The sequence below is a fragment of the Astatotilapia calliptera genome, chromosome 4 (assembly GCF_900246225.1).
Source record: "Astatotilapia calliptera chromosome 4, fAstCal1.2, whole genome shotgun sequence".
Lineage (NCBI taxonomy): Eukaryota > Metazoa > Chordata > Actinopteri > Cichliformes > Cichlidae > Astatotilapia > Astatotilapia calliptera.
The window spans coordinates 22,801,649-22,942,197 of record NC_039305.1 but is presented as its reverse complement, the minus strand read 5'-3'; the positions used below and the strand labels follow the sequence as shown (position 1 = coordinate 22,942,197).

At 41.3% G+C, this 140,549-nt stretch overlaps 12 protein-coding genes across 17 annotated transcripts in view; 6 read left to right on the top strand and 6 right to left on the bottom strand.

The window, feature by feature from the left end:
* LOC113021101 (adenylosuccinate lyase-like) overlaps positions 1 to 8,650 on the bottom strand; it is an 11,100-nt gene extending 2,450 nt beyond the window's left edge. The window contains exons 1-9 of the mRNA XM_026165549.1: positions 8,502 to 8,650; positions 6,221 to 6,424; positions 6,089 to 6,133; positions 5,695 to 5,774; positions 5,412 to 5,583; positions 5,267 to 5,313; positions 5,065 to 5,155; positions 4,084 to 4,153; positions 3,866 to 4,004 (exon numbers count right to left, since the gene is read on the bottom strand). Of these exons, the coding sequence (XP_026021334.1) occupies positions 3,866 to 4,004; positions 4,084 to 4,153; positions 5,065 to 5,155; positions 5,267 to 5,313; positions 5,412 to 5,583; positions 5,695 to 5,774; positions 6,089 to 6,133; positions 6,221 to 6,424; positions 8,502 to 8,621 (968 nt within the window). The 5' untranslated portion in view covers positions 8,622 to 8,650. The remainder of the gene's footprint in view (positions 1 to 3,865; positions 4,005 to 4,083; positions 4,154 to 5,064; positions 5,156 to 5,266; positions 5,314 to 5,411; positions 5,584 to 5,694; positions 5,775 to 6,088; positions 6,134 to 6,220; positions 6,425 to 8,501) is intronic.
* A 17,233-nt stretch (positions 8,651 to 25,883) lies between these two features.
* Positions 25,884 to 32,103, bottom strand: LOC113021569 (adenylosuccinate lyase-like). Its single transcript, XM_026166310.1, has 7 exons — positions 31,865 to 32,103; positions 31,733 to 31,777; positions 31,341 to 31,421; positions 31,076 to 31,145; positions 30,849 to 30,996; positions 27,431 to 27,611; positions 25,884 to 26,111 (listed from the first exon to the last, which is right to left on the bottom strand). Exons 1-7 carry the CDS (start codon positions 32,027 to 32,029, stop codon positions 25,899 to 25,901), a joined length of 903 nt encoding a protein of 300 aa, XP_026022095.1. The 5' UTR covers positions 32,030 to 32,103; the 3' UTR covers positions 25,884 to 25,898.
* An 11,189-nt stretch (positions 32,104 to 43,292) lies between these two features.
* On the top strand, positions 43,293 to 51,358 carry LOC113021100 (GTPase IMAP family member 8). 3 transcript variants are annotated; one of them, XM_026165546.1, is made up of 9 exons: positions 43,459 to 43,588; positions 44,176 to 44,219; positions 44,287 to 44,381; positions 44,604 to 45,205; positions 46,424 to 46,979; positions 47,610 to 47,707; positions 48,267 to 48,398; positions 48,671 to 49,261; positions 49,398 to 51,358. In XM_026165546.1, the coding sequence occupies exons 4-9, from the start codon at positions 45,175 to 45,177 to the stop codon at positions 49,469 to 49,471; spliced, it is 1,482 nt and encodes a 493-aa protein (XP_026021331.1). In that variant the 5' UTR covers positions 43,459 to 43,588; positions 44,176 to 44,219; positions 44,287 to 44,381; positions 44,604 to 45,174; the 3' UTR covers positions 49,472 to 51,358. The 3 variants fall into 3 exon arrangements, with proteins under 3 accessions (XP_026021332.1, XP_026021331.1, XP_026021333.1); XM_026165548.1 differs by lacking the exon at positions 43,459 to 43,588 and adding an exon at positions 43,602 to 44,061; XM_026165547.1 differs by lacking the exon at positions 43,459 to 43,588 and adding an exon at positions 43,293 to 43,354 and having other exon boundaries at positions 44,176 to 44,381.
* Positions 51,359 to 52,477: 1,119 nt separating this feature from the next.
* atf4b (activating transcription factor 4b) lies at positions 52,478 to 55,367 on the bottom strand. Its single transcript, XM_026165545.1, has 3 exons — positions 55,169 to 55,367; positions 53,984 to 54,439; positions 52,478 to 53,874 (listed from the first exon to the last, which is right to left on the bottom strand). The coding sequence occupies exons 2-3, from the start codon at positions 54,333 to 54,335 to the stop codon at positions 52,877 to 52,879; spliced, it is 1,350 nt and encodes a 449-aa protein (XP_026021330.1). The 5' UTR covers positions 54,336 to 54,439; positions 55,169 to 55,367; the 3' UTR covers positions 52,478 to 52,876.
* A 1,821-nt stretch (positions 55,368 to 57,188) lies between these two features.
* LOC113020052 (extensin-like) lies at positions 57,189 to 66,008 on the bottom strand. The gene is made up of 12 exons (XM_026163719.1): positions 65,940 to 66,008; positions 64,574 to 64,666; positions 63,510 to 63,650; positions 63,272 to 63,409; positions 61,725 to 61,838; positions 61,417 to 61,506; positions 60,656 to 60,706; positions 60,106 to 60,216; positions 59,778 to 59,894; positions 58,793 to 58,909; positions 58,485 to 58,524; positions 57,189 to 58,125 (listed from the first exon to the last, which is right to left on the bottom strand). Exons 2-12 carry the CDS (start codon positions 64,634 to 64,636, stop codon positions 58,103 to 58,105), a joined length of 1,005 nt encoding a protein of 334 aa, XP_026019504.1. The 5' UTR covers positions 64,637 to 64,666; positions 65,940 to 66,008; the 3' UTR covers positions 57,189 to 58,102.
* Positions 66,009 to 67,848: 1,840 nt separating this feature from the next.
* Positions 67,849 to 72,088, top strand: napsa (napsin A aspartic peptidase). Its single transcript, XM_026165543.1, has 9 exons — positions 67,849 to 68,054; positions 68,345 to 68,498; positions 68,878 to 69,001; positions 69,362 to 69,480; positions 69,629 to 69,828; positions 69,953 to 70,075; positions 70,534 to 70,678; positions 70,771 to 70,869; positions 71,055 to 72,088. Exons 1-9 carry the CDS (start codon positions 67,987 to 67,989, stop codon positions 71,214 to 71,216), a joined length of 1,194 nt encoding a protein of 397 aa, XP_026021328.1. The 5' UTR covers positions 67,849 to 67,986; the 3' UTR covers positions 71,217 to 72,088.
* A 74-nt stretch (positions 72,089 to 72,162) lies between these two features.
* On the bottom strand, positions 72,163 to 77,501 carry mief1 (mitochondrial elongation factor 1). Its single transcript, XM_026165542.1, has 6 exons — positions 77,391 to 77,501; positions 76,627 to 76,941; positions 76,304 to 76,457; positions 76,039 to 76,219; positions 75,362 to 75,633; positions 72,163 to 75,275 (listed from the first exon to the last, which is right to left on the bottom strand). The coding sequence occupies exons 3-6, from the start codon at positions 76,448 to 76,450 to the stop codon at positions 74,439 to 74,441; spliced, it is 1,437 nt and encodes a 478-aa protein (XP_026021327.1). The 5' UTR covers positions 76,451 to 76,457; positions 76,627 to 76,941; positions 77,391 to 77,501; the 3' UTR covers positions 72,163 to 74,438.
* Positions 77,502 to 82,693: 5,192 nt separating this feature from the next.
* LOC113021096 (uncharacterized) lies at positions 82,694 to 92,297 on the bottom strand. Its single transcript, XM_026165541.1, has 4 exons — positions 92,146 to 92,297; positions 88,299 to 88,761; positions 87,773 to 88,174; positions 82,694 to 87,515 (listed from the first exon to the last, which is right to left on the bottom strand). The coding sequence occupies exons 2-4, from the start codon at positions 88,740 to 88,742 to the stop codon at positions 83,616 to 83,618; spliced, it is 4,746 nt and encodes a 1,581-aa protein (XP_026021326.1). The 5' UTR covers positions 88,743 to 88,761; positions 92,146 to 92,297; the 3' UTR covers positions 82,694 to 83,615.
* Positions 92,298 to 95,147: 2,850 nt separating this feature from the next.
* mpst (mercaptopyruvate sulfurtransferase) lies at positions 95,148 to 98,405 on the top strand. Its single transcript, XM_026165540.1, has 2 exons — positions 95,148 to 96,028; positions 96,911 to 98,405. Exons 1-2 carry the CDS (start codon positions 95,425 to 95,427, stop codon positions 97,207 to 97,209), a joined length of 903 nt encoding a protein of 300 aa, XP_026021325.1. The 5' UTR covers positions 95,148 to 95,424; the 3' UTR covers positions 97,210 to 98,405.
* A 2,089-nt stretch (positions 98,406 to 100,494) lies between these two features.
* Positions 100,495 to 105,540, top strand: LOC113021093 (SUMO-conjugating enzyme UBC9-like). Its single transcript, XM_026165539.1, has 7 exons — positions 100,495 to 100,852; positions 101,104 to 101,189; positions 101,315 to 101,398; positions 102,200 to 102,272; positions 103,099 to 103,208; positions 103,441 to 103,520; positions 104,075 to 105,540. Exons 2-7 carry the CDS (start codon positions 101,124 to 101,126, stop codon positions 104,136 to 104,138), a joined length of 477 nt encoding a protein of 158 aa, XP_026021324.1. The 5' UTR covers positions 100,495 to 100,852; positions 101,104 to 101,123; the 3' UTR covers positions 104,139 to 105,540.
* A 9,106-nt stretch (positions 105,541 to 114,646) lies between these two features.
* Positions 114,647 to 121,969, top strand: il2rb (interleukin 2 receptor, beta). Of its 3 annotated transcripts, none has more exons than XM_026165538.1 (10): positions 114,648 to 114,901; positions 115,477 to 115,574; positions 115,696 to 115,828; positions 115,982 to 116,048; positions 116,138 to 116,228; positions 116,363 to 116,508; positions 117,702 to 117,897; positions 118,087 to 118,189; positions 118,304 to 118,382; positions 119,638 to 121,969. In XM_026165538.1, exons 1-10 carry the CDS (start codon positions 114,897 to 114,899, stop codon positions 120,361 to 120,363), a joined length of 1,644 nt encoding a protein of 547 aa, XP_026021323.1. In that variant the 5' UTR covers positions 114,648 to 114,896; the 3' UTR covers positions 120,364 to 121,969. The 3 variants fall into 3 exon arrangements, with proteins under 3 accessions (XP_026021320.1, XP_026021323.1, XP_026021322.1); XM_026165537.1 differs by having other exon boundaries at positions 118,066 to 118,189; XM_026165535.1 differs by having other exon boundaries at positions 114,647 to 114,901; positions 117,702 to 118,189.
* An 8,488-nt stretch (positions 121,970 to 130,457) lies between these two features.
* c1qtnf6a (C1q and TNF related 6a) lies at positions 130,458 to 138,433 on the top strand. 2 transcript variants are annotated; one of them, XM_026165534.1, is made up of 3 exons: positions 130,458 to 130,950; positions 133,863 to 134,045; positions 135,106 to 138,433. In XM_026165534.1, exons 2-3 carry the CDS (start codon positions 133,871 to 133,873, stop codon positions 135,657 to 135,659), a joined length of 729 nt encoding a protein of 242 aa, XP_026021319.1. In that variant the 5' UTR covers positions 130,458 to 130,950; positions 133,863 to 133,870; the 3' UTR covers positions 135,660 to 138,433. The 2 variants fall into 2 exon arrangements, with proteins under 2 accessions (XP_026021319.1, XP_026021318.1); XM_026165533.1 differs by lacking the exon at positions 130,458 to 130,950 and adding an exon at positions 130,961 to 133,752.
* The last annotated feature ends 2,116 nt before the right edge of the window (positions 138,434 to 140,549 follow it).

Here is a 140,549-nt window from a genome sequence, read left to right as displayed (position 1 = left end):
TGGAAAATAAGTATTTGGTCACCTCAAACAAGGAAAATCTCTGGCTCTCACAGACCTGTAACGTCTTCTGTAAGAAGCTTTTCTGTCCCCCACTCGTTATCTGTATGAATGGCACCTGTTTGAACTCATCATCTGTATAAAAGACACCTGTCCACAGCCTCAAACAGTCAGACTCCAAACTCCGCCATGGCCAAGACCAAAGAGCTTTCGAAGGACACCAGGAAAAGTATTGTAGACCTGCACCAGACTGGGAAGAGTGAATCTACAATAGGCAAGCAGCTTGGTGTGAAAAAAATCAACTGTGGGAGCAATCATCAGAAAATGGAAGACATACAAGACCACTGATAATCTCCCTCGATCTGGGGCTCCACGCAAGATCTCATCCCGTGGGGTCAAAATGATCATGAGAACGGTGAGCAAAGATCCCAGAACCACACGGGGGGACCTGGTGAATGACCTGCAGAGAGCTGGGACCAAAGTAACAAAGGTCACCATCAGTAACACACTACAACGGCAGGGAATCAAATCCCGCAGTGCCAGACGTGTTCCGCTGCTGAAGCCAGTGCATGTCCAGGCCCGTCTGAAGTTTGCCAGAGAGCACATGGATGATACAGCAGAGGATTGGGAGAATGTCATGTGGTCAGATGAAACCAAAGTAGAACTTTTTGGTATAAACTCAACTCGTCGTGTTTGGAGGAAGAAGAATACTGAGTCGCATCCCAAGAACACCATACCTACTGTGAAGCATGGGGGTGGAAACATCATGCTATGGGGCTGTTTTTCTGCCAAGGGGACAGGACGACTGATCCGTGTTAAGGACAGAATGAATGGGGCCATGTATCGTGAGATTTTGAGCCAAAACCTCGTTCCATCAGTTAGAACTTTGAAGATGAAACGAGGCTGGGTCTTCCAACATGACAATGATCCAAAACACACCGCCCGGGCAACAAAGGAGTGGCTCCGTAAGAAGCATTTGAAAGTTCTGGAGTGGCCTAGCCAGTCTCCAGACCTCAACCCCATAGAAAATCTGTGGCGGGAGTTGAAAGTCCGTGTTGCTCGGCGACAGCCCCAAAACATCACTGCTCTCGAGAAGATCTGCATGGAGGAATGGGCCAAAATACCAGCTACTGTGTGTGCAAACCTGGTAAAGACCTATAGTAAACGTTTGACCTCTGTTATTGCCAACAAAGGTTATGTTACAAAGTATTGAGTTGTATTTTTGTTATTGACCAAATACTTATTTTCCACCCTGATTTACGAATAAATTCTTTACAAATCCTACCATGTGGATTCATGTTTTTTTTTTTCACATTCTGTCTCTCACAGTTGAAGTGTACCTCTGGTGCAAATTACTGACCTCTGTCATCATTTTAGGTGGGGGAACTTGCACAATCGGTGGCTGACTAAATACTTTTTTGCCCCATTGTATGTGGAAGTAGTTAGAGTTGAAATAGAAGTGTGTTGAAGGAGAATTTGAAGGGTCTCCCCATTGAAATACATGGGAAATTTTGGTTGAAAAAAGTTGAATAAAATTAAAAATATAAATGTTAAAAAAAAAGAGAATAGAAGCAGTCATGTCCAAAAGAAGAGGAATCTAATAGTGTTTGAATGGTTTTTCTAAGTTGAACTGTTTTGAAGGCGTAGGAGTACAAAAAAAAACAAAACAGTACGGAATATAAAATAATAAAATGGAAGAATAAAGATTAGAAGAACAATACTGTGAATGCTTGAAAAGCATTCATGCTAATTAAAACAAACGATCTTAGGTCAAATTAAATGTCTTTTGTTCCCCTTTTGTTAAAAACAGAAAAATGCACCACACAAAAATACTGAAAAAGGAAATGGTCGTCTTAAATGCATACAGTGTACAAACTCAAAACAAACAAAAACACATTTCTCTTAGAAATTAAGATGCGCAAATGTGAACAAAACTTGTTAGAGATATTCATTTCCACTTTAAGGAAAAAAAAAAACAACAACAACAACAACAACCCCACCAAATAAAAAAAAACTGCACCAAACATCACAATAATACACAGCAAGGCCAAATTAATAAGTCTTCTCATCAGATATTGACATTTGTCCTACGCTACACAAACAAAAAAAAAAACAACAACAAAAAAAACAAAAAAAAAACGTCTCCTATTTTAACTAGTTAAGCACTCACGCCCCCAAAAACGAGGGCAAAAGGGAGGAGATCGCGTTTAATCGGTTAACACGAGGAGGGATAAGACAATATAAATGCTGACATGAGTAGTGTCCACAGAAACCTGAATTTCAGACCATTTTCTAAAACCACCAAACAAAGCAAAGACGCCAAACCGTTAAAGAGCAGTTACCTCACCATGAATCTGTGGACAGGTAATATCCATATTAATATATGATTTTCTGGAGTTAAATGTGAACCAAAGCATATTTTCAAAGGTGTTAAATGCTTTAAAATACTTTAATTAGGTGTGAGATATAAAAAAAAAAATCATTTTTTTCTATGTTTGAGTCACAGTAACTTATAACATAGTATCATCTGCAGTAATATTTACACCTCTGATGACATCTCACAAGTGTTAGCTTTATTTTGATAGCAAGATTGCATACACACAGTTTGTAACTGTGGAGAAATACTCCATTTATTTTAGTCATTTCATTTTCAAGCAGAAAGCTCAGAAAACCCCTGGAGGCCTAACAGGTTAAAGTGAATTCCCAATAAAACTAACTGTAAGTTGTTTAACTACATTGTTGTCTGTATTATTGTTAAAGTCCTAAATGATTATCTTTAAAGTGTTTGTGCTAATAACATCATGCACAGTAAGACAGTCATGGGGAACAGCACTGACTGGGAGACGCTTTGAACATAATGAATTGTTCATCTCCCTTTAATAAACAGGCAGCCATAAAGTATGAAATATTCATATATTAAAACATATTTGTCTGTTGTCTCAGTGGCTGATAGTGCCCCACAGACCTCAGTCTGAGCTTGAAGCCAGTGTAGGTGTTCACAATAAACAGATTAAATGAAAGCCAGGGAACTTCAGTAGCACAAAAAAGTGGCCATTCTTTGTGCCCATATGGATCAGTGCCTCTTATTACCATTATTTCCTTAAGCTGGCTAGTTAAGTATCAGGCTAATGTTTAAAGCTTTCACTTGAGTGAAGAAACTCACATTACTGCTACTGCCAAGTAATGTTAGCTAAGTTTACAGCATATTCCATAAATCACAATGCCATAACTAACTACTGTAATAGCGCTGCCATACTGCATTACACTCAGTGCATTTCAATCATTTCTCCAGAAAATTTGATAGCCAGCAAAATAATAATAGTTTTAAAAAAAATTGGCATATGTCATGTATACATTCTCAAAAATTATTAACTAGGACTCTCCTGTCATGTGTCTCAAGAGCGCAAACTCCGCCATTGTCGTTTTCCATCAAACGATCATTAAAACACCAACATGTTAGTGCACTCATCCCTGACTGTGCGGGGCGGAGGCACACATTAGAAACGGACTGACATGCAGAGGTGCACGGCAGCCCGGGCGGAGAAATGTTGCTTTTACACTTTGCAACTCATTTAATTTCTCTATCTGATAAGAAAACTATTCAGAGTTATTTGTGGTGAGTGAAATACAGTTTCAAGAACGTTTAAGCTCCACATCTGAAGTTCAAGCACTTTTCAAACCTTGAAAAGACAATATTAAAATTCAAGCATTTTCAAGGATTTCAAGCACCCGTACAAACCCTGTAATTGGGAATCATTGTTCACTACTATTTATTGTACGCTTCCACACTGATGTGATATCTACTTCACAGAGGAGAACTGCATCATACCAAATTCACAGCAGTGTAAGTGTGTCTGTGTTGGCTGACCTGTTGGCGCTGTCATCTAGTGTCCTCTCCAGCCACTGGCCCGAGGCAGTCTGCAGGGGGTCGGCCATCAACGCAATCAGATGTCGGGCCAAGCTACAGGAGCGTTCTGCATGCATCTTGTAGGGCATAGCACTGGAACCTGGAAGAGGAGCGGGCAAAGCTTTAGGCTGAGGCACAGTTTAACAGGCGAAAAAGTGCTTTTGAATGAGCGAACGTACCAATCTGCTCCTTCTCAAAAGGTTCCTCGATCTCTTTTAGGTTGGCCAGCAGGCAGATGTCTGTGCAGATCTACAGCAGATGACAGCAAAAAGTTTAGACTCAGGTAGGGCTGCACGATTTTGCATAAAATTATAATCACGATTTTTTGGCTTGGAATTGAGATCACGATTCTCACAATTTTCTTTTCCAGTATAAATATTTATTGCACTTTTTAACTGCACATCAACTTCATAACAGTTGAGACTGAACATAAAAACAATAAATAAACAAAACAACAAATGTCTCACGTTTTGTTGTTGCTGCAAACTGTTGTACTGCTTGAAATTCCGTCTCCACCGTTGCTCGACGCTGCGTGTATAGAGCAGGTAGTGCAACAATAGAAAAATAGTTGCGGGACGGCACTGTGTAGCGTTTGTCTAGGGTGTTGATCATTTTCCTAAATCCCTCGTTTTGAAAGTGTTGATGGGAGCCATATCTTTGGTCAGGTGATAAGTGATAGCCTCCGTAATTTCTTTGTGCCTGCGGGAGTTCGATGTGTATAGGGAAGCGCTGTATAAGGTTCTCGCTATTGATGTTTGGGTGGTTGACCGGGACGGATTTTCTCCTGTCACTTTCTCGTCATCCCTGACGTGCACTCCGTTGTTTCCCTGCTAATTTTATCATCACATGGCACAGCTTCTGTATCTGTGGTTTAAGGCTCCGCCCTTGTTATTTGTTGAGCAGGAAGAGTGAGCGCTTGTTTTCATGCAGATTACGTCCCGGATCAAAATTGCGATACAATCGTCGTCGTCGTCGTCTTTTTTTTTTCCTTTTTAAATCGTTGTCATTTGGAAATGAGATCGCACATAAGTATGAATCAAGATCGCGATTTTCTAACGATTAATCGTGCAGCCCTAGACTCAGTTACATCAGCTTTTTGAAAAGCTTGAGCTCAAGGCCCAAGTTTCTTTAACCACCACTAAATGGAGACATTTCCTCACCTTGTGCACAGAAGCTCCCAACCTAGTGAGGGTGGCGAGGCAGTCTACGTCCACTTTGCGACTGTACGTCTGTCCAGTCACCAGGTAGGCTCTGGATAAGAATGGAACAAATGAGTTATAGCCTGTGTTTCAAACTGTTCCTGCTTGGACCATGTTATAAAAACATGTCAGTCAACATTGGAGACAGGAGTTTGATACTCACTTCTTAAAGCCAGCCATCTCTGTCACCATCTTGTCAAGCTCTTCCACCTGGGGGCACAAAAGGAAAACTGACATTAAAAAGTCATCACAATACGGTGCTGTGGGACTTCAGAAATCACCCACGTGGTTCTTATGGTTGTTTATACCTTGTCATGGTCCCCTTGAAAGAGCTGCAGGAAGCTGGCCTGGGTGCCTGTGGTCCCCTTGACTCCACGGAAACGAAGATCATCGCGGGCTCGCTCCAGGTTCCTCACATCCATCACCAAATCCTGCAGCCACAGACACGCTCGCTTCCCCACTGTGGTCAACTGGGCAGGCCTGTACAGAGAGGAGGAGAGGGGCACAGTGGGTGTGTTTGACATCAAAGTTAGACAGCTCCATCAGTCTGATGAAGGCCTATGAAAACACTGCAGCTGCAGTCGGACTCACTGGAAGTGTGTAAAGCCGAGCGTGGGGAGGTCGGCGTATTCCTCTGCAAAGTTTGCCAGCCGGTCGATGACTCTGGCCAGCTGCAGGAAAAACAAGCCTTTAATGATGCAAATCAGGGTGTCAAACTTATTTTACATCGTGGGCTACAAACAGCCAGCTTTGATCTTTAGCTCCCAGAAGCAGTGAAGATGCATAATAAATGTAACCAATATGTTGCAATGCCTGTCCTGTAATCTTTCAATATATTTTTTCATGAATTCAATTCAATGAAAATGCCCTGTTTTTTTAATGGACTCACTGTAAAAACAAAAAACTAGCCGACAAGCTTGTTTGATATTAATATATTCATTTGCACTGTTTTCATAGAATTTCTGGACAAACAGGTGAGTCTCACCTTAGGCAAGAGGATGTTGAAGCCATCACGCAATGCAATGAGATCCTGAAGAAGAGAAACGACAAACATGAGAAGCTTTAAAGAGTCAAAACTCATCACTGCTGGGTTTATTTATGCAATAGTCCTACTTACAGTATTGTCTCCCACATAGCATGACGTAGCTCCGAGGTGGATGATGGGAGCAGCTGTGGGGCAGCAGTGTGCAAAGGTGTGGACGTGCGCCATGACATCGTGCCTCAGCTTTCGCTCTTCTTCAGCCGCCATGGCAAAGTCAATGTCCTCTGCATGGCTCTCCATCTCTGCAATCTGAGCATCAGTGATGGGCAGACCCAGAGCCTGAGGAGGAGAACATTGAACACAGAGACATGATGACAAACAGGAAGAGTTCCTACAAGCAACTCGTAAAGTTTAGAGCTGGCAAAACAAAAGTGCTTGTAGTTACAGAATGAATTCTGAACCATTTCCTGCAGGGTTTCATTTTCAGAGTTTACTTATAAGCTTTTTATGTGGAGCTTTTTGACTCTTGATAATACAGTTCTTTACTTTTAAGATATTTATCAACAGTTACAAATGCAAATACGTTTTTATGTAAATACATGTTTTATTATAAATACATGTTTTATTATAAATACACATATTTGCAGTATTGGCTCTTCTGTTGATGGAAAGGATGTTTGGGTAAAAGTCAGTGACTTGCATTGCTAAGCTGATAGCAAACAGCCTGCTGTTCATTAGTCAGTAGTCTGTCTATTAGCATCTCTATTCTCCAGTTTTGATCATCATGTGCTGTCCTCATGAGGCGGCACAGGCGCTCAATATGCTGATTAGACTGGACTGTATTCTGTTGGGACACCGTAGTCACGTGATTCCTACAGCACTACAGAAAGGTTCCAGATAATCAAGTACCTCGCGCCAGTCAAAGGGGTCATAGGTCAGACTGGTCAAATAAAACTGTAGCGGCAGCCTTCGGTCCTTCTTTGCCGCTTCTGCAGAACGTAAAGTTTCTGACTCGTGCTCTTGTTCAGTCGCTTGGATGCCTTCCGGTAGCAAAAAAAAACGAGGCGAAGGAGAAAAGGGGCAAAACATTTATTTTCCAAACAAATCGAAAGGTACAAAACAAATGCCTCTGGTGGGCGCTCCGTTTATATTTCCTTTATGTTACAACCAAAAAATAACATTAAAACGGCGACGGTCAGAAAACTGTTGCTCCACGTCCTGCTTGCTTACTTAACCTTTTTTACCCACACCCCTCCGCATGCGGGCCAAATACACACCCCTTTACGACATCTACCAACACTTTACAACAACAGACTAATAAAGCAGGATTAATTTATGGAGCACAGCATATTACATTATAACATAAAATGATCAAGATTATAATGGAAACTTAAAGATCATGACAAATACTTAAATATGGCATGATGTAACTGAGTGAAATTATTGGCCTGGACTTGGCTCCAATAAAAACCTCAGTAGAGAAGATACCACAAACACAACAGCATTTAGCCACAGTTACTGTTAATAATTTTCCCACTTGAAGAGCTTTTCGTTCACAGGAACATTCGCTGTCGAGAGAGCAGCAGCCGTTCAAATGATTCAGAACATGTACGCATGCGTGTCGAAGCTCACGTGGCTCTGCGATAGAAAATACGAACTGCAGAGTTTCAGAGTCTCATAATAATGTTGACGGGTATTTTTGAAAACAGATTTTTCGTTTTCAAAAAAATAATCCCGTCCACACGTAAACGCAAAAATGAAGGAAAACGCTGCTAGGAACATGCCAAAGCAACAGTTGGCGATAGAAATGTTGGCCAATCAGAAGTCTAGAAGCCTCGGTGGGAAATAGTAAACAAAGATGGGGCATAGAAGCAGAACCGAGTCCTATGTGTAGAGGGACAGTAACTGTGTGTGTATATGTAAGCATTTAGACACTGCAGAGAGTACAATTAACAGTATTGTAGAAATTCATTTCACCGAAATAACGTGGCGCACAGTGTGACGTCAAAAATGGCGCACACTTTAATGTTGCATTTTCTCCCGTTTTCTTCATCCACACCTAAATGCAAAAACTGAGTTTTTGAAAATATCCACCCTGGCAGGCGTTTAAAAAAAAATCTCCGTTTTCAGTGACCGAAAACGCCGTTTACGTGTGGACAAAAGGTGCAAACGCATAGAAAAATCTGCATTTTCAAAAATACCCGGGTACGTGTGGACGTAGCCAAATGTTCATTTAAAATATGACCTATGACCTCCAGACAAAGACGGTAACAGTCTGCTCAGTCAGCACCGGGTAGCATCCACACGACTCGTAAGACCTCCTTATAACTATGTTTAGAGCAGGAAACTTGATAGGGCTCTGTAAAGGTCGCGGACTTCTTTCATAAGCTTGTATCAGCAGATCATTATATCAAACCTTTTCCGCTTTGGCGAGGAAAATCCACAGCTTCCTCCAGGTGATGAACTTCTTTTTGTCGCTGAAGTTGTAGTGCATTTCTTCGCTGGCGTAGCTGGACAGCTCTCCGGCTCCGGCCATGGTTGCTAGAAAAGTGAACACTGCGGGGTAGCGACAGGATCTTAAGTAGTGATGTGCGGATCGATCCTGAAATATCGATTCCTCCGATACCAATCATTTATGTTCTGGAATCAATTCTCACATTAAAATATCGATATTTTAGTAATTTACAGTAAATTTGTAGTTTATCATTAACAGGAACACAGTGGAAAGAAACTATAACATTCGGATTGTCTACATTCAAAGGAACTACTTTCTCTTCCGCCTTTCATAGTCATGTGCGAAATACGGCTGTATAAATGCACATCACTAGCGCGCACTCACAACAATGGTAAATCTAGTGTTAAGGGTAAGATCTCCCATTTGTTTAATTTCAGATTTAACCCCAGGGGCGATTCTAGGATCAGAGCTTTGGGGGTGCTGAGCACCCAGAGAGCTGCCCATCCAGGCAAGGTAAACTTTACTCGTCATGATGAGACTTCTTCCCTGTCTCTGTTAGTCCCTGCATCCTTAAATGTCTCCCGTTCTCCCGAGTTCCCTCTGACTGTCTCCTTGGTGCATTTAAACCCCTGTTCCTCCCTGTCCTCATCGTCTGTTGTCTTCATCTCCATTATCAGTCATCATAATTTTACCCTCTCTGTGCAAGTCTGCAAATTTCTTTATTAAATCATAAGATTCTTAAATTCACCAAGTCTCTCTGTGCCTGGGTCCTCTTCACAAAACATGGCATCACTGTTTTGTACATTTTAACACAATTTAATCCCCACATTTGGGAAAGAAAAGCAAAACACTTTTTTGAAAAGTCTGTAACAAAACCATCAAATCTGATAAAGGTTATTTAAATGCTGCTAAAGACTACTACTGCAAAAGAAGAATGGATTGGAATTTTAAAAAAAATACATATCCCAACCTTAATTATTGTGGGAGAATAATGAATGATGCTCATAGTGAGTAAAAAGTAAACAGAGTGCATTTTTTGGACAGAGATTCACTTTTAAAGTGAATGTATAATATAATGCAGATACATAAAAAATACACTCCAAAAATAGAAGAGTCCTTGAAATGTACAAAATATTATTAAAAAATTAGAAAAATTGAGACACCTTGGCCTCTGGTACAATGTATACAATGTATGAAAAGATCTTTACTGCAGATACTACTATGGCTCTCCAGATTTTTTTCTTTTATTTTAACCTATGTCGCCTCACCTTGAGGTTGGCAAATCTATCACATTTTGGTGGTCAAGTCTCTCAAGCATCTCTTTCTCAACTGACATCACAGCCAGGTGCTGGAGTCTGCTTTGACCCATGGTCCTTCTCAGCCAGGTATGGAGCTGACTCAAGACACTAAATGACCTCTCACAGCTACAGCTGCTAACTGGTTTTGTTAGGGCAACCTGAATAACAGTTTTCAGTGTGGGGAAGATCTGATTATCCAGAAGATTGTACAATGTTAGCATATCTGGAATGGCACCAGCCTCACTCTTGAGCTTCAAAAGGTTTTTGGCAACCGTGACTTCCTCTGACTGAAGCTCAATATGGTAATGCAGTGCCAGGGCTGACAACCCAGTTTGTTTTGCAGATTCTGTATAGCAGCTTTAATATAGGGAGAACACAACTTCCAGATTGCATGAGTAAAATTAGTTGTTGTTTTTTTTCTTTGCCAGTTTAACAGTTTCTGTTTTCCCTGTTAGTACTCCCTGTCTGTTTTCTTACCTGGTTTTTCCTGACCTTGTACATTCCCCTCTTTCCTCTGTCTTTCTTTGGACTGACAATCATACACAAATAGATTGTATTCAATTGGATTAGAAAATACTATTAAGATCACTAATAAAAAAGTCCTCTCTCAGTGTACTTTCAACCAAAAGGCAAATAACCAAACCACATGTACATCTAATAAAGGACATAAATATTGAATCAACATTATCCTTTATTCACGAATCATTTGATCTTACACTTTTACCTAAATGTGGCTCCTTTTTTTTTTGAAAAAACTTCCTCATATCCATTATGAATCTGGGTGTCTCTCTGTACACACACACACACACACACACACACACACACACACACACACACACACACCAGGAGTTATAAGGTTAATGGGCCACCAGCCAGTTAGCAGTTAGTACCTTGGGTTCAATATCGGCACATACACATAGGACAAATTAACCAGTTTCTCTCATTCCATTTCAAACAGGACAGTGGTAACAACAGCAGGCTACAGACAGTGTTAAGTTTCAGACTTTAAATAGGCTATATACATTTCAATGGGAGCAACAGGACGGTCAAATGTCGCTGATTTCACTACAGAGCAGGACGGATTGTAGGGTAGCAAACATAGTCGTTTTCAACACAGCAGGTTACCTGGGTGTAATGTTTTTCAGCTAAAAAGAAACATGGCCTGACTCCTACCTAACTATATAAAGAGTAACTGAAGGTTAAATGCAGTTAATATGTCCTGTGTTAAGGCAGGTGCTTCCACCTCCGCTTCGCTGCGTCTCAGCCACCATCTCTCTGGCAGCAACGGTGCTAGAGCCAGAGCAGGGGAGAGCCGAGCTGGAACAAACCATTTTGGGAGGGAGGAGGGGTTATCTAAACTTTTGTTGTTAAAATGTTGCATCTCAATTATGTACTGTATGCTTTTTATAATTTTAGTAGTGTGTCCCACAAACAGCAAATGTTGTCAAAAAAAGTAAGAAATCTTTGGGGGTGCTTTGATTCCCAAATCCAAATCCTTTACCCAGGATAGATATCTTACCAAACTCAGCATTTTTAATCAGTATGGAAAGCATTTCTGTTGCTGCAATAAACAGCAATGGCGAGATTGGACATATTTATGATTGATGGCCTCAGCCTAGACCTTTTGACCCTACCAGAAATACTCCGGAAGTGTCTAGTCGTTTTCAGATGTGTGTAATATGTTCCATAAGCATGAGGGGAGGGGTATGGTTCCTGGGGGGATCAGAGAGGGAGGGGTTCCTGAGGCATGGGGGTGACGCAGCAGATTTCTGTTGAGTCAGTGCTGTATAGAGAGACAGAGCAGCAGTTAGTTTTCCACAGACAGCAGTCAGAATTCTGTTTCATTATTATGACAATGTGATCTTTTTTTCCACAGTAAATAACTATTTCTTTTTTCAATAGTGGCTTTATTTTGCTTTCTTATATTACAGACCCAATAAAAACCTTTAAGATTATCTGACTAGTAACGGATTGCATTCATATAGCGCTTGGTGGAGGCAGGCTACATCCTTGTATGTGTACAAAAAAGAAGCGCCCGCGCACATTGTCACGGACCCGGCTCTGGAGGACTCGGGGGTCCGTGAGCAGTTTTGACCGTTGTTGTTGTTGTTATTAGTATTATTATTTTTTGGTGATGTGTGTGTTTTTCTGCACAATGCTGTGTTAGTCTGTGTCCCTGTATAGGCAGGGTGTGGGTGTGTACGTGTGTAAGTCTGCGGGTGAGGCTGGAGGATGGAGCACAGCCACCTGCAGGCCTGATGGGTGTGGCCCTGCGGGAGGACTGGCCACACCTGAAGTTCCTGCCACACCTGTTGGTGATCAGGCTCGTCGGGGGAGCTACTTAGGAGAGTGTTGGAGCTCCCACCGCCGCGGGATCATTGAGTTATCGTACCAAGTTAGTGTGTCAGCATATGTCAGTGCTGTATACCCGCCGAGGGTTAGTGTTGACGGCTGCTTCTACGGTTTCCCTGCAGGAGGAAGAGTGGTCCAGAAAGGCAGCACGCACGGGGTGTGCGGAAACACAACAGCGGGGAGCACGAGCACAGACGGAAGCACGCACACGGGGTTCAAGGGAGCAACGGGGAGTTATTGTGTTTACAGCTTTTCACTGTAAATAAAGAGCACTGTTTGCATCGCAGATTCTGCGTTTTGGGTCCTCCTTTCCCCACATCCCCACCGTCTGCCAGCCAGACCGTGACACACATATTCAGAAATCAGCCCCGAATGATTTTATTAAAACACCCTCGGATGAGGTAATTTTGGTTTTGTGTGCTTTTACAATAGCGGATTTATTTTGCTTTCTTATATTACAGACGCAATAAAAAACCTTTAAGATTATCCGACTAATAACGGATTGCATTTATATAGCGCTTGGTGGAGGCAAGCTACATCCTTGTATGTGTTTAAAAAAAATAATATCCCTTAGTGAAAAGAGCACCGCGCACATATTCAGAACTCGGTCCTACTTAAACCATTAAAACACCCCGGTGAGGTATTTTGGTTTTGTGCAGCCACTCCTTCTCAGACCAAAGTAAAGAGTTTTTCTTCATTTTTTGAGCTACTTTTCCAACAGGTTTTCTCAGTAGCAGAAAACTGTCGACAGACAGAAACTCTAAAAGAAAACGGTCTTGTACATCGAGGAGGAGTCAACAACCCCTCTAATCGTTATTAGTATCTTTTTCTTTTCTTTTTTTTTTTACCTGTCCCGTTTGGTTCTTTTGCCATCAGAATTATTGTGTAAAGACAAAGAAAGATGCCCAACGGATTTACTTTACCAAATTGACCATCCCAGCCTTGCTGTAATGGTGTATTTGTTTCACCTTTTATTGTTTATTTTATTTATTTTTCATTTTCACTTGCTAGATACGGGACAGACTTGAATGAGGAAAAGAAAAGGGAGAAAGGAAGAGGGGGAAAAAACAGTGGAGAAGAGGGACAGGGATAAAGGGCAAAAAAACAAAAACCAACTAAATAAGCAGACAACAAAAATACATATATCAATCACCTGGATCACCTGTTGAGAAAGAAAAAAGAAAACAAGCAGAAGAAAACGAGAGCAATACAATAAACAACATCACGAATATAACATGGGAAAATAACAGTAAATACTAAATATTAAACATTATTGTGCAGCACGTAAAATCGACAGCGCATGGGCTTTGGGGTAGGAGCCAAAAAGGGTGTGTGAGCACCCGTGTGTACACCTGTGAGCATGGATGCGCTTGTTTTTAAAAGGCTCCTTCATGTAATGATCTGCTAGAGCAGGGGTGTCAAACTCAAATACCGGGTTTTGCAAATACACAGTGGGCCAAAATTCAAAACTGGATCAAAGTCGCGGGCTAACATTAATATTTATTGAAAAAAAATCTTCCTCCAAATATAACAAGGAATCTTTTCTTATGGACTCAAACAAGTTTTGCTGAAAAACTGAATATGGAACAAGCAAAGCTTAATACTAAACAATATATATAACTTATATAAACGTATATATAACTTAATATTGCACACATGCAAAATCAAAATTCCAATTAAATAACACATCAGTGGAATTCATTTCTTAAATAAAAAATGTATATGCATATGTATATATGCATATACATTTTATCATTTATCAAATTTTATCATATTCTCCCACCTGTCCTGAAAGCTCCTGTTTTCTGCATTTCTTTTTTCCCTTTTGGGATAGGTAGCATGGCAGTATTTGCATGGTTGCTATGACTATGGTCAACAGAGGAGAGGGTGCTAATGGGTCCTGTCATGACTGACGCACCACAACAACAACAGTTTTCTGGGAATTGTAGTATTAGCAGTACATGCACTGTATAATACTGGCAGGCCAGCTCTAATAGTAATTTTTTATGGCTTCGCGGGCCAAATGTGATTAGGCTGCGGGCCAAATTTGGCCCGCGGGCCAGAGTTTGACACCTGTGTGCTAGAGGGTGTGGGGGAGCCACAGCCCCGTCCCCCAGGGCATGAAGCAAGTATGGATTGGTATCGGAGGAATCGATATTTCAGAATCGATCCGCACATCACTACTTCTTTCCCCCCGCCCCGCTCCTTCTTCCTCTTCCTCTGAGTTTTTATAGCAGTTGTACCAACTTACAGTTGTATTGGGGAGGGGCCAAGATGGTGACCGAGGTAGACGCTCTTCTCCGTGGCTAAGCAGGATTTTGCAGTTTTACTTCCCTTTCAGCCGTCGTTTTTTTCTCTGAATCACAAGTGAGTTATCCTACTGATCTTATTCAGTACACGTATGCGGCACTTCTAAGTAATGGCTTCCTGAACCATACTTCAAAGAGTTTTTTCGCGACCCTAGCCTCTTTGCAACGCGATAGCTCAGCTAACAGCAGGAAAGCTCTGTTACCTCAGCGATGTTTCCAACAATTCAGGGTAGCAAAGGAAGGAAAAATAAACACCCATGAAATTTAAAAGTCTAACCAGAGGAGCAACCAAGGAAATGGAGAGAAACACGGGTGTAGCTGGCTCCAAAACCAGCCCCAAGAATGCCGTGACTGCCGAACATGACTACAACCGCAGCAAAAGTCCTGAACTGATGCCACTGACTGACAGGAGTTATTACTCTGAAGAACAAATTTAATGGGAACGTTATGCACTCTGAAATGGACTCAGAAGGACAGTATGATAGTCAACATTGATGGTACACTTCTTCTTCTTGCCAGTGTGTATGGTTTTAATTCTAAGTCTCATAATGACTTGTTATTGGATGCCCTTGAAACACGCTTTTTGTTCTGGTTATCCAAATATCCTAATCTCCTGTTATTAGTTGGAGGCGATTTTAACATTGCTCCAGATCCTTCACTAGACAGATGGCCACCTAGCTCAAATAACTCTGTCCTGTTGTTTAAATACATTTATGCAAAAATTTCATTTAATAGACATTTGGAGAATTAAAAACCCTAAAGGCAGACTATTTACATGGAGTAACAAATCCAACTCTTCTAAATCCCGTATTGACTTCTGGTTAATATCTGATTGCTTAAATAGGAATAATGTTATATCCAATATAATGCCAACTCCACTCACGGACCACAAAGCGGTATCACTGAGCTGCTACTGGAAACTTAATAATTCCCTTCTAAAACATGAAAAAGTGATTGAAGATATTTTGTCATTAATCAAACGTTTCTGGGATAAAGCCCTAACCAGTCATCTCTGCTGTCAAAATTGGGAAGTCTTTCAATTTGAAGCCGGTAAATATTTAAGAGAGCATGGCTCATCTGCAGCAAAACAAAGAAAAAATGAAGAAATTAATGTAATTCCTAGGATATCTGCTCTCACTCAGATCCCACCAGAAAACCTATCTGAAGAAGATAAAACTGACTTAGCTTTGCAACAGAGTAAGTTAAATGATATCTATAAACTGAAAGCAGAGGGAGCCTTTGTGAGATCAAGGAGAAGAGGATTAGAAGAAGGTGAACAACACTCATCCTACTTTGTTAAATTAGAGAAATCTCATTCTAAACTTAGTTCTGTTCGGAGACTTAATATTGACGGTATTATAACTGATGACCCCCGAAAAGTCTCCACCTATTGCTCCAATTTTTATAAAGATTTATACAAGTCAGAGTTTGATGAGAGTGCTGGTCTGAACTTTATGGAACAAATCCCTGATGTGCGAACAGTAACAGAAGATCAGTTGAGTTTCTGTGATAGGCCGATATCTATTGGTGAAGTGCTGCCCGCTATTCAACGTCTTAAACTTAATAAATCCCCAGGAACCGATGGCTTAACCTCTGAATTTTACATTGCTTTTGCAGATCAACTGGCTCCATTTCTTCTTATGTATACATTGAAAGTCTTATAAATCAGTCTCTTCCCCCCACTTTATCACAAGGTCTGTTAACCCTAATCCCAAAGCCAAAGAAAGATCCCACTTATATTGACAATTGGAGGCCAATTTGCCTCCTTAATAATGATTATAAGATCCTAGCTCAGATCTTTGCCAAAAGACTGAAAGCTGTTTTGAATGATATTATTGGTGAAACTTTCTTTATGGCTAACAGACACATATCCAACAACATTAGACTTGTTTTTGACCTAATTGATTATGCAGATTTGTGTAGGGATGATAGCTTTATCTTATTTGTAGATTTCTGCAAAGCGTTTGATACCAGTGGTGGTCCTAGCCTGTTTGGCGCCCTGGGCAAACACTCCCTCTGATTCTCATTGTTTCAGGATGACCTGCCATTATCCAATGACACATCTGCTTACCTGTATCTTTTGCTCGTTTCTCCTCCTCTTCTTTTCTCTTTTTTCTAAACTGAGCACCTGATGGCTTTGAACTTTTCTTGTCCATCTTCCATTGGTTTTAATTTTGCACTCCAGTATGAACACCCATCCCCCAACCCGAGGGTCACCACAACATAACCTAACAGACCTAGACCTTAGTTCACAGATTTGCTTTGTCTAGGGTTTATTTCTGGGGTTTTGTACAACCCAGGGTTCAAATCATGAATCCATAATGGACTTGGATTTACAACATTATGAATGAAATGTGCTCTATTTGGAAGAACCGAGGGCTCTCGCGCTCACTTTTCGCATATAGAATTTTGAAAAAACATCGGTGCAAATTATAAGCCTGCATCATAATGTCTGGTGTTTTCATGTTTGTTGGTTTGTTTTAATTTTGTTTTATTTTGCGAGTTGGTTATTAGATGCTGCTCCAGCCAGCCGGAGAATCCCCCGCCGCCCCGCCCTCTCCTCCCTGTGCAGCAAGCAGCAGGCGCACCTCGCAAACGGAGGGCGCCCTTACTCCCAGCAAATGGGCAATGGAAACCCAATCGGTGCCTACAACATTCCCAATATGCGCTGGCATGATGTCGGGGCAGCATAAGTACGAGTAATTTTTTTTATTTATTTATTTTTTGCCGATGCCCGTGATACCGCCCCCCCACCATGATGCCGCCCCAGGAAACCGCCCGTGTCGCGCGTATCAAAAACCGCTACTTGTCCTGAATATCACGGCACAAGCAGGATTCACTGCACTGTTAATGTTAGCTTTGTTATATTGCTGCCTCTGTTCGGTGGTGTCGAGCCAAACGGACTTTAACGTGTGTTTGAACGAGCTGGCGGTTCACTCGTGAAGCTGAAAGAAAGATGCTTTAATCACAGGAGTCACACATGTGTCCACTGTACCATCTGGTAACTCTTCTTGTTTAGCACTCGTAATAACACAAACACTAAATCCTCCTTCTCTCGTGCTGTTTTGTAGCAGTGTACACCTGAGACTGTCACCTGTCTGTCTGTCCTGCACTCTCTCTCTTTGTCTTTCTTTCTGATTGTGTAATAAAAGTATGAACATGTATTTATAAGTTACACTTGTGTTTGAATCCTGCAGCTTCTCACACATTTGATTTCCATGTGTGACAACTGCAGACAGACTGAGGGACACACTGCTGCACATCATCTGTGAGGCTTTGCACCCCTGATGATCCACCAGGACAAACTCAGCAGTGTGTGAGGAAGAGGAGGAGGAAGAGTCAGCAGCTGCTGACAGATGGAGAGAATAGACAGACTGTTCCCTGTTTGTGAAGGACTGCTAGAAAAGTTTAAAATAACTAATTGCCTGTCCTGAATCAGTCTCATTAGGTAATGTTCAAAATATTTTATTATTCCAGTGTTTTCAGTGTGGGAGAAAGTACTCAGGGCCTTCAAGTTACACACTATGAAAGGCAGCAACAAGTTTAATATTCAGAAACCTAAAGTATGTATCAGCAGCAGAATGGACCTAAAAATAAATGTTTGTTTCAGTTCTATGAAGCTTTGAGTATTTTGGATTAGTAGCACTGCTGTGTTTGTTGCATCATATTGCTGTAATTGTTTATATGCTTTATATATTCTGAGGTAAGTTGGTCTATAGTGTTACATCATATTCTATAAGGATGTTATGTGTTTGTATACTTTCTGCCCAGATGACTTAAAGCAGTTATGACATGGTCTGATTTTCTCACCCAATAAAGGAATATTTAATATATCAGACTACTCTTCATTCTATCAGAAACAGTTTTCACAGCTCGTACATTTTCCTTTTTACACATGTATGTAAGCATTGAGCCAAATGTAATAATGCCAACATATTAAATGAACAATATTTGTCTCTCATATATAATACATCTATATATACACTGTCAAAGATACTTGTCTTTGAGTGAAGATTTAAGGTGATAGGAAATATAAATAACTGCAACTTGAATCTTTGACCCAGAGTTCAAGCTCACTACTATAACATATATATATATATATATATATATATATATATATATATATACACACACACACACACACTCTGGGTCAAAGATTCAAGTTGCAGTTTCTGTATATATATATATATATATATATATATATATATATTTATTTATTTATTTATTTTGTAGGAGCCATATGAGTTGTTCCTTTTTTGACTAAGTGGGTTGGTTTAAATGGACTCACTGTATTGGTGCACGGGTGTGGGGCGTGTCTCATGGGTGTGGTAGATGATAAATGTGGTTGCACTCACCTGTTCACAGCACCTGATGTTGATGAGCAGAAAGGTAGGGTGAGCATGAGGCAAAACTTTCTGTTCACCGCAGCTTGAATTGTTTTGATGTATTTTAACTGTAACTTGATGGTTTTTGTATATTTGTGCACTAATTGATGCCATAGACCAAGTTGTAATTTGGCATAGTAGTTAGTGCAGTTATTGGTGAGTTGCAGTTATTTGTTTGTGCAGTCTGTGCATTTGTTTAATAGTTAATCCCAGGCAATGATTTGTATATTGGACAGTTGCATGTGGAATAAAAGGAGCAAATGGTACAGAAGTGTATTTTATGTGTTTATTGTTGCGCGTCATCTGTGTCCTCATGTATAGTCTGCCGCGGCCATAGGTTGGAGGAGCCACAACAAATTGTCAACAGAAACGTTTGTAGGTTTTATTGGATTATTTATAAATAGATGAGTTTTATTAGTGAGAGTTTTATAGTTTGCTGTTGCCTTTGTCCACGCAGCTTTTAGATTAAGCCTTTGGCTACACAAAACAGATTTCTTTCAGGAGTCTTATTCCCCTGTTAGGTTTCAGCAGTACAGCTGCACAAGGCGTTGTACTGATTTGCTTTCTAGTTATTGTGCATCAGGCGGCTGAAGCCATTGGCTTGGGAGTACCGCCGCAGTTTGTGTTTAAGACAGTTTGTCTTCCTCACAGCTGACGGTATGGAGGTACATAAATACCCACCGCTAGTATGTACGGAAGACTAGGTTGAGTTAGTTAGGTTTAATAGGCAGATAGTGGGGGATATTGCTCCTGTTAATTGTGTGTCCAAGGTTTATTGAAGGGAATGTCATCAAGTTGATGTGTTGGAATGAAGCTGTGTGGCATAGGTGCAGTTCAGCATTTGGATTTTGTATTGTTTTGAAAAAAAATGGAGACACACCAATTAATACAATGTGGTGATGTGGATGGAAAGAAAAGACAGCCGGAACCGACTACTAAGGCTTTGGAGAATCAGATTGAAAGGCTTCAAACAGAACGTCACACTAAGATTAATAAAATTAAAAAGGTCATAAAGATTATTAAAGAATTAAAGCAATCTGAGGATAACGTTTCCACTGTTCAGGCTCAGTTAGAGAATTTGTCTGTTGCTTAATGAGGCAACTCGTCTTCATGAAACCTTGCTTCCTTTGCTTCCTCAAGAAAAACAAACTGCTTGGTTTAGAAGTGTGCGAGCACATAATACTGAGTTTATGGGAGAGATAAAGAAATGGCTTCATGATGCAAAGGGAAACCCTCAGAGTAAAAATCAGGTGTCTGAGCTTGATTTGCCACATATAAATCCACCTGGTGTTGAGTCTTCTGATGTATTACCTGCTGGAAATGGTTCTGGTGCTTCTAGGCACGCCGGGAATGTTGGTAAAGGTGCTGTGATAGATGATGTTAATCCAAGTGAAAGCATCTCTAATGTTGGAACCAGAAGTTGTAGGAAAAGTAAATCATCACTCAGTGGCTCAATGGTTTCATCTGCCTTGTCAGCACGCATAATGGCAGAAGCTGACATGGCTGTCCTTCTTGTTCGACAGAGGTTGTTGAAAGAAAAGCATGCTTTGGAAGAACAAGAAATGCAGCTTAAGAAAAGGAGCTTCTTGACTTAGAAACTGAAATAGCAGCCTCAGCAGCAAAGGTGAATGTTTTAAAAGCTTCTGAAATGTCCCGAGTCTCAAGTGCTGTTAATGGTAAATCTGATGGAATGAATTCGTATTTAGAACGAGAACAGGAGTTTAGGCATTTTAAATCCTAACGCTCCTACGTTCAAACCTGTGTTACCAGAGCAGCCATATCAGGGTGTTGATGCAAGTGATCATCAAGCGCATGTATTGGATGTAAGGCCCAAGGTTAAAAAATATTTCTCAGCCTAAGGTCGTTTTGTTGGAAAAGTCAGAGATGGAGTTACATCAAGTATTTCCAGGTGCAGTTTCAACTAATCGGATGATGTCGCAGTCTCACGCACAATCAAAACCTCTTACACATACAGTGCAAGGTGGTGAGGGTCATGATCATCTAGTCACAGTTTTGAAGAAACAAAATGAAATTACAACTTTATTGGCTGAGCAGCTGTCTGTTTTTGCTACCAAGGCGTGACATTCAATTCTTTGATGGTGATCCTTTGCAATATCAAACATTTATGAGAGCGTTTGAGCACATGGTGGAGAGTCAAGCTCACAGTGCTAAGGATTGTTTATATTTTCTCAAGCAATATACTAGAGGCCATCCAAGAGAAATGGTCAGAAGCTGTCAGTATATGCCTGTTGAGTATGGATATGCTAAAGCTAAATCTTTGCTCCAGGAAAACTTTGGCAATTCGCTGAAAATTGCTGCTGCCTACATTGAAAGGGTCAATAAATGGCCACCTATAAAATCTGATGATGTGAAGGCTTTGCAGGGATATGGGTTTTTATTAAGGCAATGTTGTAATGCAATGGGAGACGTTGAGTCCTTGCATGAGTTGGATGTCTCTGCTAATAGAATAGAATTCAACTTCAACTAATATGCAAGCAGTTATAAAAAGTTGCCTTATAAGCTCAGGGATAAGTGGAGGAATGTTGTGTGCAATCTGCAGGAGAGGATTCAACGTAAAGTGGTTTTTTGCGATGTTGTTGAGTTTGTCGAAAGGCAAGTTAAGATCGCAAGTGACCCATTGTTTAGAGATATACAGGCTCCTCCAGCCATCAGAAAAGAGGCGAGGAATGTTAAGTCTCAGTTTTACCCTAAGGCTAAGCGGAGTAGTTTTGCTACTACAGTGGCCAAGGTGGAAGGGAAGATTGAGCCAGCATTGAGGCGAGAGAGTGGTTCAGTTGTGACCAAGGTTTGCTTGTTTTGTGGAGCAGGGCATATGTTGGATTTGTCCTTTGTTTGAAAGAAAGTTGCACTGTGAAAGATTATCTTTTTTGAAAGAGAATGGTGTGTGTTATGGTTGTCTGCGCATTGGGCACAGAAGCAAGGACTGTAGGAAACGTCTCTTGTGTAAAGTCTGTAAACAGAAACACCCCACACTCTTACATATCCACTCCAAGCAGAGGGAAAGTGTTTCAGTGCAAACTGTAGGAGGGGGAGAACCACCAGATGAAGGTCCTTCATGTGCTGCGCAAAGCAGTGGCGTTACTGGGGCTGGTGAGCAAAATAGTGCTCTGTCCATAATACCAGTTAGTGAAGGCCAAGAAAGGTAATCAGTCACTGATAACCTATGCTTTTCTAGATCCTGGGAGTTCAGCTTCATTTTGTACTGAAGGGCTCATGAATAGGCTGAATCTTTCAGGAAGGAAAACTGGCGTTCTTTTGCGGACAATGGGTCAGGAGAAAATGGTCAGTAGTTATGTTGTTTCAGATTTGGAAGTAGCTGGTTTGGATTTAGATCACTACTGTGACTTGCCTGACTTATTTACTCAGAAAAGCATGCCTGTTCATCAATGTAATATTCCCCGACAGGAAGATCTCGATAGATGGCCACATTTGCGCTATATTAAGATACTGGAGATAAATTCTGGGGTAGACCTGTTGATCAGGACCAATGTGCCCAAGGCTTTAGAGCCATGGGATGTTGTTAGAAGTCAGGATGGAGGTCCCTATGCAGTAAAAACTATGCTGGTCCTCTCAGAGAGGATCGTAAGACTGACATTTTTGATGTGAGTGTCAATAGGATTTCCGTGGCAAGATTGGATGAGCTGTGGGAACGTCAAATAAAGGCTGATTTTCCACAATGTATTCAGGATGAGCAGTTTGCTTTGTCTAGAGAAGATCAGCAGTTTATGAAGTCAGTGATGGACTCTGTTAAGTTGGTTGATGGTCATTACAACATTGGTTTACCTTTTAGGTGCAATCAGGTAAAAATGCCAAATAATAGGAAGGCTGTAGAACAGCAAGCATTCATATGCACTGTCATTATTTCATCAGTACTTCATTAGTCTGCATCACTTATCATCAGTTTATTATCAATATTATCATGTATCATTTATCATTTAGTAAATCTGCCAGAGCACGCAGAATAAAACACCTTTTAGATATAATACTCTATCATGCAAATAGCACCAGCGGACCTGCAGGTCCAGGCAGGCCGAAGTCAGTTGAGGACAGTCAACTTTCGTTGGCTTGGACCTACAATCTCACAAAACTGCACATTCGTCTACACAATTGGTTATGTTCCCAGATACCGATGATGGGAAACATTTGGTTTCAAGCCTGGGAGAGTGTTGTTGTGCTGAGAAGAGGAGGTCCAGGAATTCTCCTGACGTCATAATGGCTATAAAGCTTTCTGTAACGGGGCAGAGAGGAGAGGACCGGCTCCCCACACTGTATAATAAGTGTGTGTTTAATAAATCACTTTTTGGACACCTCTCCGGACTCTGTCTGCGCTTATCTTTCCTTCCAAATGAAAAGAACCTCACAGCCTTAAACGGAAGTTTGTCAAGGATGATTCCTGGTTGTCAGGGCCAAAGTTTCTTGCTGAACCAGAAATTAATTGGCCAGTGAACCTTGATTTTGGAAAGATCTCTTTAAATGATCCAGAGATTAAAATGGCCGTTTTAGTTAATGCTGTTGATGCAAATGAATACAAGAGTGCATTAATCAGGGACATCAAGAAGGCCTACAGAAAGCTGGCTTTGCAGTTACACCCCGACAGAAACCAAGACGACCCGCAAGCCCTGGACAAGTTTGCAGATTTGGGGGCAGCCTATGAGGTCCTCTCAGATAAGGAGAAAAGGGAAACTGTATGACATGTATGGAGAGTACAGGCTCAAAGAGGGTCACCACAGCTCTCACAGCGATATCTTCTCCAGCTTCTTTGGTGATTTTTGGAGTGTCAGAAGTGGCAGAGAATCGGACGGAACTTCATTCCTGGGGATGTGGTTATCATTGTCGATGATTCTGCGCCTCGTAACTCTTGGGTGACTGGAAAACTCCCCAAAAAGTTTAAAAAGATGAAGTTTAAAATATAATTGGCAGGGGTGCGTTCTTCGTACCTCGCTAAGTAAGTTAGCTGGATCTGATTGTTGACGATTTCGCGTGATCTTGGATCGTTCGGTTCCCCGAAGCGATCCAAGACTTGCTGCCATAGCAACAAAGCCGTAAGCGTAAACTTGCTCGGGAGCAGGTTTACTTTATGTAAACGGGATTAGATCGCGGCCACTCGGGTATGTCCGCTTCATTTATACGAAAGCAACAGCGATATTTTTCCACTGTTTTTCCATAAATAAATATTATCAATGTAACTAAAGAGAATGCAGTATTTGATTCTTTTATTGATTTCATACAGATACATACAGGTCATTTCCTAAAAAAAGGGAAATGTAATAGAATGATTAATAGTACATGTATTTGATTATTTCAGATGTAATTCATATTTTAGAGTAGTAATAGTAAATTACTTCATGTAATCAAGATGAGAGACCACGGCTATAAAAGCGAAGGTGGATTTGGGAAGCCTGTCGCAGCCATGTCCTGTCCGTTTACGCGAGCCACCCATTGCGGAAGGTGCAAGATTGATAAGGAGAGTTTTCAGAATTCAGCGTATATTGCGGGATAGACAGGATCCTTTAGCTCAGCGCGACAGTGTGCTCATAGAGAGATATCGATATTCCCGTGAGGGTATTATTTACTTAACCAACTTGTTGACGAGGGGGTGCAGGACCACCACCTGTCTTTTTTTGCTCTGCCCTTTTCTTGGTTGCTGTTATGAACAGATTATTTCAGGGTCTCTTTTCAAGAGACTAAAAGCAATATAAGTGATAAATATTACCATTCTGTAGAATATTCTTATATTTCACTTTTACTTGTTCCCATGTTCTAGTGGGTCCTGTTGTGGCTCTAATGTGAAAGAGGATATAATGTAATATAATATGACATAATGTAATATAATAAATTACTTAAGAGTTTAATTTGTCAGCAACTTTCTGCCAGCCCTCTCTCCTTGCTTTTGCAGCCTTTGCAGTGTTCCCTTGCGTTTTAATTGAACTCTGAAACTCCTGAAATCCCTCAATCAAGAGTTCTTGCTCTGCTGCCGAAAAATACTGAGCGCGCTCCTTCGACATTTTTGCCGACCAATCAAAGGGTTGCCGATCAATGTTTCTACTATCGATGCGTAGCCACTTTTAAGCCACCCAGTGATCTCACATTACTTCATCCAGCTATACTAATCGTCAACAACAGGTGTGTTCGGAGAACCGGAATAGCAAGCTCAAAGTTGGCGCGATGATTTGATCTTGGATGTAGTAAGCGAGGTATGAAGAACAGACCCCTGGCCCATAAAAGAGGTTAACTAAATGTAACTCTACAAAAAGTAATTTACAGAAACGTAATCACACAACTTCAGTCACAAACGGACCTAAACACAAAGACGCAGGAGGGTAGCTTTTATAGTGGTTTGGCCAAACCATTTACACACAATAGGGAGAAACATAAACAAACACCAATACTAACTAAGCACAGAATAACGTAAGTAAACACAAAACACCCCCGTTTCTCACAAGCACTTGGTTGGTCCTGCTGAACAGGTGTTTACAAAGTCCTCAGCCCTTGGCAACACCTTTTGCCCAGACAGAAAACAGCCACCTCCCCAAACCAGGTAACTCAAAGTAAGAGAAACATAATTAATATTAAAGAAACAATTTTTGAAAAACCACACAATGCTGTTATGTGCACGCTTCATAACATCAGTGTTAGGTTTAAGTGAAGACATTCATGAATTATATTACTAAGATAATTGCAAACCAATATAATGATGTGAATGAAGGGACTGACTTTACAATAGACATAGCATAATTTATTTTTATTTTTTTTTCACCCAGCCAAAAGCATATATATGTTCAAAGCACCATATCAGCCTCATGTTACACAGAGGCTGTCAATTCAGCGCTGTAATGGCTCCAGTAGGGGGCGTACTTCTTCAGCCAGGAATTTTGACACCTGGAGGAGAGGAGCAGGAAGAAGAAAATACATTTTACACCATTAGTTTCTTAACAGTCGTCACCGTTGCAGTAATAGGGGAGCTGTGGCTTAGATGAAAACATTCATCTGTGGTCAGACTGAACAAAAATAAGGCTGTTCATGCTGTACCTGTTGTGGAGCACGCCCAATAAAGGTCTTGGGGTCCAGCAAAGCATCCAGCTGCCCTAGAATGGGTGCAAAGTAGGGGTCTCGCTGGATTCTGGCCAGCAGGTCATTGTCTCCACCTTCCTGTTTAACCACAGCTGCTGACTCTTGGGAGAGAACACAGATTTTCTCATGGCACTCCTGAAGGAGACTGATAGGTTTGTAGCTTGAACCTATCCGCTGGAACGTTGAAGACAATATAATTACACAGCAAAGCAAGACACGGGTAGGCAAAGTTCTTCATGTTTCTCGTGCACGGGAGAGACCGGACAGGCGCCGTTCCTTCGCTTGACCCCAGTTGCTCTCGTCCGTTCTCCCGTAACACTGCCCTTTTATTGAGGTTACATGAATATGCATAGGTTCATTAACACAGGCAAAGAGTACTTTGCCTGTGTGTGTGATTTGTGTGAGGTCAAGATGTGACCCTGTGAAGACTCCCCAAAGCTGGTGCCAGGCGTCTAGCAGATCTATCTAAACAAAAGGCTCTTATACTTAAAGAGATATACGTGTGTTTGCTATACCATATATCAACAAAGAAGATAGGACCTCTCTGATGTTCCTAGACTGTGGGTGTGCATTCTAGTGTGGAATACACACCAAGCCTTTACAGCCTGCTAAAGATCAGTCCTATCACTACACAATTGATTATATACCTTTAAGCATATATGGTTAAATATTTCTAAGCATAAATGACAATGAACAATACAAAACCTAACAGAGACACAGGAAAAAACAGAAACATTAAGGTGGAGCTGACTTTATGTAACGGAGCGGAAAGGCTTATTTTATTCCCACAGTGTCGTTTTTCTAAAGGAAGGAAACCTTCCTCCAAACGGACAGAGCAGTGGAGCCGCCAAGGGAAAGCACACGATTAAAAAACTGTAGAATTAAAATATAATTTATTATATTTAAATAGTTAAAAGTGTAAGATAAATTAAAACAACCTTGGCCAAGGGATAACACAATAAAAATCAATAAAACACAACATTAAAAGTCCAGTGGGATCCACCACAGCATAAAAGTCCCAGGGAGTTAAGAAATCCAGCGAAGTAAAAGGGAAACCCAGCGGAGTCCTCTCCTTCCTTTCCGCATTCGCGTCTTGATATGCTAGAGAAAGGGAGGAGCGGCAGTCACTATTCTTCCGGCAGTTTTTATTCAATAAAAGGGGATAAGTCGAAGACTTACCCCGGGTGGGCAGAGCTCTCAACTCCGCCACTTTAACAGCCATGTTGTTGGGTCTCCATGTCAGGTCTGGTTATTGGTAATCAGCTTCTTCATTTAAATGGTCAAAACACTGGTTACTAGTCAGTAAGATGATCTCATTTCAGTCATCTGAATTTCTGGTTACCACTGGCATTTTCTGCCCAGTAAACCATCTCTCCTGATTAAGCAAAAATGCATTCATCCAGTTATGTTCAAATTATTGTGTCCATTCTGACTCACAGGGTATTCTCTCCTACCTGTCTGTTGCCTCCTGCCTTCACTATCGCCATAATAATGTTCTCTGTGGCCATGAAGGGCAGCTCATTGTGGATGTCTCTCTCAATGACTTTGGGGTAGACCACAAGACCCTCTGTGATGTTCTGCAGCGTGCTGAGGACAATGTCTGCTGTCAGGAAGGACTCGGGCAGGGAGATCCTCCTGCACAGGAGCAAGGCAGAGAAGAGAGGAAAGAAACCATCAGTAATCACAATAACAGCTTTTTACTCAACCACTGAATCCTGGGTAACAATGTGCAATGCATTGTAGGATGTGTAGTTCTTTAACCATTAACGCAATTATGTACATGGGCTGTATCCCAATTCAGGGTCTGCAGCCTTAAAGTACGCAGCCTCAACCATCCTCAAGGGCCGCGTACTCAAAGACCGCTAAGGCCGGAAGTGCGAGGCTTGTGTAATGGTACAGTCTAGCCTCCTTTGCGCTGATACTGTTGTTTGTCAATAAAGTAAAAAAAAAAAAAAAAAAAAAAAAGAGCCTCTGTTGCGCTGCTCAGGTTGCCTAGCAACCATGATACGAACCACTGGAAACGTGTCATAGCTTTGTTTGACAGAAATGAAGGAGAATCTTTTGTTCATTTGTTTATTTGTTTCTACATGAGCTTTGATCATTCTCTGTAAGATTAAGCTCAGCTATAACTTTGCTGACATGTGGCCAACAGTAATGTTTAATGTTCTTCGTTATTAAACATTTGCACATAAGGTATATAATATTCAGTACTTAAAGTGTACTCTTTGGCCGCCCCTCATCCGCAGTTTGTTTTTTTTTTTGTTTTTTTTCTGCAAATTTATCCACACCCATCGCCGTGCTATGCATTCTGGGATATGTTGGGCCACGAAGTCTACACTGCCACAGCCTTAAAATTCAGGGAAATGAAGGACTCATTTCAGGGCCGCATTTCGAGCAGCCTTTTAATTGGGACAGCCTTCGGCGCGCCGCTGTGACGTAATCGGCCTTGAAATACGTACTTTAAGGCTGCAGACCCTGAATTGGGATACAGCCATAGTCTTTTACTGTTGATTTATTTTCTTTTTTCCCTTTAGGTTTTCTCTTTTGTTGCTTTATGGCCATGATTTATGTCTTAGCTATTTGGCTTGGTTCAAAGCCTAAAACTCTGGAAGATTTCCTGAAGTGTCAGTGGAAAATATGAAGGAGAAATCCACTTTTTTTTTTTTTTTTTGTTTTGTTTTTTTTTGTTTTTTTTTGTTTCACACATGGTACAGCAGTAATGCATTCCCATACACAACCTTCCTTTCAATTAAAGTAACACTGTTTCCATGCATGAAAAGGAGCAGGAAGAAGAATAAATTCTTATTGATACCTGCCCCCTATCTGTGATAATACAAGTAGGCAACCAAAATTACACTATGACAATTTTCTGCACATAACAAAACAAAGCAAACAGAACAATATACTCAACAATGAGCAATACCACTAAATATCAAACTAAAAGGATCATTTTTCTACAATTAAATTCTATTCTTTTCAACTTCTTCATATTGGTTTATCATTTTATTCTTATAGCAGATTTTAAATTGAGAAACATTTATACAACACTTAAGATGATCACTGAGAGAATTCCTATGACTGTTGGACACATTTGCCTTTGTGTGGTTCAAGCAAACCGGTGCTTAAAATAAAACTTCCTTCTGCCGTCCCCATTTTCTGAACACAATACAAATAAACTTTAACTTAAGAGGTAGTGTTTATTTTTTGCCCTAAACATAATAGTTAAAGTCTGTAATTTCACTATGTCTTCTAGTTTTAACAATTTCGATTTTATAAACAAATTATTAGTGTTCTCTATATTTAACATTATGCATAATTCGAAGTGCTCTCTTCTGTAATAAGTATAATGCTTTCATATTAGTCATGTATGTATTCCCCCATACTTCAACACAATAGCTCAGATAGGGTAGAAACAATGAAAAATATAATATTCTCATGGTCTTGTAATCTAATATATCTAACATTACCCAGGATATAAATACTTTTAGCCAACTTTTTTTTTTTTTTTTTTTTTTTTTTTTTTTAAACATGTTCAATATGTGATTTCCATGTTAACTTTTAAAACCAGAGTCCCTATAAAAGTGGGCAGTCACGGTGGCACTCCATAAAAGCTACTGTGGGCAAAAACCATAGGCCTGTTAAATTAAGCTACTTCTTCTAACAGGAAAATCATCCATCAATTTTCTTCCACTTATCCGGGGCCGGGTCATGGGGGTAGAAGCCTAAGCAGAGAAACACAGACCTCCCTCTCCACAGCTACCTCCTCCAGCTTATTCTTAGGCAGCTCAGAGATATAATTTCTCCAGTGTGTCCTGGGTCTGCCCCAGGGCGTCCTCATGGTGGGAGATGCCCAGAACACCTCGCCCAGGAGGCATCCTAGTCAGATGCCCGAACCACCTCAACTGGCTCCTTTCAATGTGGAGGAGCAGCGGCTCTTCTCTGAGCCCCTCCTGGATGGCCGCACTACTCACCCTATCTCTAAGGGAGAGACCAACCACCCTTAGAAATGGTAGCTGGTAATGTGACCGCTACAGCTCCCACATCACTGCAGCACCAATCCGTTTGTCAATCTCCTGCTCCCCTCTCCCGTCACTAGTGAACAAGACCCCAAGATACTTAAACTCCTCCACTTTGGGCAGTAACTCATCCCTGACCCTGGCACTCCACCCTTGTCCGGCTGACGGCAATGAGTGGAAAAATATAGGGAAGAGTTCACCCTGCCCAGGGTAGGGTTACCGGAGCCCCAACCTGGGAGTCAGTCCTGGGGAGGGTGCCAGAGGGCAAGTGTCTCATGACCGGGCTTTGGCCCATGGGGCCCGGCTGGGCACACCCCGAAGAGGAAAAATGGACCCACTCTTCTGTAGGTCCACCACCTGCAGGAGGCACCTTAGGACTCAGGTGCAGTGTTTTCCGGGCAGTGGCCAAGGGCGGAAACCCCGGCGGACCGATTCACGGTTACTGAGACTAGCGAGCAAGGAAATCATATTAGCACTAATTTAGCAGTGAACACACAACTGTTTCACCTTGGTTTATCTTTTTTTTTTTTTTTAAACTATTGAACTATTCAACTTTTTTTAATATTTCAGCTATTTTTACGTTATGTTTAACTAACAAATTGACTACTTCCATACTACCATACAATTGGAAAATGTTAAGCTTTTGTTCTCTCAGTTATAGGATTCTTTGTTCCTCTCAAGTCTTCAATTTTTTTAACAAGAAGACCTTGATGATGCAGAAGCAACACTCGTAACTGAGAATCATTGTTCACTACTATTTATTGTACGCTTCCACACTGATGTAATATCTACTTCACAGAGGAGAACTGCATCATACCAAATTCACAGCAGTGTAAGTGTGTCTGTGTTGGCTGACCTGTTGGCGCTATCATCCAGTGTCCTCTCCAGCCACTGCACTGAGGCAGTCTGCAGGGGGTCGGCCATCAACGCAATCAGATGTCGGGCCAAGCTACAGCAGCGTTCTGCACGCATGGGGTTCCTCTTGTAGGGCATAGCATTGGAACCTGGAAGAGGAGCGGGCAAAGCTTTAGGCTGAGGCACAGTTTAACAGGTGAAAAAGTGCTTTTGAATGAGCGAACGTACCAATCTGCTCCTTCTCAAAAGGTTCCTCGATCTCTTTTAGGTTGGCCAGCAAACGGATGTCTGTGCAGATCTACAGCAGACGACAGTATAAAGTTTAGACTCAGTTACATCAGCTTTTTGAAAATCCTGAGCTCAAGACCCAAGTTTCTTTAACCACCACTAAATGTAGACATTTCCTCACCTTGTGCACCTTTGACATCAAAGTTAGACAGCTCCATCAGTCTGATGAAGGCCTATGAAAACACTGCAGCTGCAGTCGGACTCACTGGAAGTGTGTAAAGCCGAGCGTGGGGAGGTCGGCGTATTCCTCTGCAAAGTTTGCCAGCCGGTCGATGACTCTGGCCAGCTGCAGGAAAAACAAGCCTTTAATGATCAAATCAGGGTGTCAAACTTATTTTACATCGTGGGCTACAAACAGCCAGCTTTGATCTTTAGCTCCCAGAAGCAGTGAAGATGCATAATAAATGTAACCAATATGTTGCAATGCATGTCCTGTAATTTTTAAATATTTTTCATGAATTCAATGAAAATGTCCTGTTAGTTTTTTTTAAATGGACTCACTGTAAAAACAAAAAACTAGCTGACAAGCTTGTTTGATATTAATATATTCATTTGCACTGTTTTCATAGAATTTCTGGACAAACAGGTGAGTCTCACCTTAGGCAAGAGGATGTTGAAGCCATCACGCAATGCAATGAGATCCTGAAGAAGAGAAACGACAAACATGAGAAGCTTTAAAGAGTCAAAACTCATCACTGCTGGGTTTATTTATGCAATAGTCATACTTACAGTATTGTCTCCCACATAGCATGACGTAGCTCCGAGGTGGATGATGGGAGCAGCTGTGGGGCAGCAGTGTGCAAAGGTGTGGACGTGCGCCATGACATCGTGCCTCAGCTTTCGCTCTTCTTCAGCCGCCACGGCAAAGTCAATGTCCTCTGCATGGCTCTCCATCTCTGCAATCTGAGCATCAGTGATGGGCAGACCCAGAGCCTGAGGAGGAGAACATTGAACACATAGACATGATGACAAACAGGAAGAGTTCCTACAAGCAACTCGTAAAGTTTAGAGCTGGCAAAACAAAAGTGCTTGTAGTTACAGAATGAATTCTGAACCATTTCCTGCAGGGTTTCATTTTCAGAGTTTACTTATAAGCTGCTTACAACTTTTTATGTGGAGCTTTTTGACTCTTGATAATACAGCTCTTTACTTTTAAGATACTTATCAACAGTTACAAATGCAAATATGTTTTATATAAATACATGTTTTATTATAAATACACATATTTGCAGTATTGGCTCTTCTGTTAATGAAAAGGATGTTTGGGTAAAAGTCACACAGTGACTTGCATTGCTAAGCTGATAGCAAACAGCCTCAGTTGTATTACCGGCCCCTACTAGACTGCGAAAATAACACCTCAGTGTTATTTCATGTCATTTAAATCCAGTTTTTTGCCAACAAGTCAGCCTTTGATCTCGTAGACTTTATGTGAAACAGCTCTGCTTCTTCTTTGTGGCCTCAGCACCAAGCTGACAAGCTCTCACAGCTGTTTATGGCGAGTCCATGAAATGATGCCGAGTGATGCCACAGCTCCAAAAGATATTCTGGCACGTTATGAGAGCTTGGTCCACATTGCCAGCAAAAAGTCAAATTCGTTGAATCACCTGGCAATTATATTCACGGTATTCATTCACTTTGTCCTTTTGAATTTGCTAGCTTGTTATGTTGTTGAGCCAGTGGCTTCTTCACTTGTTGCTCCTGTATTTTCCTCAGTGATCAGTGTGTCAGATCTTTTGCTACTTCTCTGCCTTGTTAGGTAATAACACTTGTAAGGCATGTTGCATATTTGCAGCTCTGGAGGTCAGGCTCACTAAATTGGAGACCAAATTTTGTGTGTGTGTGTGTGGGGCAGACGATCGAGGACAGAGCTGGCCCAGACGCCTGTCTGCTTGCCTTTTCTCCAGTTTTGATCATTATGTGCTGTCTACGTGAGGTCCACAGTGTATGGGAGGAAGAGGAAAGGCAGCAAGTAGTTGCGCTGTCCCAAGCATATAAGACTCGTGAAAAATCTGTGATTATCAGCTGCATTTATCTAATATTAAATCACTCACAAAAAATGCAATTTCATATATTTTATTTTTTGATTTTTCATTATATTTTTGTTTGTTGTATAGGCTATATACAGGGTTCCTTAATTTTTTTTCTGTTATTATTTTAATAAAATGCAACTCTGGAACTGCCAAATGTTTTCTGACTTATACACAATTTATTTTTATTGTATACTAACAGTATGTTAAGACCAAGAGACTTGATAGGGCTCTATAAAGGTTGCAGACTTTACTTCAGAACTTTTCTTGTCCATCTTCCATTGGTTTTAATTTTGCACTCCAGTATGAACACCCATCCCCTAACCCGAGGATCACCACAACATAACCTAACAGACCTAGACCTTAGTTCACAGATTTGCTTTGTCTAGGGTTTATTTCTGGGATTTCGCACAACCCAGGGTTCAAATCATGAATCCATAATGGGCTTGGATTTACAACATTATGAATGAAATGTGCTCTATTTGGAAGAAGCAGGCCCCCCTCCCCTTTCGACGGGTTGTGTGTGAGACTTTAAATCGAGGGCGTAGCTTTGGTTTTGGCATTGGTAGGGACGGATGATTCAACCACCAAACCCTGCCCTGTTTTTTTTTTTTTTGTTTTTTTTTTTTGTTGTTTTTTTCCTTTTTTGTCTTTGCTTCTTGATTTTTTTTTTTAAAAAAAGGAGAAATATACTTGCCTACATATGCTAGTCTACATGCTTTTAAACCATTTAAAATTACAATTCATAGTTTTGTGTGAATTATATAATGTTAAATTACTATTAAACAAATGACTAAGAATTTTAGACTTTAGTTTACTTCAGCCATATTCCATATAAATCAGGTATCATATAAAAATAGCTTCAAATACAGTCATGACAATAAAAGAATATGACTTTAACAACATTACTTCAGTTATAGTACACAAACATCTCTGATACATTAGCACTAAGGGAACAGTGAATGACCTGGTGGTTTTTGTCTATAAAACTACTCTAAGATTACCACAAAGTAAAAGATCTCGCAGCAAAATTATGCAACATTTTAGGCACTATTGCCCCGATCAAATCAGTGAGCTGGGATTTTTCATTCTAAACATGAACTACTGTTACAGCAACAGCCATGGATTACTGGTGCCCCACACAACTCAATGTACTGGTGTCAAGCCAGCCTCCAATTCGAGACTTGCAGTCAAGCCAGCCTCCAGTTGATTTTACGTTCCCTGTGTTTTCAAAGTATTACGGGAATGGATGTGGAAACCAGATTTCAAAATAAAAGCCAACTTCGAGTGAATTAACAGATATGTTAAGAACATAATAACATAATAATTTAGGCTTTTTTTTTTTAGAAACTCTAATGTTACATCTACATGACACAGCCTTGTACCCTAATTGTGCCCTGTCAAGGCCATCTTATTTTGGATTTCAAAGTAAAAGCCCTGTGAATCTTCATTTTTGAACTACTCTTTCAATGAATTCATAATGCTCTTAAAAGCAAAAGTCGTATTTCCAAATACTATTTGAACTTTGTATCAACACTTTCCAACCGCAGTCTTTTTCACAGTAATACCATATCAAATAAATTCTTTCTGATTTTGCTTTTCATAGTAATGGCCCTTTGAAATTGCCGATATTTGACTTAATCTTCTAACGATTCAAAATGCTCTAAAATGGAAAATTCCTGTTTCCACAGGGTAATTCCACTTTAGATCAACAGTATACAACCCCACAGTGACACCATATCAATATCAAGTCATTCTGATTTTGCTTTCAAAAATAAAAGCCTTTTCAAATTGTCCATAATTGACCTAACTTTCAGTGATTTCAAAATGCTCTTAAATAGAATTTTGCTGTTTCCACAGGATAATTCCACTCTGTATTTACAGTATACAGCCCCACAGTGATACCATATCAATATCAAGTCATTCTGATTTTGTTTTCAAAAATAAAAGCCCTTTCAAATTGTCCACAATTGACCTAACTTTCAGTGATTTCAAAATGCTCTAAAATGGAAAATTCCTGTTTCCACAGGATAATTCCACTCTGTATTTACAGTATACAGCCTCACAGTGATACCATATCAATATAAAGTCATTCTGATTTTGCTTTCAAAAATAAAAGCCTTTTCAAATTGTCCATAATTGACCTAACTTTCAGTGATTTCAAAATGCTCTTAAATAGAATTTTGCTGGTTCCACAGGGTAATTCCACTTTAGATCAACAGTATACAACCCCACGGTGATACCATATCAATATCAAGTCATTCTGATTTTGCTTTTCATAGTAATGGCCCTTTGAAATTGCCGATATTTGACTTAATCTTCTAACGATTCAAAATGCTCTAAAATGAAAAATTCTTGTTTCCACAGGGTAATTCCACCTTAGATCAACAGTATACAACCTCACAGTGATACCATATCAATATCAAGTCATTCTGATTTTGCTTTCAAAAATAAAAGCCCTTTCAAATTGTCCACAATTGACCTAACTTTCTGTGATTTCAAAATGCTCTAAAATGAAAAATTCTTGTTTCCACAGGGTAATTCCACTTTAGATCAATAGTATACAACCTCACAGTGATACCATATCAATATCAAGTCATTCTGATTTTGCTTTTCATAGTAATGGCCCTTTGAAATTGCCGATATTTGACTTAATCTCCTAACGATTCAAAATGCTCTAAAATGAAAAATTCTTGTTTCCACAGGGTAATTCCACTTTAGATCAACAGTATACAACCCCACAGTGATACCATATCAATATCAAGTCATTCTGATTTTGTTTTCAAAAATAAAAGCCCTTTCAAATTGTCCACAATTGACCTACCTTTCAGTGATTTCAAAATGCTCTAAAATGGAAAATTCCTGTTTCCACAGGATAATTCCACCTTAGATCAACAGTATACAGCCCCACAGTGATACCATATCAATATCAAGTCATTCTGATTTTGCTTTCAAAAATAAAAGCCTTTTCAAATTGTCCATAATTGACCTAACTTTCAGTGATTTCAAAATGCTCTAAAATGAAAAATTCTTGTTTCCACAGGGTAATTCCACTTTAGATCAACAGTATACAACCTCACAGTGATACCATATCAATATCAAGTCATTCTGATTTTGCTTTCAAAAATAAAAGCCCTTTCAAATTGTCCACAATTGACCTAACTTTCAGTGATTTCAAAATGCTCTAAAATGAAAAATTCTTGTTTCCACAGGGTAATTCCACTTTAGATCAATAGTATACAACCTCACAGTGATACGATGTTAAGATCAAGTCACTCTGATTTTGCCTTCCAAAATAAAAGTATTTTCAAATTGCCCATAGACGACCTACTCGTTTAACGATTTCAAAATGCTCTTAAATTGAAAGATGCTGTTTCCACAGGATAATTCCACTTTAGATCAACAGTATCCAACCCGACAGTAAAACCATGTAAATTTCATGTTGGTCTAATTTCGCCTTTCAAATTAATGGCCCGTCGAATTTGTCCATATGTGATATACTCTTTCAATTATTTCAGAATGTTTTAAAAATGAAAATTGCTGTTTCAACACATATTGGGTTTTCATTTTGAAAAGCAAAATCAGACTCAATTGATTATGACAGAATTGAATCATAAAGATGATGTAAAAGGAAGCTGAAATTGCCACTAGGTTGTAATTGATAGTACGTTTATATTTTAAGTCTGTGGAAAGATGTCATGGTTGGTTTGCAAGCTGTTTTGTAATTTCTTTATTTAGAATGACATCTTTCCACAGACTTAAAATATAAACGTACTATCAATTACAACCTAGTGGCAATTTCAGCTTCCTTTTACATCATCTTTATGATTCAATTCTGTCATAATCAATTGAGTCTGATTTTGCTTTTCAAAATGAAAACCCAATATGTGTTGAAACAGCAATTTTCATTTTTAAAACATTCTGAAATAATTGAAAGAGTATATCACATATGGACAAATTCGACGGGCCATTAATTTGAAAGGCGAAATTAGACCAACATGAAATTTACATGGTTTTACTGTCGGGTTGGATACTGTTGATCTAAAGTGGAATTATCCTGTGGAAACAGCATCTTTCAATTTAAGAGCATTTTGAAATCGTTAAACGAGTAGGTCGTCTATGGGCAATTTGAAAATACTTTTATTTTGGAAGGCAAAATCAGAGTGACTTGATCTTAACATCGTATCTCTGTGGGGTTGTATACTGTTGATTTAAAGTGAAATTATTCTGTGGAAACAGAAAATTTCCTTTTTAGAGCATTCCGAAATCACTGAAAGTTAGGTAAATTATGGGCATTTTCAACAGGCCATTATTTTGGAAGGCATAATCAGAATTACTTGAAATTGATATGGTAACATCGTGAGGTTGTATACTGTTGACCTAAAGTGAAATTATCCTGTGGAAACAGCAATTTTCACTTTTAGAGCATTTTGAAATCTTTAAAAGAGTAGGTCGTATCTTGGCAATTTGAAAAGTCTTTTATTTTGGAAGGCATAATCAGAATGACTTGATATTGATATGGTATCACTGTGGGGCTGTATACTGTTGATCTAAGGTGGAATTACCCTGTGGAAACAGGAATTTTCCATTTTAGAGCATTTTGAAATTGTTCCAGGATCAAGTCAGATATGGGCATTTTGAAAGGGCTTTTATTTTTGAAAGCAAAATCAGAATGACTTGATATTGATGTGGTAACATCGTCAGGTTGTATACTGTTGACCTAAAGTGAAATTATCCTGTGGAAACAGCAAAATTCTTTTTAAGAACATTTTGAAATCGTTAAAAAAGTAGGTCGTATATATGCTCAATTTGAAAGGGCATTTATTTTGGAAGGCATAATCAGAATGACTTGATATTGATATGGTGTCACTGTGGGGTTGTATACTGTTGATCTAAAGTGGAATTACCCTGTGGAAACAAGAATTTTTCATTTTAGAGCATTTTGAAATCACTGAAAGGTAGGTCAATTATGGACAATTTGAAAAGGCTTTTATTTTTGAAAGCAAAATCAGAATGACTTGATATTGATATGGTATCACTGTGAGGTTGTATACTGTTGATCTAAAGTGGAATTACCCTGTGGAAACAGCAAAATTCTATTTAAGAGCATTTTGAAATCACAGAAAGTTAGGTCAATTATGGACAATTTGAAAAGGCTTTTATTTTTGAAAGCAAAATCAGAATGACTTGATATTGATATGGTATCACTGTGGGGCTGTATACTGTTGATCTAAGGTGGAATTACCCTGTGGAAACAAGAATTTTTCATTTTAGAGCATTTTGAAATCACTGAAAGTTAGGTCAATTGTGGACAATTTGAAAGGGCTTTTATTTTTGAAAACAAAATCAGAATGACTTGATATTGATATGGTATCACTGTGGGGTTGTATACTGTTGATCTAAGGTGGAATTATCCTGTGGAAACAAGAATTTTTCATTTTAGAGCATTTTGAATCGTTAGAAGATTAAGTCAAATATCGGCAATTTCAAAGGGCCATTACTATGAAAAGCAAAATCAGAATGACTTGATATTGATATGGTATCACTGTGAGGTTGTATACTGTTGATCTAAAGTGGAATTACCCTGTGGAAACAGCAAAATTCCATTTTAGAGCATTTTGAAATCACTGAAAGTTAGGTCAATTGTGGACAATTTGAAAGGGCTTTTATTTTTGAAAGCAAAATCAGAATGACTTGATATTGATATGGTATCACTGTGAGGTTGTATACTATTGATCTAAAGTGGAATTACCCTGTGGAAACAAGAATTTTTCATTTTAGAGCATTTTGAAATAACTGAAAGTTAGGTCAATTGTGGACAATTTGAAAAGGCTTTTATTTTTGAAAGCAAAATCAGAATGACTTGATATTGATATGGTATCACTGTGGGGCTGTATACTGTAAATACAGAGTGGAATTATCCTGTGGAAACAGGAATTTTCCATTTTAGAGCATTTTGAAATCACTGAAAGTTAGGTCAATTATGGACAATTTGAAAAGTCTTTTATTTTTGAAAGCAAAATCAGAATGACTTGATATTGATATGGTATCACTGTGGGGCTGTATACTGTAAATACAGAGTGGAATTACCCTGTGGAAACAAGAATTTTTCATTTTAGAGCATTTTGAATCGTTAGAAGATTGAGTCAAATATCGGCAATTTCAAAGGGCCATTACTATTAAAAGCAAAATCAGAATGACTTGATATTGATATGGTATCACTGTGAGGTTGTATACTATTGATCTAAAGTCGAATTACCCTGTGGAAACAAGAATTTTTCATTTTAGAGCATTTTGAAATCACTGAAAGTTAGGTCAATTATGGACAATTTGAAAAGTATTTTATTTTGGAAGGCATAATCAGAATGACTTGATATTGATATGGTGTCACTGTGGGGTTGTATACTGTTGATCTAAGGTGGAATTACCCTGTGGAAACAAGAATTTTTCATTTTAGAGCATTTTGAAATAACTGAAAGTTAGGTCAATTATGGACAATTTGAAAAGGCTTTTATTTTTGAAAGCAAAATCAGAATGACTTGATATTGATATGGTATCACTGTGGGGCTGTATACTGTAAATACAGAGTGGAATTATCCTGTGGAAACAGGAATTTTCCATTTTAGAGCATTTTGAAATCACTGAAAGTTAGGTCAATTGTGGACAATTTGAAAGGGCTTTTATTTTTGAAAACAAAATCAGAATGACTTGATATTGATATGGTATCACTGTGGGGTTGTATACTGTTGATCTAAGGTGGAATTACCCTGTGGAAACAAGAATTTTTCATTTTAGAGCATTTTGAATCGTTAGAAGATTAAGTCAAATATCGGCAATTTCAAAGGGCCATTACTATGAAAAGCAAAATCAGAATGACTTGATATTGATATGGTGTCACTGTGGGGTTGTATACTGTTGATCTAAAGTGGAATTACCCTGTGGAAACAGGAATTTTCCATTTTAGAGCATTTTGAAATCACTGAAAGGTAGGTCAATTGTGGACAATTTGAAAAGTCTTTTATTTTGGAAGGCATAATCAGAATGACTTGATATTGATATGGTGTCACTGTGGGGTTGTATACTGTTGATCTAAAGTGGAATTACCCTGTGGAAACAAGAATTTTTCATTTTAGAGCATTTTGAATCGTTAGAAGATTAAGTCAAATATCGGCAATTTCAAAGGGCCATTACTATGAAAAGCAAAATCAGAATGACTTGATATTGATATGGTATCACTGTGAGGTTGTATACTGTTGATCTAAAGTGGAATTACCCTGTGGAAACAGGAATTTTCCATTTTAGAGCATTTTGAAATCACTGAAAGGTAGGTCAACTATGGACAATTTGAAAAGTCTTTTATTTTGGAAGGCATAATCAGAATGACTTGATATTGATATGGTGTCACTGTGGGGTTGTATACTGTTGATCTAAGGTGGAATTACCCTGTGGAAACAGGAATTTTTCATTTTAGAGCATTTTGAAATCACTGAAAGTTAGGTCAATTATGGACAATTTGAAAGGGCTTTTATTTTTGAAAGCAAAATCAGAATGTCTTGATATTGATATGGTAACATCGTGAGGTTGTATACTGTTGATCTAAAGTGGAATTACCCTGTGGAAACAGGAATTTTCCATTTTAGAGCATTTTGAAATCACTGAAAGGTAGGTCAATTATGGACAATTTGAAAAGGCTTTTATTTTTGAAAGCAAAATCAGAATGACTTGATATTGATATGGTATCACTGCGGGGTTGTATACTGTTGATCTAAAGTGGAATTACCCTGTGGAAACAGGAATTTTTCATTTTAGAGCATTTTGAATCGTTAGGAGATTAAGTCAAATATCGGCAATTTCAAAGGGCCATTACTATGAAAAGCAAAATCAGAAAGAATTTATTTGATATGGTATTACTGTGAAAAAGACTGCGGTTGGAAAGTGTTGATGCAAAGTTCAAATAGTATTTGGAAATACGACTTTTGCTTTTAAGAGCATTATGAATTCATTGAAAGAGTAGTTCAAAAATGAAGATTCACAGGGCTTTTACTTTGAAATCCAAAATAAGATGGCCTTGACAGGGCACAATTAGGGTACAAGGCTGTGTCATGTAGATGTAACATTAGAGTTTCTAAAAAAAAAAAAAAAAGCCTAAATTATATGTTATTATGTTCTTAACATATCTGTTAATTCACTCGAAGTTGGCTTTTATTTTGAAATCCGGTTTCCACATCCATTCCCGTAATACTTTGAATACACAGGGAACGTAAAATCAACTGGAGGCTGGCTTGACTGCAAGTCTCGAATTGGAGGCTGGCTTGACACAAGTCTCAAACGTCCACTATGTGAAGGAGCCAAACACATGCCTTCTCCTCTCGTTAACTGAGATAAACTGCTGGCATATTGGTTTTACATCTATACTGTCCAGTCTCTCGTGGTGGACATGGCATACAGCATTTTACCTTTAAGCATTTTACATTTTAACGTTAGGCATATAATTTTAACAGCCTCTGTAAACTAATATCCTGGCTTGCTCGAGGCTGCCGTTTTCTCTGACAGTTTCAATCAAAATTAGAAATGCTACTCTGGGAGACTGAGAGAACTTGGATTTATGAGCTTGGATTGGAAACTAACTGTTGTGCAGTTAGTTTCCAAAACACGTTATTCATTGTTACATACAATTTTAGACTGATGTGGGCCAAAGCCTAGCATAGCCTGTAACGTTATTATGACGGACACATTTTATGAGTGAACTTGACTTTAAGTGACTTACAGGTTTCTTTGAAAAATACTTTCTTATATCCAGGTTCTTCGTTTTTGCTGTCATCCTCCTCTCCTCCTTGCAGGTCCTCGCAGCGCAGGCTTGCAGCTGCTAAAACTAAACAGAGCTCCCTGAAAGGCACAGCCAATCACATTGGCCATATTTGTCACATGAGGTAGGACTCCAGTAGAGATCGTAATTTAAGTCTTTCTGCACCGCTGGGTGAATGAAACGTTGACAGATCGTGTTTTTTTTTCTTTTTCTTTTTATCCGGTTTGTTTTTCTTTACTCGAAGAGATCAAATTATTGGTGGGGACATGTCCCTTCCGTCCATGCCAAATCTACGCCCTTGCTTTAAATCATCAAACTGTAAATTATAAATTTTAAATTGTTATTGATCCCTTTACCCCTGGTCCTAAAGTGTATATTTATTTTCTTACTCTTCTCATATTTATTGTTTGTTTACTTGCACTGCTGTAACTGGAGCCACGTCGTCTCGTCTCTCCATACACTGAACTGTATGTAGCAGTTGCAGAGCGAACGGGTTGAGCAGAGATAACAAAGTTTACTTTGACTTCAGCAGCGAGCAGGCGCACCGCGCTCACTTTTTGCGTATAGAATTTTGAAAAAAAAAAACCAAAAACATCGGTGCAAATTATAAGCCTGCATCATAATGTCTGGTGTTTTCATGTTTGTTGGTTTGTTTTTATTTTGTTTTATTTTGCGAGTTGGTTATTAGATGCTGCTCCAGCCAGCCAGAGAATCCCCCGCCGCCCCGCCTTCTCCTCCCTGTGCAGCAAGCAGCAGGCGCACCTCGCAAACCGAGGGCGCCCTTACTCCCAGCAAATGGTTGATGGAAACCCAATCGGTGTCTTCGACATTCCCGATATGCGCTGGCATGATATCGGGGCAGCATGAGTGCGGGTAATCTTTTTTTTTTTTTTTTTTTTTTTTGCCGATGCCCGTGATGCCGCCCCCCACCATGATGCCGCCCCGGGCAACCGCCCGTGTCGCCCGTATCAAAAACCGCTACTGACGATACATATAGTTATAATTATAGAAGTTATAGCATATTATACAAAATTAGTTATTATTAGAATAGACATAACATAATTTGGATATCGCATGATATCAAACAGAAGCTGTCAGCTCTGTAATGTAGGCAATCAATAAGAAAGCAGTTCATTATTGCTGTAGATTCCAGCGGCTCTTCATATTTTTGGCCAACAGATGTCACCAAACACGACTGTGTGTGAAAAGCTTCAAGTAATGAACAGGTTTTCAACATAAGTTCTAATGCTTCAGATAGCTTCATTTGGCCATCGCTATTGAAAATCTTTGCCGGGAGAGGGAGCGTGAAGCTGGGCGACTAATCCAGTGAGTGTGATCCGGTGTCCGAGTGGCGGAACCAGAGAGCTGTAGCACAAGGAAGAAAAGGTAAGTACATAGATTTGGGCGCACATGAGTCGTGAGAGCCTGTTACCTACCCGGGTAAGCTGACGAAGAGACAGCAAAACTGGTCTTGAATACCCTCAGTAGATTGCCCCAGATTAGCTCCAGGTGAGTTGGACAGGTGAGGAGGTCACAGCTCCGCCCAGAGGCGGACATCGAAGAATATAGAACTCAGTGGTAATTTACCAGCAGCGCACCCGGACCGTGACAACAGTTTCAGTAAGCAAACTCTAAATTTCTTAGTAAATTACTTCACCATCTGTAAAAAGTGAAAATCCCAACCCATTTTCTTATTTCCTTAAATACGAGCTCACCTTATAGTGTTTATTGCTCCAGACAGGTCAGTCCCCTTCATCCATCTATGGCCTACTTCGACCCAGATTACAGATATGGAGATAAATCCTTCTCTCCACATTATAATAATTGTTTTTTGTTTGTTTGTTTAAAAAAAAACAGGGTCTGAATGTCCTCTGTTCACTTTTAATCTCATGCTTTGAACATCACCATCCTTTAAATAGCCGACTTCTGGTAGGATCACGTGGTCAAGTGGAAGGTGTCCTTTTTTTTAATGTGTGACGTGACTGTACAGACTTCAAAAACGCTGGGACGTCGAAGCGCTAACTTTGCCTCGATACATGAAAATACGTCAACAAAACGTTTAAAACGTGTTATGATCGCTGCAATAAACACGAGTACGTCAGCGAAGAGTTTGGAGTCATATTAGCACTGTCACCCACGTCTTTAAAATCTACACAGCAAATGTTGCTTCTTCTTTTTTAACCTTCTGACTTCCGTGATTTCCCTAGGTTCCCTGAACGTACCTCCCCATATAGCGGACATAATTCAACTGGTAAGGAGCCAAGGATGAGCTCAGACATTCAGGATGACTTTTCTGCTAAACGTGTCGTATTCTTCAGGCAGTATCCACTCTAAGGAGGCGAAGATTTGACTCCAAAGCGATCGGACAGCGTCTTACAGTCATCTGCTATTTATAGAAGCTCTTACTTATTATGTAAGCCGTTTCTTGTATCACATTTAAATGTATTCATGCAGCATAAATCCCCCTTCCTGCCTCGCACAATACTCTCATGTCTAGAGGCGTCATATATATTATGAATAGCTGTGTTCATGCATGATGCAACATCTGGGGAGCACATCCAGCTGTAAGCCGAGCACAAAGTACTGACTCTCTCTCTCTGTCTATCCATCTTTCCGTCTGTCCACCTGACTGCAGTCTGCATACAGTGCCACACTGCTGCTGCTGCTGCTGCTGCTGCCGTCTGATACAAGCGAGTGGGAGGCACAGCTTCCTCTGTTTTCTCTCAAAAAAATGAACAGACATCTTATTGGAGCAGCTGCTGAAGGGGTGGATTTGGCTTCCAGTCTCCTGCATTGCACAATCTTTTCCCTCAGCTCGGACAGATAAAGAAGACAAAAGAAAGGAGTACTGGAAGGGGAGGAGGACTGGGAGCGGAGGGGATATATATATGTATGTATCCATAAAGAAAAAGACTAGGAAGAGCCACGGTGAGGTGAAGGGGGTGTGAAAGAAAACAGATTACAAAAAAGAAGGAAGGGAGAGGTTTAAGTATGAGGAAATGATGAGAGGCAGGGGCAGGAAACTGAAGATAGAGTGACTACACTGCAGCAGAATGAGGGTTAGAGTGAAAGCAAGAGCAGGGAAGCATTTGAGCTCCGCATCCGTGGCTTTCTGAAGAGGCACGAAAAAGGAAGGCACCGTGGAGGTGAGACGGAGACGGAGGAGGGGGGCTGAGGAGGAGGAAGCCAGAGGTTCTACACACAAGATGGCTGCTGTGTCCTCTGCCTCTGACACCGGTAAGTGGCTTTTTAATATTTTGCCAGACACCTCACAGCGAGCTCGACATCATCACCTTTACTTTAACAGCAGCATCCTTTCTCAAACGTCGGCTGGAGGTGGAAACTGTTGCTCGTGTCAACTTCTGTGATTGGTGGCATACATGGAAAGTCAGTGAGCATCATTAATCAATAAACTTCTCACTGCATCTCATACTCTCCTCCACCTCCTCCTCCTCATGGAGCACGCATCACTCCTCTGAGCATCTTCTGGATATTCAAATACTTCTCTGATGCCTTTGAAAAAAAGAAGAATCAAAACTCAGAGTGCGTCATGTTTTTGTTCACATGACAGAGTGGTGTGTCTGCCTCTGTTTTTCTGAAATCTGAGGACAGATAAAAAGATGAGGGATGCTGGGAGATCAGCCAAAGCGGGACAGAGACGTGAATGAACGAGGAGCCAGGGAAAGAGATGAGATATAAGGTAGCAAGCTTCTCAGATAAGATGAGAGCAGAGAGGGAATGGAAGGAGGGAGGCCAGGAAAGAAGGGGGGAATGTAGAATTGCATTGCAGTGTGAAGGATGCAGAGGTGCAGCAATCTCCAAAACACAGTAGGAAGACTCAATAGTGGGTTTAAACAAATTAAGATCCAAAATCTATTCAGACAGAATGTTAAAAGTATATACCTCTACCTAGGTTTGATCCCTGGCTCCTTCACCTTTGGACAAGATGCTGAACCCCGAGTTGCCTCTGATGCATCCATCAGATTATGGCTGTTTCTCAATAATCGAGTACGCTAGTCCTTACTTGATAGTCTGTATTTCGTAAGTTCACACGGGAGTTCGGACTTCCCGAGAACGCGAGAGAGACATCACAGCGCCAGAAGTTTCACTGCCATCCCCTTTTAATTTAAATGCGATTAATATTGCAATGAAAATTACACATGATCTGGTAGATTTCTTTAAGAAAAAAAAAGGTAATTTACAAAAGTATTTTAAGCAGTTTGGCAAAATTCACTTTTACATATGAAACGACCTGTGTGTGTGTGTGTGTGTGTGTGTGTGTGTGTGTGTGTGTGTGTGTGTGTGTGTGTGTGTGTGTGTGTGTGTGAGAGAGTGTGAGAATGTCCAATTATAAAAAAAGCACTTGTGTGTGTGTGTGAGTGGGTTGTAAGAAAGCGCTTTGAGTGCTCAAATTCAGTAGAGAAGCAGCGTTCTGATGTCACTGTGTTACAACAGGAGACCCCCGGGCCCGCCATCCCCCAGAGCGCAGATTGCTGCTCCTCGGGGGTCCACGGTCCGGTAAGACCTCCACTGCCAACACCATCCTGGGAGATGAAGTCTTTGATGGTGGGACGGAGACTACACACAGCAACGTGGGCCACACTGAGATCTACGGCCGCCGTGTCACCGTGGTCGACACCCCGCCGTGGGCCATCCCGGCCGACCCAGCCGATGACGCCGAAGCTGACAACAACGACAACGCGGGGGCCGAGTCAGACAGCCCACGCCGCCCGCCGCCGAGCCTGGACAGCGAGGGCCCGTGCATGGGGGCCATTCTCTGCCCTCCGGGACCGCACGCTATCCTTCTGGTGGTGTCGGTCACCCAGCCCTTCACCGAGACTGAGCGGAGGGCTGCGGAGGAGCAGCTCAGCGCCCTCGGGGGAGGGACCTGGAGGTACTCCATGGTCCTGTTCACCGGGATAGACAAGCTGCCCAAGGGTTTTTTTATTGAGGAGCACATAGCAAACACTGGAGAGGCCTTGCAATGGCTGGTGGAGAGATGTGGAAGCAGGTATAACGTCAGTTTGCTATCTTCCCGTTTTTCCCAATGTCTCCTCTGGTTTCTCAAAAGATACTCAATGTTTAGACTGTGCAGCAGGAGTTTGATAGATAACCCAAAGGGAAACGGCTGCAGATGTTGTGCTTCAAACCTGATTTACGCTGAACATGCTGCCTATGGAAAAAACAGTTGTGCAAATCTGATAACATCTCCAGCAGTATCATTTCAGTCAACTTTGGCTGCAAGCTTCAATAACAATAAAACTGAGTGTATGAAGCTTCAGGGTGGATTAGTCACTACTTCATGGTGGATTTTTAACTCTCCACATAGAAGAGTGCCATGCTAAAACGTCTGCATCTGTTCACACTGGATTGCTTAGTTGGTGTTAAACATCAAACTGGCAGCACCAGAGACTGCTTAGCTTATAGTGAATGTAAGGTTCAAGATCTAAAGGTTCCTGATTTTCAGTTCAGTTTTGTCACCAACCAACAGCAACGCTGTCAGTAAGACAACAATTCTGACATTTTTGAAAACTGTGGAAAGTTTCTTTCAGGGCAAAAGGAAACTGTATGCTGCAGTTGTTATGTAGTTCTAAATAAATTGAATGTCATGCTCCTTTTAAAGCTGGTTTCCCCCCTGCAGGTACCACGCCTTTGATAACACTCGAAAAGAAACAGAAGAAAACACACAAGTACCCGAGCTGATGGAAAAAGTGGAGGAAATGATCACTGACAACCAAGGTTTGGCTGGATTTATTAAAGTAAAGACCATGTAGAGTTCATGAGATGAGAAGCGTTTTAATTCTAGTTTTAATTAAAAACAGTAGGGAAACATCTCAAATGCTGGAAATGAAACACGTTTATGTTTTGTTTTTTCATGAATTTATATTAATGTTGAAGCCAGCGACACAAATAAAAGACGGCACAGATTATTTCACCCGTATCCTGTGGTGCTTATGTTTGAGGAAGGAACTGCCGTCGTTTTATTGTTCAGAGTTTCCTTTGTTGTATTTTGTTCGCAATACCACAAATGTTTGTGGTCAGAACTGCAGTCGGGTGCATTTAACACCGGTCTCTGCCAGCAGCATTCTGGGATGTTGCTGAAAATAAACATGGACTTCCCATGAAAAGGCTTGAAAGGCTTTATATGTGGCTTCAAACCCTGGATATAATCGTAACAGAGCCAGATGTGCAATGTGCATTAATATTCCCCCCTCCTCACTCGTGCTTGTTTATTTAATGTGTATTAAGAGCTGACACACAACAGTTCGGTGAATAATTTATGGGTGCTTTCATGCAGGATGGTACTTTGAGGTGAATGAGCTGATTTTACTGGAGGAAGAACAGGCCCGGAGAGCTCTGGAGGAAGAAAGGATGAGGATGGAGGAGCACGCTCGACAGAGGGAGCAGATGATCGGAGGACCTCCCAGAGGTATGAGCGTTTGTGTGTGCTGAGGTGTGTAATTGAGTGAGTCATGTGGTGAAGGAGAGTTGAATTCACATGTGTCACGATTCTACCCTAGGGAAAACAACCCCCCCCCCCCCCCCCCAACCACCCCCACCCCACGAAATGGTGTTGTAGCAAATTGCTTACTCATTCCTGTTGAGCTTGCGTTGCTTTTTATTCAGAGTGTTTTCATTCTCTCCGCTTTGTTTATCTGACTACTCTTCTATTTCTCATCCTGTCCTCGTCATTCTGTTTAGAACTGAGGTTGCTGTTGCTGGGTTGGAAGGGTGTTGGAAAAAGCTCTGTGGGGAACTGCATCCTGGGCCGCCGCTACTTTGAATCAGGACAAGAGACAGAGCTGTGCCTCAGGCGGCAGGCGCTCGTGTCTGGTCGTCGGGTCACTATTGTAGACACGCCGGGCTGGGACTGGTTCTCGGTGAGGCGAACCCCTAAGCGAATCCGCCAGGAGTCCCAGCGCGGGGCTGCCCTCCTGCGGCCCGGACCCCACACCCTGCTGCTGGTCCTCCCCGTCGTCTCGTCCCTCACCGCCAGGAAGCGGCGAACGCTTGTGGCGCACATAGAGACTCTGTTTGGCGACAGCGCGTGCCTCCACACCATGGTGCTGTTCAGCTGTGGTGACTGGCTGGGACGCACGCCCATTGAGGAGCACATCCTCAGAGGCGGACGCGAGTTGCAGAGACTGTTGGAATACTGTGGGAACTATTACCACGTACTGGACAGTAAGACGCCTGGCAAAGACAGGAGTGTGTCGGTCCTGCTGGACAAGATTGAAGAGATGATCAGAGAGAACGGCGACAAGGCCTTCCTTCCCATACAGACAGAGTGGTGTAAGTCCTTTTTTTCTATATATTTTGCAACGATAGCTAATGTTCAGTGGCTTTTGTCTCGTGTTGCAGTTGAAAAACACATATGATCTGCTTATGAAAATTATGCACACTAATAAAATGATGTTGCATTTGACAGTGAGCGAGGAGAGCTCCTACTCCTCTGACAACACCGAACCGGAGGACGACTGCCGGGGATGCCAGCTACAGTGACACAATCAGACTAAACGGAAAAGTCTTTTTCCTCCTTGTGAGCCTTTTAACGGGGCATGAACATCACCTCATAAAACTAAAATCTCATTGAGATATCCCTCTCTAACTCTCAAGAGTTTCAGGGACAACAAAGGGTTCAGATGAGTAGGTCTGGAGAGTGAGACGTTTAAGACGAGCTCCTCATGCCGAACAGCAGGAGAGATGTCCTGCTTCGAGCGACCTGAGCTCAAAAACACACCCCGAGCCTGCGAGCATGTCCACAGAAGTCAGCTGCTGCTAATCTTTGTAAATCTTTATTCCGTCCGCACTGATCAACTTTGTATTACGTGTTGCAAAAAAACGGCAAAATCCAAACCAAAAAAGCTACACGTTTAAAAAAACAAAACAAAAAAAACTGCAATGTCAGATTTGAGGGTGGGATCACATGTGTCATTAGCAAGTTTTGGAAGATTGTGCCCTCTGATGTCAATCAGTTTGAATCAGAAAGGATTTACAAGCAAAAGAAAAAAGCTCAAGTGAAAGCAAGCTACTTAATACCAAATCCAAACATGGACAAAGTGTGCTGGAAGTGCACGCACAACCTTCAGATGTTAAAAACAGGAGGTAACGCTTGCCTCTCACATTAGTGAGACTGAAATGATCTCCGTTAAAAATGCATTCGTCTCTGCTGCTCAGGGAGTCTGAGTTGGATTAATTTAAAAAGGGGCAAAATCTGGCACAGCCACAGAGACGCAGATTAATGTTGATTGCTTAAATGTGGACGTGAGTCACATGTTAATCCAAATTTGGGGCTTTCTCCGAGTGTTTGTTTTAGTTTACCGGGAGCTTAAAGGGAGTGAGTCTTTAAGAACCAGCTAAAAAACGCAAGTCATTTTTATCACACCTCTGCATTCATGTTCAAGAGGAGCTGGGAAGACAGTTTAAAGAAGGCTGTGTCGAAACTTAGCGCAGCCTCAGATCCCCGTGGAGCTCTGCTTGGCTGCTTATGGTCATGCACTCAGTGCGTGTATTGACAAGGCAGATTCAGCTACGTGCCTCAGCATCAAAGCGAGACAGCAGGAGCACACCCTGCAGCAGTAGCAGCAGGGCAGTATCCTATAGGCTACATCAAGCTTTCGCATGCTACAGAAACAGCATAACCTCATGAACCACTCAAGCTCTCATAGGGCTCTTAATACCTTGTAACTTTTTCTACATCCTTGAGCTATCAAACATCCGTAGTTTAAAGAAAAATACATACATATATATATATAAATATATACAGCCATCAGAGGCATGTTAAGACATAGCATGTGGAAAAATGAGTGCCTATAGAGCTGAAGGCAACCTCACTTCGTTCTTCTTGCTTGAATAAGCGATTTCTTTGGTATCACATCACATCCTTCTACCTTTACAGCTGCAAAAAAAAGAAAAGAAGAAAAAGGAGGGGATAAAATAGAATTCACCCTCTGAAATAAAAACAAATACATAATATGTGACCGATAGCACTGCCATGCTGTAAAATGGAATTTTCTACAAATGATGTAGCCTGTAAATGAAACCGCAGCACTGCTCCCTCTCAACGCTTCAGCAACCTCTGTGCTTCATCTAGCCACATAGGCCACCGGCAGCACTTAAGTGTGACACGCATGACTTTCACATTTTAATACGAGGACGTCCCGCGAGTCCCAAACCACCTCAGTATATCAAAAGTGTAGTAAACAGTGTAAAATAATGTACCATTTTAGGCTCTTAGTGAAGCATTTTTGCACTGTGTAAGTTCTACCACTTTACTGTAGCCAAAGTGACGTCCCTTTCTGTGGTCCCTCTTTATGTGGAGATTGCAACATCAGTACTTTGTTCATCCTGAGACAATGATAATAAAAGATATGGATATATTGTTGTGTATTTTTGGCTTTCGTCTTATTATTTAACTGTCATTTCAATAAAAATGCAAATCCTGTCTTTGAAGACAAAAGATCTCACTGTTTTACCTCTGAGAGGATCTGGTAGTGTGGTGATAGCATCACTAGGTGGCAGTGTAGTAAGCAAAATACTGCATGTGAAGATGAAGGCAGATAAAAATGAGCTCTGAAACGGTTTGTTTCAACTTGAGTAATATTTGCATTACTGGGAAAGGAGATTATTCAAAAAATAATGCAAAAAAGGTAATTTCAGATCTGTTTTGCATTGGCAGACAAAAAGAGAGTCTAATAATTCTTGCTTCACTCTTGAAAAATGAGGGCATTTACACAAAGTTAGCAAAGGTTTTTGCCTGTAAGGAATATTTTGCCTATTAGTGCTGAACTGCTGTGACTTTGGCGCTTGTCCAGAGAGGTATGGTAAATAGTCCCTGAGCTATCTGGAAACGAGCCCAGGCCAATTACAGAGCGCACACCTAGGTCCCGTCGTAGGATGAATGCACACATTTCTGTTGGGTAACATTATTCGAGTTGTGCCTAGGTCAGCACCAGTCAGCACTCTCACTTTTTTTCTCCCCCTCTCCTGTACACTGGCACAAATAAAAATATGCTCAATTTCATGACCAGCATAAACTTTTGAACCACCTTAATGAGCTGCAGAGGGACTGAACATACTATTACATCTTTTGGGGTTGTATCATTAAGAGTATCCAGTGTAGAGAAATCTGCCCAATCAAATGTGTTGTTATGCACTGGGAAATAAAGCAGCACCCAGATGTTTTTATAAACTTATAAATAGAATTAACTTCACATGACTGTCACTTGAATAATCATGCGTTTTGACAACATGACCATCAGGCGGGCCCCATTATCTTCAGTTCTGCTTCAAAGAAAACCCTGAGATAGCGACCAGCCTTGTTTGGAGTTAGATAACAGATAATATTTGTAGTATTCATCCACATTACTTTCATGCTTCAGACTCAGGTCAAACTTATTAAACACTAACGAAAGAATTCTCAGAAACCAACACCAGTTCCTACTCAACATCTGGTTAATGTTAAAGCATTCTCTTGTCAACATCATGCAAAAAGAAAAACTGCCACAATTCATTTAAGCACTTTATTACTCTTTATTGAGAGAATACATGTAGTCTGGTTGTGATATAATATAGACAAGTTGAAAGGTTAAAAAGTCAGTTCCTAGGTTACCAAGGTCCAAATACACGCAAATACATACATAAAATATGTTTATACTGGGAGAAGATTACTTAATTTTCAACTACTTGCTTCTACTTCTACGTGACTATTCAATATTTAATACCAGTGTTGGATACATAAAAGGTGATCATCTGACAAACACTTCTTTTCTTGTGCATCCAAGTCATGCAGTGCAGATGCAGCTTCAACTATACTGTTATTCATTTTCAAAAAAATAAAACCCACTGAGCCCACTTTCTAGTCATCACTTCCTATCACGCATGATCAGTCACTGCTAGGTCCTGCCACTAGGGGTCAGCACTCAGACCCTTCTTGAGCCTTGCCATTCGAACTTCCTCCATCAGTTCTTTGAGATACTCGATCTCTCTGGCCATAGATTCGGCCTTCTCTGCCAGCTCTAGGTTCTTCCTCTCCAACAGCACGTGCTCGTCAGCGAGGGCGTCCTTCTCCGCTCTCTTCTTCTGTCTGTAGCGCGTGGCAGCAGTTTTGTTCTGCTCCATCTTCTTCTGTTTTTTGTCTTTTGGAGGCCTCACAGCTGCACGTTCAGGTCCACCTGCACCGCGTGGGGACTTGACCTTGACACTGGTGGTGCTAGGAGAGGGCGGACTAGCTTTGTAATTTGGTTCCGGGTAGGGTCTGCTTCTGGAGGGTGTTTTTGGAGGGGAGGATGGTGGGGAGCAACAAATGACCTTTGACGTGGTGGCCGTGGTGATCCCGACTTCCTTTTTCGGGGCAAGCACGAGGACGATGCGAGTTGGTGAGAGTGAGAGTACAAGCTTTGGGACCTGAGGGACCACAGTGGCTACCACTGGCTTCACCTCACTCTCTGACACATCCACTTCACTGCCAAGGTCCAGGGTAAAGGTAGGGGAGGAGGGAGACTCTACTACGGGGGATTCAGGGTCTGGGGAGGTAGGCTCTGATTTGATTTCGAGCTCCTCTTGAGGCTCTGGGATACAAAGTGGAGAAGAAGGAACCTCCTGCCCATCGATGCAGGATTCAGGATCATCCACAGTGATGACAGCAGTATCTGAACAGACAGTGGAAGATGAAGGGGGCGGTGTACTTGAAAGAGAAGCAGAGGGAGGATCCATGAGCACAGGAGTTGAGAGAGCTGGCAGGGGGAGGGAGTCGAGCTCCATGGGGCAATCAAAGGAGGCCAGGAGGTCTTCTGGAGAGCTGTGAGACTCTTCAGCAGGACTGCAGGAGCCAATCAGCGAGTCCAGGTCAAGGTCACTAAGATCCACCTTCTCGGCCATCCAGTCCAAGTCACTGAGCGCATCCTCTGTGGAGGCAGAGCAAGCAAAACATGAATGAGCTATTAATTTATACTTCGTTACACTCTGACATCAGGTGTCCGAACTTTTAGGTGTTACTCAACAGTAAGTCGTTACCTTTGCCGTCACCTGAGAGCGCCTGGCTACACGTCAGCTGACCTGGGTGGGCCAATAAAGGAAAGAGCAGATCAGACTCCATCCCGACTTTGTCCCCATGGAGGAGGAGGGCCGGCGGAGAGGGAGGAGGGGAGTAGAAGGGCGGAGGAGAAGAGGAAGACGACAGCGATGAGGAGGTGAGGGGGGAAGCAGGTTCAGCATCCCCCTCCAAGCTTCCTCCTCCTTTCTGTTGTTCTTTGTCAGGGCGGAAAAACAGCGAGTCCATGGCGTCAGCCATGGGAGAGGAAGGCCCCCAGAGAAGGGCCTCCATGTCTTCCTGGCCAAACTGTGAGCTGGTCATCATCATGGTCATAATGGCTGTTGTTGGTCACAAATGGGGAGCGTGACAATGCTAGGGTAGCTTCGAATTCTATTATGCTGTCGAATGCAGCAGTGCTGAGGGTTTCCACGTAGGACCTGAAGACAGAAAGATGAACAAATGTTTTTGAATGCCTGAACACCATTTTAGACACACACACACACACTTCACATTTATTACAGAAAAGAAAGTTCCAAGTATAAACAAAACCATCCTGAGTCAAATTCTTTTAATTTTTACCAACACTGCCCCCAAGACTGCAATACCAGTGATCTATCACGTGTTTCCGCGCAGCTCCCAGTCTTATGACTCTGACGTAAGTCTGCTAGCAAGCGAGGTCAAAGAGTCCGTCTCCCTCCCCACAAAAAAACAAAACAGCTACACTTTTGTTCTCAGTCCGCCTGCAGCGAGCCGCCATTTTGACACAAAGAGGAAACGAACCATTTTCTGAGTGCCACGTTGGCGCTCGGAGGCCGGCGTGAGAACACAAGTTTGATTAATCAGCGTGAGAGAGGGTTTAGCGTTTTCACAGATACAATGTTACGAGCTTATTTGCGAAAACTGCGTCAAATGTTACAAATCGTGACAGTAACACGTGTTGCGTCACTTCAGTTTTGTCGTCATTTGATTTAATAGTTTCAAATAAAGGTGTTTAGCGTTCTATTAAATAACTGTATGGCATATATATATATATATATATATATATATATATATATATATATATATATATATATATATATATATAAACATAACAGCAGACTCGTCAGACCGGCTCCCAGGCCAGACGGTTGTCCCCGACAGCTGGTATGTTAAAAAATAATACTTACGACATTTTTGCTGAATTAGAAGTGACTCAGTGCACTGGCTGGATGCACTGTTTTGCTGGCTGCTGCTGGGTCGCGGCACAATTTCACACTGCCATTTCGGCAAATAGCGCGGTGTCCAACAATATCTGCTCGTTGTCTGTTCCGCAGGAGGGAAAATGGCGATAGTTGTGAGCAGTTCGCGATATAGAGCTGATGCAAGGAGTGGCAATATGCATCCGCCGTGCCCACATTATCAATCCGCGTCACACCCACTGTCTGCTGTCTGTCTGAAAAAGTAGTCACTGAAAATAAACTTCTGAAAGTGACGCAGTATTTATTAATACCACATCTTTCAATATATATAAGCGTAACTGCCATTTATCTGTATAGATAGCGACTAACTGACTAATTGTTATAATAACATAGCAATAGCTTTATTATAAAGTTTCCTCTAACAGGAAGGTTTTTTCAAAGAACTACTTTTGGGTGGTTAATTTTTTAACAGAATTGAAAAGGATGAACTGTGCTGTTGTTACACAAGTGCCACTGGCATCCCTCCTATACCCATCAAAAAAGAATAAATAGTAACAAAAAACCCCAAAACAAATAAATAAATAAAAACATCATTATGCCAGAGGGAGTGATTATAGAGTGTAATAACAGTCCTGACGGTTATTATAGTGTATGTGGGATTGGGTGAGGGTTGCTGGAGGCCACAGCTCAGTGGAAAAGCAGTTCCTCACTCTGTTTGTGCTAGATTGCATTAGTCTGTATCTGTGTGTCTATGTGATTGCACATGCTCATTCCACACAGTGTTCACCACAAGGTGTAGGTCCCACAGGTGGGACGTTTATGATTAATTATCTGGTCTGACTGGTGTTAATGACAATGCTTTTCTTCTCATAACATTCAACTAAGTGTGCCACCTAAAGCTAGTAAGCTGTTAAGCATTATGTCAGCATAAAAGGTACTCTATATTGCCAAAAGTATTTACTCATCTGCCTTCTCATGTATATGAACTTGAGTGACTTCCCATTCTTAATCTGTAGGGTTCCATGTGATATCTCCCGTTTGATATCCCACAAAAACTTGCTCATCCGTGTCTCTGTGGGCCTTGCTTTGTACACTGGTGCGCAGTTATGGAAAGGAGCATCCCCAAACTGTTCCCACAAAGTCGGAGTATGAAATTGTCAAAAATCTCTTGGTGTGCTGAAACATTAAGGGTTCCTTTCACTGGAACTAAGGGGCTGAACCCAACTCCTGAAAAACGACCCAACACCATAATTACATTTGCAAACAGAGCAAATGTTTGAAGAAGCAGTCTGCATGCCTGGGTGCTTGATTTTATACACCTATGAAAATGAAAGTGACTGGATCACCTGAATTCAGTGATCCAATGGATAAGTGAATGCTTTTGGCACTATAATGCACGTGTGATCTATATTATGAAAATATTGAGATTTGAAATTGTTATATTTTGAATGATTACAACTATACAACTATCAGCCTCTTCAGCATCAGTTAGTCCTGCACTGAACTTTATAAAAGGATCTTGATGGAAGCATTTTAATAAGGTTCCTGCAGGAGCCCCTCAAGCATTAATAGAGGTTCCTCCAGTAACCTTTTTATTTTTCCTAAATTGAGCTATTAAAGGTTCCGTAAGAAAACTACAAGGTGAACAAGGTTCTTTGAATAACCCCAAGATCCTTGAGATTATCCGAATTCTGAGGGAGTGCTGCGCTTAATGAGTCAAACATTCATCTTTTTTTTATACCATAACACAGGTGTAGCGAGGTGAAGAAAACAAGGTGTATGTTGTGAAGCTAAAGCTAAAGCAAGGAGTGTGATATCCTTCTGCAGCATAACCTTATGATTTCTGCCATTGTTTGTATTCTGCACTGCAGCCACTGTCGCTGACTGGTGTCCTAAAAAAATAAAAAGTAATTACTGATACTCAACTTTGCAGGTGATGCAGTACTGTTTATTGATACCACACGATTAAATGCATACAAGAGTAACTTTTGTTAATTTATATATTTAATCATAATTGTTATCAGGACTTCAGTAGTGACTCCAACATAAGCATTTCCATTTTTACAGTGATGTAAATGTACAGGAACTTTCAAATCAATCAAAAAGGAGTCAAGTCAAACACACTTCACATCTCTGTCACACTGACACACACACACACACACACACACACACACACACACAAAGGACAAACACAGTGGTCTTTGATTCAAGATAACTTTTTCCACATGTCAATCAGATGATCCAGTCCTTCCTGTAGACCATCAACCAGCAGGCAAACTTTACCCGAAAAAATGCTCTTATTTGACTTCTTCAGCTTCTGACCATTCTTTTCTGTAAAATAAAGATCCATTTCCTTGGTAAAAGCTTGAAGTAATTTCTCAGATGACGTCCCACCTGGTTGTGCAGCTCTCCCCCCATGAATGTCTGTGTTGCTTTTTCCATCACATAATATGTATAACATCCTCACCGCATCCAGATGAGCGCCTGCACTCTTTAACCTAGCAATGCCGTGCCTTCGCAGCTCCATCACTGTGAAGATAATATAATCTAGACAGCGTTCCAGATCAGCGACACCTTCCATGTAGTCATTTACCAGTTTCTCAACTGCCGTCCTCGTCACCATCTTCTTGCTGACTATAGCGGCGTGAGCGCCCATACCTCCAGCAGATGCAATCATGCCAGCGCCGACAGCTGTCGCAATCAGCGAGGCACCCATGGTCACCGGAGCTAGGACGATCCCCACCACTGCAGCTACCCCTCCCACAGAAGCCGTGGTCCCTCCGGCAATACCCATGTTTTTGTTGTTCTTCTTGATCTTGTTTAGCTTCTCACAGATGGAATGGAAATCTGTGATGATCTTCTGCAGGTCTTCTTTTCGTTTACTCATTAGAAGATTGTAGAGATGCCAAGCCTTTGCAACATTCATGGATCTCTGACTGATTGAGCTTCAAAGAGCAGTGACAGAAGAGACACAAAGTTGTAGCTCATGTAATTAGGTACACAACAGCTTATCTCGCTGACTTCCATCATCACGCTTATGCAGATTTTCATGTTTTTGGTTACCTCATTTCATCCTCTTTGTCACTCTATAGAGTGACAAAGACGAATCAGAGGACACTGAAATGATTGCACAGAAATTAATACAATAAACTGGACATAACAATATAATAATGCTCTGTGTTAGCAAGGATCATTTTTCACAAATCTTTTTCATGTTTTTTACATTAATTACTACTTCTTGGAATAAAAGAAAGAATAAAAATGCCTTTTTTCAAGGCAATTATGAAACAAATTTTTTCCTTACTTATCATTCTGTTGAACCAGGTCAATAGCCCGCTGAGGTCCTGAGGAAAACAGATCATTTTTATATGAAAAACACTCGCTGACGAGGGAAAGATCACATTGTACTAAATCACAGTTAGATAAAAGATCAGGTAGACTTTACAGGAAAACCCTGATCTTTGTCGTGCATTTGTCTGCAAACACCAACTTGTCATTTGTAAAAACAATGAACTGACTTACATCCATGTCCTTTTTACCATAACAGTAACCAAATGTGTATATTATAAAGCGTGCGTGTCGTATAACTGCAGAGCGCGCTGTCTCTCTCACCAACTCATCTGAATCATCCTGAAGGATCTCGAGGTACCGAGGTGTCTCAGAGTGCACTGATCCTCCAGACACTGAATGTGATGATGGTGGGTTCAGTGGAAGCTGTGGTGGTGTGTTCTGTAATGGACATAATATTTTGGTTGTCAGCTTTCCTATAACAGGAATACTCCAGTTCAGGTAAATAAAATAAGCCATTTCCATAGCAGGAAATTGTTATAATCAACTTCAAGATCATTATTATTCCCATGAGTTTCACAGGTGACTCTGCTGTGGAAATTTTCCAGCCGTGAAAGCCGCTTGGCTCTCGCAGTTGTGTTATTGCTAGTCACAGACGTGGTACACAGAGGAGAAATCCAATTCAACTGATTTTTCCTCTTATGTCAGGGTTTATACATTTATGTCACTGATGTTATACAATGGGTCCAGATTAGGGAGATAAGTCTGTGTAGTCCCAAAAAGGTTGATTCTGTTCATCTGGACTTAGCGTGGGAGAAACCTTTCGTTTTTAAGAAGATTTTATATATACTACTAGATATAAAATCCAAGTGCCTTAGTTTTAAAATGACTTGGTGTTCAGGACTGGCAGGCCTTTCAACAGTACAGATCATGAAAGAAAGCCCACTTCTTCAAAGAGGCCGGTTGCCTTGAATGTAAATGCTTGAAAAAGAATTTGTGGCTTATGAAATTCAATAAAAAACTATGACTTTATAGCGTGATGAAGCATAGAGATATTTTTTAAAAGCGATCAGCTGGTAACTCAACGTACAGACTTGAAACTTGGACAAGTTAATCAGTGGACCGTCACCAGCTGTTGTGACAAATTTCAGAAATTTTAACTCACAAAAAAATATGTGAGCTGCTATGGACCTGCATGGTAGAGCAGGAGGGAGTTAATGTAAAAACATATAAACACTGTGTAGCATTAGTTTGTGAAACCCGAGAGAAGTCTGTATCCATATTGCATGACTTTTAATTTGCAGTTTACCCGTGTACTGTAGTTGTTTCCAGTGACGTTCAGTGATTCTTGAGAACGAGCCTGTGAGACAGGAGTTAGATGTGTGGAGCCTGCAGGGGAAGGTGGGGACTGACATTCTGGCTTGTTCTAGTCACACACAAAAAGTTAACATAAGACAAATATTTCATATAATACTATTTTAACTAGAGAGAGTCAGGTCCTATTTATGTCCTCTTATTGTAATACTTATTTAGCTCCAGCTTAGAAAATATTACAATTCACATTCAGATGTCTCAGAGAAGTCTGTCTTTACATTTATGACATGAGGGAAATATCTTGTCGAGCATGGAGCACTTACCTCGTATCTCTGACTCGCTGAAGACTGTGTTTCATAATATTGGGGGGGACTTTGAAAACGATGAGGCCGAGGAGGGGGAGGAGGAGGCTGTTTAATATGCAGATCTGGATTCTGTGGCAAAAAATAAAGTGCAAATTACACATTTATTTAGCATTTAACCAGAAGCAGATCTTTCAACAGATTAATCCTCCAAAGACAAAACCAAATCCAGAAAAGGGAATAAAAACAGATCTAATGGAAATAAAAAAGCATTTTTCAAAAGTAATAAATGGAACAGGTTGGATCAGGAAGTCGTTTCTGGAACCAGTGGCATATTAGGTTTTTTACAGACAAGAAATATTTTTATTACTAATCTTAATGCTTAAAAATAATCCCAAAAATTCCCTTTGTGGGTTGACCTTGATAAAGTGTGCTTGTCAGTGCTCGACACGTAATATAAGTGTGGTGTAAAGTCTTTATTATCTGTCATTCCATCTCTTAATGATGAGCGCATGCTTTTCTGCACTGTTAATCGCTGTGATGGCGTGCATCCAAGGACCAACTCTCATACTCGTAAAGGCGAAGAGTTTCTCCCTGAGATAGTGCTGCTGCTGGGGGATTCCTGGAGATGAGATGAAAAGAAAAGTTTGTTAGTCTGAGAATCAACGACCTACTTCCTCTCAAGTTGTAGTTGCATGATGTGCTTGAGTATGAACAAAAATCTGAGTGTAGTCCAACATTTTACAGAGCTGAGTATTCCTGCTGTTTACTGCTGGGTTGGACCAACATTGCCACAATATTACTAAAACTCTGGTAAAATATTATCTCGACTATAGTTGCAAGCAACAGTGAATAGCCAGGCAGTTTAGCTGGTCAAAGTTGACGTGGCAACTGTAGCCAGTGATCAAGAAACAAAGTTTTGTGGCAAGAGATGTAAACAGTTGCTGAAATATAATCTCATTTCCTGTGTGAGGGTGTCTCCACCTTATTCATTCGAATTTAGTCAAACTGAAACTCGTTTGCTTCAAAAGGGATGTGTTTAAATACAGGTCCAGCTTTGACCAGCTTTGGCTGGTAGCTCAAGATACTGACACGAAACTTGGAGAAATTAATCAGGGGACGGTCACCAACTGTTGTGCTAAATTTCAAAAATGTTCCCATACATTTAATGGGCTGCCGTAGAGCTGCATGGGGGAGCAGGAGGGAGATGAAGAACAGATCTATAAACCGGTGAAAACGCTATGTTTGCTTGTATAGGTTCAGAGAAGCTCAGAGAAGAAGCGTTCTCTGTAGTGCATCACTTTAAGTTTGCGGTTTAGTTTGCTCACTTACGTTTGGTGATTCCTGAGAAAGAGCTGGAAAAACAGGAGTTAGATGTGTGGAGCCTGCAGAGGGAGGCCTGGATTGATGATCTGATGTGTTCTTTAAAAAAAAAGAAAGAAAGAAAGAAAGAAAGAAAATGAAAATGCATAATACTATTTGATTCAACAAAGATTCAGGTTCCATGCATGTATTTTTGTTCTAATAACAATTTAACGCCAGCTTAGAAAATAATATATTGCACATTCAGATGTTGAAGAGAAGTCTGACTCTACGTTTATGACCTGAGGGAAATATCTTGATGACGATGGAGCCCTTACCTCGTATCTTTGACTCGCTGATGAACTCATCTGGCCATAACTGCTGTGGGAAGCTGGAAAACGATGAGGCTGAGGAGGGGGAGGAGGAGCCTGTTCAATGTGTAGATCTGGAGTCTGTGGCAGAAAAATAAATTGCAAATTATACATGTAGCATTTACAATAAATTCAAACAATTTTCTGGACTGGCAGGAATATCAAAGTCAGTCAGAGCATTTGAATTAAAAAGATACACTCTCCTGTCAAGAGATTTATTCTAAAAGACACTTCTTCAGCGGAGAGTCAGAGAGTGGAGAAACACACGCTGCAGTTTTTACTTGCAAGGGCGGTCAGAGAGCGCTCACATCAGAGTGGGGGCCCTGTGATGTGCGCTCTGTTCTTGCACTTGTCTTTATTTATACACAAGAATAATACAACAGTGAATACATTTGTTCAGTGGAATGTTGATACGTGAGCAGGTGCATATGTGGTTGTGTATGTTAGGTGTATGTGTGTGTGTGATTCTGAAGGACGCGGCCCCTCTTCTTGTTAGGGAGTGAAGATAAAAATGTTCTCTCCACTTCCTGGTAGGGAGTGAAACCGCTTGTTCAGCTCTTATTATCGCTGTGAGAAGAACAAGTCTTGTAGTGAACAACAGTCTAAGTCATCAAAAGGTTATTATGCAGTATTCTATCACATGCAAACTTATATCATTAAAAGCTTATACTGACTACTAAGTACAATTTTCCATTGACATCTCCACAAACTCTAAATGTCATCACAGAATACATCTACAAATAGACAGTGATTATGTGGGAATGCTGTGGAAGAGCATTAGGAAAAACTTTCAGGTTAAAAAATTAAGCTTCCAGTCATTGAGTCAGCTATGGATCATATCAGAGACGTATTGAAGAAGAGGACCTTTGAACAGGATAAACATTCAAAGACATTACCAAATTCACAAAGGGATAGCGAGAAAAGGACTAAATGGAACAAAGGTTTGGCCTGATCAAATGCAGATTGTGTTCTCCATTAGTTATTCCTGTGACTTTCTGGATTCTTGTAACTAGCACAGAATGAATGTAAAAGTTAGGCTTGGCCGTGAGTTTGAAAAGTGAATACAACTCATGGTATCTTAAACTTTCAGTCTTTCTAGGAGCCTGCATGTGGTGACTAATGTGGTTCCAAAAAGGCATGAAAATGTACAGAAATAGATGCTTGCTTGTTCAGTGACCTCATTAAACACCTCCCAGCTGAGTTTTTGGTCTTTACCAGCACTGCATGATATCTATCTTGATCAATTCTGGCGCCAGCTGGAGTAAAATAAAACTAGTGACTGATGTCACAATGGCTACACCTTTTCTTCTATATGGTCTGTGGTTTTAACACTGACCTGTTATATATAATACGTCAGCACAACTCTGAGAAGTCCACATTTAGTTTGTGTTTTTGTCTTATGTTCACGGAGCTTGTCTAACAACCATGAAAAGGCATTAGCTTCCTTGTCACAAAACCCACAAGGACGCATAGTTCCCCAAGTATACTTTCTAAAGATAAAAGTACTTTTCTACCATCACGGGTGAATGAGCATTTGAAGCGCTTTCTGCGATTGCTGTTTTTTCAGCATTTTTTTTAGTATCGGTTGGTGGTTTGGGAGCAGGGCGAGCAGGCTGAGGCCTCTTATAGCCCACAGGGGATCCACTGGAAGTCTGGTCACAAAAAAGAGGAAATGAATCAATACATACTTATTAGTATCTGCTATCTTTATGAGCCAATATGTGATTAAGTGAAAAAAAGAGCTCAACTTACCGCAGTAGGTGCTATGCTTCCAGCCTTATTGGAGGACTCAGCTTTGTTACTGGTGCTATTGGTTTGTTGATATAATTTCAACCTGGGCGCTGGTACAGGCTTGACTTTAATTTCTGGTTGAGCTTCATGTGTGTCATCAGGCTGTCAAAAATAGCAGGCAATTAGCATTTTGTTATCTGCTACTCCAGTGCCAAACAAGCAGGGACGCTGTGTAAAATGCAAATAAATGCAGAATGCAATGATTGAGAAATCTCATAAAGTCAAATTGTTTTCAAACTGTTTAAAACTGTCTAAACAGAGAAATATACCATTTTTAAGAAAAAAATTGCGCCATGTTTTTTACCAGCTCCTCTTCTTCATAAACGTCTGCTAGACTTTTGGGAATGAAACGTTGTCTGACTGTAGGCAGGCAAGTTCACAACCAGGACTCTTCTACTACTAAGTCATGGTACACTATTAGATGCAATGTGTGGCTCAGCATTATCTGCTGAAATGTCATGGAAACTCTGGATGGGAGCATATGTTGCTCTAAAACCTGTGCATCCCGTTCAGCATCGACGCTGTCCTTCTAAACGTGCAGACTGCCAATGCCATAGGCACTAATGCAACCCGTTAGAAATGCAGACTGTTGAACTGAGTGCTGATAACAAGGCGGATGGTTCTGTTCCTCTTCAGTCTGGGGAACACGGCATCCACGTTATCCATAAAGAATTCCAAATTTCTATTCGTCTGACCACAAAAAGGTTTTCCACTTTGCCTCAGAGAAGACAGCAGCATGATAGTTTGCCCTCTTGTGAATAAAATATGGGTTCACAGGATTTGCAAATCATTGCATTCTGTACAAGCAACAGTTTAATTATAAAAATATTGAGCTTAATTAAAGGAAAGCTGAAAGATTTGTTTATTCACATACAAGGCCTAAAATTCCATTTTTTTATACTGCTATAAATGTTCAGAATTCTTCTAGAGAATAGATACAATGTTTAAATTAGAAGTGTGAACACCCAAAAAATAAAGACTCAGCAGTTCATGGACGCAGGAGGTTAATGTGAATCAGTTTTTACCAGTAAAGCGTCCGGGTCTTCGTAGATAGGCTGTTGGATTTCATCTGAGCTGGCTGACTCCATTGTGTCATTTGTCCTTCAGGGACTGGATGACTTTGGGGTTTAAAGTGTGACAGAAATGAAAAAAAAAAAAAAAAACTCATTATTTTTGATAAGGGAAAAAGAATGCCTATTTGTTTAGTTGATTTGTCAGGAAAACACAACTCATAATTAGATGTTACAAGAAATTCTTCTGTTAACCAGGAACTGCTAGGAAGGGATTTTTTTTTACCTTTTTTTTTTTTTAAGTTCAGTTTCTATACATTTTATCTCCTGACAATCTTTCAAAAACCTAACTTAATACCTTCCTTTCCCCAGCTCCACCTCTACAACATATAAGACTACACATGTGCATATGATGTGGCTGTCTATGGATTGGATTTTAGCAGCTATCATGGGCCAGTTATGCACTTATGGCCCTCTCCAGGATTATTGGTTTGTTGATATCTCAGGAAAACACACTTATAAGAACAGCAGTGAACCACTGAAGGCCTTCATTCTAGATTTAGCAAGAATCTTAAAGACACGTGTCAAGATTAGAGATGAAAAAGTTTGTTATGTCATATTTTTAAGGACCTGATGTTCAGCCACACCTGACACTGCCGTTAATAATGGCATTAGACATTATTTTAGATGATTTTCTCTGACTTTATTAGCTCTGTTTCAGGCAAAGCTATTTTCAAGTCCAGTCCAATGCAATCTCTACTTGCAACTGGCCATCTTTACAGACAAATTGCAGCAAACCGCGGCTTTCCTGTAATTATTTAATACTTTTATACTGTCTTCCTCAGCTAGACTATAAATACTTGTTTTGTTTTCTCATGGGTTATAGCAGAAAAGTTGGGTTATGCAGTTAAATGATCAGACTCGTGCAAGGAAAAAACAATACATGCCTAGAATGCAATGACAAGTTAGCTTATGTGTGACTTGCATCGCTGATAAAAACGAATGTGTCTTTCCTAACAGAAGCCTTTACAGGAAGCGTGCGACACCTGCAAACACATCTGCAGTCTGGTTAAAAAGATGTGTGAAATCTTCTTTGAATGAACAATTATGTTCCAAAACATAATTGGAACATGGGATCCAGTTATGTTTTACTATATCTATTATATCTTACACTAAACTGAGTATTTAACTGTATAAGCTGCAGCATATAGGTGATAGCTCTTCAACTCATGCTCAAACTCTTGGTGATGGTGACATTTTCTTTGTAACATTATGTAGCTTTTAGGCCTTTTAATGTTCTATAATATTAATATTTTCTATAGAATATTCTTTTAATTCTATAAAAATAAAATAAATAAACACAAGAAAAGGCCATTCTTACCACCGTGCTCCCGTTTAGAAGGTAACTTTATCTGGTATTCCTTGTATTTTCCTTCATGACTCCAGTGTGTTAAAGGATTTTAACACACTGGATGCTGTACTGGTAGCACCTGTCGCGCCACAGTGCCTGCTCCTCCCACCAGCGTCATGATGGAGGCGCAAATATGTGGGTGGATCCAGTTTCTAGACAGGAACACGAGAAGCTCGAGAAATACCAAGGCTCAGAGAAGAGTGTGAAAAAATGTGGAGGGTGGTAATCGGAGCACTAGGTGCGGTAACTCCCAAACTAGGCGAGTGGCTCCGGCAGATCCCAGGAACAACATCAAAGATCTCTGTCCCGAAGAGCGCAGTCCTAGGAACAGCTAAGATACTACGCAGGACCCTCAAGCTCCCACAACTCTGGTAGAGGACCTGAGATTGAAGGATAGACCGCCCGCCGGGGCGAGAGCTGAATCATATATATATATAAATTCCCTGCTCGCCCCTGTGGGCGGTTTAGCCTTCAAGCTCGGTGGTTTACCTTTTGATGTTGGGAATATTTTCTTGGCACACTTTGAGGCCCACAACACCAACTGAGCATCAGTTAAACTGAACAGCCTGAGTAGTGTGCTGACCATGTCCATCCCTTCTTCAACACAGTGTATCGATCATCTGATGTCTGTTTCCAGCTGAATATCTGTCATGAAGCTCAAATCAAATCATCACAAACTGGTTTCTTGAACATGACAATGAATTCACTATACTTAAATGGCCTCAGCTGTCACTAGATATTAATCCAATAGCACATCTTTGGTTTATAGTGGAATGGGAAATTCACATCACGGACATACAGCTGGTAAATCTGCAGCAACTGTGTGATGCTGTCATGTTAATATAGACCAGAATCTCTGAGGAAGGTTTCCAGCACCTTGTTGAATGCATGAAAAATTAAGTTAACGCAAAAGGGGGTCCAAACTGATACTAGTGAGGTGTACCTAATAAAGTGGTTGGTGTTCTGTGTTTCCCTTTTTATATTGAGTTGTCTCTGGATGAGGTCTCTTTGTCTCCTGCACATTTCCCAGCCTCCCCTGGTTTTTGGACTGTTCACCTTAGGACTCGGGTTTAGATCACAGATTACAGCTACTTCCATTTTGTTATATAATTATCTGTCATATGACGTGCTGTTGGGCACCACACATCATCACATCCCTGCCTATATAAACAGTAGGGATAAGTGTCTAATAATGCTACCCTTTTACTCCAATAATTACATGGATGTTTAATATATTTGAACATACCTAAAACAGTGTATCCAACCAACAATTTCAACTGTGAGGTAACAGTCCTAAGTGAAAACAAGCCAAAAGTGTGCATATTCATATTTGAGTAGGACTTTAAATGGTGAGCTTCTAAAAGCAGCGGTCAGTCATTTGGACACTGTGGAATGACTTTCTAAAAGCAGCAGAAGAAAAAAAATCGAGTCCTCGTGGCTTGGTTACTTCCCTATTTTATCAAAAACCACAGGCTGAATACTACTCGCCATGTCAAGCATTTATAAAAACCAACTATCTTATAAACACCAGTGCCTTTACCAAAGATGAAACTGCAGCAGGAGCCCATGTTTTTGAAACTCAATTGACACACACATCTCTCTAACTCTATTTAGTCAGGTCTGTGTTTGAGGAGCCTCATCAAAAGTAGCCTTTCACCAACAGCCAGTAACAAACTGCATGTTTACAGATTATTCACCGAGCTTTTTGTGGGACGTTTTCCATTATTTTAACACATCTGTGCAATGCGCAGTGAGCAGAGTAGAACTCGTGACCCGTCACACACCTAGTGCGCCTGTTTGTAGCTCTGAGTGACGGCCGCACTCTTCAACCAATGGCAGCTTCCTTTTCATTATTGCCCTCCAACCGCGGAGCCGCAGAGCGGACAAAGCCGAGTGAGAGCGGATGTTATCGAAGTACTTTCACTCAGCTTTAGTGCGTCAGTTGAAGTAGACGGTTCCGCGTTTCTGCGTCCATTAGCCTCGGAAATTAAGTGGACTTTTACTCTGGAGGTCAGAAATGAGTCGACTGCAGATACTTTGTGTGGCCGGGGTGCTGCTGCTAGCACAATGCACCGCCATCCTGAGGTAAATAACATTTATCTGCCAGTAGTGATGTAACTTGCGCGTGCTACTATTGCTATCCGTCCCTCTGACTTTAAATAAGGATTCATGAATGCTCGCGTGCTGTTGTCCTTTCCGGTCTGAGGCAGCACCTGTCGCAGGTGTACTTAAAAATATTATTTACTGCCAGTTTTGTCCACTTGAGAGGCTTCAGTGTGAGAAGGGTTTCCGTGTGGACAGCACCAGGAAGCTGCATCTTTGCGCGCGTGACTCGCGCGCGCATCCTTTAATTAAATCTCGTTTTGTTATGGCAGAGTTCCTCTTTATAAAACAAGGAGCCTGCGCCGCCTGATGAGCGATAATGGGTTGTCCGTGGATGAGCTGCGGGCTTTGGCGAAGAGCACCGGATCACCGGACAGCGCTCCATCCCCACAGCTGCCCGTGGAAAGGCTGACCAACTTCTTGGATGTATGTATCACCTGCAGGACACTTCAGTTAAAAGTTACAAATTAACAGTTCATGCATGAACGTAAATACACCTAATGTTAGTGTGCAGGTCTTATTCAAGGGTCAATCGCATATTTTAACCTGTGAGAGAGAGATTTTAAATTAAGTAAATATTAGACTTAAGCACCTGTGATAACACATGTTTTCCCCCCCTTTCTTCTTTGCTCTGTATTTGAAATAACTTGGGGGATGGAAAAAAAAGTCTGAGATTAATGCTAAGATTAATTTTGTGCTGAGAACTAGTACAGCTGAAAGACAAACTGTTATATTGGCAGTAACTCCTGCACGATCCTGCTTAACTTTGTCGGTACTGCATTGTTTCCTGGTTTTGTCTCCTTAGTCTCAGTACTATGGGATTATAAGTATTGGCACCCCACCACAGAACTTCACTGTGCTGTTTGACACTGGCTCCTCCAACCTGTGGGTCCCCTCCATTCACTGCTCCGTGTTGGATATTGCCTGCTGTGAGTTTGAATATTTATTTATTTGTTATTTTTGAAAAAAGGACTTCAGATTCAAAAGCTTTTAGTAACTTTAATGCCAAAGTTTGATGGGTTCTTTCTCTGCCCTGTGCACCACCTTTCCACAAGATTTTATGAAAATACACTGTGGTTTTTACATAGCACTCAACAGTCAGAGACAGAGTGCTATTGACTTATTGGAACCACATCCTCATTTAGATTTGACAGCATATGTGGTGGATAATGGCAGGGGCCCCTCAGGGGCCTGGGAGCAGCTCACTGGGCAGCTCCCCATGTATGCAGGAGTATGAAGTCCAACAAATCCATGAATTTTAAGTATGATTGATGGTTTTCTCTTATCAGGGTTTCATCACCGCTACAACTCAAAGAAGTCGAGCACATATGTCAAGAATGGCACAGAGTTCTCCATCCAGTATGGCAGGGGCAGCTTGTCTGGCTTCATCAGTGGGGACACTGTCACTGTGAGTTTGAGAAACACTCAGTCACTATCACTAAGCTCTTTGTTTGACTGCATTTCTCAGTTTTGGTGATCACACCATTCCTGGCATTCCTTCGAAGCATTTATTGTGTATTAACCATTCCCTCTTATTCCTTTGGCATGGATTGCAGGTTGCAGGTCTGTCTGTGCCTGGGCAGCAGTTTGGAGAAGCGGTGAAGCAGCCCGGGATCACGTTTGCCCTTGCGCGATTCGATGGGGTGCTGGGCATGGGCTACCCCTCAATATCTGTAGCTGATGTCATGCCGGTGTTTGACACGGCCATGGCTGCCAAGCTACTCCCCCAGAACATTTTCTCTTTCTACATTAGCAGGTTGGTATGCAATTGACAGTTTAGCCTTACACTGCACGCAACTGTGTGGAGAAGTCAGCTGTGAAAATGTGTTTGGTGTTTTTTGCTAACACGATGGCTTCTTTTTACTTTTACCTTCCACCAGAGACCCGACCGCAGAAGTAGGAGGGGAGCTGACGCTGGGAGGGACAGACCCGCAGTACTACACTGGAGACCTGCACTATGTTAATGTGACACGAAAGGCCTACTGGCAGATCGGGATGAACAGGTGAGAAGGAACCTGAGTGGCTTTGTTCTTAAAAGTTGAATAGTCCACATGACACATGACAGACTTTCTGTTCCCTGTTTGTCATGGATACTATCCGTGACGTCAAAGTGAGCGTGCATGCAGGAAAAAAACATTTCAGATTAGATTAGGTTAGATTGTTATTATTTCTGCCTACAGAAATATATGTTTCCATAGTGTGGATCTGAGCACATTAAATGCATTAAGGGTATAGGGAATAGAAGGGTGCAGGTGGGTAGCAACACAGTTTGCAGAGGGGCAGCAGCTGTGCGTAAGTTAAAGCAGTATAAGCAGTGTGACATATGTGAGATTTGCCAGTTGGATGTGTAGGCGGATGAAAGTTGGGTTTAAATGTGTGGTGAACAGCAGATAGTGAACATAAGCTCATGCCCCTTCTTTCTTGGTCCCACCATGCTGGTTCCTTCTTACCGTCCCCACAGAGTTGATGTTGGCAACCAGCTGACTCTTTGCAAAGCCGGTTGCCAGGCTATCGTTGACACAGGGACGTCCCTAATTACGGGTCCTAAGGAGGAAGTCAAGGCACTGCAGAAAGCCATTGGAGCGATCCCCCTGCTCATGGGAGAGGTAAAGATGAGTGTGTAATTACAAGCCACCCACTGCATCTTTCCACCTTGATTTTTAACTTAATTTTGACATACATTTTCTGTCCCCTTCAGGCCTTGATCGAGTGTAATAAGATTCCAACTCTCCCCGTTATCTCTTTCGACATTGGAGGAAAGACGTTCAACTTGACCGGAGAGGATTATGTCGTGAAGGTATTGACTTAAACCAATAAGAAGTGGTGTTTTTAAGTCATAATAAAATCTAATGACAGTTTTTGTAATTATTGCCCAAAAACTGTAAGAAACAATCATCAGTTGTCACATGTCCTTTAGTGGTAGTGAGGTCAAAGATGATGATTGCTGAGGGTAAGGAGTAAAATCTTTCCCCTTGTCTGCAGGAGTCTCAGCTGGGTGTGACTATCTGTCTGTCAGGCTTTATGGCCATGGATATCCCACCTCCTGCAGGACCCCTCTGGATCCTGGGAGATGTATTCATTGGGAAGTACTACACAGTGTTCGACAGGAATGCTGATCGCGTGGGGTTCGCCCCTACCAAGTAGACAATGAAACAGTGTAAGATATACTGCACTTCTCCTTTTTAACAGTAATTTCACTTTAAAAGTCCCGCAATGCAAAATTTCATCGACAGTCTTGCTTTATTTGATTTGCAGAGATATCTGACATTTGCATGCAGAAACGAGGTTTTCATTAATCACCAAATGATTTGCAGTGAGCTAATAGGGACGCTACATTAATGACCACAAATCAAAGGAGTGATGTGAACAAAGGGACTACTACAACCCATTTTTTACACTTCTCTGTTTAAATACTTTTGATTTTTTTTAGCTTTAACATATATTTTATAGAATACTATGCAAACCTGTGCATTTCAATGTCTTTGGATGGTTTAAATTTGTGTGATTTTAAGTGTGCCACACCTTTTGCACACAAAAAGCACAATAATATGAACAAAAGTACTGGGCTACCTACACATTACTCCTGCAGGAGCGGCTGGAAATCCATGCCATTAAGCTCCCAACATACAATTTTGGTGCCCATGTTAACGCCAGCAGAGGTTTGGACCTCTACAGTTACGGAGCCAGGAGAGCAATGGCAACTTTAATGCTGTCAGTGACCCCATCCTATAATTTTATATGGTTTGACTCTTTGTGGCTTGTTTTCTGAGGTATCTAAACATTTCCACTTTGCAATACCGCTTATAACTGATTGTAGAATATTTAGGAGGAAAGAATTCCCCAGGCTGCCTTGTTGCAATGGTAGCCATCCTATTACAGCACCATGCTTTAAGGTGGGGCCCACTGCTGTTGTCCATACAGTGTATATGAGGATTTGTGTAACATGCATTTTTGAATTTGATTACTGACTTTTGACAAAATAAAACTTTAAAATAAATAAATATTTTGTCACTTTTTTTGGGAGACATGTTTATTAGTTGTAACCCATCAGTGTGGAACCACAATATGCTTTAAGTCAAAAACAACAGGGTGCAGAATGTCATTTTCATTTTTAATGTAGTATACAAAGAGCTGCACTGTTCAATGTTCAGCTTGGGGGGGAAAAAAAACAAAACAAAACAAAAAAAAAAAAACAGCTGGGAAAAGTACATAGCATGCAACATGGTTTATGGCTAATATGCACTCCACAAGGTAGAGGTAGTGATCTACTTTGGGTTTTGTTTACAACATTACAAATGTGGCACAGTGACTCCCCTAGTTGTTTATAGCATAAACTAGGTCAGCAAAGGAAGACACTTAATTTGCAGAGAAAGAAGATCTACTGTAGTCATTTTTTTGTCCACACATCCAGATCAAAGCACTTAATGAAGCACAACAAGGAGTACATTACATGTTGAACCTGCATCAGTGCAAATAAATATGAAGCTCTTTTTGGTTACAAATGTACAATAAATACAAAAATATTTATTTCCCCCCCCCCCGTTACTGTTATCATCATCATCATCATCACCATGTAAGTGGTTATTAACTCGACGCATAACGGAACTATAAACGACCCCTCCATTATGTACACAATACAAATAGTGGGATGGGGACTGAGGGGACACTTACTCCATATCACTGCATTTTCTTCACTCTAAGGCTAAAAGTGACAGCAGACAGCGGTCATGTGATTATTTGGATGACATATTTTGAATACTGTTTTTGAGACTACTTGTCAGTGAGGCAGCTATAATAGTTACTCTACCGGTCACCTGACCATGAACTGATAGAATAATTTCACTTTAGAAACCCTGGCTATTACAGCTGCTGTTACATAACTGAAGATCTATGGGTAGATCCCTGTGCATCAGATCATGAGCCAAAACATTAGCACCTGTAATCTAGTCAAATATAGGACGATCTGACAGGCACACAGATCTGTTATGTGTCACAGCGGCAGTACTGATAAACAGTAGTCGTGCTCTTGACCTGCTTGATGTGGACTTGCGCTGCTCTAATCTGTGTCTGGCAACTTACACAACAGACTGGCACCGACAAGTTAATCAGGGTTTATATGCAAGCACACAAAGACAACAGGCTCTACTCTGACTGTGATCTGAGGCTTCAGTTAATACTGAGACTAATACGGTATACCCAAAGGACAAACAAAACCCCCTGCGGGTTAAAACCATGTTTGTTGTTCTTTAACTCTCAAATTGCACGAGGACAACGGCGGAAAAACTGCCAACACAAAAGAACCATCCTGCTACTAAAGACACGGAGGCCCAGATGGAGCAAGTGAATGCAACACATACTGGATATAGTTTAGAGCAATAGCAGGAAATTAAAGCAAAGGCCAAGAGATACAGCGCTTTCAGTCCTCCTGAATGCCTAACGTTGTTCCAAATTTACAGCAGGACACTAGTAATGAGAGAAAATGAACAAAATTAGGATTAAAGCATATCAGACCTGTGGATTAAAGCAGCAAACATGAGTCTGGAGATGAGCAAAAGCAAACAAAGAGCAACTTTGTATTCAATCATCACATGAATCCTCTTTTTTACTTCTCCTTTTGGGGAATTTCATCAACCAGCGACTACCCAGAAATGTCCTCTTTCTATTTATAGTAAACTTTAAATCAGTTACCTTGGTTGAACGGTGTGGAGCAAGACATGGACATACAACTCTGTATTTAAACCTGTTCCATATTAACACATGCAAACAGCAGACGTTCCAAACACACACTTAATGACTGTTTTCACATACCCGAGGTAACGTAAAGCATACAATAAAAAGCAGCCACTGTATTAATGAAGATTCCTCGCAGATGTCATTCAGGATGATTAACGATTTATTAACTTTTGAGTTGGCATACACACACGCAGCATTACACTCTGTTCTTTGAATCAAATCCCAAAAACTGAGTTAGCAATCGGTTCATGTAACCCTGACCTGCATCGGACACGTCTGTATTCCTAAAACACTGGACTTCAAGTGTAACACATTTCAAGTCTTCTGCAGGAACTCAACACTCGACCATAATGGTGCATCCATTCTTAACTTCATTAACACAATGGCCTTAGTGAGAGCCATCAGCACCAAAAAACCACCTCTGTTCTCTGAGATCAAAATAATATTTGGATCACAACGATACGTCTTTAATGTTAACATATCCCCAACATTTGAGTAACTGCTACTGTGTGTACGGGCCTCTGCATGTAGAGGAGGCCATGACTAATCAAGAGAGCATGTGTTGCACAAGAGAGGATTATTCCATGCACATGTTTTTATTCCCTCAACCTCGTCACAGCTCAGCGTTACCATTCAGAGGTGTGGTGGCTGTGCTGCAGTTCTCAGCAGTCCCCCGGGATCAGACAGCGCACAGTAGAGGGTATACCCTAGCTCGTCCACTTCTTGATCAGTCAGCTCACAAAACAAGTTCACTTTAGGGCTAAGGGCACACGGCAGCTTCCCAGCCTCCAAGTGCCCCACTAGCGCTCGTAGCAGCTGAAGGAAGCGGTCGGCCAGCGCTTCCTGAGTCCAGTCACCTTCTTTTTCACTGAGCAACAGGATGGTATTAGTGAGCTGGCTGGAGTTGAGCTTGTGAAGGGCAGGGTTGAGCTTGCACACAGCCTTCGCCACTTTGAGGCAGGTGCAGCGGCAGCCGCCATCCTCCTGATCTAGTGCCCTGAGCCGCGCGGTCTCGGCCACGCGGAAGCTCTGCCGCCACAGGTTTTCGTGGCGCTCTGCAGCAAACCGGTGCGGTTTGGCAATCAGTGAGGTTCCATCCTCCATCACGAGCAAAGGCAAGAAGTCCACATACAGCTTCCTGTCCGTCTCGTACTGTACCTCCAGAGTCAGCGTTTCGGCGGGAACCACAGGACGGATGATATAGTCGAGGACACTCCCTATAGCTGGCCAGTTAATAGAACCTGCAACAAGCTTCTCAAAGACTTCAAGCACTGATTTCGGGGAGAGATAACCTCCGACCATGCATCGGTCCCAATAGCTGCTGCTCCGAGGGAAATATTCCAAATTCTCCCTACGGACAAGCCAGAAACCTGGGACATTCATGATCGTGTCCTCTCCGGGGATGGACGACCACAGATTCTTCTCCAAGACAAGAGGCACCATGAGCTGGGCGTGGTCGGCTGTTACAACCTTGGAGGCAGAACAGGGGAGAAGGGTTTCCAATTAAATGAATGTGTCATTATGAAAAAAACAATCCCAAAAATAAGCGCTCTTACCTGAAGGTCATCGTACAGACTGCCACTGAGGTACATCTCTCTGAGCGGCATGTCAGGCAGTTTGGCATGAAGAAACACTCTGAGCTCAGCGCAGATGTCCAGCGCCGCCCTCCTGGCCATGGCCTGCTCCTCAGCAGGGATGTTGACATTATTTTGGTAAAATTCCCACAGGTGTTCTTGCAAAGACAGACGCATCCGGGCCCGCATCATATCCGACCGGGTGGCATCGCTTCTTCCCACAGCAGCTCGACCCACAGCCCTTCGCAGACAGTCTGGGAAGAAAACAAGTTACAGATGCATTGTTTTAATAAGTGCAGCAGGATTTTGTGAGATTTCCTCATCTGCGCTTTCAGGAGGAAGCGATGGGTAAAAGTGTAATAGGATGGGAGTGGCACGGTTATGTTCCCTAAATATTCTAATATGACAGAACTAAATCTACGAAGACTAACTGAAGGGGCTTCTACAGTTTCTATAACATTACAATTAAAGATTAGTATAAAACAGCTGGGTATCTAAACTTAAACGAGCCAGCACCCACTATAAAGGAAGAGCAAGAATCCTCCAAACAGGCTGTCTGTCAGCAGATTAAACAAAAACATTTAAAAAAAGATGAGAGCTGGCCGATAGTCTACCTCATATATAAGTTATAAATTAAAGGACAATTTGCTTCCCCTCACCTGGTTCAAAAGCATGTGAAGAAGTGGGCAGAGACTGCAGTGACCTGCTAACTGTGGACTTCATGTCATGGTTTAAAACCCTCGGGGACGACCCCATCCAGGCAGGCTCCTCCCAGCTTCTCTTTCCTGTCTGCTCCATCTTTGTGGGGCTGGTGGGAGCACTTATGGCACGATCATACATCTGCACATAAAATTCATTGTATTGGTATTAGTTAGTCCACCCCCGCACCACACACACACACACACTTTTCATGATAGTACTCACTCTTTTGACGGCTAGTGTTGCAATGCCAAGCATGGCTGCCCCTCCCACCCCCAGCACAAGTTTGGCATTTGAAAGCATGAAGTCAATAGCTGTTCCAATCCCATTATCATCCTTCTTTCCTTTTCGGTCTCCGTTCACCCCCGCCATCCTGGCACTGGGAAAAAAAAAAAGAAGACGAAGTGGAGTCAGGATGCCTAGGGTGGGAAGAGCCAAGAAATCAGTGGATAGCTCATCACCATGTGATCTTGTTTACATCACTTCCTACAAACTAAACCATTACAAAGAATGTCTGTTTACTCCTGACGTTTTACGTGTAAACCCACCTGGAAGATGTACCTTCGGACAACCTTTAACCCACCACCTGATGGCCCCTGATCCCCTTCCTCCTACATAAGCCCACCCAGTCGGCTGCTGAGAAAGAACCGGCCCCTTTTAAGGGCCTCCTCCTTATCTTCTGGGACCGTCAGTGCCTGGCAGCGGCGAAACTCGCGAGCCACGGCGCGGCGATAGTAATTCCGGTCTGTGTACTGAAGGTGTCGGCCTGCCCGGAGCAGCGCCCTGTAGAGCTCCAGCACCGCACTGCGAGACCAGCTGCCCATCAGGGATCACACATGGAGAGGAGGGGGATACCCTTGCTCCTGTGCAAAGGGTGAGCACAGGGTAGATGATTAGAGGACTGAAGTGATAGTTAGAAATGGCTTCATCCGTGTAAAAATCCAACCTTTAAAGTGGAAAACCAAACATGCCACACGCTGTAAAAACACAGCTGCAGCGTCAGCTCAGACTGCCACGTTAGCCTCTGTGTAAACCTAACCAAGCAAGTCTGTTTTCTGGCACATGTTATGGGATCGTTTCATCAGCGAAAAGAAAGCGTTGCCGTGTTACATACCGAGGCTCACTAGTCTTTAGAAAATGGCTGGATCAAGTCACATCTCTTTGTAGCACAACACGCTAACTAGCTGCCGAAGCAAGCGCTGACCTTACTTTCAGCCAGCTTTATGGACAAAATATGGTCATTGAAACGTTTGTGCGAGCGAGGATAAACGAGCCACACAAAGACACAACAAAACAAATCTAAGCCACCTACTTCTCAGGAAAAAAGGACCAAAGATAGTTTGTCTTCTGGGGGAAGCAGACCTCTGCTCTAGCCGGGGGTCAGACTCGATAGTGGAAACCGGAAACAAATAGTCTGCTATTCATACAGTATATCCGGGTCAGTTTTTAGTGTTTTTTTACGCTTTTATTTTGAATTAATAACATTGTCCGTCGAATTATATTTTTAAGAAATTGTGCCTTAATTTCAATTCAGTTTTAATTTATTAAAATCACAAAGACACAACATTTATTTATTTTTAATTTATTTATTTAATAATAATAATAATAATAAATTTAATACTATGAATCTATATTGAAATAAGGTTATAGCTGATACCTGTGTAGTACTGAGGTCTTAAAGTTCAAAAAGGTGATGTTTTTCAATTTTGTGTTTTCACTATTTTGCTGTGGTAACAGCAATCTCCAGACAAAGAACTTTTTCTTAAACTTGATTTGGAAAAGGGTTTTATATATATGTCTGTTGTATCTAAACACGGGTAATGTAATGCACTGTACACCGGAGCTAGTCAGTCATTTCTTATCCAAAATGCTGCAGCCACATTACTGACTGGGACAAAAAAAGAGAGCTCACATCACTCCGGTGTTGGAAGGCTTTTTGTACGTTACAGAATCAGGTATAAATTGGCACTATTTGTGTTTCAAGCCTTAAATGGTCTCGCGCCTGCAAATGTGGTGGATATGCATCCCGCATTTAAAGCTTATTTCAAATGGAGCTCATGCATTTGCTATCATTGCACTAAAACTCTGGAATTACCCTCCAGAGAGACCCTGGACAAGCATCAGCTGTGGCTATTTTTAAAAAATCTAAGCCAAAGATATACTTTTTCTTTCATACTTTTCTTTCTTTCATACTAAACTGCTGATTCTGGAATTCTGTCTGGAGGATTGGTTGCTGTTTCATGTTAAAATTGTGAATGCATGCAGCATAATTTTTTGTCCAAGTGTCACTTTTTTCTAATAAATTTTATTGGAAGGATGGATTAAAATTGACAAACAAATAAACATTTAATTAATATTAAAAGATGAAAACTGATGCACTCAATTTTAATGCAATCAAGAAAGAACTTTCTGTAATTTTTCTCTATTGTGGAGAACAGTATGTATATATATATATATATATATATATATATATATATATAAAAAAAAACACCCAGCGCGCCCCTGCGGGCGGTTTATCCTTCAAGCTCGGGTCCTCTACCAGAGGCCTGGGAGCTTGAGGGTCCTGCGCAGTATCTTAGCTGTTCCCAGGACTGCGCTCTTCTGGACAGAGATCTCCGATGTTATTCCCGGGATCTGCTGGAGCCACTCGCCTAGCTTGGGAGTCACCGCACCTAGTGCTCCGATTACCACGGGGACCACCGTTACCTTCACCCTCCACATCCTCTCGAGCTCTTCTCTGAGCCCTTGGTATTTCTCCAGCTTCTCGTGTTCCTTCTTCCTGATATTGCTGTCATTCGGAACCGCTACATCGATCACTACGGCCGTCTTCTTCTGTTTGTCTACCACCACTATGTCCGGTTGGTTAGCCACCACCATTTTGTCCGTCTGTATCTGGAAGTCCCACAGGATCTTAGCTCGGTCATTCTCCACCACCCTTGGGGGCATCTCCCATTTTGACCTCGGGACTTCTAGGTTATACTCGGCACAGATGTTCCTGTACACTATGCCGGCCACTTGGTTATGGCGTTCCATGTATGCCTTGCCTGCTAGCATCTTGCACCCTGCTGTTATGTGCTGGATTGTCTCTGGGGCATCTTTACACAGCCTGCACCTGGGGTCTTGCCTGGTGTGATAGACCCCAGCCTCTATGGATCTTGTACTCAGAGCTTGTTCTTGTGCTGCCATGATTAGTGCCTCTGTGCTGTCTTTCAGTCCAGCTTTGTCCAGCCACTGGTAGGATTTCTGGATATCAGCCACCTCCTCTATCTGCCGGTGGTACATACCGTGCAGGGGCCTGTCCTTCCATGATGGTTCCTCGTCTCCCTCCTCTTTCTTGGGTTTCTGCTGCCTGAGGTATTCACTGAGCACTCGGTCAGTTGGGGCCATCTTCCCAATGTATTCTTGGATGTTCCTTGTCTCATCCTGGACTGTGGTGCTGACACTCACCAGTCCCCGGCCCCCTTCCTTCCGCTTAGCGTACAGCCTCAGGGTGCTGGACTTGGGGTGAAACCCTCCATGCATGGTAAGGAGCTTTCTTGTCTTTATGTCAGTGGCTTCTATCTCCTCCTTTGGCCAGCCTATTACCCCAGCAGGGTACCTGATCACGGGCAGGGCGTACGTGTTGATGGCCCGGATCTTGTTCTTACCATTCAGCTGACTCCTCAGGACTTGCCTGACCCTCTGCAGGTACTTGGTGGTTGCAGCCTTTCTAGCGGCCTCTTCATGGTTCCCATTTGCCTGCGGGATCCCCAGGTACTTGTAACTGTCCTCTATGTCTGCAATGTTGCCTTCTGGTAGTTCAATCCCCTCAGTTCTGACTACCTTCCCTCTCTTTGTTACCATCCGACTACACTTCTCCAGTCCGAACGACATTCCAATGTCATTGCTGTATAACCTGGTAGTGTGGATCAGTGAATCGATGTCTCGTTCACTCTTGGCATACAGCTTGATGTCATCCATGTACAGGAGGTGGCTGACAACTGCTCCGTTCTGTAGTCGGTATCCGTAGCCAGTCTTGTTAATGATCTCACTGAGGGGGTTCAGGCCTATGCAGAACAGCAGTGGGGACAGAGCATCTCCTTGGTAGATCCCGCACTTGATGGTAACTTGTGCTATGGGCTTGGAGTTGGCCTCTAGTGTTGTACGCCACATCCCCATTGAGTTCCTGATGAAGGCTCTTAGGGTCCCATTGATCTTGTACAATTCTAGGCATTCCAGTATCCAGCTGTGGGGCATTGAGTCATAGGCCTTCTTGTAATCAATCCAGGCAGTGCACAGGTTGGTCAGTCTGGTCTTGCAGTCTCGGCTGATTGTTCTGTCTACCAGTAGCTGGTGTTTTGCACCTCTGGTATTCTTGCCAATTCCTTTCTGTGTCCCGCTCATGTATTGACCCATGTGCCTGTTCATCTTAGCCGATATGATGCCTGACAGGAGCTTCCATGTAGTACTGAGGCAGGTTATTGGTCGGTAGTTGGAGGGGACCGGTCCCTTCTTGGGGTCCTTGGGGATCAGGACCGTCCGGCCTTCAGTTAGCCATTCCGGGTGTCTCTCGTTAACTAGCAGCTGGTTCATTTGTGCTGCCAGACGCTCGTGGAGTGCAGTCAGCTTCTTCAGCCAGTAGGCGTGAACCATGTCGGGCCCTGGTGCTGTCCAACTCTTCATACTGGAGACCCTTTCTTGGATATCTGCCACTGTGATGGTTACTGGACCCTGTTCAGGGAGGTCGCTGTGGTCTGCCCTCAGATCCACTAGCCACTGAGCATTGCCGTTATGGGTTGCATCCTTCTCCCATATGCTCTTCCAGTATTGCTCCGTCTCCAGCCTTGGTGGTGCTGTTCTCTTATTGTTCCCTTGCCACTGAGAGTACACCTTTGCTGGTTCTGTGGAGAACAGCTGGTTTATTCTCCTGCCTTCTATCTCTCTGGTGTACCTCCTCAAGCGGCTGGCCAAGGCTGTGAGTCTTTGCTTGGCAGTTTCCAAGGCCTCAGGTATGGACAGCTTGCTGTATTTCTTAGGCACCTTATTTGTCGCACCTTTCTGCAACTCCGTTAGTTGGCTAACCTCCCTCCGTGCTACTTTGATCTTGCCCTCTAGCCTCCTTCTCCATGGAGGGTACTGCCCCTTGTGGCTGTTCAACTTGTAGCCAAGCATCTCACTGATCACTGCTGCCGTATTGTAGATCAGCTTGTTAGTGTCGGTAATCGTGGTTGTAGGTATTGCCCGTAGTGCTGCATTAACATCATCTAGCAGACCTTCTGAGGGTACTTCACGTAATCTTGGTAACCGGCTACGGGGGATCCAGGTTTCAAGCTTGGCCATGATCCTATTTTTCAGGTCAGCTCCTCTCGCACTCAACGATCCTTCTCCTATCGCACTTGGGGCTATGTACCCAATCTCGGGTGGGGGTGATGATATCTCCCCCCTGACCTGGCGTCCTGACTCCTCCTTGCCGTAGCATTTGTGTTGTACCTCGTCAATCTCTAGCTGTGAGAGCAGTCCCTTCTTTCGAATGTTGGAACACTGAGCTACTAGTTGTTTCGCCGTCATTGTGGATGTTGGGTATCGAAGAATCCATAGGTCCCTCATCCTATTCATGTAGCCCCTTCCGCCGGGGTTACTTGCGTAGTAGCATTCCAACAACGCCCTGTTTTCGTCCCTTGCCCACCAATGCCTTCTTGTTCCAGTAGCCCACTTTTCGTCAGGGTGCCCTGGTTCCTCAACACCTGACGCGGACCTTGTTGATCCGGGCGACGTCCGAGCCGGCATGCCTTCATATTTATCTGTCTCGCTCATGTCTGCGGTAGGCTTGCTTAGCATAGGGGGTCTAGCCTTAGGACCCTTACTGGATACAGACGCCCCAGGCAGGAATCGAACTTGCGATCCTCTGTTCCAAAGGCGTGTAGTTTAACCACTACGCTATCCAGCTGCATATATATATATATATATATATATATATATATATATATACATACACACACACATTCTCCCAAAGACAAGAACTAACAGACTTAAAAACTCCTTTGTCCCACACGCCATCAGACTGTTTAACTCCTCCCTGGAGGGGAGAGGGAGGGGAAACAGGAGGACAAAGGAGGGGGGAACAACTAAGCTGTAGTGCCTCTTCACCTCACTGTGCAATACCTTTTGTGCAATACTTTTGTAAATAGTCAACGGTGCAATAGACTCAATACTTGAAATGTGCAATTCACTTGTATTTTTATTTTTATTCCTATTTATTCTATTTATCCCCTTCGTATATTTTATTTATATTGTCTCTGTATTTATATATATGTGTGTGTGTGTGTGTGTATATATATATATATATATATATATATATATATATATATATATATATATATATATATATATATATAATATTCTGTAACTCTGTAACTTCTGTCGGTGCTGTGCTTTTTTGGAAATCAAATTTCCCAGAGGAACCCACCCGAGGGATTAATAAAGTTCTATCTAATCTAATCTAATATATATATATATATATATATATATATATATATATATATATATATATATATATATATATATATATATATATATATATATATATATAATATGTATGTGTATGTAAGACTTTATAAGAACATCAAAGTCATGATCTTTTTAGTTGCATCAACAAATGTTTATTAAATCAACAATAAACCAAATAGCTCTGAGCAATGTGAGACTATTTGGAGAATCAGTGAATCCAACCAACTTTGCCAAATGACACTGAGGCAGCTGACACTGTTATCATTTTAAACAGTTGATATATATCATTAAACTATCTTAAACAGGATTATTAACGTATTCTGATTTTTTTTCTGATAAACTCCAATGGCATGAAAACATATATCTCTTAGTCTCAAGAATGTAGATCTCCTATGAAAAGGGTCAATTGGATACATCAGTAATCCATACGAATCTGTCACTGATATTTATTTTGGATCCAATAGTTCTTTTGAATATCGATAATACTGAGTGCAAACATCAGTGAGTCACGATCCATTTGACCTCAGCAAAAACATTTACATAAAAAGGTAATGTGATAGAAACAACAACAAAAAACACGACATCATGGAAAAAATATAAAGAGGTGACACTTAAAATAGTATACAACGTTTATGTAAAGTCATCAAATTATCACTCAATTAAAATGTATTTACTTACTACAATTTAAACCCAGTAAATAATGATTTTGTCAATAGTGAAAATCAGTCTCATTACAAGAACATGTATACATAATTCAAAATCCATTAACGGTTCATGCATTTCCACACACATTAATGCTGTGATCTTACCACTCTACATTTAAATGCATATTTTTTCTTTTACAGCTTCTGCTGGAGTTGTAAAAATTTGCAGAGTGTCAATGACCAGGTTGCACTAAGGGAGCTCTAAGAGATTTCTTCTGTCCAAGACATATGTGGAAAATTCTAGTAATCTAGGGATTACTGAAACATTTTCATGGTACAATTCCACATGCATTATAGCCATTTTTCAAGTCAATTTCAATGGCTTGAAAAATGTGGAAAACTCATAATCAAGGCATGTACTTAACCCCTTTCATCCTGGGGATGATATGTATATCCCTGATATCATCATGCTGGAGCAACCAACACAAGTAGCGCTCGGTCCCCATACCCCATCCACTGGTGAGGAGTGGTTTCACTTGGCGCATGTTAATGTACCATTTATAAGATTTCTCTGACACTCCATGATGCCTCAGAGCCTCTTGTACGATCTCAGGAGTTGAATGGCGTTCACCAAGACCTACAGTCTCACCCAGCCCCAGCAAAAGGTCGGCAGCTTTGGCTTTGCGTTGCCCAGTGCCCTCCACATATGCTTGGTAGAATGGAACTGCCAGATGGTCCATCTCGGTCAGCCAAACAGCTCCACCATATTTCTCAATTAAAACCCGCTCTCCTTTACGTGTTAACTTTCTGCCAAAATTCGGCTGACCATCTTGGACCCACTCTAAACAGTCAGCAGAGGGCATCATGGGGATGGACTGGTCTAGAGAGACTCTTGAAAGTCTGGATTTTCCCTCCAGCTTACTGAGCAGAGCTGTGACATGTGCAAGGGTCCCAGCAGTGTTCAGGATTATATCTGAGTGTTTCTTCAACATGGACTTGGTGAGATGAACCAAGTATCCCTCTGCTATGGACATTGCATTGTCCATGTCACCCTGCAGTTCACACTCCACATGATAGAACTGGTTTAAGTGTGTGGCATCAGGATCTTCCCCTCTGAAGCTGGGAGATATGTAGTAGGTCCCTGGCAGGTTTTCCTGGAAGCGAAGGAAGTATTCCAGTACAAATTGCATTGAGTCAGCAAGGTACACACCCTGGCCCAGGAGATTGACAGAAACTGGCTCTGAGTCAGAACCCAAGCCCATTGGTGAGGAGATGGTGTCAGTGGTGAGAGGTGTCAGAGCATATGCGTACTGGCAGGAACTGTTGAAGTATTCCACTGTGCTGTGGAAAAGAGTGTTTTGGATCTTGAAAAGGTTTCGATACCACTGGCTCTTGATGGCTGCCATGGAGTGAGACTCAGGATCTGTCCAGGAACGAGCAGGCTTGCACTGGGTAATTTTCAAGTGGATGGTTTTGAGGGTTTCAGAGTCAGCGGGTGGGCCATTCAGTGATGAAACATATCCAGGGTAGCTTTGGAAGCATTCTGTTTGCAGCTCAGCAGGTTTAGTGCCATCTGGTGAAGGTAACAGAGGGATCAACTTGGCATGAGCATAGTCGATCTCAAATCCCTCAAAGATCAGTGCAACACTTGGAGCTTTCATCCCCTCTTCCAGCAGTCGAGCAACTTTGTAAGTGGCCAAGATCAGTGCCGTGTAGTCAGGTTCCTTCAGTTTGAAGATGTCACTGGACAGAGGTTTGCGTGGCACCACAACAGTTAGACCAGGACTGTTTGGATAAGGTGTCAGAAAGGCAACAAACTCACTGTCTTCCCACACTCTCCACTGTTGCTGCTCCCCACGAACAATGCGACTGAACAGGTTGTCATTGGATAGGTCCCCCAAAAAATCATAGCAAAAAGGTGCATTTGGTGTTGGCAGTGCACTTCTAATCTTATCTTGAACCCGAGCCAGTGTTTCATTATCCCAGCGTGGACCACTTTTTGAGGTGCAATAGCCAGGATTATAAGCGTGGAACTCTTCTTCACTAGCAAGATGGGGCTGCCATTTTGGCTCTAAGCCATGAAGAGGGAGGAGTCTGATTTGTGCTGGCTCACCAGGACTTGGATTGAATACCAAGGCACAACGTTGCACTCCCAGTCGCTCACATAACAAGTTTGAGACAACTCTTGCTCCTTGTAGCATAGCAACAAAATCAGCTGTAGCTAAGTGGAAGATGCTGCTTGCCCCACTAAGAGTTTTTCTAGTCAGAATCGTTGCTCCAGGGATCCAGGGTTTGAGATTTAGATAAGCAACAAGCTCATCTGTTTCCCAGATAACATTAGGGGGATCTCTCAGGGGTCTGAGGACCTCTACTCGTGAAATGCCACAAATCATTGAGGCCACAAAGATCACACCAGCATTTGTCTCAATGACAGCATCACCTTTAGCGTCCAGAGCAATGATTCCAGCACAGATCTCCTTCAGATCTTCAGCTATCACTTCTCTGCACGCTTCCCTAAGGCTGTGGCCTTTATGATGGTATAGACTTGCTATTTTCTGAGCAACTGTGTTCCTCAAAAAAACATCCCCATCTCCAGAGCAGGTAATGGCTAACTTTTCATCAGCATATATACCTGCTCCTACTACTGCTGTGTCCCCAACTCGCCCTTTCAGCTTTCCTACCAACCCGCCTGTAGAGGTTGCAGCAGCCAATCTATTCCAGCGATCCAAGGCCACAGCACCAACTGTCTGTGGATGATTGTTTTTGGAGTTTTTTCCACTACTGAGTTTTGCAGTTAACTCTCTGTGACGTACATCAGTGTAGAAATACTCAGGGCCAACGGGCTTCTGCTTTTCCTCAAGCTCTTCAAGAAACTCTTCAACTCCGTCTCCCACGATCAGTGCATGTGAGCTTTTATCCATTACACACCTGGCTGCTTTTATTGGGTTCTTTAGACTTTGCACACAGGCAACAGATCCTGACTTCTTTGTACTGCCATCCACAATGGTTGCTTCCATTTCATTTTTGCCATTTTTGTTAAATACAGAACCTTTACCTGCATTGAACAGAAAGCAGTCTTCCAGAGCTTCCACTGACCTCTGAACTGCATCCAGACTACTGCCACCTTGTTGAAGCACTTGGGATCCGAGAGTTAAGGCTGTTTGTAGAGCAAACTCAATGACCCCTATTACTTGGGAGTTCAGCATTATCTCTTCTCCAGCACCCCCATGAATCACTAGAGTGTAGTCTGGACTCATGCCAAGGGTACTACCAGCAGTGCTTTTGTCTGTGCTCTCTGGATAATGAATTTTCTCTCCATTAAGTTTCTCTCTTTGACCCTGCTGAAGTAGACACTCAAGGGCTCCCATTTCACTTGCAATGGCATATCTAACAGCTAGAAGCATCAATGACTTCAGGTTCATCTTGAGGTTTTGTTGGAGCTTGTCTAGTGCAAGAGCAAAGCTACCTTTCCCATTAAGCACAATGCGAACCTTGTCCCTCTTCCCAAGGTAGGTTACAGCTAACTGATCTTGAGCATAGACATTTCCTACTCCGCACTCTACTCCTTCCATGAGATCTGTACCTGTCAGATACACAGATGGACACCCAAAGGGGTCCAGGAACCTTTTCAAGGGATTTTCAGATGGCAAAGCTCGGCGCAGAGCAGCTAGGTGGGGGCCAACACCTTGACCACTTTTGGTGTTTTTTATTAGCTTCTTATGCTCCAGAAATGCAACATGGAACAACTGCAGTAGGTCAGTAGTGTATTGGATGGCGTTATCTGGACCAATGCAGGATGCCAGGGCACCTACTAACTGACGAGAATGCGTGGTGATTGAGTATGTAGGGTCACAACGACCATGTTTGTAGTGGCGCATATGGGAAGGTGTGACAAGTATGTGATTTGAAGCAGCTTCTCCAAAGGTCTGCCTCATGGAGAGCTGCAAAGAGAAGTTGATCCAGGCATCATATAGACCTCTGTGCCCTCTGAGAGTAGAGAAGACATCAGGATAGGAGGAGATGTCAAAGGTGAGAACTGGGTGGTTTGTTTTTAAATCGAGGCTCTGTTGGGGGGTATTTACACCCTGTAAAGGGAATGTTAGAGGATGGGGACAAACAGAATTAATATTGTTTACTGCAACAGATCCAGTCATGTTTTCAGTGCCAGTATGCAGTGGGTTTAAGTCAACAGTCTCCGACAGATCATACACATGTTCAGTCACAAGCCCAGCCACCATCCCATCCACAGCACTGTGCTCAAACACCATTCCAGCTGTGCAGTTTTTGAACACAACCAGGTTCAACACCTGTCAAAAAACACAGAAAAGAAAGGGATTATTTTGGGTTTCTTTGCCCTCCTTGACCCTGAATTGGATAAGTAGTATAAAATGGATGGATGGATGTCCTCTACAAATCAGCAAGCAATAAACAAATTATTTAATTATAACTCTTAATTACTACTCTGAGGCTTTAAATCTTTTAACAGTTGTTAAAACTATAATAAAGTTTCGCAGTAAAGAGCTAATACAGCTGAACTAAGCTTGTTCTAGTTTCCCTCCATTACCTTGTCATAGTATCTCAGAGATGGATTGTGTCCTCCTCCTCCCAGCCTCACTGCATTGAGGATATCAGCCAGTTCAGAGGGTGCATCATAGTCTTCCAGACAGAGCGTAAGTATAGCACTCTCCATCAGCCTCAGTGATGTCAGTGCTGTTCCTCCTTCCTCAAGGATCTTTTCCCTTCTCGCAGCCCAGGTCTTACGCTCCAGAGCTGTGAGGTTGCAAATGGATGAAGGATCATTTTGTTTCCCTGCCCTGGGTTGATCCATCACCTGAGCAAGCTGGTTATAGATGTCAATAAATGACCGCGCAGAAACTGGCCCACCAGTGCTCGGTCGCCACAGTATGTCAACAGGGAACACTCCGCCAACACAGGTAATGACAGCATGGAGGCTGTCAGGGAAGATCTGCAATTACAAAGTCTACAGATTAGAAAATATTTGATATACATTCAGTAGGTTAGTACATCAATAGATAAAGAATAAAGTCTTTTAGGATTCATCAAGATAGTTGTACTGCTATTAATCTCACCTTAATTTCATCTTGAACCCTCCCAGGAATACGGGTGGCAGCGAATACTTCAGCCTGCTGGGTATGCTCCATTGGAATATTGCCTTCCAATAAGACGGGCTCACTGTAAAGCTTTGCTGCTGCCCAGAGCAGAGCAGCTGCTCTACTAAGCTGGTTACATTTCTTTGCTTTAGATGGAAGAAGAACTACAGGGAGTGCTGTGGAGATGGGGAGAGGGTCAGCACAAGACAACAGACCTCTTTTGAACTGCTTTGTCACCCAGTTCTCTTGGCCTGCAGCACTGGTTGCTAATTTCTGCTGGGCTTCTTCAAGGAGCTCTCTTTGTTGTTGCAACGTACTTTTGAACTCTGGGTAAAGATCGGGTCCTAAAGTAAGCTGCAGAACACGGCTCACTTCTTGCAAGGTAACATCCAGATCTGGAATGGGGTAGTCGAGAAGGGTCATCCTGTTAATACAGAGGAGGCTTGACAAAAAGAAAGAAAAAGAGAGAAAGTCCATGACCGCTCCAGGTACTTTGTGAGATTTTCCAAGCATGCAAAGAACCAAGACTGATCTTGTTTTGTTTTTTTTCTTTGTTTTTTGTTTGTTTTTGTTTTTGTTTTTGTTTGTTTTTTGCTTTGTTTTATTATTTTCTTCAAGCCCTGTGTACAGGAGCTGCATACAAAAAGATATTTTGTGAAAAGGGTTGGCGTAATAAGCAAATGCTTCAGCCAATACCTTTTGATTAGCCTTGTCTCATGCTTTCTTTCTTTATGGTGGATTTTTGTTCTGTTTTCACTGTTTGTTTGTTTTTTCACTGTTTTCACTGAGATTTGAATTTGAATGCTAATCAATAAAATCAAAATCAAAGTCAAAAATCAAAGTCAAAGACAAAAAGAACCAGATACCAATACTTGTGCACATTTATCAAGTCAGAAGACTGATGGATTTAGTTTAAACAAATGGGGCTGACGTAAAAGCTGTAGAACACTATTCTTGCAGCACAGTTACTTTGTAATACAGTATGTCTAAGTAATATGACAGTCAAAAGTGGTTTTTAAATCACATTTTGTAAGGATCTAGAGGTTTGGTTTATAATTAGATATTTGTAAAAGTAACTAAACTATGCACTTTCTGGAGAACCTGTAGGGGAATTGTTGCTACTGCTGGACTTCTCCAGCAACACACAGCAGACCTTCAGTATGTGTGTTTAAAAAATTGGCAGATTAACACAATTTAAAACTGGGAACAGCAGCTTAAATACTTGAAGCTGTGATGATTTGTTTAAGCTGGAGTATGACCTGACCTGGGATAACTGTCCTAAAAGTATGTTTTTGTTCCCATACTGTAACCTCAAATGCAAAATCTCAGACAGTTCAGGATAATGACATGCAGATGGTTGAACTGGTTTAAAGAGGGTGAAAATGTGTGTAGATTCATTTCAAGGAGGGCTCTATAATCATATTCAACTGTCAGTCTAAGAGAGAAGGACAAGTTGTAAAAGTATCCATCAATCAGAGACAGAAAGAGGAGATTCAGATCCACTAAAATGTTAAAAATGTGGTCACAGGAGCAAGACAGGAAGAGAGGTCATTTCTGCTTTTCTCCCAAAAACCTTGAATATCTTATAATTGGTCTCAGAGAGGCAGTTGGATATCATATTGATGCATGCTCAATCATCCAGGTAAGTAAATCCCCAAAAGTTGATTCTGTTCATCTGGACGTAGCGTTTTGTGGGCGAAGCGTTTCATCACTCATCCAAGTGACTTCTTCAGTCTCAGCTGACTGCAGGTTTCCCCAATCTTATAAACTGTACAATTGCATAATGACTGAAACCAGCACCACTGAGGGAACAATGGACTGGGAGATCAGTTCCTTGGGTCCTGGCCTTGCAGTCAGCTGAGACTGAAGACGTGGGGTAATACCACCATAAATATGTAATCAGGTAAGGTTTTCTAACACAACATTTAACTACATACACATGTGGTATTAAAACCTTTGTAGATCAATGTATTTATAATTATTAATTACCAGTTACCAGTTCTGTCTCTCTATATTCACATGTTCCTATTTTCTGCTAAGCACTCCAGGGAACTATCTACATGAACCACGTGACCACCCCTGACATAACTCTTACCATTCGAGGGCCCTGCTATGGATGTAACTTCTATCAAAGCTAGCTAACATCCATAATGGTAAAATTAGGAACTTTAAACAGAGCTTGACAAACAAATATGTGACATTGCATCTTTTGTATAGAGCTTGTACCCTAAGCTGTGCCTTTTGTGTTTGTACTGATTAGAAAATGTTAGCTTATCAACATAGAATGATGAATATTCCAAAATATTACTCTATATATTATAATATTCCAATATATCACTATATTACTGCTGTTGTTAAAGTGAATTGTTAAATGTTCTCATTTTTATGCTTACCATCTCTACATTGTTTTAACTCTGTGATGAAACAATGTAGAGATGGTAAGCATAAAAATGACAACATTTAACAATTCGCTTTAACAGCTGTTTTGTTCCACAGTTTTTATTGGCAAACTACACCTCAGATCTCACATGTAACACAAACTACACAAACCGGCACACCGCAGTGTATTTGTCCATATAGCTACTGTATAACAGAACATTTTCCCTTTACGGTTTCCTCACATGATGTCCAACCATTCTCACATTAGCGGAGCCTGTAAGTGAATTATCTGATTTATGTTTAAGAGCCTGCTGAGTGAAACACAGATTTCCTTGTGCTTCAATGAGGTGAACATGAATGGAATGCATCCAGATTTTACTTCTGTATTAGACAATACCCCCAGCACTCTACAGCTATACAGAGCCTTGTAATGGCTCATAACTAAGCTCATCTGCTCACACGTGAAAGCAGTTACTCCCTTTCCCTAACTTAAGTTGGCCAGGGTTTTTTTGTTGCTGGTCGTCAAGGAAACATGTCCCTCGCCAAATGACTTTTTGGGAAATTAGATTTCTCCTGATTGGTCCCATCAGTTTGAATCACCCACACAATGCTGGCTGTCTGTCCTTTATCCGAATCTTGTGTTCCATCTGATGGATTTGGGTTCTGCAGGGAAGCAGGTCTTGTGATTCCAAAAGCTCAGCTACCAGAACTACTACTGTGTGTTACATCATAGAGTAGAAATAGCCAACTGATGGGCAATAAAGCAACAGTAACATTATTTTTGAAAAAATCTAAACGAATTAAGAATAAAAAAATCTATTATTTTAACCTCATCACATACTGGGTCACCAGCAAAGCTCTTAGAGGCAGGGCCTGGATTTCAGTTGAACCACAGTTTAGTTTAGTTTAAGAAACTAGAAAATGTTGCTTTTCAGATCAACTCACTTACAGACATTTTGGCCTTATAGTTCATCTCTTATAAGATTTTCATTTGGTTATGCCAAATGGTGGGTGTTATTTTGTTAATATTTCTGCAGAGGAAACCAAAACATAACAAAGGTTATTGTAATTGTGTTAAAAAGATATTTTTTAAGCCTCTGAAGCACTATTTATTTCCAAAAACGTACAAAACTCATGCCACAGAAATAGTTGTCAAAAGCTTATCTGAAGAAAATGATCCACAAAAAATTGATTTTATAACATTTCTTAATATTGAAGTCTGTGCATTAAGGGTCAGTACTTCAGAAATATCTTCAATTCACCTTAGACGTTAGTATGCTGTATGCTGTACATGTAACTGCATCAATACAAATCAAATCATTATCTCCTCATCATATTTGAAGGGCTTTGAGTGCAGTAACAGTAGAAAACTGCTCCATAAACACCAGAACATGAACCCTTTACCTTTATTCACCTGTACGTTTTATTTAGAATAAAATAAACTTACCTCGCTATGAAGATGTCTCGAGATCTGGCCAGCTGGTAGGGTGGAAGACCACTCAGTGGAAATAAAACTTGGTTGGACTGGAGAGACAAGGCTTTGTCTATAACACACAGGCTGTGACTCCAATTAAGCAATTTAGTCTCTTGCCTGTCCCTTTTCTCTACCTCTCAATGCCTCTCACTCAGTCGTCCTCGTGCTCTCTGCCCTCAGTGGTTCTTCTCTAGTGTTTTTTTTTAATCCTCTCTCACACAATTTGGACCCTCACAATGCAGCAAAAACTGCCAAATACACTCAGGAAAGTAATTCCTGGAGTTTTATCAGGTAGCGTCTTAGGAAGTGAGAGATTCAGCAGTTTGTGTTAGTATAGCAGACAACAGTACATCTGCATTAACGGTGTGCCCCTTTTTTATACCGGGATCAACTTCTGCTTTACGCCATCTGTGTGTGTGTGTGTGTGTGTGTGTGTGTGTGTGTGTGTGTGTGTGTGTGTGTGTGTGTGTGTGTGTGTGTGTGTGTGTTTGCACTTTTCTGTTCACACGAATGTAATATATATGCAGTTTTTTGTAGATCATAAATATTTTGTGACGAGTATGGGAAATAAGTAGAGATTAAAAAAATGATCACATATAGTCAAGCTCACAGGAAAAGTTATATGACCACTTTGTTATACTGCATGTGAAAATAATGTGAGGATATTTTTCATGCAACTAAACATTTACAGATCGTGTTTTTGCTTGCTTTGTGCATCATCATCCCCTTCAATCTTTATCCCTTTAGGAGTTTTAGGAGCTCTGATTTTCTCCTTTCAAATGAAAATTATAAGAGAAAATCTGCTTTTGAAAAAAAGTGACATTTTCTCACCAGACAAGATGTCACAATTTTGTCACCAGGTGGAACTACAGCATGACAAAATGATGACCTTTTGTCACCAGATGTTTTATCACCACATGTTTTGTCCGATGATTTTTGTCTTTGCGCAAAATGTGTTTGCATAAGAAGAGTTCCATCTTCTGGATAGAAATGATCCAGAGAGACTGTTGGATTTCTTTCACTGTTAAGAAACCGGCATGGATGTTTCTAAAAAAAAAGGATAGTAACAGAAACATATGTTGCCTATGTTGCCATAATCTCACAAAGACAGCATTTCCATGCACAATTATGGATTATTTCATTGCAGTAAGGTTCAATGAAATGTGCATTTAAATACATCCCCTCGCCATGCTTTAATATGTATTTAATTAGACCGGTTTTTAATTAAATACATACAGCACAGCAGACAGGACTGAACCTGTGGACGACCTGTACGTAACAAATGGCTAAAAACAAAGATTGAAGCATAAAAACTGTAGAATAATACAGAAAGTCACCTGCAGTGTCTGAGATTATTAAAGTATTATTAGGTTATTGAATAAAGACACTAATGCTGCACTAGCATCAATCCTATGAGAAAAAGAGAGTCCCAACGAAGTCACCAAACTCTGGAGACTGTTCAGAACATGAGTGATGAAAATTTTCTTTATCATTAAAACTCAGAGCTCTTACTGTTGAATGCAAAAAGAAAACAGATGCATTGTCACTTTTGCAGCAATACCACCTACAGTATATCAACACTCAACAAGACTGTGAGACATTCTGGAAGGGGAACTACCGTAAACTGTTTCATGTGATGCTGATTATGAAAAAGAGTTTGCAGGAAATGTAAAGTGTGTGGATGCCTGACTAAGCAGCGCTACAGATGTGTGCAGAAATGTAAACTAGTGTTTTATCCTACAGGCGTCCAACCAGGTCGCATCCCAGACTCCAGATTCATGCATTTTTTCCCAATTGCCTTGATAGTGACCGCATGATGCTTTCCACGCAGGAGCTAAAGCAGCTCTTTGAGGTCACAGGTGGACCTGAGTGAGCCGCTTTGTGGCTCCAGTGTGACGGCCTGTCACATGATGCTGGCTGCTCACATGATGCCAGCGCCATCGTGTATTTCCTCGTCTGAGAGGTTCTCAGAGGCTAAAAGCAAGCTTTGAGGATAAATAAGCAGTGACGCAACTTTATTTAGAAATGATTATCATCTTTATTTGTGATTTATGAATGATAAAAATAAAATCTGATCACAAATCTGACTCTGAGGTTTTTTAGTTCATTGTGACCTCGGTTTTAAACTCAGAAAGCAAGAAAGTACTTATTGGGCAATTTTCACATGAATATTGGATACATAAGACGTTTTGTGCTTGATAAAGACATTTTTTCATAACTCAAAAGAGAAAGATTTAAAGAGAATAAACATGTAGAGAACAGAAGAAACTGTCCCACCAAAGGGGGGAAATCTCACTGATGATGGTGCTGTGCAAAGTTTGAAAAATGCAATCGAATCATTGATTCAATTGCATTGCTAAAAAGTACTAATATGCCAGTATTTATAAGAACTGATGCAATGAAAAGTATGTCTGTATCTAAATGAGTTATATAAATACTGCTGTTTCAGTGCAGAAACTCTACATGTGAATTTAGAGGTTCCACATTTCCGCTGTAACAGTAGAAAAAGTGGCTTTTTTTTTTTAAAGTGCACTTAAAGATGTTCCTTAAGACATCTCAGGCTCTCCATCTTCTGTTCTCTCAATGAACTACTTGTTAAATAAGAAAAATTCTAGTGCTCCAACACTCTAATTTAAAAGTTACGACACTTCTGATTCTTTGATTTAAGTCCAGATTTTTTTGTCCTTATTGGCATGATAGGGTCACAACGTTGCTGCACTTCCATGATGTGACCTTCCCGTTCCACCACATACCAAAGGATGTGATGACTTTGGAGTACAATCAATGCATTGTTATGTTCAAGAAACCAGTTTGAGATTATTTCGGGTTTGCGATGTGGTGCGTTTACTTGCTGTCGCCACAAGGTGGGTACACTATGGTCAAAAATGGAAATGGTCAGCAGCTGTACTCAGGTGGGCAGATTAGCAGTTTGTGAAATACTAAGACCAACCAGTGTGTCATTAATATTCAGAGTCACTTGAATTAAACGTTCATCCCCATTTGGCTTAGTTTGAGCATTCCTACATTACATGCCTGTGTGCACTGAGTTGCTGCCATGTGATTGGATGATTAGATATTTCCGTTAATGAGCAGCTGAACAGGCGGTTAGTCTTAAATTAACCGTCTTCATCTTTGACTGTAATTCGAAATTGCGACTTTATTCTCAAAATGATCTTTACGTGCCGAACTTGTTCGCTCCTCAAAAACAAAATTGCACAGTGACTTCCCTCTAGCGCTCCGGGTTTGTATTTCATGCAGAGGCTCGTCATGGCGGCTCAGACCCGTGCTCTGGTGTCAGGTCAGTGGCTGGCAAATGCTGTCAGAAATGACCTGATCGGTCCCAAGCTTCGCGTTCTCGACGCTTCTTGGTACCTGCCGAAAGCCAAACGGAACACCAGAGAGGAGTTTGCGCAGAAGCACATCCCGGGCTCGTCCTTTTTCGATTTGGACGAATGTTCCGACAAGAACTCTGCGTTTGATCATATGTTGCCAACTGCCAGCTACTTTTCGCAATATGTGGGAGATCTGGGCATCGGGAATGACACGCACGTCGTCGTGTACGACACCAGCGACACCGGGGCGTACAGCGCGCCCCGCGTGTGGTGGATGTTCCGGTTGTTCGGGCACAGTTTGGTGTCGCTGCTGGATGGTGGCTTCAAGAACTGGCTGGTTGACGGCTATCCAGTGACGTCCGAGTACTTGAAGCCGGAGAGCAGAGAGTTTAAGGCCACTCTGAACCAGTCGTGGGTTAAAAGCTACGAGGACGTGCTGGAAAACATCAGAACCAAGCAGGTCCAGGTTGTGGACGCCAGGTCTCCTGGCAGGTTCAAGGGTACTGAGCCAGAGCCCCGAGATGGTGAGTCAAACTTTAAGCGTTTAAACTTAAGAAGAGGCCAACAGTTTATCTGTCAGTCGTGTTAGTTCTCCAAGGGTTAAAAACAGCTTAGAGCATAAGATACAACATGTAGGGTTTTGCATCAAAACAAGAAAGATGAGACTGCTTTGCATACTTCACATGTTGCTGCTGTCATTTATCGTGTACACAGTGCTGTGTGCAATACTCCAAAGTGAACATGCTTTCAAAAAATACTAATATCAGCACTTTTTATATAATAGCTACTTTTACACAAAGTGCAGGAAAATAAATTAGCTTCAGCACTCTTTGCCTTTGAAACAGCACTGAGTTTTAGAGGTACTTGTACTTTGTTTTTTAAGGTACTCTGTATACACTGGCTGTTATCTTGGAAACCTTTGGCTGTTATCAAAGGCCGTGCCCTGTGGTGGCCTTGCCCTCTGCTCCAGCTTTTTGTCACTGAACATAACTCTTCAGGTTACTATAGTGAACTTAAACTACAGTAAAATCTGAAGTAGGTACGGAATGTGAAATGAAAAGGAAAAAAATCTAATGATAATTGATAACTAAAAAACAAATATTATTGAAGAGTCTCTGTAGGGTTTTTTTATTACACAAAAAAAGCTGCTGATAGAAACTGTGAGCCGTGTTGAAAGCCATCACCCAAATTTTATTTCAGCTGCTAATTACAGCTCTTGAGCCACGTGCAGATAACCAGCAGATACTGTGTGCTCAGCTTCTATCTTGGTGGTTTTCACTGAAGCAAACATCCACTGATGATGTCCAGGAGATGCTGCTAAAAGCTATGGAAGAAATTTAAGATAAAAACCTGTCACATGTTGATACGTCCCCTAAATTTCTCACTCTTCTTTCTCCCGGTCACAGACATACTGCCTGGACATTACCCCGGAGCGATCAACATACCATATACAACTTTGCTGGATCCCTCTGGAAAGGTGAAGGATACCGAGAGCCTGGCTGAGATTTTCAAGGATGCAGGGGTGGACATGACGCGACCGTTCTGGGCTTCTTGCGGCTCAGGCGTCACAGCGTGTCAAGTCATTCTGGCCGCCCACCTGCTCGGGCATCCCGGGGTTTGCCTTTATGATGGTTCCTGGTGCGAGTGGTTTCAAAAGGCATCACCAGAACTTATCATCTCAGAGGGGGAGGGAAAGAAGGCGTGAGGGGAAAGTCACTTCTTTAGAGGGAGCTAAGCTACAGGTGTATCTGACCTGACCGTGTTGGTGTTTCTCCCACAGCATCACAGTGTTGCTCTAGGACTGTGATCGCAAATGACCAGTTGCATAGATGTGTGAGGTGATTGCTTTCAGACTTTGGCTTTCAAAAGTCATGTGAAGTGACAAAGAGCAATCTGGCAAGTTGGTTGGCTTGAACCGTTTAGTTAGGGTTAGGACCATATTTTTTCACAAATGTTATGCAGGGGAGACAAATTGCTTTGGGTTAACAAGAGCCTAGGTGTCAAGACAAGAAGCGGAAAGAACACCCTCGATAGGTCTAAGGCTAAGCAGCACAGACGGCCAGTCATGTTCGCACCGGCACATTTAGAATTGCCAGTTAGCCTAGGACTGTTGGACTGCGAAAGAAAGCTGGAGACAACCCACAAAAACAGGTGAATAACACCCAAACTCCCCCCAGGAGGTCGGTCCAAACCCAGGACCTTCTTGTTATGTGGCACCAATTCTAACCACTGCATCTACCCCATGACACACCCATATTTGTTTTACACAGTTTTAAAGGTTAGAGTTCAATAAAAAATGTTGTTTTTTTCCCCCCCATCTTATTTCTCAAAGTCGCAGAGCTGTAACTGGTCACTTGCGCTGATGGTCCTCGAGCAACATGCATTATTATGCTGTAGGAACAGCACCAACACGGGGACAGCAGATTGTGCCTGAACTTTAAACCTACGCCTTAACATCCTTCCCCCCCCCCCCCCCCCCCCCCCGAGTATATTATACACACTATAGGTTGTAAGGTTCCTCAGCTGTAAGAAACCTTTCAAATAATTTAATAATTAATGTTTTAAGCAAATGTAACATTCTAAAGTTTCACTTCGTATGTATTGTTTTGGTTCTTTCTTTAACCAAAAGTGATGCATTAGAATTCCATTACAATAACCTGAATATGTTATGTGCTTCCGTTTTGATGGGGTACCACCACAGGTATCTTCTTTTTCTTTTAAAAGTAAGTCTAGCTCACGAGGTGGAGGAAAACGTGCATTGGGTAACCAGTAAAGTAAATATTTAGCTTTGTTAGAAGGCCACACAGGGCAAAATTCCCTGTTGATCAGATATAGCTTCCTCAGGTGACCTGCAGGGTTGTAGGAAACATGTTGTTTCAGATCCTGTTTTTTTTTTTTTTGTTTTTTTTTGTTTTTTTTTTTTTTTTGGGGGGGGGGGGGGTGTAGGTTAAATTATCTTGATTTTTTGCTTTCACTTGATCGGACTGTGTAAAAGTTGCCAGTTTTGAAAACGTAAGTCATTGTAATTCATTGTTAGTGTGCACCCAAGAAGAAATAATAATAATAAAAATCTAATTAAAAATACTTAATACACTTTTTCTAAAACATGCACAGCGTTTTTGAAAAAAAAAAAGATTGCTGACACAGAGGAAATGGAAACCAGTTTGAGCCGGTTCCTGCAGTTTTATATGAGGTGTCTGGAAAGATGCCCGATTGCCAAAATAAAGTTTATGGATTATAGCTCACGCCAGGATGAGCTACGTGCAGCTGTTCTGTGCACACCATGTAGGTCATCAGGAAGTGTAAGTGCACTAATACGCATTTACAGTTTGAGAAAGAATCATTAAATCAATCATGAGGACTGCTATTTTGAAAGCTTCATAAAAAACTGATCAGAGTATATATTTATTCCAACTCTATTCTTCCTCGAGTAGCACTTTGTTTCTCATTAACAATGTAGCAAAGGGGTAATCTTAGCCACTCTGTATGATGTCAGCTGTTGCTATGTCTCATTGAGGAAAAAAAAAAAAAATGCCGAGTCCGGAATAAAAGAGCGCTCCAACTGGGCGAAAAGGAACGAACAGCTCATTTGAAATGATTCTTCTCAGGCTGAAGATGAGGCAGCAGCTGAACGCATTGTCTAAAAATGAATCAAACTTTCCGCTCTGCAACTGGCAGCAGATACATCACTCTTGCTCTTTATTTTGACCCTCATTAATATATATTGACCTAAAAGGCATGTTGTGATGTAGATTACATGAAATCATATGAAGGTTAAATGAATCTATTGTAAAGATTCATAAGGAAGAAAAACAAAATTTGCTAATTGGATTTCTGCGGGGAGTCTTTGGAGAGCCTACAATCAACTTCCTAAGTGGCTGACGTGTTTGTCTTCATTTATGTTCATGTGTGGTGCATTACTTGTTAATTATTGTGCGGTTGTCAGGTTTTTCTACTTTGTACCTTCCTTCATGCGCATTCTGGATCTTTCAGCTATCTCCCTCCAGGAATCTGATATTTGTGAGTCCTTTTATCAATGCTATGATTGTTCTTCATACTGCAGCAAATTACAAGCTGGAAATGCTCAGGAGAAATCAACAATGCTGAACAGGCCAATCACAGTAGTTCTGGGCTGCATTAACTGGAACTGTAGTTACATTTTTCAGGAGGTGCACGTTAGGTTAGATTTTACATTACAATATATATTTCCCGCTGAAGCATAAGCATAAGTTTTGTCCATAGGATGAGGAACTCAAGAGCTTGTGCACTGAAAGGTGCCAGCTTTCCCTGGGACATTTCCTGGGCATGTAAAGATTTATGAAGACCAGCAGGTAGAGACACAAATAGCATGTTTCACCTGTCCTGGAAGGATCTTCGGATCACACAAGATAAAACTGGGAGAGGTGCATCTGCAATACCCTGCTTATCATGCATCAGACAAGCAGATATTTTGCACATGTCTCAACTCTGTATATTTTTATATATTTTATTTATTGTTGACTCTATTTAATTTGTAAAATATGTGTACACACACACACGTAGAAAAATATTTAGTATACACATCCAGAAATGCATATACTATTATATATTGTACATATATTTATTAGTTTCAGATGTAGCCATTCTTGTATTTTGCTTGTTTACATTATTGTATTTTGCACAACTCTGTTGCTTGTGAAGCTCACACACAAGAATTTCACTCACATGTGCTGTACCAATGTACCTGCACATGTGATGTGACAATAAAAGTGATTTGATTTGAATGATGGGATGGTGCACAATAAAACGATCACTGATAGTAACGATGCTATCCAGGTGATATGAATATCAGTCAGACAAAGGTGGGTTTTTATTAAGGTAAATATAAAATTGTGACGTGACTGGTGATACATTTTGGGTTTGGACGTGACTCAAAAGGATTAAATCACTAGACGGCTGTGAACTACGCATCACGTCATCTCTGATGGGTGTCACTAGGCTGCCCGTTACGCTGCCTGAAGGTCCTAACGAGATAAACAAATTGGGGTCCTTCCTCGCGATAGGCTAGCAAGTCGAAACGGTTTTCAGACTCACGTTGTTTTACAAAACTGTGGGAAAAATTCCTTCAGTGTAATCTGAGTAAAGTGTTTTTAGTAATGTTGATAAAAGAAACTGTTCTTCCGGTTTGGTCATTAGTAGCCTAGCTAGCCCGGTTGTATTTGTTTTTTTCTTTTTTACCGTCGAAGGGTGTGTTTTTTTTTTTTCGGTCGCCGTCGTAACGGGGGCAACGTTAGCATTAGCGAAGCAAACGAGCCACCTTTGAGACTTATATAACTTCACTTTTGGTATTTAGTCAAATAAAACACGAGGTGAGTTTACGAGAAGTGATGTTATTAGACAGTGGACCCACAGTAATGCGAGGTGATTCATGTGTAGCGTTTGTTAGCATTGTGGGAGCTCACCTGTACTTACCGTTGCGTTACAGCAGGACTCATAAACAAGTCATACTTGTGGTAATAACAAGCTAAACATGTGTCGCCGTTTTAGTAGAAACAAGGACATTACCCGCCTGTTAACGATTCGCATTTAATCAATTTGTTTTGGGGTTGTTTTTCCACAGGGGGGCGTTGATGAGCAGCAATGTCTGGCATCGCTCTTAGCAGACTGTCCCAGGAGCGCAAAGCCTGGAGAAAAGACCACCCTTTTGTAAGCATCTGTCATCTGCAGCAACTTCATGTCCAGTGTTTTTTGAAACTAACTGTTGTAAGTGTTTCTAACACAAACCAGACTCGGGTTGGCAGCTGATGTTTTGCGTGTCATGTAAACCACAGGGATTTGTTGCTGTTCCCACTAAGAATCCAGATGGGACCATGAACCTGATGAATTGGGAGTGTGCCATCCCAGGGAAGAAAGGAGTAAGTTACCTGGAGCTGGATGTAGAGTAGGAAATAACCAGCAGGAGGCCTTCTAAGATGCTGGATTTTAAGCACAAACTTTGTTCGCACACACATAAAATGCATACCCCATTTCCTTCAGCAACTTTATTACCCAACCTGTCTGCACATTAGTACCAAACCGGATCACACTGAGCCGTTTGCACGTGCCCATGCATGTAAGCACCAGGAATCCTACTTCAGTGAGAGCAATTACAGTCTCCTCTTTTATTTGTCTGAAATCTCTACATGTTCTTGTGTTTTTGATAAGTAGAAATCTGTGCTATGCTTTAGTATAACTACAGTTTTGTATGCAGGACAGAAACCTGCTAAATTACAGGATGTCTTCATTGCTGATCAGATACATTTGACACAAAAACTGAGTAATGTGCTTCTATTCGAGGTTCTCTTTGGAAGTACTACACATAGGCTAAATCATCAAAACAACTTCAAGCCACTCTTTTCTCAAATAAAAAGTAACATTGCTTTTCTTCACAAGCTTTAATAGCAAAACTTTACAGTCAAGAGTATTATAAGTAGTGGCGACAATTACTGTGATGGTAAAGTTAGTGTTAACATCTATGAAATTATGCTTTTAAAACATTGTATGTATTTTTCTTGTACTCCCAAAGAATGGGGATAAAAAGATGAGCTGAACGAAAACGCCAGTTTAGAAATTTGTTTATGCAGTTACTTTTGTAACGCTGCTTTGCTGTTGTTAAATAACCTTGGTATGTTGTTAGTTACTTTGCTTACACAGTTGTTTTCATTCTTCTTCGTTAGACGTTGTGGGAAGGAGGACTGTATAAACTCAGAATGCTGTTCAAGGATGACTACCCTTCATCTCCACCCAAATGTGAGTACCTCTTATCTCTTCTCCACTCTCGGTATGTAATAATAATAACAATTTAACTCAAACAGCACCTTTAAAAACAGGGTTTACAGAAGCGAGTGAAAAAAGCAGAACATTAAATTCATACAGAAAGTCACACATTAGAGACAAAAAGAGAACAGGATTAAAGGAAAGTTTATAGCAATGGCACGAAACACTGCAAACAAATAAAATAACTTGTAGTTTTCCTTTATTTGAAAATATAAAAGCTTTTGTAGCAGAAATAATCCATTAGGACAATGAAAAAGATACATGGTTAGAAAAAGGACGGGCTCGGTGTAATGTTTGATGTTGGAAAGTTACAGACAGCAGAAACGTTAAAAACAGCGTCGGGCTACGAAGCCGGTGTGGTCAGTGAACTGCTTTGGTCAAAGCATGACTCTAAGATAAATAACTATCATCTCTACATATAGAAGACAGCGTCATGTTTTTAGTCACAACATAAGATTTGAAAGTGTATAACCAAAGCTCAATCCCAGAATTCCCTGGTGTCATTGTACTGTTAACTTCTGAATCACATGTTGTATATTATATGCCTGAATTTCCCTCTCTGATGTTAGGAAACAGTGCTACGATAGCGCTACAATCCCATGATTTACTCAAAGGCCTGTTTTTGATCTCTGAGACAAAATTAAAGGAAAATAACACTATTGTGTAAATTCACTTTCACACAGCCTCTTGTGATTTTAGTTCCAACTAATGATGGTTTCTTATAGTGATTCTAATGTATTTTGTGGTCAGTGTTCCCGTGCTTGATTGTACGACTTTGTCTTCAATAATTTGTCCTCAGGCAAGTTTGAGCCACCGATATTCCACCCAAATGTCTACCCATCAGGCACTGTGTGTCTGTCCATCCTGGAGGAGGACAAAGACTGGAGACCTGCTATCACCATCAAACAGGTTTGAAAGCTCCTGTGTTCATAGTCCCATCCTCCATACTTCACCGCGAATGCAGCTTTGTTTTTGTGACTACTCCAATTACTTTCACAGTGTTGGAGCATAAAAGGAGGGCATCTGTAATTTCTCTATACAGCCCTCTGTTCCTTAGTAATGATTCAATTCAATGGCATTGGAGTTGGCTGCTTTGCTTTTAAGTTATATGTATTTATGGTTGTATTGCTGTGTTTTTTAGATTCTTCTGGGAATCCAGGAGCTGCTGAATGAGCCCAACATTCAAGATCCAGCACAAGCGGAAGCTTACACAATTTACTGGTAAGTGTGGTTGTTTGATTTACTCAGTGGATCCTACAAAAAAAGAATCAAGAAAGAAATTATTTATTTTTATTAAGCAATGTTGTGATATTATTAAGTAATGTCATGTGATTTGATAGCAACATGATAACTACTAACAACCGCATCTGCTTTTTACGTGATTGCGGTTTGCAAATTAGCCTAACAAGTGACTGATCCCCAGAGATATACATTCTTTTGGGGTTGCATCAGGAGGGGCATCCGGCGTAAAAATATCTGCTAAATCAAGCACAGAGAGCTACCCGCTGTGGCGACCCTTTGTAAAGCCAAAAGTCACCTGAAGTTGAAATGCTAGCTCTCTACATTATCAGGTGTGCATGTTGAACTGCACCATCCTCTTTACAGGAAGAACAGGCCTCTATTTGCCAAAGGTCACTTATGTATTCAAGTTAAAATTAATATATTAACACTGTTATAAGCTTTAAGGGGAAATCACACCTGTTTTTTAAACAGTGATGTGTTATTAGTGTGGTTGCAAGGCTGTTGTATCACTTTCTTTTCGTTTGATCATTCAGTCAGAACAGGATGGACTACGAGAAGAGGGTAAGGGCGCAGGCCAAGAAGTTTGCCCCCACATAGAGCGGAGAGGTGGCCTCGACCTGGCCTGAGCAGCCTGAACCGAGAGCTCACAAACAGGTGGCAGGCAGCACCTGAAGGACCACTCCAATAAGAATCCACTTTTAAGTATTCTAAATATATTCTAAATATATTTTTTGATACAGGCTACAAGTGAGCCTGTTTTTCTTTTCCCTTCTTTTGACAATTCAGTAATATCATACATTTTACCTGTCCTCAAAAAAAATCCAGTTTTTATGCATTTTCAGTGCATAACTGATAATCCTGCTGTCAGTATGACATTTGTAATATGTGTACTATCCATATCCAGTTTTGGTCATGCCTCGAATAAAACTGCGTGTGACTAATGTGCTGACAGAGCTGTAAAAGTAAGACATCATGCCCAACCCACTCAGTGTGATGTTCAGCAGAGATTTGCCCTTTTGGTAACCTTACACGCTTTATCAAACCATCAGAGGCCAGGAGTACTGTAGATAGTGTTTCATGAATGTGGGCTCTCACTGTGACAAAGCAGAAGCACAACAGGAGTCTGTCTGTTCTTCCTTTGTTCTCTCTGCCCGCTGTTTCATTATCATGACAAATACACAGGCATACCATCTGGCACAAAGCACTTAAAGAAAACTGGCAGTGACCCATCAAAAACCATCTAAAGGTAAATGCACCTAAAAGACAATCCTGGCATTTCTTATGTGCTCAGCTAAGCCGTGCACTTAGGAGAGTAACAAGAAGCAACAGGAAGGGAGAGAGTGCAGACTTCCACCAAGGCCACTAAAAGTATTTGGAGAGTTTTCCCAAAACAAGTTTGATAGGGATCAAATACCCCCTGTTGAACACTGAAAACATAACCTCCATGGCTTGACTTTGGAGTAATAAGGCACTTGAGTCAGGCCTTTGGTTCTTCCCTTGAGCCTTGATAATCTTTTATTGCAGTGAAACCACATGGTGTTAAAAAAAACAAACACCTGAAATAGAAACTGTCACCATACCAAACTTTACGCCCATCTGACATCAGTGTGTCATCACCTTCCAAACATGCTGTGTAGAAAAGTTGCATCGTAAAGGTTATAAACTACTGCTGTGTGTTTGTTTTTGGCCCCGTCCACCCAGTTATTTTATGCCACAGTGCTCACAAAAAAAGTCCAAACTCAAGTCCACGTGGAAAAACTGAAGCATCCTCATTGGAATGGCCTCTCAGCCAGCAAAGAAGATAAATGAAAGTGCACTTGAGAGTGAGAGATGGCCTGAGATATTTTTCTTTCTTTGCCTCTAAATATATGAGTGCATGTACATAATATAAATAACGGAAAATTGTGGAAGTTATGTTTTATATTGTTTTAGCCAGTTGACATTTGTGTGTGGTATTATAACAAAGGACACATTAAATGCATCAAATTGTGAAATAAAATCAAAGAAAAACATTTCTTTTGCAGATCTCTTGTTTTTCTTTTTCGGGGAACGGGGGGTGTCTGGCCATTTATTGTCTCCGTATTTATGAAATTTGTTATTTACTAGTATTTTAATTTGTATTCATCTGGCTTTAAATAAAGGGAAAATCCAGCATGAGGTTGATCTTTGAGCCCTTGCACACCTTTGCAGCCATTTCCCAGACATGGATTAGCTTGTAACCATCACAGGCTGAAAGAAAAATGCAGTCTACTGAAAAATGATCAGGAAAAACTGAGCTGTGGTGCTTTAGTTGCCAGTCAAAGTTGTTCTTTGGAGATTTGAAAATAAGTGCCTAAAGGGATTATACAGATTCCAGCCCGTCTCATTGGTTCTCCGGGCTCATTGCTGCTTGCAAGGATCGTTACCACTACAGTTCAAAGTGAATCTGGAGCACAATTCCTTTGCAGACCAATATGTTTTTCTTATTATCATCAGAAGATGAAAGGGTGTAATGTCCTCGGATGTCTTGCATGATATTCTTAAGAAATCTAACACCTTTTGTTTTGCTTCCCCTCTGCTGTGGGTTTTTTTTATTTTTTTATTTTTATTTATCTCTGAATGATCTCATCTGACCAAAAAAGGAATCAAAATGTTGCGAAGCAGTTTTTTTTTGTTTTCTTGTTTGTTTCTTCTGACCACACTGCTACAGGTTTAGGGCAGTTAAAAGTTGAAAGCTCTTATCACATCGCCAAGTTTGTCCTGGATCAACCTTGTGTCACCTCACCTGTGGCAGCTTGGACCACTTTGCGCCTTTCTTTCCTGCTTTGAAATGCATTCTCAACTACCAGAGGTCTTTTCACATCTGAGCTAAATTTATGTTAAGCACATTGCTGCCAGTTACGTGGTTAACTTCTAAGCATTGCACAACCTGACCTTGGACTGAATTTGCTGTGATGTCCATTGCTGGGAAATTGGTAACTGTCAAGTGTTTTCCACTTGTGAATAATCTTTCTCACTACAGTATGACCGACTTCACATTGTTTGGAAACGTCCGTATAACCTTTCCCGCGATGATGGGCAGTAACAGTTGCTTCTCTATAATCATGGCCGATGTCTTTCCTCCTAGCCATTGTGTCAACACAGTTGGATATCCCCGTGATGGTGATGGTGTTGTTTCCACATCATAACAATGTTGGTCCAGGAGAAACTGACCAAGGACATTGTGTAATCTGTTAACATTAGCCAAGACATTAGCTAATTAGCAGACTCCACCACACACACATTGCAAAGCCAACATGATTGGTCAGTTGCAATGTTGATCCTGGATCAGCATTATTATGATGACCAACACGGGGGCATGACATTCACCCTGTTAACACACCTGAATGCTCCAGAACAGCAAACTGTCGAAACCTCTGCTTTTATAGAGGCGCTCCGCTTGCTGATGATTGCTGCTAATCAAGTATGTTTGATTAGCAGCATCTGGCTGCTACTCACCCTCTTAATTCCCGTGTAAGCAGTAAGGTGGTACTTTTTCACACCACTGTATGAGTATCAGAATAGACATGTCCACTGCAATGTGCAACAAACCGAACTGCCTGACACACTTGCTTATGACTCATTTGTTTTCCTGTATCCATGTTAATGTTTGACCAGCATTTAGAAAAAACCCCCAACACATTAGCAAAAGAGTGCGGTCTTTCTCAACTGAGGTTTAACTCCAAGGTTTGTTTAGTGTTAGCAGTTTGTGCTGACCATAGTGGTGGTGGTGGGGGGGAGTCCTTTGAATTTCAGTGACTTTGATCCGTTCACCACTCCTAGACGATCAGAAGATGGTGAAATAACATTATTTCTCTTTTTCTTGCTAATGTTTGCTAGCAGAAATTAATTTAAGGATTTAATTCACATAAGAAAATTATCCAAACACTTCTTCCATCTTCTTCAGTTCGGCTTTCTGTATTTTTGTCAGAGCCACACCATACATCACAGAAGGGCTCCATCTTTTAAACCTTTGCTTTCACTCTTGCTGCTATCCTCATGTTAACACTCATCTCCACCCACACCCACTGTTGCTTTGCATAGTTGACCCCAGGCTTTTAAACTGATCTACCTTCACTAACTCTACTCCTTGGCTCTCCACTTTTCACACAAATGTATTGCTTCTGCTTCTCTCCAGGTTCTCTTCCAAATACCGTTACCTTAATATGCCAAAATCCAACATTTCAATGGAATGAACTAAATCTCTTTAGGTGTAGGATATATATACGTCCATCAATCCATCCATTCACTTCTGCTTATCCTTTTCAGGGTCGCGGGGGGCGCTGGAGCCTATCCCAGCTGGGCGAGAGACAGGGTACACCCTGGACAGGTCGCCAGTCTGTCGCAGGGCCAACACACAGGGACAGACAACCATTCGCACTCACTTTCATTCGCACATTCACACCTAGTGACAATTTGGGTTATCCAATTAACCTATCCCCACAAGCTGCATGTTTTTGGACGGTGGGAGGAAGCCGGAGTACCCGGAGGGAACCCACGCAAACACGGGGAGAACATGCAAACTCCTCACAGAAAGACCCCAGCCTGGTGTTAGAATTGAACTCAGGACCTTCTTGCTGTGCGGCAACAGTGCTAACCACCATGCCAGGATATATATACATGAATTTCCAAATTCAACAACCTACCAGTTGATATTTTTTCAGTCCTCAAGCTTTAGATACACGTTGATGGAACACAAATATTTTTTAAGTTAGTTAATATCCTTAATGGCTTTCTGCTTGTAAGGCTGCTAAACTGCGATTTTACCTTCAATCATTTCAGAGTTTCGACCACAAATTATATCCATGTCATAAGATTCCACATGACTAGTTTTTAGTGGTGTTACACAGGGCTCTGCCTTGGTCCCCCTTATATTTATCATTTCTTTTACCTTTAGTTCACAGTTGTAGGTAATTTGTCATACTTTTTCATTCTTATGCTGATGACACACAGCTCTGTCTCTCCACTAAGTCTAGTTCCACTTTCCTGCCTTATTCTCTTACTGAATGTTTAGGGAAGATAAAATTGAATAAACACACACACACACACACACACACACACACACACACACACACACACACACACACGTAGAAAAATATTTAGTATACACATCCAGAAATGCATATACTATTATATATTGTACATATATTTATTAGTTTCAGATGTAGCCATTCTCGTATTTTGCTTGTTTACATTATTGTATTTTGCACAACTCTGTTGCTTGTGAAGCTCACACACAAGAATTTCACTCACATGTGCTGTACCAATGTACCTGCACATGTGATGTGACAATAAAAGTGATTTGATTTGATTTGAATTGTGGTTGTCAAATTAAACAGTGACGAAATAGAGGTTCTTCTGGTAGGAACTGTTTGGGATATATGTGATAAATTCTGTCTGTGCATGACTTTTCAGTTTGCTTACTGTGCACGCAGAGGTGTCCATGATGCAAAAATCTTCATCTTGGACTCCATCCACAAACATCTGGAGTTCCCTGACTCCTCCACCAGACTTCTATTTGCTGATCAGCGTTCAACACTCTGCAGCCTCATATCCTGGCCACTAAACTTTCCTCCCGATTTCACCTGGATGATCAGCTAATCCTGTGGATATTGGACTTTTTGACCAACAGGACTCAGAAAGTTTGGGTCAACAACTCTCTTTCCGGTCTCCGTTCCACCTCCACTGGCTCCCCCCAGGGCTGTGTGCTCTCCCCCTTGCTCTTCATCCTCTACACCGATGACTGCAGATCCACACAGCCCAACTGTCACCTGGTGAAAATGCTGACAAGACAGTTCTCCTGTCACTGCTGACAGGCCCCTCACAACACCACGGGCCCGCTCTGCAGGAGTTTGTAGAGTGGTGTAACAGCTCTAAACTTGAACTGAATGTGAGCAAAACCAAAGTGGTGGTGACCTTCTTCAGTAGGCAGAGTGATCTGGCTGCTTCAGTCACCACCACCATCCATGGGAAGCCAGTGAAGGTAGTTGAGGAGTACAAATACCTGGGAACCATCTTTGACAACCTCCTGAAATTCTCCAACAACACTGAGGAGATTCTCAGGAGGTGCCACCAACGGCTATACCTCCTTAGAAAACTCAACTCCTTTGGAGTCAGCACACCCATCATGATGACTTTTTACTATGCCTTCCTGGAAAGCATCATGACCTTCTCCATCGCCTTCTGGTTCCACTCCCTCAGCCTTCAGAAGAGGAACAGACTGAAGAAACATAAACTACTCTACACTCTTTTTATACTGTCGACACTTTACTCACTTTTACTCACTTTTACTCACTTATTCACCTTTCAGTCACTTTAATTTTAATACTGTGTAATTTTAAAACTGTGTATGTACTCTATATTGTGTGTATTTATTATCTCACCCCTACTGCTTGTTTATGCCCTGTCCTTATCTTCAACGTCATGCTGCTCTGTTGTATGTTAATTGCCCCTTAGGGATAAATAAAGTCTTCCTGATTCTGATTCTGATTTTCTAATCTCTCCTTCTTCTTTCCTCCTTTAATGAAGCACGCATCAATATCTCCACTTACATAATATTAATTCACCCATTCATGACAGTGCCTCTATTCTCACTCATGCTCTGCATTACTTGATTAATATAATTCTGTCCTCTCTGGGTTACCGCACAAAAAACTGGTTCAAAGTATGTGGCTGCTTGTGTTACCAGACCCTCTTCCATAAACCATATGTGTGATAAATGTCACATTAATTTTAAGTGTCTGCTTCTTATTTAGTCTCTCTGTAACCTCACACCTTCATATCTCTCTGATCTTCTGCACAGTGGCACTCGTACGTCCCGTATGCTGAGATTATACTGCCCTCTTACCAGACCACTGTGGGCTTCACAGCTGAGTGGCATGTCCTGCACCACATTTACAATATTGGCTTTAAAGGCAAGCCTTTAACCTCCTACGACCTGGCGTCCACATATGTGGACATCACATTTTAGGTTATTTAGACCAAAATACTCAATTTTGCTCTACAGGGGCCTGATATCCACTTACGAGGACATTATACTGCTACTGTTCTATCAAAATTTTAAACAAATATTTTCATATGTGGTGCTTATTTTTCTTAAAAACAAAAATAAGGTAAAAAAAAATCTGGTAATTCTTTGTTTTTACATTCATCGGGCCCCAATATGCCCAAATATCAAAGAGAGTTTAAAGCCCGCTTATTCTGTTTGATTCTGCATTGTTGTTAATTTATGAATACTGTGAGTTTGGTATTTAATTAATGTAAGATGTCCTTGAGTGTGTTCAAAGGTGCCTATAACTATCATTTATATGATAATAATACATTATTATTGAAAATATTTTTATACTATCACCTGCATCCTTAGATTTAAGTCACCATTTCCTCATACACTTAAAATTCTAAATGGTAAATGGTAAATGGCCTGCATTTGTATAGCGCTTTTCTAGTCCATAGGACCCCAAAGCGCTTTACACTACATTCAGTCATCCACCCATTCACACACACATTCACACACTGGCGATAGCAAGCTACATTGTAGCCACAGCTGCCCTGGGGCGCACTGACAGAGGCGAGGCTGCCGGACACAGGCGCCACCGGGCCCTCTGACCACCACCAGTAGGCAAACACGGGGTTAGTATCTTGCCCAAGGTCCAAATGACTGTCTTAGTCAGATTTTCTCTTAATTATGTTACACAAAATATTCTGTCCTTAGACTCCCCTGTATCATAGTAACTCCTCGCTGCTGCCCTGTGATTGGCAGACCACATCTGTGGTAGCGTCACAAGACAGATGAAGTCGGTAGAGACATTCTCTTCCTGTTCTACTTTGTCGCTTAACATATATTTATTTGACCTTAATTTTCAAATTTTTTTGGTCTACTATTACACTATTTTCTATTTTTAATATATCGTTTGTTTTGTCTGTATAACAGAAAGAAACAGCAGCTCACCAAGCATGTGATGAAAATGGTGAAAAGAAAAAAAAGGGCACTGCAAAACGAGGTCCTGTTTCCTACTCTGATACCACAACACACACACCAGTCTTATGACTCACTGTAGGTTATTTTGGAGATGGTGCTGCTTGCACTTTTAGCATGCACAAAACAGAGATAAATATTGCGCTCGAAATAAAAGCTTAGTCAGGGGAAGTTCTGTAATATCCCGCTCAATTAACACAAGTTTTTTTAGTTTGCAGAACAAAAGCAATATGATTCATGTGCATATAAAGTAAACAAAAATGAATGAATAAAATAACCGCTTTTATAAAATGCAATCCCAATTCATATTATAACTTGGAGAACTGGGTCTGTAAATGGCAGTAGTAGCTAAAGTGGTTATTTGGCTCTTTGTGTGATGTGTAAAGGCAGTAGAATGGAGGTGGTTTCAACACAAACCACTGAAACTTGTGTTTTTGTCACAACCTCCTGCCTCTCCTGTCAACCCAGACCTATATAATAAGTATCTGTAGTAGCAATCTGATCCTTTACTACACAAAGATAGGAGGTGGAGGGGTCTCTTTGAAGTTGCATATGCTGACTAGACAATGCATAAACTGTCAAATTCAGCTCTAGCTGAATGTGTTAAGTGTGAACTGATCAGCAGATAGTACAGCTTTCATGTCTGAGCTCATCTGTTATGAAGCCTGTGTGAAGCTAATTTGACATTTTTGCAGAAGTTTAATGTAGATACAAAATGTCATCAGTTCACTATGATGAATTAAAAGTCCAGTGGTTCATGCTTTCAGTGTGTAGTTCCGCGTTGTGGTGCCATGTTCCCTTTTACAGAGAATCCAGCATTGCTAGCTGCTAGCTCTGGTTTATCACAGCAAGCTAACATGTTTTACGTTTTTTTTTTCTCTGTTTATTTTAAGTTGCATATAAATTTTGTGTATACACACACACACATATATATACTTATATATGTGGAAACTACACATATATACACCATATACATATGTAGTGCATGAATTCTGACAGGATTGTGCTATCTTTGGCCCAACACATTGGGTTGTTCACTTGATGGAACTACAGATAAGAGGGCACTTATGCTATCTACCACATTTGTTTTGAACATTTGCAACTTATCTAGTCTTTGGCCCCACACGCTGTTGTTCATCAGTGAAGTCGATAGTCCAAAGCTTGAATAACACTGCAGCACATTTACCATCAATGTCTGGAAACATCTGATAGTTGGGGATGTTTTGCACGGACCCTGCATTTTTTCCCTGTCCCAACAATATCAAATATTTCTCCCACAGCCCACCAGTTAGGTTAACTGGTGAGTTTAGCTCTGTTAAAGCATGTACAATAATGCTGTATATGAATGTATGCATCTGCATAACTTTGTGCTGAACATTGGGGGGGGGGGTGTCACAATCGCTGTCTAAATAAATAAATACATCTGGGTAAATTCCAAGATGATCAAACATGCAACTATTTTGCTGGTAATACCTGAAATGAGTAAAGAAAATCAACAGCCTATTTATGCAAGATAATTCATAATTTTATTGGGGGGGTTATATTAGTTGAGTCTGATTGTTGGGGGGGATGAGTCAATAAATGATGTATTTCTGTCAGTTAGGAGAACTAATCTTGAAACAGTGTTAACCCAGTAGTTTTCAAGAGCAGCACTGTGCTTTGTTTTATAGAGCTGTAGGGTTCGTATTATGAGTATACCCTCCCTTGTTATTCTTCTCACCTTCTCGCCACTGAACATTTCCCCACTATGGTTGTGGTATGATGATTTTGTTGCCTTCCGAGCACAAACATCTCTATGGTCTTTTCGACGACTTCCTGCCACAGGCACAGCGGACTTTGACCTTTCAGTGAGTGTCATATACGCTCACCAACCCCCCCGCTCCTTTGCACATTTAAACCCTCCCCTGCTCTCGTCTCGCTGGTTCTCACTGATGCTGACACCTAAGTAACTGCAGGAACCCGTGGCGGCTGCATCACGCCATCACCCTCTGGCCTACTACTGCAGGCCTAAGCCCACTCAGGCAGACAAAGTATAGCTGAGTTCAAAAACACTGTGTCGCAACAGTTGTAATGTTCTGCATGAAAGTTTTTTTTGTGCGTGTGGTTTGTAGGCCTATATGATTAGTATAAAGGCAAGTTACACAATGGCCTCCGATGACCTTTAAGACAAAGATGAACAAAAACGTTCTGCAAACTTAAATTGATCTCACTGATTTGGTTTGCACAATCACTGTGCTCGCAACCTACAAACCTACAAAAGTTTGTGTGTCTTGTTAAACAGGAGATTCTCTGTTTCTTTTCTTTTTTTCAACTTTACCTATCACGTTTAGCTTGTTTGGTATTGTTTTTATATATTTCGGATTTTACTGGCAATATGCACAAAGACAAATTCTGGTTTCTTACGGTCACTTTTCTTGTGACAACCTTTTGAGGTGCAAATTAACCAGATTGTGCTGTATAACAAGTGATGCCCTTCCAGCTCGTCATTTTGTATTTCTAGAAACTCGCTTGCTTACCGTTTTGCCCCATATCACCATTAACAACTGCCACATAGCCCTCGTCGCTGTAAGGGTTAACGTTTGACACAGTGAGACGGAATAACAGGTGGCCTTTGACTACAGAAATGCCTGGTGGCCACTGACTGAAGAGCTGTCTGCTGCTTTAACTTTCAACCTCCTTTACTCTCTGTCTCTTTGGAAGTACTTCAGTATGTGTCTGCAGCGGTTGCGGCTGTAACAGCAGCGGTTTTCATGCACAGCTTCTCGCGTTTGCATTTTTAAATAACCCCACGATTCTAAATCGGGTAGCTTTAGCCTATATAATCCTTTGAATGTCCTTTTTAAGATGAGTTTCATTGACATAAACCACTTCATAGAGCAATTCGCGAGTTTCTCTTTATACAACCCACTTTACAATTGTGATTGAAACAGGATGTGGTTGGATTTCTTGTTTTCGGTACAATTATTATTACCTTAAACAAGGCAACGGAGCCTCAGGTAGCAGTTGCAGCTGGTGGTGAACAGAAGGAGGTGTTGTACAACAAGCCAAGCCCCCACCGCCCCCACCACCACCATCATCATCTCACTCTCCACCCCGGCCCATCGTCTCTCATTATCACTCACCGCTGCACGAAGCTTCCTGTAAGCCCCTGTAAGCTGTGGTTTCAAGTGGAAAATATCACTGGGCACTTAAGAGAAGAGGGAGGGGTGAGGAGGAGGAGGCAGGGGGATGACTGTGAGTGACAGAACGACAGCACCAGAAAAGACGGCGATGTTCAAATAGAAAGGAACAGAAGGAAATCTTCTCGTCAGTCCAAAAGAGGAAGCAACAATGTGTTTCCTGACCACCTGCTACCAAGACTCATGAGGTAATTTATTACTTCTTCAAACATTTTTTATTAGTCCTGTTTAAGGGGAGGGGGGGGGGGGAATTACTATGTTAATTAATAAAAACAATCATTTGCTGATGTAATAATTTTAAAGTACATACACACAAACACAAGTGTGTCTTTCAGCTTGGAGTTGATGATTTTTTACTGTACTGGATAGTTTTAGTGAGTTTTTGGAGTCAAAATAGCGTGATGGGAAGATTCATCTCTTTCAGGTCACATAATGTTCCCCGAGGTTTTTTTTAGACTGGTTTGTTCATCTTCTCTCATTTGTTTCATTAGCATAAAGCCACACACACTGCAAAGTATGAAGTCAGCTACTGTAAACTAAATAAGGTGTTGCTTGCATTAACAGTATGGCTTAGAGGAGGTCCTTACTGTAAAACACAGTTGATGTATTGCCACAGCTTTTCAAGCTGTGAATATTGCCCTTCCTAGAAGCTTTGTGGTGATTGTATTTAGCTGACTTCCAGGTCTAAGCTGGTGTATTTACAACTTTTTATTCCTCTCGCCCTTCTAACGCTCAGTGTATGACCGCTCTTCTCTGCCTACAGTCATACCACATTCGCAGCGATGGAGGTGCTGCTGTGCTCACACCTCCTGATAATTATCATTTCAGTGCATGCGGCCCACTCCCACAGACTCTCACATGGTATGAGTGTATATATTTGAGTGCACACAGAGTTCAGTCTAATCTGAACGTAAAGTCTCGTGATACTGATAAAGCAACACTATCCCAACTCCTGTTTTCTGTTGTGTCTCTGTTACTCAAGGACTTTCCTGTGCAAATGACTTTTACAACAATGTCAGCTGCACGCTGAACAGCTCTGCCGTGGGTCCCGGTGCAGACTGTTGGCTTTCGGGTGTGATGACAATCTGGACACATGGCAGTCCTGCCCTGTATATGTAAGATATTTCTGACATACTGAAAACTGTGTGTATTAGTTGGGGGACAAAGGTTTTAATTTTACAAAAAGGAACATCATGGGTCACAGTTTGGCTACAAAACGTCAGTGCTAAGTGAAGATTTTGCCCTTTTTGTGTCCTTTTCTCATCTAGCCAAAAATGCAAGCTTGAACAACATGAGAACTCTCTGTTTGGCTGCAGTATTGTCTTTGAAAACAAAGTAAGTATCGGACACATGCAAACATGGCAAACTGGATTACTCACACAAGTTCTATCCTCATTGTTTAATGGTTTATTGCTTTCTTCCAGACTTTAAATCCTTTTAAAAGACTGAACTTTAGTGTGAATTGTAATGGAGTGTTAGTGGAGGCCCTAATAAACTATCGCCCAGTAGATTGCAGTGAGTAGCTCTGACTTCTATTCAAATTGTTGTTGATACACCGCACAGTTGGAATAAGTTACAACGATGGATTAATAACTGCAACAATTACCAACATTTAATAATCTGCCTTGTTTGTGCGTCTGTGTATGCAGTTATAATGAATCCTCCAAGTGCTCCCAATGTCAGCATCAACGGCACAGACCTCTACATAACGTGGAGCCCAGGCGAAAAAATCTTACCGTACTTGTCAGCCCTTTACTTCCATATCCAGACCAAAACCAGTGACCAAGATTGGACGGTGAGCATCTACATACATGCAGTAACAGAGTTTTTAGACAAATTACTGAGTAAATCAATAAAGCCATTTGTATCATATTTGCCACATGTTCATCAATTTCTGAGACCTCATCTTATCAACATTAGCAATACTTGCCATGATTTCAAAACGTTATGGACAAAACTCTTTTTTTTGGTCTAAAATTAACATTGTTCTTAACGAAATGTTGCTGAAAATGCCCAATGTATGAAATGCGATAGAAAAAATATATAATAAATAAATTATAAAAATATATCATAAACAACATGATACAGCAAAACATGTTTTGTAGATTTTGTTATAAGGATTATTAAACATCTCAGTTCCAAAAGAATCAGAATTTTCTGGGTATTTTTTGATGGGTTGGGTCTTAAAGAGGACTTGAGCAAAGTTTCCCAGGCTTTCTCAAGATTTTTCAGGCTTTTGCTTTGGACATCTTCTGCTTCTTCATTCATTTTTAGTCCAGTCCTTGTATTTGATCATGTTCAGATGAATTTGGCACAAAAAAATGCTTTAAATGGTGTATTTTAGGCACGTTGTTGCCAGAACCCTGTTACAAAAACACATCAGATAATACGGTAGGACAAGAATAAAACCAAAGACTCCAAAAAGCCATAAGCTTAAAAAACTGATAAACGTGTAAAAGCAAAGGACAAAAGAGGAAGTTGGCAGGCCTAAATACTATCTGCAGTAGATGAAGACATTCTTAACAAAAGGAAAAAGGGAGAAAATTTGAAATTTTTAGATTCAAAAAGGATGTATGGAGGAGGTGATCTCTAAAACACAGCGGAGGCTCTGTCGTGGATTAGGGCTGCTTTTCAGCCCATGGTGTTGGAGATCTTGTCAAACTGAATTATCAACAAAGAAAACCACCATCAGGGTTTGATTCACCATCAAACACCACCTGGAAAGTGTCTGATTGATTTGTCAGCATGACAACGATCCCAAACACACTGCCAATGCAGTAAAAGCATACCTGATAGAAAAAACACACACAATGGAGGATCAGTCATGGATTGGCCTCCCCTGAGCTCGGACCTCATCCTGACAGAGGACAGAATAAAAGGCAGCAAACATCCAAAGAAGAGCTTTGATTGTCCTTTAAGAAGCCTGGAGAAGTATTTCTGTATTTTATTCCTTTATTTTGACCCTGTCTTGAATTTTCAATTTTTCAGGAGGCCAGAGATTTCAAAACACCAGACAAAGAGCTGAGATTAGCTCTGTCTGAACTAAAGGGGCATGGGGACGTCAGAGTGAGAGTTAAAACTGAAAAATCTGGATATAACGGCCACTGGAGCCACTGGAGTCCAGCGTCATCCTGGAAAGTGAATTCATCGGACAACCTTGGTAACAACACAAACAGTGTAAACGGTGAGCTTGGTGAACACTCTGCTTATCTCTTGTCAGTCTTAAAAGCATCACAGTTCAACCTTTTCATTGGGAATAAGTGCAGCTGGAAAAAAGGATGCATCCAGTCTGCTTCGTTGTCTAGGCAACAAAGTAAAGGTCAACTGAATATGTACATTTGTGCATGTTCAGTCTGTCTGCTCTCTGTTTCAGAGGGATTTAGTCTGTCTTCACTGGTGAAGATGGGACTGTTCGGCACCGTGTGTTTCATTATTGTTGTTGTGCTGGTTGTTTACAAAAGATGCAACACCAGGGGGTGAGTAAACTGTGACTTTGGCTGTTATCAGAGTGCGCATATGTTTGCATGTATGTGTGTATATCTACACACTCTGTATATCTGATATACACGCTCGACCCCATGTTGTTTCAGGCTGCTCGAAGGGAAGGCAGTACCGAACCCTTCAAAGTATTTCCAGTCGCTGCACTCTGTCCACGAAGGAAACCTAAAGGTAAAAATAATAAATGTTCTCGACTAACAATCCATTTATCAAAATATCCAGCCGCAGGCAACACAGACCGCTTCACTGCAGAGGTGTCAACACACAGCAAGTAGTATATTATGTGGTATTCATGGGACCTTTAACTGTTTAAGTGTGAGTGTGTGCGCTGTTCGCTGGCTAAATTTGTTCACTTTAGACGTGGATCAAAACAACATAATGCAAAGGCCACGGTGTTAGTTTATGACCTGCTTCTCCTTCTCAGTAATGTTTATTAAATGAAGACAATGAAGTTTGATTAAAATGATAAAATGTCATAAAGTTAGCTCTTCATCAAAGGCGCTGATTCCCACAGCCCACAACAAAGGGAGAAAGACCTGAACCGCACTCCCGTCAGTTGTCTGTGGCGATGGGTTTGGATTCCCGCCACACCTGAAATAGTTTGTAAAGTTCTAGTTTTCTGCTTTCTGGCACATTCGCCAAGATTCAACCAGTTAAACTGTCACTGCGCATGTTCACTCTACATCATACAAACTGTAAGGCTGGTATCCCAAAAGAGAACTGCTGACATCCTTTTATGGGAAAAAACGAGTAATACCATCACAGAAACATACGCACAACTTCAATTCTGCATTCAAAATCTCACACAAACTTCTACTGAGCAAAGTAACTTCATAAATACATATAGCATTTAAATAAATGTGAGTCTGAGCATCCAAAAAGCACCATATTTCATAAAATAATCATTGATGCATACGGATCATTAAGAATGAGACATTTTTAACAGTTGTCCTCAAACTGAACAAAACGAGAACAGCATTTTTATTATTAGAGCAGTTTTTCCCATGGTGCTGTAACTGTCTGTCTGTCCTACACATATGCTTAAACAGCGAGTGCAGGTACCAAGAATCTTGGATTGCAATTGGTTTGAAGCCTTTTTGTTAAGTGGACAGCCTAATTTCTGCAATGAAAATGTGAAATTCAAACAATTTGAGGGGGAAATTAGAACAGATGTTAATGGCTGCATCAGTGGGAGCAAAAGATAAGTTTTCCTAATCCCTCCTGCTCCGTGATTTTGACCCTTGTTCAAGCAAAATATTCTAAAAATGCACTTAAGCTCACTCGTGAAACCTGTCCTTACTATGCAAAGTGCTAATTCACCTTTCAGTTTGTTCAGTTTCAGAGTGTGACACACATACACACATTCTGATACTGTTGTGTGATTCTTTGGGTGAATATTATAGTCTGAGTGTTTTCCCCCCCACAGAAATGGCTGAATCCGCTCTCAGTTTCAGAGTCGTTCTTCACAGCACAGCCCATCGACCAAATCTCCCCCGTGGAGGTGTGTGAGGACTTTGATGTAGTCCCATCCACCTCTCCCTCCTCCAGCTCCAGCAGCGCCCTGCTTCACTTCCAGAACTCAGACACCAGCGGCATTGTCAACAATTCCGCCTCTTCATCCATCTTCTCCAACCGGAGCTATTTCACCTCCAGCTCCTCCGGTGGCTTCGCGTGCATTGACCCCACCCCGGCCTACTTTACCTACCACGATGATTTTCACCCGTCCTTCTGCCCTTCGCTCTGCGGTTTTCCAACCTACGAGAGTTTGAAGAGGGAGCCGCAGAGCCCAGACTCGGGCTTCGGAATCGAACTTGAAGCTGACAATGAGGAAGAAAGGTACATGGAAGGAGGAGAGCAATTTCTCTTGGATGATCACAACATTCCTTTCCTCATCCTTCCTGTACGCTTTCCTCCACACACATGCCCCGCCTTCTCTCCTCCAACACCTCCCAGCCTCCTTGTTGAACCACAGATGTCCTCTGACAGCCATCAGGAGGATACACCCATGACAGCTGCTAGCGATGATAGCTCTTCAGCCTGGCTCGTGCCTGGCGCCATGTGCAGATCTTCCTCCATGCCCATGGAGCCCGGTAAAACCGGCTACCTGACACTGAAAGAGCTGCAGGCAACATTCAGCAACAAATCCATCTGAAAAGTTGCAATTAGAGTTTCTGTGCAGTCAATTAAAACTTCTTCTGTTTACACAACAAACAAAGTGTAACTTCTAGTCTGACAAAGAAACGAATTCCACGATCGCCTACATGATTTATTCGTGTACGAGTTATTTTGCAGACATTAGAGCACAAAAGAAAATGCAAAATTGACATATCAACAAAGATGTTGAGCACGAGCGGGATACACGGCAAATCGCCGTGCAGTTTTGATTACAAGTGCCTAAATAAGTGCCTGAATATGTTTCAGCATGGCTGCTGAGTGCTTAGACTTGCTTCCAGAAGCAAAGCGTTACTTTATAAAGCTTTATGGCAAGTGTGCCGGCAATCACCCAGTGTAATCATGGTGAAAGCGAGCGTAATACTCTTTCTATCGTTTCCTTCCATCAGACATGTAGCTGTATAGCTGCTGAATGCTAGTGGTGAATGTATTTTTGTTGGAAAGCTCCCATTCAGCAAGCTGATCTGAGTTTTGGCATTAAGGAACATTAATAAAGAAACAAAAAGCTACATAGGTCTAAGGGGAACTCCAGTGATATTTCTTTGCCAATAAACTATGAAAAAGGCCAATTTTATATAACATATATAGTCATTTAATCAGCTGTTGCTATAAAAGTAGAGAAGCTTTCCTGTTTACATGCTAATCGGTTAATGTAGGTTTCACTTTCACACTTCTGGTCTTTTGTTTAGATGGTTTGGAACCTATAACTGGTATCATAGCAAGAAAAATATGCACATAAATCAGTGTTTCTGACAGAGCATGCTAACCAGCAACCTACTCCTGAAAGCAGTACAACGCTGCAGAGTTAACCAGCATGTAGGCTGCTGCGGGGGCATCATTTAGCCTCATACTTAGCATCTCATCATCATGTCGTACTTTTAGAAAAAAGCCTTAAACAAAAAAAAGTATAAATGCCACAACAACACATAAATGCCCTTTTAAAGTTTGCTTTTTATTACTTTAAATGAATTCCAAATAATCAAATAGTATGAGAGTGCTTTAAAGCTCCTATTTTTGTTTTGTTGTTAGACAGAAAATGATTTGTTGCTGCAGGTTGATTTTGAACTTTTGAAGTAGTGAAATGTTCTTTTTTTGGTGACGTATTGTGTGTGCTTATTATGGTAATCATGATGCCTTTTGGCTGCATAAAATTGAAAGGGAAGGGACCAAGTCTACACCAGCAGTAAGCATTATGTTGATTCGAGTTAACACTGACCTGTTGTTGAGAAAGAAAAAAAAGGCAGCTGGTTTGCCTCTGTGTTGTTTTTAGTGTGTATTTGCTATTGTGCTGATATAGTCTTTATTCTTCTGTCTGTAATGATGAACATTTATAATCACTCAGAGCTGACATCTGCCAATAAATCTAAATAAACTTTACAGAGTGAGTAATTGTGTTTGTGCTTACAGTACACGCTTAGCAGATCTGCTAAATTCATTGGACTGCTCATTGTAGATTTGTGTAGTGTAAGCCGTTGAGGTCAGTGTAAAATGTCGCCTTGTCTCTACGCATGCAGTATGTTTCCATTACGCTCAGTGGCATCTGTACAGACGCCAAACAAAGTAAAAGCTCTAGTAGAAATGGGTCACCCTTTGACTTCCTGTGTCTCTGTGGAATGAGGGCTGAGGGGTGGGCATGTACCGACTTGAGAAAGAGTGTGGGAGACAGCCTGTGTGTTTGCACGTTTCTATATATATGTGTGTGTGTGTGTGTGTGTGGGCCTGTGTGTACTTTTGAGTTTTTACATGTCCTGTCAGGTGGTCCTGGTAGCGTATGTGTGAGTGAGCGTGTGTATTAGAGTGTGGTTTGACATTTAACTTTGACACAACAAGCAACATCCGCTCACCTCACACAGAATTTACAATATTTAGCCATGTCAGTGCTGTCGTGCAAGACTCTGCTCCTCACCAGTTTGTCTGCATCAGAGTCACAGCAGCTTCAAACGTATTATATCAGGGATAAATTACATTGAGCCCCCTGATTAAAATACACAGAAAATAGTTGTTTTAAAAAGAGCAATTTGTGTCTGTATGTTTTTAGTGTTGCTCGCTATTAGGTAGCCTGTTACGCTGACCAACAGTAATTCATTATGCAACTAAAGCATCCAATCTATGGTGAAGATACAGACACACTAGAGGCAAATACTCATACATATTGTATTTGCATGAGTATTTATATTTCACACACTGTAGAAAAGGCAACCTGTCACAATATGTGATGATTTAGTAGCATTACATAAAGACATGCAGTTGCACATCCATTCTTTTGGAAAATGGTCAAAGAACAATACAAAACAGCACTAATGCTTGGGTAAAACAGGACAGCTCCTTGAATTGATACTGGTTACCCAGTAGTTTTATATCCAGTGACTTTGTGCATGCTGACGAGATTTATGCCCAGTTTATTTTTAGTGTGCATTTCAATTCTCATCTACAGTCAAATGTAAAAAAATACATTTTCACCAGCGTCTTTGAGCCCTTACTGCTTCCATGGAAATTAAGAGATTAAGTAGCAGCCGGGTGCTGCTACTAATCAAATGCATTTGATTAATTGATCATGAGCAAGTATGAACAAATCTGCTGGTTTGGAGCATTTAGAAATGCGTTAATGCAATCCCACAATCTTCCCAGGAGTGGACGTCTGAGCAAATTCACCACAAGGTCAGACTGTTCCCACGAGCCACATCTCAGACTCTACAAACCTCAGTTACCGTGTTAAATGTCAAAGTTCGTGACAGTAGACTGAACAAGCGTGGCTTGTTTGGAAGGGTTTGCATGGATAAAGCCTCCTTACACAAAAACATGGCAGAACAGCTTTGAATGTTTGCAAAGTTGCATCTGCACAAACCACAAGACTTCTGGAACATTGCCCTTTAGCCAAATGTGAAAAAAGTCAAGATGTTTGGCCACAACACACAGCACCATGTTAGGGGAAAACCAAACACAGCACATCAGCACAAACACCTCACACCAACTGTTAAGCACGGTGGCTGAGGGGTGATGATTTGGACACCTTTAGTCATTCTCACAGCAGACTCAAGGTGCTGCAATGGGCCTGTCAAGGTCCAGACTTCAACCTGAGTCTGAACGCTGTGGTTGGGCCCTAAGACAACTGTTCATAAACAAACCTCAATAAACTGAACAAATAGTAAAGAAAAGTGGGCAAAAATATCCTCAGCAATGATGTGGGAACCTGATAAAGTCATACAGAAAACCAGTGTTTTGTTGATATTAGAAAACTGACGGAAAAAGAAAAGAGATTCCTTCCTCTCCTTTGAAGTCTGTTGGGTTTTATCGTTTCCAAAGTGTCTTTGTCGTTATTCATTAATTTTTCCATCCATCCATCCATCCATTTTCATCCGCTTTGTCCGGGGCCGGGTCGCGGGGGCAGCAGCCTAAGCAAAGAGGCCCAGACCTCCCTCTCCCCAGACACCTCCTCCAGCTTATCCGGGGGAATACCAAGGCGTTCCCAGGCCAGCCGAGAGATATAATCTCTCCAGCGTGTCCTGGGTCTGCCCAGGAGGCGCCCAGGGGGCATCCTTGTCAGATGCCTGAACCACCTCAGCTGGCTCCTTTCGATGTGGAGCAGCAGCTGCTCTACTCTGAGCCCCTCCCGGATGGCCGAACTTCTCACCCTATCTCTAAGGGAGAGGCCAGCCACCCTTCGGAGGAAGCTCATTTCTGCCGCTTGTATCCGCGATCTCGTTCTTTCGGTCACTACCCACAGCTCGTGGCCATAGGTGAGGGTAGGGACGTAGATCGACCGGTAAATTGAGAGCTTCGCTTTTACACTCAGCTCCCTCTTCACCACGACGGACCGGTGCAGCGTCCGCATTACTGCAGCTGCAGCCCCAATCCGTCTGTCGATCTCCGGCTCCCTTCTCCCATCACTCGCGAACAAGACCCCGAGATACTTGAACTCCTCCACTTGGGGCAGGAACTCATCCCCGACCCGGAGTGGGCACTCCACCCTTTTCCGGCTGAGAACCATGGCCTCAGATTTGGAGGTGCTGATCCTCATTCCCGCTGCTTCACACTCGGCTGCGAACCGTTCCAGTGCGAGCTGGAGGCCCTCACCCGATGAAGCCAACAGAACCACATCATCTGCAAAAATCAGAGATGAGATTCTGAGGCCACCAAAGCGAAAGCCCTCCGCCACTTGGCTGCGCCTAGAAATCCTGTCCATAAAAATTATGAACAGAACCGGAGACAAAGGGCAGCCCTGGCGGAGCCCATCACCCACCGGGAACGAGTCCGACTTATTGCCGGCAATGCGAACCAAGCTCTTGCAACGGTTGTATAGGGATCGAATGGCCCGTAGCAATGGGCCAGACACCCCATATTCCCGCAACACCTCCCACAGGACACCCCGAGGGACACGGTCGAATGCCTTCTCCAAGTCCACAAAACACATGTAGACTGGTTGGGCAAACTCCCATGCACCCTCAAGTATCCTGGAGAGGATAAAGAGCTGGTCCAGTGTTCCGCGACCAGGACGAAAACCGCATTGTTCCTCCTGTATCCGAGGTTCGACTAACGGACGAACTCTCCTTTCCAGCACCCTGGCATAGACTTTCCCAGGGAGGCTGAGGAGTGTGATCCCCCTGTAGTTGGAACACACCCTCCGGTCCCTTTCTTGAAGATGGGGACCACCACCCCGGTCTGCCAGTCCACGGGTACTGCCCCTGATCTCCACGCAACATTGCAGAGGCTTGTCAACCAGGACAGCCCTACAACGTCCAGAGCCTTCAGGAACTCGGGGCGGACCTCATCATTAATTTTTCCACTTTTATTAAAAAACTAAATTTATTTTTATGTGCAGAGTATGCCAGGAGTATCCATTTGGCATTCAGCTAGGAGTCTTTATGCGTTTAAATCCACCTCGCTTCATTAAGTTTCGATTTTCAGCTGGCCAAGATTTTTTTTTAAAAGCAAGAGAGAAGAGCGAGGTGTGTGCAAAAACATAAACCGAGAGATTGAAAAAGAACTGTAGATTCTGCTGAAAAACCACAGGCTGTTTTGTGTTTTGGATCTAAGCCACAGTGAAATGGGAGGGTGCGAGGCCGAGGTGACCATGTGTTTCACTCTCCTCACGAAGCAGCAACAGAAACCAGCAAATGCACAGGAGTCGTGATCACGTCCGAGGCCAAACACTTTCTTAACAAATACAACTCGTCCGTTAAACGAACACAGCAGCATTGCATTCCTGCTTTTTAAAAATTGCTTCCCCGTATCGTTAAAAAAATCTGAAAAAACACTTTGAATAGTGATTAAGCGTCTTCTTCTAAATCAATAGGGGGTTTGTTCAAAATAGCAATAGTGAGCTTTGTCACCAACTTTCTTTGTTTTTCCTGAGCTGAACCACAAGAATGCTTTGAGGTCTGAAATTTCAACTCTCTGTTGGTTTTCATATTTGAATGCAGTTCCCCATAATTATGTCAGAATGAAACAACAGGTTTTGCAGTCATCTTCCTGGTTGCCTACACAACTGCAGTCGCTGTAAAACAAATGCAGGTGCTTCCACATAGGTGAGCTGCACGCTTTTAATCCTGCTCTGTGTTGTGGATGAAAGCGTTGAGCAGTCAGATTTGGATTTTGTGCGGAGAGGAGACGAAGAGGAAAAGAGCAAAGGGGAGAGACATTGTGGAAAATGTAAATATTATCAGAATACAATGATGTGCAAATCTCACAACCCCATATTTTACTCACATATACAGACATGTAAAACATATCAAATGTTTAAAGTGAGAAAATGACTTTGCAAAGACCGGACATCTTATCATCTACACTGCGTAGTATCATCAAAAGATTCTGGGAATTTGGGGAAATCTCTGTGCGCAAAGTAAAGGCTGAAAATCATCATTAGATGTCTGTGATCGTCTGGCCTTAAAAAAGCAGGAATTATTCTGTTATGTAAATCACTGTTTGTGAGCTCGTTTACGGCGACACCCACACATTCAGCTTAAAGCTCTATCATGCAAAGAAGAAACCAACATGATCCAGAAACATCGCCATCTTATCTGAGTCCAATTTCGTTTACAATGGACTGAGTCAAAGTGGAAAACAGTTCTGATGAGTAAAAATAAATTAAACAAATCAAAATTATTTTTGCAAAATGTGGACTCCACGTCCTCCAGACTAAAAACATCCAGTTTGGTGTCAGTACTCGATTTAAAAAACCTGCATCTCTGATGGTATGGAGGTTATGGAATTAAATAAGAAATACAACAAAAACGTCTCGGGACCGTCTCATCAGACATGAACGAGACAACATGCCTCCCCAGTTCCCACATGTTTACAGACTATTGAAAGAAGATGCGATGCTACACGGTGGTAAACACGGGACTGTCCCAACTTTTTTGAGACTTGTTGCTGCCATCGAACTCAACATGTACAGGTACTTTTCTTTAAACTGTTGCAGTTTAAACGTTTGACACATTTTCTATCTGCATCAATAAATGATGTGTTTACGAGATTTGCAAATAATTGCTAGTAACTAGTAAGCGTGGTCGGTGAACGGTGACACTGAGAGGAAAGTAGGGTTGCAATGCACAAAGTCCTCATTACAAAAACACCAACATTTAGGCAGCAAAATAGCAGTAAGGTCAAATAAAGTATCTTTCATATTTTAAAGTATATTTTAAAGCCGGGTGTGTGTGTGTCTGTGAAGGTTCTCAGTCATCCAGGTCATCGTATAGTCTAAGGAGCTTGGAAAGAAAAGCGTCTGGACTTCTTTGAGTTGCTTGAAGACGTTTCACCTCTCATCTGAGAAGCTTCTTCAGTTCTAAGGTCAAATGGTGGAGAGTCCCAGATATAAACCCAGTGGGAGTTTCCCCCCTCTTCTTAGAACTGAAGAAGCTTCTCAGATGAGAGGTGAAACATCTTCAAGCAACTCAAATAAGTCCAGACGCTTTTCTTTCCAAGCTCCTTAGACCCGGGTGTGTGTGGTTCACCTGCAAGGCCAAAGGTCAGTGGCATAAGATATTTATCACCCCAGCTCCTTAGAGGATAAGCTGTGTGCAGTAGCATGCTGCTTCTGAGATGCTCTTCCTGCTGCTTGAAAAATTAGAGTTTTTATTTAAGACCAGATGCTTCCAAATAAAATATTCTCTATAAGCAAAAGTCTACAGGAAAATACTTGATGCAGCTATCAGAGAGACACCAAAGTGAGGAAATGTGAGCTGTGCTGGGATGTCAGTGTCTGATTACTCAAAGACTGCAGACACTAAATGAGATGCATCGGCTGATTTCAGATGTCACTCTTTATCAGTCAACAGTGGCCGGAAAAAGCACAGGAATTTTCTGCGGGCGTAACCAACACAGAAGAACGGTCTACCTCAACCCTCGGGCCCCACAGGCAGTAATGCTCAACAGCTGTTCTCATGCCACATGTGCACAAACCATCCCTAACCTCCTCTGACTTTACTTCTAAATACGAACCAATGCAACAGCAGTAAGGTGCTGATGTTTCATCCTCCTCCACATCTGCTACAATAGATAATGAGGTATTGTTATTACTACCATCACTGTTTTTATGAAGGCATTGGTATTCAGGCTATACAGTGGCTAAATGCCTGGTTGAATGCACATAGCAGGGAAGTTAATGGGAGACAAAGACATTCTTCTTTGAAATTCTGGATTGCATCCTTGTCTTTGGCTAATGTGTGCTCAACATAAAACAGATCACCTTGAGGTACTTCAGGGACTCCACGGGAGTAACTGTAAAAACAAAATAAACACAAATAATTCAGTGATAAACAGTGTTGGGCAAGTTACTTTGAAAAAAGTAATTAATTATAGTTACTAGTTACTTCTTCAAAAAAGTAACTGAGTTAGTAACTGAGTTACAATATTCTAAAAGTAATTAATTACTTGAAAAGTAACTATTGCATTACTTTTAAAAAAAACGTTTAACCCTCTGGGGTCCAGGGTATAATTGGCCATTTTTAACTACTTTTAATTTTCCCTCCACATTTCACCTTTGAAAACTATTTACTTTGCCTTGTTTGGTATCATCCTTTTCAGCACAACCTCACGTGTCTGAATTTACAGTTATGTTTTCATTTTTACATACTGTATTAACACAATTGATCTAAAATCAGACAAAAAACATAAAATCCGAGTAGAAAGTTATATTTTTTACTGTAACAACCACAAACATGTTTATTGAATCATATTTCATAACCTTAAATGCAAATATAAATTGTCAAGTTTAAAATCCTCTGCACAAGTTTTGCAAACAACAAAGTTATTTGCATCCATTTACCTTTTACCTCGATTTTTTTAAACAACCATTTCAAACTATTTACAGAACCATCAGCTGTTCTGCATTCAATAAGATGCCTCACAAATTATTTGTGCCACTCCAAAAAAACTATTTCTGTCCACTATGAAGGAGAACATCACAGCCTGATACCTGCAGGTCTGACAGCAGCAGGTGTAACACTCCTGTTTCTACCTGGAGACAGCAATCGCCTCATTGTTCTGACACACAACACAATACTATCCACAACACTACACACTAACTACACAAGACAACACATTAACTACACGCTCCAAACACGCTAAACGTCACAAATCTCTCACATCTCAAAACTCGCTCTCTCTCTTTCTGCTCTCTCTCTCGCCGTCACTCCTAACTTCCCCTGTTTGTTTTTTTGTTTGTTTGTTTGTTTGTTTGTTTTGGCTCATAAGCAGAGAGTGCTTGCTGCGCTGTCCTTAGACAGTAAACGTGACGAAACTATTGAGGAAAAAACGCCGCATATATTTTGTTTATGATGACTCTGGCTTTACGTGGCCTATCAACACAATTTATAAACTGGTGTATGTCACCTTGTTGCTTTATCTTTAAGTGGTCATGTGATTGGCTTACCACGACTACTTTATTCTTCCTCAGTCAAACAGCAGCACTCATGTGATTGTTTTGCCCCCTTAGCTCCAGGTGTTGCGCCAAAAAGTGATCGTGATTACCGCCCGCGGGAGCGCGCAGCTGCTTAAAGCTGTAACGTCCAGATTACTTACAGCTACTTCCGTGCAACTGATATAAGATGCTGTAAGCTGAACACAGCTTCAACCGTCTGTTTGTTGAAAAATAGTAACGGATCGCATTTTCTTGTTAGTAACTGTAACGGCGTTGTAACGATAGGAATAGTAATTAGTTCGATTACTCGTTACTGAAAAAAGTAACGCTGTTAGCAACGCCGTTACCCATCACTGGTGATAAATCACCATGAGCTGCATTGACTGTAAAGGTATTTTAAAAAACAAAGACCTTTGACGTAACATAGCATGTCGCCTGAAACTGAAGAGACATGGACTTGTTTCCAAGCTGAAGAATGAGGCTCAAACATGTAATCATTTTCTAAATTTGGTGCCAGTTTTCATTGTGCGCATGAAATGATGAAAAAGACGAAAGAAGAAAGGGTTGTTTCATTTCACTTTGAATGTTAAATCAATCCTATATTTAAAAAAACAACTTCAATTAACAGCAAAGTGGTTATTTTAAGCTTTAGCTCCAGTCGCTCCTTCACTGAGGACTCTCTGGTCAGCGCCCTTCGGGCTTTGCAGCCATTCTGGGATTCGTCTTGACAGAAAGTGAACTGGCTCTGGCAGATAAATCCAATCTGCTTGTACCTGATAAATCTTATATTTTATGATGTTTTTATTATTCTTGGTCCTTATAAAGATAACAGAAACACGAACTGTGCCTGTTTTTATAACAACGTGGTGATGTCTGACCTTTTGACCTATGACCTTTAAGCATTACATACTAAAATGGTGTATTTTATTATCTTTACCCATATGATTAAAGCGAGACTGGCTGAAATCTTTAGCTTCTATAAGATGTAAAAACTTGAGACTTTAAGATCTATTCATGCCGTGTGTAATTTTGAAAAACTTTCTGGTGTCATTGTAAAGTTGAATATATAAAAAGTGTGTTGTACAGCTCTCTCCGTGCCCTTTCATGTGATATAATACACAATATGACGGTAGGTTACTTAAGCTTTAGGACATTCCTTCTTTTTTTATACTCCTGCTCTCTCTGCTCTCCCTCTCTTTCTTCTGGCAGCTGCGCCTGATGAGAGGTCTGGAAGTTTGCAGATATTCAGCAGCGGAAGCTCACACCCTAGAGGATATGAAGAGTTTTCCCTAAACATACCAGCTGCTGCTGGTGGTATTATCATCATTAAGTTGTGCTGCTAAACTTTAACAAGGCGTGTTGTTTGATCCTAATTAGCATCTGGCAGATTGGGGATACAACTCTGAGCAAATGAAAGGCTTTAGGTGCTTCACATGTTCATCAGTTTTATGTTTCAGGGGGGGAAAAAACTCAGATCCGGATCACTGAGCATCTTTTACTGTCAGATGAACGGACTGATACTTGCTCCACGAAGGAGGGGTCAGGGAGAAAAGAAGGACTTCCTTTCTATAGGAAACTTTTCACATCTAATTCACAAAGAGGTCCAGACAGAGAGAGAGAAGGAGGGAGGGAGCTGCTGACTCAGGACTTTCCCCCTCCTCCGTCCCCGTCTTCTGAGCGGTGTGAAGCGGCAGTGCAGACGTGAACGAGGTGAGTCATTCAGATAGAGATCAGTCGGCTGCATGGGAGCGCTGTGGCGGTGATGTGAGATTGTGATGCATGACAGTCTGCTAGAAAGCACGGAGGCTTCACTAACTACAGTTTGGCTTTAACTTGTATAATGCTGCAGTGTGGACTACACAGCCAGCATAATAACTGCATGTACTTATGGATGCTATGAAATAAGAAGCATCGGTATGTAAACATGCCTTTCATCGTGATATTAGGAGAAAATCCCGTTTGATTTACAAGTTTCCAGTTCAAGTAGAGATTTCCGCAAGAAAGAAAAAAAGAGAAAATCTTATGTAATACCCTTGGTCAGAGCGTGAGCCATGTCAAACATCTGGGTAAATCCCAGAAGGACCCAAATACAAGCAAGCAGCACATTTCCACTGTGAGAAAGGAAGAGAACACCATTCAGGCAGTCGGGGTGAGGGTGGGTGGGGGGAATCATCAATCTATAATCACAATCAATTATTATAAATTCAAGTTTAAGTACAAATGACCAATAATGTAACCTGTAACCTGGGAAAGGAGCGTTTGTTTTGTTTTTTGTTGCTTTCTACTTTATTTAATTTGAAGCAGCAGATCAGCAGAATTTATGTGAGACTCCTAAAGATCTGCAAAACAGTGCACATTTACCCACATAGCGCTAAATCCAACCCCTGATTAGAGTTACGTAACTATGAATTGCTCCAAGCATATGGTGCTTTCTGCACCTCAGACAGACGAACTGTAGGATGGAGTCATAGTTTTATTGTTAGAACTCCTGAAGTCAGCTGACCTCACACCATGGGGATGGTTTTTTATCGGTTTTATTAGACTGCTCACAGAGGTGGTCTGAGAGGATTTTCCTCATCGTGTTTGTTCTGGATTTTGAATTCTCCCTAAATATATTTGAGTTCAGGTTATCCTGTTATTGTTGTGCTTTGATTTTTGTGTTTGGACTTTTCATTCCTGCTTTTCATTCTCTATTCTTTATTTTTGCTTCTGCTCTTGATCTTTATTAGGGGTACTTTGAGTGTCCTTGGTGTTTCTCTGCCATCCCCACCCTCTGGCTCATCTTTCTGTGCTAACTTTTGTCCTCCAGTGTTTGCTTGTCTCATGTTTGGAGTGAGTCATCTTGTTTTGGCTGAAACTTCCAGTTTGTCCTGGTTGTCTTGATTACATTAACTTGCGTCTCATTCCCCTCCCCTCTTTACCTTCTCCCAATTAGTCCTCGGTGTATAAATAGCCCTGTCCTTCTTATTGCTCTTGTCGTGTCATCAGTTTTTGTTCCTGTTTTGTTCTCCGTGTTCTTTTGCTTCTTTTCTTCTTGTGTTTTCATCATTTTACCCTTGGACTCTGTTACTTTTTGGATTTGGTGAACAAAAAAAGATGACATTTAGTTTAATCAACTGCAACTCAACCATTCAAACCCTCTCAGAGCTGTCTGTAGCACAAAGGTGGACACATAAGTGCTAAAATATGACTCAGACACAGAAAACCTCCTGCTTCTCTCATTTAGGAAAGTGTCCCTTTGAAATGGACTGTCAAAGAAAAGGAAAGAGAGTTAGACACAGCTGAATCCTGAAAACTAAGTCCTTATCAGGATTAATTCAAGGCAAAAACATAAATAAATAATTGGGGGGGGGGTTAAATAGCATTTTCAAATTATTAGTTCCGTTTACAAAAATCCTGTTTTTGTTGTGAAGTCTTAATCCAAGTCTTCACCTTAAAAACATGCATTTTATACACAATTTTGACTCTGCATCTGATAGTGTCCTGATGTTTTGATGGCATTTCTCAAGTACTCTGTGGTTGCGCCTCTATTTTGCCCCTATGATTATTAAGAGTAATGTCCCATAGAAATATGCAAATAAATGTGAATGTAACATTTCAGGAAAACCCGTACGATGTGATACAGCGTTACACGAGAACCCTTTCCTGAGGGTGCCAAGTAAACATTCGGAAAATATCGGCCGCTGTGAAGGTGGATACCGGCATTTCATATCTGCTAAGGCGCATTACAGACTTACTTTGTTTCATGGTGGCTCTTACTTTGTTTCTTCTCTTGATTATAGCAAAACAACAAGAGCAAGTTATTTTTAAGAGCGTGCAGAGGTTGCGTTCGTGGTCTTTAGCTGAGCAGCCACCTGTGTGTAAAGGATGCAACTGTGGTTATGGACCGAGCTGTCCTATAAACACAGCAGTACACCCTGTTCTGAACACAGAGAGTCTGGCAGACGGCCATCACCTATCCCCCAGTTCTCCAGAGTTTGCTATCTGAAAACAAAAAAAGCCCAGGGTCATTTTTCAAACGATTTATGGTTCTTGCAGTCCAGATTCAAACTTACTGACTGTTTTGAATAAAACAAAAAGCTTCACTTGATTTTTTTTTTCCACAGTTCCAGTCTCCTGATTTTTCTTCCCAGGTTGATGCATGTTTTTGCTGGCTCACTGCTTCAGATTCCTCTTTCTTTTTCCAGCTTCTGACATCATTATCTCACTTTCAAAGCAGCTGTCCAACAACTGACATCCCACATATAGGCCATCTCGCTATGTGATTACACCACTTGGGTTTCATTTTGATTTCAGCTACAAACTGGTAAAGTTTCATGACTTTATCTTACATGCTTTGTGCGACTTATCGCGTTCAGAAAGTAAAAAGACAGCTAGAAGTGCAGGCTCAAGTTCCCAGACGTGGAATAATCCAGGATTAGAAACCTTTCTCGCTGAAGGTCTTTGCTGAGTCTGAGCCAACAAGCAGACTTAACATACGTCTGGGAAACTGGATGATGAAACTCTGCTACAGTGAGTGTCACCAGGACACCACCAGGATGATGACACACAAATTCCAGATAATATAGAAAAGTCTCTCGAGTCCCTTTTCAGCAGATATTAACTCTCTGCTCTCACCTTAGTTACAGCCATGTCGGGCATCCTCCTCCTGCTCCTGTCCTTATCCTGCCTGGTGGCCACGGTGCCTCCTCCAGTCCCCTGCAGACACTGCTGTGATCACCTGGAGCCAGCAGAGGGCAGCGGCGCCCAGCCAAGTAGTTATGCCCCTGAGGTCCGCACATATATCAACATGACCATTCTGAAAGGTAACACATCTATAGCAGCCATCTGAGGTCAAGTCAAGTCACCAAGCACCAAATCATTTTTCTGTGTGAACCTGTGTAATATATGTAGTAGAACATCTGCAGACTCACAGGTTTTCACAATAAAGCCAGAATTTTGGGGGGAAAAACACTTTTAAACACATGTGTATTTGAAATTTAAGGAGAGGTCTTGTTTTATAAAGAGTTATGTTGGGATGGAATTTATGGCAACAAAAAAAGAGTGAAGGCAACATGTTTATGAAGCCATGCAGGTCATTGGACAACCGAGCCAAAGACAACACAACAGGCCCAGTGTTTCTACACTGTATAATGTGCAAAAACAGAAAGTATGGCTGTGCTGAAGTATTTGGTCGTGTTTGAGACTATAGATAAAGATGATGGACGGCGAGGGAAAACTATTTATTTCAATACTTTATTCAACAAAAAATATCAGCAAATATAGTTTTTAGATTAGAGGTGAAAAGTCTTCAAAAACTTAAATAAATCCAGTGACCTGTTTTTTGTTTGTTTTTATTTTTTCAAGCACAGACATCAGCTAACATGATGCTCTTTGTTATGATAAAGCAAGCTGGTCATTGGCATCAGAAGGAAGCATCACACCACTCACAGAACATATTGCAGGTTTTGGATGATTATCCGACAGCCTCAAAGACAATTTTAGACCAGCTTTCTTTGCAAAGCTCTTTCATTTGCAAGATGACAGTTTTCTTATATGTACTTTTAGTTCAATTCCCCCCCCAACGGCATTCATGTTAAAAGCTCTGCTTCAACTTCACTGGCCACCAGGTTCATACTGGTTTGCCCTTTTCCCTTCAGAACTGCTTTAATTCTTCATGACACAGATTCAGCAAGGTGCTGGAAGCATTCCTTGGTGACATGACAGTATCACACATGTTATTTGCTAAATTCATCCTCACCATTTTTCTGAAGGGCATGATTCTACCATCTATGGGTAGAGTTTCAAACAGGATCAAACGACTGTTCTGGGTTTTGGACTTTTTAAAAATGATCTCATACTGTCGTGTAATTATTTTCACTTTAGGTGACAAAGGAGACCGTGGTGAGAGAGGCACACCAGGCAAAGCTGGACTTGAAGGACCTCCAGGCTCTATTGGGCCATCGGGATCAAAAGGCTCTAAGGGTCAGGCTGGTCTCCCAGGAGACCCCTGCAAAGTCCAGTACTCTGCTTTCTCCGTTGGCCGTCGAAAATCCCTTCACAGCCTGGACTCCTATCAGGCACTTGTGTTCGACACGGTCTTCGTTAACCTCGACGACCACTTCAACATGTTCAAGGGAACGTTCGTCTGCCACATCCCAGGCATCTACTTCTTCAACGTCAACATCCACACGTGGAACTTCAAGGAGACGTACCTCCACATAATGCAGAACGACACAGAGCGGGCGATTGTGTACGCTCAGCCCAGCGACCGCTCAATCATGCAGAGTCAGAGCCTGATGCTGGAGCTGGAGCTGAACGATGAGGTGTGGGTCCGCCTGTACAAGAGGGAGAGAGAGAACGCCATTTACAGTGACGATGTAGATATCTACATAACGTTCAGTGGATACCTCATCAAGCCCAGTGAAGAGAAGGAATGAATCGGCCGAGTATTACTGTACCCGGTCGAGCTCGAAAGCAATTTACCACAAAACTGTCCTTGTAGATAAACACATACTCAACAAGATCAAAATGTTTATATAAAAAGAAAGACTCCTAGCTTTACCAGATTTCACTGGTGGGCTGAAAAAAATCCACACAACACTGTAAAACCCAATGACACTTTGTTAATAGTATAAAGTTAAAACATTTGTTTTACTAGTATAAATTTATACTAATTTTAGGTTCAAGAAGAGCCATTCAGATTCAAAATTTCAATATTAATATTAAGAAAATATGAAGTCGTCACCGATTTAAGAAGACAAAACAATACATTTAACGAAATCAACAAATAATGAGTTAAATATTAAATAATTTAAATACTGCACAGCAGTGAGTGGCCTAACTAAATAAAATGGGCAGTGTGCTTTCTGCAGTAAGTATAAAAAAAACAATCACCACATGTTCACACGTCAACTGCACAGAAAAAACAGCGAGATCTGTCAAGAAGTCTCAAGTGGCCTCTACCGCTTAGATCTACTGCACTGCATGCAAGAAGCAGTGAGAAAAACCACACCAGCTCTCTGCAGCACTTCCACTGTCTAGTCAAACATAAGGCTCTGGGGCCAGAATCAGCCCAGCGAAGACTCGATTCCGGCCCACTGGACGGCTTTAGTAAATGTAAGGAGTGCATAAATATTTAACTTTTAACTGTATTTCCATAAGTTTTACAGCTTTTCTTATTGATAAAGACTGGCAATGGGGGTGGGCAGTCTTTATCAATAAGAAAAGTTTTTAACTAACAGATAAACAATTAAATGACAGGAAACGTTCCTGTTGTTCCACTAAGTCCACTCTAAATGAATAACAATAATTATAGGACAGTGTGTGCAATGAACTATCGTCAAATTTTGTGTCATTTTACACAATTATTATGTCGTTTGACCGCTTTGACCCAAAGATCAAAGCGGGCTGCATGTGGCTCAATAGAATGAGTTTGATATCGCCGGTCTAGAACCAAAAAAAGCAAAGAAAAAAACAGGGTTTGGCAACCCTAAAACCACACCAGATTGGTATCTACAAGGGCAATGCTCTGTATCACTATTAAAAAGAAAAAGAAAAACTTGAATTAAATATCTTTATCTCAGGGAGGAAAAAATAAAACCATTTAAAACAGGATACATCAAACAATAGGTGTGCAATAGCCTAGGCCCTGAAATCTGTCTTTAGATTAGATTCACATTTCAACAGGTATCACAGGATACGGTTGCAGGGTCTGCTTTGAGCTTCTGACAGGAGTGTAACATAAGCCCTTCTTTTCTTCAGCCGGGGGCTCAAAGCCAAAGTCAGTCTGACTTTGGAAAACCAAGACGATCAGTCGCATCACCTCCTTGCACCAACGACTCTTATACTGATCCAGCGTCAATCAAACAGATTCATTGCTTTCAGCTGTGCTCATAAAGGGAAAAAAATGACTGCCCACACCTGCCTGTAAGAGATGGTGCTTAGTCTTAGCTCTCACAAATGTGAAACATGCACATTAGTTAGCTTTACAGGTGACTGTGGGCAGATTCTGTTACCCTTACCTAAAGGTGGGGGGACTGTTTCCACTGTGCTGAGCTAAGCTGGCAGCTGTAGTTTCATATTTGCCAAATGAGAGAGGTAAATATATTCTTATGAACCCCACAGTAAAAAGAAAAAAGAAAAATTTGCATTATATAACATTTTATAACCCACAAAGCAGTTTCATTGTGTTTCTCAATCACAGACATGTTTTTAAACCATCAAATATCAAATAAGTCTTGGTTTGGAATCCATCACTCCTGCCCCTGATGTGTAAAACTAGATGCATTAAACAAAGCATGAACTTTACAAAGATGCAGGCTCAATCTGTTTATTTAACATGAAAAATTATCTGTATTTGGTGTTCAGAAGCATTTTATATGACATTCACTGGGAAGATTTGCTGTTAGTGAGTTTTGCTAAAACACGGTGCTAACTGAACTCCTGCTGAATTTGGGTTTGGGAAATGTATATTTTACAAAGTATTCTCCTTTCCTTCTAAGATTTACATCTTCAGCTAACTTTAATCTTTTATGCATGCAAAACCAATAAATTAAAAACACAAATAGCTAAGCTCTGGCAGTCATAGTTTAAAATGACTCGACACTCTAACGAGTGAGAAAACTGATTCTCCAGACGACAGCAAATGAATAACTCTCACCTTCTAATCCTGAGTCGTGCATTAATAACAGATAAATAACAGCCAGAAAAGTCTTTTTGTTGCAAAACTGCGATGTTTAACCTTTATGATGTCATCATTTCATCTGAGTAAACCTTCACTTCTAACCACTAAAAACTTTTTAAATCGTCCTGGATTCCACATAAACAATTGTGTCAGTTTGAGGAAATTCCCTGATAGCATTCGTTAGATATTACAAGGGAAGTGCAGACACACAACCCGACAAAGTTATGTCACTAAAGCTGTGAAGGAAAATGAAACTACGCTGCCCTCTGGACTGCAAAGCTTAATGCAGCACAAAACACAAATACTAATCTGAATATTAAAAGCACTCCAAACATTGATACATAATGTAATATTTGAGAATGAAGCATTAATTAAACTGTATACACTAAAAAGTGAGCCATTGCCGTATTGCTTTAAACCTGCATTCTTTCTAATGGCCAGCAGGGGGAGACTTATCAGGCTGTTAAAAGAAAAATAAGTAATGTTACTTTCCTTTCCCTGTGACGAGAATAAACATTTTCATTATGACTTTATGTGCTCAGTTACTAATTTCAGGTCACAGTTGGGTTCACGTTGTAAATATGACCATTATTAGAGTCACAAAACAGGATAAATCAGCGTATACTCACGACCAGTGTTGGTCAAGTTACTTGAAAAAAGTAATCAGTAACTAATTACTGATTACTTCCCCCAAAAAGTAATCCAGTTACTTTACTGATTACTTCTGCCCTTTTCAGCCCAATTCTACTTTTTCTGCATAATCCATCATACAAAATGTAATCAAATGGAAAAGTCTCTTTTTTTTAAACTTGTTTTATCAGTGTTAATCTTTTAACTTTATGCATCAAGCAAAAATGAAATTATCTGCAACATTCTCTAACTTGAAGAAATTAGTTTAACATTTAAACCTATTTTCTGCACATTCCAGCACATAAAATAAAATATTTTTTGTGTTTACACTCAGTCTTTCAAATAGATGCAAGTAAAACACAGCAGAAAATAAATAAAGTCAAAGACTAGCGGTCCTGTTGCTCTATTTTCACCTGTAAAGCAGGAGTGGGGCAGGCGGAGGTGTGCTCTGGTGCAGGTGTGCCGCAGCGGTCAGTTGAAGAATCCGTGAGTTTCTCTGTGAGTTTCCCATTATGCCGTAGCGCACTCGGTGCTTGTTTAGGGGGTTTTTTCGCTGTAAAAAGTTTTCTTCCCACGCACAACGGACGCTAATGTTTTTGTCACTTTTTATGGAATCAAACTCAAAGTAAGGTCAGTGCTTCCTCGCTTTAAACGCTGCACGCTCATACTCTCTCCCGCACTCGATACATGATCCACTGTTGATCTGCACACAGCTGTTGTCACGAACGTCGCACTCGCTTACGTCACTGTCATGAGACATTCTCGCAAAAAAATCACGGTTTTAGTAACGCAGTAACGCAGCGTTCCTACGGGAAAGTAACGGTAATCTAATTACCGTTTTTGCAATAGTAATCCCTTACTTTACTCCTTACTTGAAAAAAGTAATCAGATTACAGTAACGCGTTACTGCCCATCTCTGCTCACGACTCACAAGTCATAAGGCAGTGAGCGTGCCGTGGGCCTGCCGTGGGCCTCAGTTTCATGGTTAAATCTAACAGTGCGCTCCATTTGAAGTTGTGTATACACTGTTGTGTATTTGTGACTCGCTAAATAAGCCATACATAGAGCACTGACCAGCCAATATCCATGAAAGCACTGCAGCGATGTTTTGAAGAGCAAAAACAGGTGTTGTGCTGTTTTTCCACACTTGTGTCAAATCACTCCCAGTTCTCACTTCTGAGACAAATGGAACGCAGCATGACCCTCACTCACCATGGGTGACGTCATGGGGGTTACATCCATCTTTTATATACAGTCTGTTCCACCTTTAAGGTCGTGCCGTTGATGATCTAACAGCAGTGACTGCTTATCCAGCTTTGGTTATTCCGTGACTGGAATAAAAAGTGAATGTTGTTTATAGTAGTCAGCAACAATAATGATAAGAACGTCTTTTTGGACACATGTTCAATGTAATTCTCACTGTGAGACCGTCTTATTTCATGTCCACTCATGTCAGTCCCCACAGACTGACATGAGTTATATAAAATAAATGAAAGAAGCAGAAAACGGGTTATTGTTCATTTGTTTCTACTCATCTAAACTATTTATTTTCTGCCATTCACTTGTTCACATTACCATCATGTGTCCCTAGGGTCAGTCCTTCAGCTGGAACCTGCATCATTAAACTTAGATTTGTTGATTTGTTGTCAGGGTATATCATCAAGGTGGGTTTCCAGCCAATCACACATACATCACAGCACCTTATCTGCCTGACATAATCTACTGGGCATAATCAGGAAGCATATTTAAGACATGCCATGTTTATGGTACACTTTTGTCTTTTCAGTTTGAACTAAAGCCACGAATATTTAGGTTTGCTCTAGTATATAGGTGCCCAGATCAGCACTGGCAGCCACGACAAAATGACTGGAAGATGGTGATAAACTTGTCCACACTGACACCTTGAGGAATAAAAGTAGAGGTGCTTGTCCCAGCTGTGATATGAATCACAAACATATACAAGCACAAACAAACTAAAGCAAGTGGCGAGCTGAAGTGTTCACACTGGAGACAC

Excerpts from the sequence above, each read along its gene's own strand:
- mpst (XM_026165540.1), top strand. The coding sequence starts at position 95,425 with ATGCAGAGGCTCGTCATGGCGGCTCAGACCCGTGCTCTGGTGTCAGGT. Across the intron at positions 96,029-96,910 it reads TGAGCCAGAGCCCCGAGATG|ACATACTGCCTGGACATTAC; the intron begins GTGAGTCAAACT and ends TCCCGGTCACAG.
- LOC113020052 (XM_026163719.1), bottom strand. The coding sequence starts at position 64,636 with ATGGAGTCAGCCAGCTCAGATGAAATCCAACAGCCTATCTACGAAGAC. Across the intron at positions 63,651-64,573 it reads AAGACCCGGACGCTTTACTG|CCTGATGACACACATGAAGC; the intron begins GTAAAAACTGAT and ends TATTTTTGACAG. Across the intron at positions 58,525-58,792 it reads AGGATGATTCAGATGAGTTG|GACCTCAGCGGGCTATTGAC; the intron begins GTGAGAGAGACA and ends TGTTTTCCTCAG.
- napsa (XM_026165543.1), top strand. The coding sequence starts at position 67,987 with ATGAGTCGACTGCAGATACTTTGTGTGGCCGGGGTGCTGCTGCTAGCA. Across the intron at positions 69,002-69,361 it reads CGTGTTGGATATTGCCTGCT|GGTTTCATCACCGCTACAAC; the intron begins GTGAGTTTGAAT and ends TTCTCTTATCAG. Across the intron at positions 69,829-69,952 it reads TTCTCTTTCTACATTAGCAG|AGACCCGACCGCAGAAGTAG; the intron begins GTTGGTATGCAA and ends ACCTTCCACCAG.
- LOC113021093 (XM_026165539.1), top strand. The coding sequence starts at position 101,124 with ATGTCTGGCATCGCTCTTAGCAGACTGTCCCAGGAGCGCAAAGCCTGG. Across the intron at positions 101,190-101,314 it reads GGAGAAAAGACCACCCTTTT|GGATTTGTTGCTGTTCCCAC; the intron begins GTAAGCATCTGT and ends TGTAAACCACAG. Across the intron at positions 102,273-103,098 it reads CCCTTCATCTCCACCCAAAT|GCAAGTTTGAGCCACCGATA; the intron begins GTGAGTACCTCT and ends ATTTGTCCTCAG.
- LOC113021096 (XM_026165541.1), bottom strand. The coding sequence starts at position 88,742 with ATGACCCTTCTCGACTACCCCATTCCAGATCTGGATGTTACCTTGCAA. Across the intron at positions 88,175-88,298 it reads GGGTTCAAGATGAAATTAAG|ATCTTCCCTGACAGCCTCCA; the intron begins GTGAGATTAATA and ends TTGTAATTGCAG. Across the intron at positions 87,516-87,772 it reads CTCTGAGATACTATGACAAG|GTGTTGAACCTGGTTGTGTT; the intron begins GTAATGGAGGGA and ends GTTTTTTGACAG.
- il2rb (XM_026165535.1), top strand. Across the intron at positions 116,049-116,137 it reads GTATTGTCTTTGAAAACAAA|ACTTTAAATCCTTTTAAAAG; the intron begins GTAAGTATCGGA and ends GCTTTCTTCCAG. Across the intron at positions 118,190-118,303 it reads AAAAGATGCAACACCAGGGG|GCTGCTCGAAGGGAAGGCAG; the intron begins GTGAGTAAACTG and ends ATGTTGTTTCAG.
- mief1 (XM_026165542.1), bottom strand. The coding sequence starts at position 76,450 with ATGGCGGGGGTGAACGGAGACCGAAAAGGAAAGAAGGATGATAATGGG. Across the intron at positions 76,220-76,303 it reads CAACACTAGCCGTCAAAAGA|ATGTATGATCGTGCCATAAG; the intron begins GTGAGTACTATC and ends TTTTATGTGCAG. Across the intron at positions 75,634-76,038 it reads TTCACATGCTTTTGAACCAG|ACTGTCTGCGAAGGGCTGTG; the intron begins GTGAGGGGAAGC and ends TTTTCTTCCCAG.
- atf4b (XM_026165545.1), bottom strand. The coding sequence starts at position 54,335 with ATGACCATGATGATGACCAGCTCACAGTTTGGCCAGGAAGACATGGAG. Across the intron at positions 53,875-53,983 it reads GCTCTCAGGTGACGGCAAAG|AGGATGCGCTCAGTGACTTG; the intron begins GTAACGACTTAC and ends CTGCCTCCACAG.
- LOC113021569 (XM_026166310.1), bottom strand. The coding sequence starts at position 32,029 with ATGGAGAGCCATGCAGAGGACATTGACTTTGCCGTGGCGGCTGAAGAA. Across the intron at positions 30,997-31,075 it reads TTTTGAGAAGGAGCAGATTG|GTTCCAATGCTATGCCCTAC; the intron begins GTACGTTCGCTC and ends CTCCTCTTCCAG. Across the intron at positions 27,612-30,848 it reads CTGGATGATAGCGCCAACAG|GAGGATCTCCCTGCCCGAGT; the intron begins GTCAGCCAACAC and ends GCTCCTGTGCAG.
- LOC113021100 (XM_026165547.1), top strand. The coding sequence starts at position 45,175 with ATGGCTGCTGTGTCCTCTGCCTCTGACACCG. Across the intron at positions 45,206-46,423 it reads GTCCTCTGCCTCTGACACCG|GAGACCCCCGGGCCCGCCAT; the intron begins GTAAGTGGCTTT and ends GTGTTACAACAG. Across the intron at positions 47,708-48,266 it reads AATGATCACTGACAACCAAG|GATGGTACTTTGAGGTGAAT; the intron begins GTTTGGCTGGAT and ends GCTTTCATGCAG.
- c1qtnf6a (XM_026165533.1), top strand. Across the intron at positions 134,046-135,105 it reads CAACATGACCATTCTGAAAG|GTGACAAAGGAGACCGTGGT; the intron begins GTAACACATCTA and ends TTTTCACTTTAG.